This window comes from Telopea speciosissima, chromosome 8 (assembly GCF_018873765.1).
Source record: "Telopea speciosissima isolate NSW1024214 ecotype Mountain lineage chromosome 8, Tspe_v1, whole genome shotgun sequence".
Taxonomy (NCBI): Eukaryota; Viridiplantae; Streptophyta; class Magnoliopsida; order Proteales; family Proteaceae; genus Telopea; species Telopea speciosissima.
In genome coordinates, this window is record NC_057923.1 from 44528819 (window position 1) to 44672997 (window position 144179).

General features: G+C 41.5%; 7 protein-coding genes and 1 long non-coding RNA gene across 9 annotated transcripts; 3 read left to right on the forward strand and 5 right to left on the reverse strand.

The window, feature by feature from the left end:
• Positions 1-19270: 19270 nt before the first annotated feature.
• LOC122672740 (nuclear intron maturase 2, mitochondrial-like) lies at positions 19271-44765 on the reverse strand. Its single transcript, XM_043870217.1, has 3 exons — positions 44761-44765; positions 38297-38299; positions 19271-21855 (listed from the first exon to the last, which is right to left on the reverse strand). The coding sequence occupies exon 3, from the start codon at positions 21847-21849 to the stop codon at positions 19648-19650; it is 2202 nt and encodes a 733-aa protein (XP_043726152.1). The 5' UTR covers positions 21850-21855; positions 38297-38299; positions 44761-44765; the 3' UTR covers positions 19271-19647.
• LOC122672323 (probable F-box protein At5g04010) lies at positions 38143-38805 on the reverse strand. Its single transcript, XM_043869815.1, has one exon. It carries the CDS (start codon positions 38803-38805, stop codon positions 38143-38145), a length of 663 nt encoding a protein of 220 aa, XP_043725750.1.
• Positions 44140-44710, reverse strand: LOC122672324. Its single transcript, XM_043869817.1, has 2 exons — positions 44675-44710; positions 44140-44568 (listed from the first exon to the last, which is right to left on the reverse strand). The coding sequence occupies exons 1-2, from the start codon at positions 44708-44710 to the stop codon at positions 44140-44142; spliced, it is 465 nt and encodes a 154-aa protein (XP_043725752.1).
• Positions 44766-51728: 6963 nt separating the features above from the next.
• LOC122672326 lies at positions 51729-52628 on the forward strand. Its single transcript, XM_043869818.1, has one exon. It carries the CDS (start codon positions 51729-51731, stop codon positions 52626-52628), a length of 900 nt encoding a protein of 299 aa, XP_043725753.1.
• A 1948-nt stretch (positions 52629-54576) lies between these two features.
• Positions 54577-63419, forward strand: LOC122670559 (60S ribosomal protein L34-like). Of its 2 annotated transcripts, XM_043867492.1 has the most exons (3): positions 54577-54581; positions 55867-55871; positions 62862-63419. In XM_043867492.1, the coding sequence occupies exons 1-3, from the start codon at positions 54579-54581 to the stop codon at positions 63205-63207; spliced, it is 354 nt and encodes a 117-aa protein (XP_043723427.1). In that variant the 5' UTR covers positions 54577-54578; the 3' UTR covers positions 63208-63419. The 2 variants fall into 2 exon arrangements, with proteins under 2 accessions (XP_043723427.1, XP_043723428.1); XM_043867493.1 differs by lacking the exons at positions 54577-54581; positions 55867-55871 and having other exon boundaries at positions 62821-63419.
• A 1326-nt stretch (positions 63420-64745) lies between these two features.
• Positions 64746-66339, reverse strand: LOC122638269 (ubiquitin-conjugating enzyme E2 20-like). The gene is made up of 6 exons (XM_043831151.1): positions 66078-66339; positions 65660-65687; positions 65344-65571; positions 65108-65171; positions 64918-64977; positions 64746-64823 (listed from the first exon to the last, which is right to left on the reverse strand). Exons 1-6 carry the CDS (start codon positions 66209-66211, stop codon positions 64780-64782), a joined length of 558 nt encoding a protein of 185 aa, XP_043687086.1. The 5' UTR covers positions 66212-66339; the 3' UTR covers positions 64746-64779.
• Positions 66340-66342: 3 nt separating this feature from the next.
• LOC122638270 lies at positions 66343-82969 on the forward strand. Its single transcript, XR_006329393.1, has 3 exons — positions 66343-66353; positions 67818-67823; positions 82823-82969. It is a non-coding gene; the product is annotated as an uncharacterized LOC122638270 (long non-coding RNA).
• On the reverse strand, positions 70880-109356 carry LOC122638268. Its single transcript, XM_043831150.1, has 10 exons — positions 109154-109356; positions 109002-109049; positions 108821-108890; positions 108393-108483; positions 108245-108306; positions 80735-80985; positions 80585-80618; positions 80378-80503; positions 71101-71288; positions 70880-71067 (listed from the first exon to the last, which is right to left on the reverse strand). The coding sequence occupies exons 2-10, from the start codon at positions 109047-109049 to the stop codon at positions 71065-71067; spliced, it is 873 nt and encodes a 290-aa protein (XP_043687085.1). The 5' UTR covers positions 109154-109356; the 3' UTR covers positions 70880-71064.
• Between the last annotated feature and the right edge of the window lie 34823 nt (positions 109357-144179).

Below are 144179 nucleotides of genomic sequence, written 5' to 3' on the forward strand. Positions count from 1 at the left end.
ATTCTGATGTTTGGGGCCCGAGTCATAAGACTTCCCTTTCTGGTAATAGTTGGTTTGTTTCCTTTATTGATTGTCACTCTCGACACACATGGGTTTATCTTATGCATATAAAAAATCAGGTGTTTTCATGTTTTCAGCATTTTCATAAAATGGTTCAAACTCAATTCCAGGCTACTCTCAAAATTTTGAGAAGTGATAATGGAACCGAGTATACAGAAAAACAATTTCAAAAGTATTTTGCTAATTATGGGATCATTCACCAGACCAGTTGTGTTGATACCCCAGCCCAAAATGGTTTGGCTAAACGGAAGAACCGTCATTTATTAGAAGTGGCCCTAGCTTTGATGTTTGCTCGACATGTTCAATCCCAATATTGGGGGGATGCTGTCCTCATTGCAACCTATCTCATTAACCGGTTACCTTCTCGTGTCCTTGACTCCCGGAGTCTTACTGAGATTTTACATGGACATTCCTCCTTTGTGGTTCCTCCCAAGGTATTTTTGGTTGTGTGTTTTATGCTAGGGATACACGATCTCCAAGCAAACTTGAACCTCGTGGGTTGAGGTGCATCTTTTTGGGTTATCCTCCAACCTAGAAGGATTATAAGTGTTACCATCCACCTTCCCGTCGTACTCTGGTCAATATGGATGTCATTTTTCAAGAGGGTCTTTCATATTATTCTTCACCACCTCTTCAGGAGGAGAGCTCTAGTGAAGATGTGTTTCCTTTATTAGATGTCCCTTCATCTCCTCCTTCATCTCCTTTAGTTGCTGCCCCATCTCCTTTAGTTGTTGCCCCATTTCCAGTGATTGCTGCCCCATCTCCATCGGCTATTGCTCCTTCACCAGAAGAGAATCCTTTACAGGGGGAGCTCGTAGGGAATAATGGTGGTAATGTTCCTAGTCAGGGGAAGCTGACTCCAGTCCAGAAAACCATCAGTGAATTTCAGAAGAGAATTGACAACTCTAACATTATCACCTATACAAAGGGATGTATCAAAAGAGGACAGCATCAATCCACTGTGGCACCAATACCTATCCAATTGTCGGCTCAGGACCCAGATCCTCCTCCCTCTCCTGGTAAGACCTCTCCTTTTGATCTACCTATTTGTCACACCCCGGCCCGGTCTATAAGGGCCAAGTTTGACTGGATGTCTCTAACACCCAACCAACCCACCAGGATCGCAAGTGCAGTACTCTATTCGCAATCATATTCACAAATACAGAATTTAAATGCAGCGGAAGCAATTTAAATATAGAATTAAGGCAGTAATAAAGGAAAACTAGTGATACGTTGTAATATATATATGTAAAAGAACTGAGTTACAAGATTTGTTCCATACAGCAATACATCTATACAAAAAGACTTATCTACAGCAGTCTGAATACAAAAGTGTATAACAAAAAGGAAGGAGAAAGCCTAATCTAGCAACAGCTCAAGAGAAAGCACAGTCATCGCACGAGCACGAAGCATCGTGCTCCAGCACAAGAGGAGTGTCTACTCCATAAGCTGAAGGAGTGTCCATAGCAAAAGAAACTCCCACAGAACCAGCAGCAATGTCATCTAAAAATAAGGTACACCACAGGGGTGAGCTCCACTGAGCCCAGTAAGGAAATGCATGCAAACACATACAAATAATCCATGATGAATGTCCTAAACAAGCATGCCCCTAACATGGATACAAAGTCACATGAGGTATAAGTACTACTGTAATAGAATACTAGCCTCGGTCCTGGAAACACATAACCAGACGTCAGTCACCCGAGCGAAAGCATTCTACTACGGTGGAAACCCGGCAGCTCAGGCATCATACATCTGACGCTAACGGACCCCCAGTGACTAACCCTACTGTTTATTCCCACACCTGAGTGTTCTACGGTAATATGGGACAGTGAATGGCATTCCGGAATTTACCCTTCGGACCTACCACGGGTTATCCAACACCTTATCCCCTGTTGGTAAGGGACGTAGTACTGGGCAATGAAAATCCTAACCCAATGCAGTCTATCATGATGGCATATGAATCAAATAGAATAATTGCAAGTTAACCAGCATATCAACACTATTCATATAATTCCAAAGTAAGTAACAATGCAGTGCAGTATGCCAATGCATCGTAATTCACATGCAACTAATGCAAAAAATATAAAGCTATAAAACTACATGAACTGAGTCATTATGATGCATGTCATGGCATACTGAACAAGATATAATTAAGTCCAGAAACACGACAGAAATTAAGTCAAAATTCCCTTACCTGGTACGGCAGACTAGCCTAAGCCAATAACACTCCAATGATTCCGGCAAATCAAGCAAAGAATAGGGTATACAACCCTAATTATCAAACAAACAACACATATTAGGTTTTGAAAGAGTCCTAAGTCAAACCCTAAGGGACCAACTCGTCCCAAACACCAAAATGGGAAGCTGGATTCAGACTGCCAGAGGGCCAGACAACCGGCCCTAGGCCTGCAACTCCATCTGGCTGCCAAGTCAGATTTGGGGTTTTTCTTTGTAATGTATGGATCTTGATATGCAGGCATTTAATTTCATGATTTAGACCCAATTTAAGTTGGGTCAATAAAATTTGGGTATTCCAATTCAATTTCACAAATCAATTTGGGGATTTGGTCAATTTAACCTAATCTACTATCTACGTTAGGAACAAACACATTTTGTCTTTCTGGGGCCTCGATAATGGCCTCTTGCAGTCTCCCTCCACTGCGTAGGTTGGCTGGTCGCCCCTTCCCCCTCCCCTCTCTTTCCCCCTTTTTTTTCTTTTGCTTTCTTGTATATTGGTTCTCTCTTCCCTGCCCCCCCTTGGGGTTTGGTAATATATTCATTTACCAAAAAAAAAAACCTAATCTACCATTCTAGGGTTTAACAGGTTGTATGATTCAGCTGTAATTTGAAAGATATTAAAGTAATCACAATAGGTTCAATTTCAAGTAGAAATTAGGGGTTTTGGTCCAATTTCACCTAAGCTATGGTTTGAGGGATGAATTGGGTTTAGATCTTACTTAGGGATAAGAGAAATGAGAGGAAGGGAAAGAGTACAGCAGGGATTCATGGCCTACCTGAATTCAGCACTAGGAAGAGATGAAGGTAGTCTCAATCTTGTGCAACAAGAACTCCAAAGAAGGCTTAGAAGCTCCAAGATCAAGTAGAGAAGTAAAGCCCCATCAAGCAGCCCTCTTTTCCCTTCTTCTTCTTCTCTTTTCTCCTTCTTTTCTATTTCTTCTCTAAGGTTCTAAGGTCTGAATCGTTTCCTTAAGTGTTTAGAATAGTGAATAGTGAAATGGATTTTGATTATATAGTTGTTATAACTTAGGGCTGTTTGTTTAATTAACCAAATTTCAGATTTCTAAATTAATTCCTAAAACTGATTTTAATTAGAATTTTGTACCTAATTATCCTCTTTTAATTATAAAATGATGTCATATGACATCAGGGGCAATCCAAGAAGGGGTAACTACAGGGAACTGGATTCCCCGCTGGGGATGCGGGTCCCACAAAGGTAAATTATTAATCTGCCCCTATAAACTCTAATTGATCAATATAATTCAATATACAATACAAGTAAATAGTACTTACAATACGTTTAGGAGATAGAAAGGTTCTGCATGCTGTCCAGCCAGCAGATCCGACACAGATAGCTTTGGTGCGGGGTACCAGCAGGGTCCTCTGACTCCAGAAGAACAAGTTGGGAAGATTCCCTGGAATCCTCCATAGGTGTGTCGAGAGATTGATCTATGTCCACAACAGATGCAGCCCATAGCATCGAGGTAACCATGGACACAGAACTAGAACCTGAAATCACACAAGTTCCAAAGTTTAAATTTTTAGTGGTTTTCACACTATTGCTCATCGCAAAGGTACTAGAACTTGCACCCAACATCCTATTTCTCGCTTTGTTTCTTATAGTTCTCTTTCTCCATCTTTTCGTGCATTTGTGTCCTCTCTTTCTTCTATTTCCATTCCTAAAAATTGGCAGGAAGCTTACACAGATAGAAAGTGGAAGGCAGCAATGTTGGAAGAAATGAGCGCTTTGAAGAAAAATAATACTTGGGATCTTGTTGCCCTTCCTCCAGGGAAAAAACCAGTGGGATGTAAGTGGGTGTTTGTGGTCAAACAAAAGGTTGATGGGTCTGTGAATCAATATAAGGCACGTATAGTTGCAAAAGGCTTCACACAAACATATGGGATCGACTACCAGGAGGCCTTTGCTCCTGTTGCAAAGTTAAATACAATTTGGGTTTTGCTATCTACTGCAGTCAATCTTGGATGGAATCTACAACAGCTGGATGTGAAGAATGCCTTCCTAAATGGAGAACTTGGTGAGGAGGTGTACATGGATATTCCACCAGGGTTTTCTTGTGACAGTTATAAAGGTAAAGCGTGTAACCTGAAGCGAGTACTTTACGGGTTGAAGCAGTCACCTCGAGCATGATTTGGGTGATTTCACAAGGCCATGATCTCTGTAGGCTATAAGCAGAGTAATGATGATCACACTCTCTTTATAAAGAGGGTTGGTGAAAAACTCACTGTTCTTATAGTCCATGTGGATGACATTGTGGTTACTGGCAACGATGGTAATGAGATCAACCCGTTGAAGCAGTTTCTTGGCCAGGAGTTTGAGATTAAAGATCTAGAGAAGCTACGGTACTTTCTTGGGATTGAAGTTGTCAGATCTTCTAATGGCATCTTTCTCTCCCAAAGGAAGTATGTCCTAGACTTGTCAGCTGAAACTAGTTTGTTAGGGTGTCACCCGTCCGATACTCCTATGGAGGCTACTGTCCATCTCAAAGAAAGGGGGTTAAACCTGTTGATAAAGGCCGGTACCAAAGACTAGTGGGGAAGCTAATTTATCTCTCACAGACACGTCCAAACATTGATGTTGCTGTGAGTACTGTGAGTCAGTTCATGCATGACCCCTATTCTTCTCATCTGGCGGTTGTTCTTCGGATTCTTCACCTACTTGAAGTCAGCTCCTGGAAAAGGCATTCTTCTGTCTCCTAATGGTCACCTACGGATAGAGGCGTATACCGATGCTGACTGGGCTGGTTCTGCTAATCAGAAGTCTATCTCTGGGTATTGTTCTTTTGTAGGAGGCAATCTTGTCACTTGCCGTAGCAAGAAGCAAAATGTGGTGGCTCGTTCTAGTGCTGAAGCAGAGTTTCCTGTTATGGCACAGGGCATTTGTTACTTTGGCTGAAAGGCTTGCTACAAGACCTTGGTGTCCCTGTTCATCTTCCTATGATGTTGTACTGTGACAACAACGGTGCAATCAGCATTGCACACAACCCGGTACAGCATGATCGCACCAAACATGTTGAAGTGGACATGCATTTCATCAAAGAGAAATTGGAAGAAGGGTTGATTTGTGTTCCCTTTGTGAAGTCTACTGATCCGCTAAGTATCCCACACCTCCCCTCGGTTCGGTTTGGCCTCGCCTCTCCCCCCTCACCATCCTTTTGTCAGCAGCCCAGCTGTTGCTTATTCCCGCCGGAGGTACAGAAGTGCCCCTTCTAGGAAACCCTTGCCCCTCTCCTTCTAGCTCTCATGGCTGCTGGCTTCATTTGGAATGTCAGGGGCATCAACTCCCTGGAGAAGCAGAATGACATTAGGTCTCTCATCAAATCCACCCATTCATCCTTTTGTGCCCTTCTCGAAACCAGAATCCTTCAAGAGAATGCTCCTCGCATTGCCGCCGCTATCGTCCCCTCCTGGTCGTTCCTCTCCAACTATAACCACTCCCCTAACAGCCGCATTTGGATCCTTTAGGATCCCTCCAAAATCCATATATCCATCTCTCACTCCTCCTCCCAGCTTCTCCATCTCTGCTTCTCCATCCCCAACTCTCCTTTCTCCTTCATTTTGGTGGTCTATGCTTGCAACCAAGCAGCTGACCACGTTTCCCTTTGGTCTGACCTCTCCCTCCTTAAATCGGGAATGGACTCCCTTCCTTGGGGTGTGGGAGGCGATTTCAATGTTGTCAGATCCCAATCTAAGAAAATTGGAGGTCGTCCCATTGACCTCCCTTCAGTTCTTGCTTTCAATGATTGCATTGAGGACCTTCGTTGGACTGGCTCCTCCCTCACCTGGCACAACCGCCAAGTGGGATCCGACCGCATTGCTTGCAAGCTCGATCGCTTCCTCTCCAATGAGGCTTGGCTCTCCTCCTTCCCCCATTCCCTCGCAAATTTCCATCTTCAAGGTTTATCAGATTACAACCCTTGCCACCTCCTCATCCAACCCTACTCCTCCTTTAGCCCCAAGCCCTTTAAATTCTTCGATATGTGGACCTCCCATCCCCTTTTCTTCCCTACCATCCTAAAAGCTTGGCGCTCTCCTGTTTCCTGCCCCTCCCTCCCTCTCATTACTTTGCTCGGAAGCTTCACCATACCAAGTCCACCCTTAAAAGGTGGAACCATTCAACCTTTTGGCGACATCCCCTCTCATGTCTCCTCTTGTCGAGCCGACCTCTCCCTTGTCCAATCCCGGCTCTAATTGGACTCGCTCAACCCCGATCTTGCCCTTGAGGAAAAAAAGCTTTCTGAAGAGCTCTCCTCTCTTTCCATCCAAGAAGAAAGTTCCCTGCGTCAAAAATCCCGCATAAGGTGGTTGGAGCTTGGAGACTCCAACACGGCTTACTTTCATCGCTCCTTAAAAGCCAGGCTTAATTCCAACTCCATCACCATGCTCCTTGCTCCTGACGGATCTCCTATTACCTTTGTCCATGACATCAAGTCTGAAACCATCTCCTTCTTTTCCTCCCTCTTCAACCCCTCCCTCCCCTCCTCCCTCCCCCTTCCCCCTTCCCCCTTCCCCCTTCCCCCTGGTCTCATCGATAAGTTTGTCCCCCCCTCTTGGCGAACTCCCTCCTTGCCTTGCCCTCTGATGAGGAAATCTCTAAGGCTATCCTCTCCCACAAATCTAACAAGCCCCTGGGCCTGATGGCTTCAGTATGGGCTTTTTCCTTAGCTGCTGGGACTCTATTAAAGGAGACCTTTTCAAAGCTATCCATAGCTTCTTCTTTAAACCCAGCCAACTTGCCCAGATCAATCAAACCTTCATTTGCCTTATCCCCAAGATAGCTGAAGCCTCCTCCCTGTCTGATTTCAGACCCATCTCTCTCTGTAATCTCCTTTACAAATTCATTGCTAAGATATTTGCCAATCGGATCCAGGCTGTCATCCCTTCCCTCGTCAGTCCTAATCAATCTGCCTTCATCTCTGGAAGGAGTATTGCGGATAACATTATCCTCTGCTCCGAGGTTGTGCAAGGCTTTGATTGCAAATCCCATTCTCCTGCGGTCCTTTTGAAAATCGATCTTCACAAGGCTTTTGACTTCCTTCGTTGGGACTTCATCTGTGAAGTTCTTTCCCAAATGGGCTTTCCCCCTGCTTTTGTCCGCTGGATTTACGCCTGTATCTCCTCTCCTTCCTTCTCGGTCCTTGTCAACGGCTCCCCCGCCAGTTTCTTCAATTCCAAATTCAGCATTCGTCAAGGATGCCCTCTTTCCCCCTTCCTCTTCTCTTTGGCTCTGGAAGTCCTCTCCAGGAGTCTCCAAACCAAAATGGACCTTCATCTCATCTCCCCCTTCCCCAAATGCAAACTCATCAACCTCACCCATCTTGCCTTTGCTAACGATCTGATGATTTTCTCAAAGGCCTCTCACTCCTCCATCTCTGCCATCATGTCTTCGCTCCACCTCTTCGAGACTCTCTCTGGTCTCCGCATAAATCTTCTCAAATCAAAAATCTTTCTTTCTGGTATCATCGAGTCTGACAAAGAGACCCTCCGGAGTCTGACTGGCTTCTCCATTGGTAACCTCCCTGTCAAATACCTCGGTCTTCCTCTTATCCCCACTAGGCTTTCCAGTCATCACTGCATTTCCATTCTCGACAACATCCGTAAGCGTCTCCAGCTCTGGAAAGGCAAACTTCTATCCTATGCTGGTAGACTAGAATGCATCAGATGTGTCCTCCAAGCTTCTTACATTTACTGGTGTGGTATCTATGGTATCCTTAAAGCCACCATCAAGGCTATAGAACACCTTCTCTGTGCCTTCCTCTGGAAAGGAAAAGAAACTTCAAAATTTCTCCACCCAATCAGTTTGAAATCCATTTGCCTTCCAAAAGCTGAAGGAGGGCTGGGCATTCCCCGCATCCACGATTCCAATACCGCGGGCATCCTTAAGCTCATTTGGAAAATCTCCTCCAAGCATGACTCCATCTGGGTTAACTGGGTTCACTCCCATCTTCTCAAAAAGGATTCCTTCTGGAATGTCCCCATCCCCTCTGACTCGTCTTGGATCTGGCACAAGATTCTCCTCCTTCGCCCCCTTGCCCTTAGAGCCATCTCTGCCTCCATTGTCAACGGATCCTCCACCTCCCTTTGGCTTGATCCTTGGCATCCTTTCGGAGTCCTTTTCAACGTCTTTGGGCCAAGGTCGATCTACTCCTCTAGCATTCCTAAATCTGCCCCCCTTTCAATCATTATTTCTCAAGGCTCTTGATCCCCTCCCTCCCCTCTCCCCACCATCCTTTCTCAGATCTGGCCATCCCTACCCTCTCCCCCCCTCCCCCCCCCCCCCTTTTCCCCCTCCAACCCAGCTCATGCGGATAAGGTTATTTGGCTTCCCTCCCCACAATGGCCTCTTCAGCTCTGGTTCGGTTTGGAACTTTTTTAGAAACCCGGGCACCCTTGTCCCTTGGCACAAGCTAGTTTGGTTCAAAGGCCATATACCTCGCCACAACTTCACTGTTTGGAGATCCCTTAGCCTTTGCCTTCCTACCCAAGCATTCCTCCTATACTGTCACATCCCTGTCTCCTCCTCTTGCATCTTTTGTTGGAATGGCTCCGAGGACTTAGCCTATCTATTCTTTGCTTGCCCATTTTCCACCACCATCTGGAAAAAAGCCCTCACCTCGATTTGGCCGTGCAGTAGGAGACCCCTCGCCTTTGATAGGGAATGGCTTTGATTGGATATGACCTTTACTGGAAACACATTATGTGACACTGTCGGAAAGCTTGTTTTTGGCTTTGCTATCTACCACATTTGGATGGAAAGGAATCTTAGGAGATGGACTTCCGACTCTAGATCTTTTGATATGATTTGGAAAGCCATCTCTTTCGATGTCTCATCCAAGCTCAGTTTTATCCCTAATAGATCCATTATTGATACCCCAAGGAATAGGAATATTGTTGTGTCCTGGGGTCTTGATCTTTCTATTTTGCAGGCCCCCACCTCTGCGTAGGTTAGCTCTCGGCTGCCGCCCCACTCTCTCTCTCCCCTGCTCCTCTTTGTATATCCCCTCCCCCCGTTTTTCCTACCCCCTCCTGGGGTTCAGTAATATATTATATTCACCAAAAAAACAGAAAAGTCTACTGATCAGGTTACTGATATTTTCACTAAGGGATTGTCTGGGAAGCTGTTCTATCCTATTCTAGTCAAGTTGGGCATGATTGACATATTTGCTCCAACATGAGGGGGAGTGTTGAATTATGTACACCAGAATACCGTGGGGGTATTCTGGTCTTTTTACCTCTTTATTGCTCTTCATTATTCATTCTAGTATGTAAGGGCAATTCTGTCCATGTAATGTTTTGGATTATTATAAATATAGAGCTTGGGGTCTGTCTTAGACATCCAAGCATTAACTTTTCCTAATTCTAATCTGTCAACAGGTTTGCTATGGGCCCACCCAGATAATACACAACTCAAATAACAAGTGGATGGCAATTTTGTAATTTAATGAAAGTCAAGCAAACTAAAGAAAGGAACAAAATAGGCACTAGACGTGGGTGACAGTAAAGTTATATGGGAGGGGGTAATTCTGGAAATAAAAATAAAACAAGGACAGAACTGAATAATGAAAGAAGGGACCTATCAAAAAAAAAAAAAAAAACAAAAGAAGGGGAAGGCAATATGGTAAAATAAACACAAAGATAATATCTATCATGAGGGGGCGGGTTGTTTTCAACCTCCCGACAACTGAACCAGCGGCAGGAAGGTGGAATCAAAGAGAAGTGCTTCATCTCTAAGGCTCACACTGGTCCAGGGATTTAGGAGATGGCTCTCAACTGAGAGACCTATCAGATTCAACTCACAGAAGCCCCAAATCCTTGTTGAAGGAGAACTACTCAACCAGGCACAGCACCTGGCGGACAAACCAGTTTCCTTCAGGTTGGTCTAACTCCTTCCCTTTGCTAGTGCTGTGATACCTCACTCTTTAGAAATCCATTCGGTTAGAGCAGTTAGGAGAAGGTTGCTCATTCCAAATCTACTAGGTTCAGTCGACCAGCACTCAAATAAACAACTCAAAGAAAGATTTTAACTGATGGACCTGAACATGGCGGTAAGAACAGGTTCTGGTGATGTCTGAGTCGGTTCCTGTAAATGGAGGAGCTTCGCTGGGTAAGGGGCTGGGGTTAGAGTTGCCTAGGACTGGTTAGTTCACGCCCAAAACTTCAGGAGGTACAGGACTATATACATGGAGTTTGTTTACCCCTATGAGGACTGCAGATGATGTCCAGAAGAGAACACAACCGAGAGGCACTGATGAAACAGAGTATAAAAGATGAAGAAGTTAAGGGAGGGAAGAGAGAGGAATAAGAATGAAAGAAGTAGTAAAGATGTAGAGAAGGTCTTCCGTACAAAAAGAAAAAGGAATCAAAGGAGAGGAAGAGTCCATGGCAAGCAAGCCCACGCACACACCACAGAAACTCAATTTTCTCAATTCCAATCAATTCTCTATATCATTTCTCCATCGTAGATTACATATAAATAAGAAGAAAGACATCTAAAAATAGAAACCTATTCTAGTAAGAAAATAGAATAAACTCAAATTGGAAACAAAATAATATCCTGTGTAATCTATACCCTAATAAAACAAAAGATAAAATAAAAGATTGCTCCTATGTATTCTACCAGCCCCCTTTTAACCAAAAAATGCCGGTTGCATCTCAGCTTGGGTCTCGAAAGTGGATCGTTCCTGTCTAACCATGCTAACGCAACTGCATTAATTGGGTCTCCTTGACAACTATGTTACATTGTAATGATGACTTCCCATAAGCATACCCAAAAGAGGGATCCTTGGTTGAGTGACTTGAGTCAGTTCCAGGCAGTCCTGTCCCTTGGCTGACTTGTTTGGTTAAGATATGCTTCTGTAATTTTCTTTTCCTTGTGTCTTCGTATTGAGGATGGCTGTTGATGTGCCTTGTTCTGGACTTTGTACTTCTTTTTAATGACTATTTAATATAACTGTTGTTACTAATTAAAAAAAATGATAGCTAAGGAGCTGGCTTGGCTTAACAATAGAATTGTCTTCTTTTTGCTGTTATGTTGAAAAATAAAATGTCAATGCACAAGCAAGATCTGCACTCCTATCTCTTTACAAAAAATATGAAAAATCCAGTCCTCACCTAAACATATGACAACTTTAAAGAGTCCAAGTCCACAACCCCTTCAATGCTACCAAGATTAATACAACCCAATCAAAGCATCAATTTTCAGAAACAAAATCCTTAACAGTAAAAAATAAATCTTCAAAGCCCCAGCCCACAATTCAAAAAAATTCCCATAACAAAACCCTGTAGCTTAAAAATATCACACCATTCATATTAAGTCTGGATCAGTATGAATCAGTCGCTTTTGTGGCCAGCAAAAATGTAAAAACCACTGGCGAATGATTGGTACCAAGTCGCCTTTGCATTTTTGAGGACACCTAGCCTTTTTCAAATAGCAGCCAGCTGAAAATGCTGAGTTTCTCATCCAAACATGCTGACCTGGCTGAAGATCCGGGTGTGGAGCACAAAAGCAAAAAAGCAGCAGGTCACCCTCTGATCTAAACACAGACTCGGTTTAGTTTACTGCTAACACTTTAACAGTGTTAGAATCCTTAAGTAACTCACCGGGTCTTGGCATTAATGTTGCACACACTTCAGGATTGAAGAATAGAAGGCTGTATCAATCCATCCAACACCAGATTCCAACCAGAACTTATCTTTTCTGACACATGTTAGAACCCCCAATCCAATAGTTACAGAACAACTTCTGATCCGGATAAGCTACCTGCATTATCGTCCTTCAATCCTTCCTATTCTCTCTCACTGTAAATGATCTTCTAAACATATCCCCTTCCGTGTTTAATCTGGTTTGCAATTCCCACAACAAATTGGTAGGCATATTATAAGTTTTACAAAAGCAAATGCCAAAACTACAAACAGGACGACCTTGGCTAAATAAGCTTTTGATATAAACAGTTAAATATGAAATTAACTGCACTACAAAGATAGTGATAAGTTGCCATCCAGCTGTGTGTTGATGTTTGACTTTCTGTCCTTTACTATTATTTTCTCTCTTTTCCAATTTAGCTTTAACACTTGACTTGCTCTTTTTTTAAAAAAAATTAGTTTTCAATACTTGGGTAAAATAGTCTGGATATTTCATGTATTTACTATGTGTTGCATTCAATCTTTCTACTAAGGTTCAATAAGCGGTGTAGAGAGGAGAAGGGAAATCGTGATTAGTGCTAATACTAATCACGATTTCTCTATGGGGGTATTTCTGTCCTTTATTGTTTTTGTGTTTTTGGGATTTTCCCTATTATATATTGGAATCAATGGGGAGTCCCAGCCGTTGCAGCATATCTTCTTCTTCCTCCCTCTATTCCTTCTTCTTTTTCTTCTTTTATAGTTTTACATGGTATCAGAGCAAGATCCTTGGGGCTGCTACATATTCCTTAGCATCTTGTTCTCCTCTCTCTCAAGTTTTCAACCAATATTGGTTGACTCATCTCTGGTTGGTGGTTTGCAACTTCTTTCATTTTTTGTTTAAAGGGGTGCAGCACCCTATGCTGTATTTTGGAGGTTTTTAGAGACTAGTTCATGCTTCGGAATTGAGAACTAGGTCTCTCTTTTTCTGGTGATTGATTTATGGAGTAGAAGGTTGCGGCTTCCAGCTCAAGTCACGTATGTGTTGTTGATTGTTTGGGGCAGTTATATCGATCAGCTTTTGGATCGATTTTCTGGGCAGATTCTGCATCTATTTTCTGAACAATCTACATCGTTTTCTGGGCAGCTTCTCTGCATCTATTTTCAGGACAATCTGCATCATTTTCTGGGCAGCTTCTGCATCTATTTTTTGGATCTATTTTCAGGACAATCTGCATCATTTTCTGGGCAGCTTCTGCATCTATTTTTTGGATCTATTTTCTGGACATATCCTGCGTCTTATTTGGACTGATTGTTTGGATCAATGGGTGATAATAAATCTGTTGTTACTGAAATCTCTTCCAACAAGTTAGTAGAAAAGAAGTTCAAAGGTGCCAACAATTTTAAACAATGGAAGAAAATTGTTGGGCTGGTTTAAACTGATCGTGGTCATGAGAAGCACTAGACATAGACCAAGGATGATACTGATGCTTCATGGACAGTGGTGGATGCTCGAATTTTAGGACAGATTTTAAATTAAATGGATCGCCATATTGTTGACCTGGTGACCCATATCGATATTGTAAAGGAACTGAGGGATTATCTGAATGTTCTGTATTCTGGACAGAATAATCTTTCTCGGATTTATGAGCTTTCTCAGGATTTTTATCAGGTAGACCGGAAGGGTCGTTCTGTGACTCTGTATTTTGGAGACTTCAAGAGGATGTATGAGGAACTGAATTCCTTACTTCCTATTACTTCTGACGTGCAGCAAAAGCAAAATCAGTGAGAGCAACTCGCAATCATGGGATTTTTAGGTGGTCTGGGTAAAGAATTTGATGCAGTCCGTTCGCAGATTCTCGGTGGTGGTAAAGTGGTCACTCTTTCAGAGACTTTTTCTCGAGTTCTACGTGTCTCACGTGAGAATTCACATGATACCACTCCTGTGGAAACTTCAGCCTTGGCGTCTTTCACCCCTAACCGTGGGGGCAGTCTTGGGACTGGTGGTGCTGGCCGTGGTCGTGGGGCTGGTAAGGGCCCAGTGTCTGGTACTCGGACTACTTCAGAGGCTTCAGGGGTAGTGAAAACTTGCCATCATTGCGGCAAGCCTGGTCATATCCAACGTTTTTGCCGAAAACTTCATGGTAAACCAGCTCAGTTTGCCAATTCAGCTAGTAGTGATTTTGTTGTTGCTTCATCTCCACAATCTGAGGGTAGGACAATGAAGATGTCTGATGAAGACTATGAACGCTTTACTCAATTTCAAAATTCCCAGTCACCTCAGTTCTTCGTTGCTACACTTGTTCAGACAGGTAATGCTACTGCGTATCTTTCGTCCACTTATCGTCCCTGGATCATTGATTTGGGTGTTTCGGATCATATGACTGGGGTTTTAGGTATTTTTTCTTCATTTCGTGAGTCCTCTTCAAATGTTGTTTTAGCTGATGGGTCTTTAGCAAAGTTAGGGGTACAGGCACTGCGCATGTTACCGCTTCTTTGTCATTGTCTTCTGTCTCTTATTTGCCTAAATTTCCTTTTAATTTATTGTTTGTTCAGAAGTTCACCAAAACTTATAATTGTTCTGACACCTTTTTCCCTGGCTATTGTGTGTTTCAGGATCTAAAGTCGAAGAAGACGATTGGTAGAGGCCGTGAATTTGGGGGGTTGTATCTGCTTGAAGACACATCAGTTGTGGCATGTTCGAGTGTGGTGCTTTCTCACCAAATTCGTTGTCATTTGGGTTATCCTTCATTGGAGAGTTTAAAAATTTTAGATAATCGTTTTCGGTCTTTTTCCAATTACATTGTGAGTCCTGTCAAGTTGGGAAACTTCACCGTGTGAGTTATCCCCCTAGACTTAATAAACGGTCTAACCAACCCTTTTCTTTAGTACATTCAGATGTGTGGGGTCCTTGTCCGGTAATTTCTAAGTTGGGTTTTCGTTATATTGTCACTTTTGTAGATGATTACTCCAGAGTTACCTGGATTTATTTAATGAAAATCTGTCCTGAATTATTCTCAATTTTGTGTGCCTTTGTTCTTGAAATTCAGAATCAATTTAGTACCTCTTTGAAAATCCTTCGTAGTGATAATGCTAAAGAATATTTTTCAGCTCCTTTCAATACTTTTATGGTTCAGCAGGGGATTGTTCATCAGTCCTCTTGTGCAAACACACCTCAACAAAATGGTGTGGCCGAGAGGAAAAATAGACATTTAATGGAGGTCACTCGATCTCTATTGTTTGAGATGAAAGTGGCCAAACCGTTTTGGGCTGCTGTTGTTTTGACTGCATGCTATCTCATTAACCGCATGCCTTCTTCAGTTTTGCGTGATGGTATTCCATATTTTTTGTTGTTTCCTTTTGCACCATTGTTTGTGTTACCACCACGTGTTTTTGGGAGTGTTTGTTTTATTCGGGATCATCGTCCTAATTGTTCTAAGTTGGATCATAGAGCTCTTAAATGTCTTTTTGTTGGGTATTCTAGAACTCAAAAGGGTTATCGCTGTTATTCATTTGATTTAAATAAATATTTTGCGATAGCTGATGTTACCTTCTTTAATTCTACTCCTTTTGTTGAGTCTTTGATGGTTTCTTCTGATTTGGATGATGATCTGCCCCCTATATGTTGTTGAAAATTCTCATGGTTCGCAGGTTCCTTTGCCATCTGCTCCGCCTCTTAGTTCTACAAAATCTCTTGTAGTGTTTCAGCGTTGCCCTCCAAACGAGGCTGCACCCCGTATTACACCTTTGGAGAGATACACCACTCAGTTGAATGCTTCTACCTCACCTTCTTTGCCAGCAGATCCTACGATAGGTACTTCCTCTTCTCCTGCAGTTCCTGATATTTTTGATTTAGATATTCCCATTGCTCTTTGTAAGGGTGTTCGGAGTTGTACCGAACATCCCCTTTCTAACTTTGTGTCCTATTCTAGTTAGTCCTCTGGTTTTATTTCTTGTTTGTCTACTATTGAGTGTCATCCTATTCCTAAGTCTGTTGCAGAAGCCTTGTCTAGTCCTACGTGGAGAGTTGCTATGACTGAGGAATTATCTGCACTGAAGGAGAATCAAATATGGGATCTTGTTTCGTTACCTTCTGGTAAGTCTGCTATTGGTTGTCAATGGATATTTATGGTAAAGGTCAACCCTGATGGTTCCTTGGCTCGTTTGAAGGCCAAACTTGTTGCTAAGGGTTATGCCCACGTATATGGTGTGGAACTGTGGATTACCTGCATACTTTTTCTCCTGTTGCGAAGCTTACTTCTGTTCGCATATTGATTGCTTTGGCTGCTGTACATCATTGGCCTTTATTTCAGTTGGATGAAAAAATGCCTTCTTACATGGTGATCTCCATGAGGAGGTATATATGGAGCAACCTCCTGGGTTTGTTGCTCAGGGGGAGTCTGGTAAGGCGTGTAAGCTGAAGAAATCATTTTATGGGCTGAAACAGCCACCTCAGGCATGGTTTGGCCAGTTCACTAATGTTGTGTTGGAGTTTGGGCTGACACAATCTGAGAGTGATCATTCGGTGTTTTTCCGGCAATCTGATGCAGGAAGGATATTTTTTATTGTTTATGTGGATGATATGGTCATCACAGGAGATGATTCTTTCAGTATTGAGAACTTGAAGGTACATTTGGGACTGTAGTTTCAAACTAAAGATTTGGGAAGACTGAAATATTTTTTGGGTATTGAGCTTGCTTAATCACGGAAAGGAATTTCGCTCTCACAGCAAAAGTATGTTCTTAACCTGCTTTCAGAGACAGGGTTGCTGGGTACTAAACCTCTGGATACTCCTATGGATCCAAAGTTGAAGCTTATGGCAAATGATGGTGATGCTCTTGATGATCCTGAGAAGTATCGAAGACTTGTAGGGAAACTCTATTATTTGACTGTGACTATGCTTGACATCTCCTTTCCTGTCAGAGTACTAAGTCAGTTTTTGTCCGCTCCTCGGACATCTCATTGGGATGTGGTAATATGTGTTTTACGATATATCAAGAAGGCTCCTGGACGTGGTTTCTTATATTCTGATCATGGTCATGGGAGGATTGAGGGTTTTTCAGATGCTGACTAGGCAGGATCTCCAGTTGATCAGAGGTCTACTTCAGGTTATTGTACGTTTGTTGGAAGGAACCTGGTGCCATGGAAAAGCAAGAAACAGACTGTTGCAGCTCGGTCTAGTGCAGAGTCAGAGTATCATGCTATGGCTCATGGTACCTGTGAGCTGATGTGGGTGAAACAGTTGATGACTGAACTTAGGTTTGTTGATAATTCTCCTATGACTTTGTGGTGTGATAGTCAGGCTGCTATCCATATTTCTGCTAATCTTGTGTTTCATGAAAGGACGAAACACATTGAGTGTCATTTTGTCCGTGAGAAGCTGCAACAAGGGATCATTTCTCCTCGTCATGTTCGAACCGGGGGGGGGGGGGGGGACAACTTGCTGATTTGTTTACAAAATCTTTGGGAAGTGTAAGGATTGAATATATGTGTAACAAGCTGGGCATGATTAACATCTATGCTCCAGCTTGAGGGGGAGTGTTAGAAGTCTCGGTGTAGAGAGAGGAAGGGAAATCATGATTAGCGCTAATACTAATCACGATTTCTCTATGCGGGTATTTCTATCCTATGACGGTATTTCTGTCCTTTTATTGTCTTTGTGTTGTTGGGATTTTCCCTATTATATATTGGAATCGATGCAGTTGGGACTCCCAAGAGTTCCAGCATATCTTCTTCTTCTTCCTCCCTCTATTCCTTCTGCTTTCTCTTCTTTTATAGTTTTACACAGACGTTCTTATCTGATAAATTTATATGTTTTAATGTCCGATAAATTTATAGTCTCGAATCCCTGAAGGTGAACTTATATCACTTACTCTCCTTTTTTTTCCAATCTAGTTATTAACACCTGACTTAGTCTATATTTTATTATTAGTTTGTGATACTTAGCTTAACTAGTTTGAATATTTCATACATTTACCATCTGCTACATTAAATCTTTTAATAAGGTTTTCCATCATTTGCAAACCCCTCTTCTGATAAGTTAGTAGTTTTGAATCTCAGGAGGTCGACTCATATCGACCACACACAAATTTGACTTGGTAGAGTTGACTTTTTTTATTGAATAAATTTCAAATGGTTATACTTATAAATAATTAAAATAAAAATACAAAATGTGAGGAAAGAGTAGCAGGAAATTCACGTTTAGAATATTTATAGATAAAAGAGGAAATAAAATATTGGAATACCCACTTTTCTCATTGATAAGATATGATGTATTTCAGTTTTCAAGCAATAAAACTGCGCTACAGGATTCATTGCAAAATATAAATTTCTACTCTCATTATGCTTTTATTTTTAGAGAATGGGGATCAATATTTGGTTATATATCCATGTAGGACATACAATATATATATATAAGCCGTGTATGTGAGAGGGTGGGAGTTTCAAGGCATTAATTAATGGGTGGAGGTTTATGACTTTTCCAACTCTTTGTGAGAGGGGACATGACCGTGCATGCTTTATGGCCGTGTATGAAACCTTTCCCCTATATATATATATATATATACTTCATAAACTTCATTTCTAGAACACGAAGAAATTCTGTTTCCCAAATAATTATTTATGTATTTTCATCTTGGATCTGGAATCAAAAACCATAAAAAGCTCACAACTGATTTGAATGATTAATGAATAAGAATAATTGTGAAAAAAAGCAGGTTATTTCCTCCCACAGTAGCTATATAATTGCACAGTAAAACATGTCAAAGATTTAAATCATAGTTATCAAGGCGTCGCCTCCAGGCTCCTTGGTTGCCCTGGATGCCTTTGGTGCCATGGCGGGCGCCTTGCTGCCATGGCTGTGTCGCCTTGATTTTTCACCCTCTAAAACGCCATGGACTCCTTCCCGCCTTGATAACTATGATTTAACTAACCACCCAATTAAGGTCCACCCAAAGAATTCAAGACCATAACCACCCCTACCAATATGCCAGCTTCTGTGGGCACAATGACTACTGCAACCAGATCAGGTAATGGAGAGATTTCATTCAAATTCAAAATTCATCCCTCCTGATGTAGCTTAAGAAAAGATCCTGACTGAAGCATCCTTGCTCTGGTAGTAATATATCTTTTATTGTACCCCATTAAGCCAGCAGTTTAAAGGGCTAAATGGGTTTTGAAAACAAGTCAATGCTAGTACCTTCTTCCCCCCCCCCCCCCCCCCCCCCAAAAAAAAAACCTATTCAACACATATACCAAAAATATGTAGTAACCCATTACAGAAAAGGATATAAATATTATAACAAGAAAAAATTCAAGAACAAACTAAATCTTGGCAGATAGTAGAACTGAGAGGAGGCACCTCAAATGCTAATTTAAGCAAAAGCTTCCACCTTATGAAAATATGACAGCTCTCACAAGGCATATTCTAATCTGAAATAGTTCCCTAGTTTTACAAAGAAGTACAGAAACAAACCTTAATTGCATCTTCAAGATTGACGGTGATAACTGAAAGCCAGCTTCTGATTATCTTGGGTTGTCTAGTTCAGTCCTTATACATGGATTGCAGACATATTACCAAGTTTTCCAAAATCATATTTAGATCTCGATCAGCTGAAATGCTTTACTTCTTGGAAACAGATCAATTGAAACCCTAAAGGCTCAAATCTGACTTTAAAATACAAACAAGAAAAAAGAAGATCATGTTCCTTATATCAAGGCAGCCTGGAATCTTTCTCTATTGTCTTCCTCATCTGTGGTCCTGCCACAGAAGCTTTTCAAGCTTGAGCTCAACAACATTTCTTTTTCGGTTTGGACATTATTGCCTCTGCTCTCAACCACAGGAAGCTGATCCACAATATTAGAATTCCTTTTGTAGTTCCAAACAAGCATTGAGATGTATTCCTGTGGTGAAATAAGACCCTCTTCTCTAAGGCAACTGCGTTGCGCTTCAACAGTCGCCGGATCCTCAAGTGTTATATATTCTAGCAAGACCTTCTCATGATCAGGTCGCCAACCACTGGGAAAAGGGGTATAATCAGTTTCAGGTACTAGAGACATCCGGGTATACTGAAGCCCTTCAATTGAGTCCACCAGACCCATTCTGAGCAAATTATGGTACTCTGGAGACTGCCCTTTTTTCTCCTTCAATGGACGGCTAAGATTTCGGGATCCAATCTTATACACCTTTGCTCGCGAACGAAGCTTGTATTTTGCAGCATAGAGCTTTGCCAGTGATCCCCTTATAATGTAAGAGCAGAAGTTCACAACTTTCTTACGGTTGTCTGCATACCTATACCATTCTACCATTGTTGACAGGAACTTATTCATCTGTGCATTTGTGTGAGATTGAGTAGCATGGAACATTCTGAAACAAGGCTGTGGATCTGGATCTCTGTCTCCCTTGAGAAAGTCCAACTTCCTGAATTGCTTGATGCATTGCTTCAAGCTTGCTGTCACTGAAAGAAGGGTCCCTACGCCCTTCTCACTAATGATCTTTCCACCAGTTGCTGTATATCTAAGTGTTGGATACACAACCCTCCGGCACAAGACATGGTCAAGAAACATTATACCCTTAGTAATGTGTTCAATAGGAAGGCCATCGTTGTCAAGCTTGAGTAGATACCTTTGATCACAAAATTCAATCAACTGTTTCCTTAGGATTGCTGCATCTGCCCTTGGGCCGCGGACTCCGATCAAGATGTGGCCTCCAAAACGGATGTAATCCATTTTTCGGGTCTTGTCAGGCCCGCTAGTGGGCACAAATTCCGGCCATGATGTATTACCTTGCTCCACTTCCCCATCCTGACTATTCCAAATGACATCACTCTTTGAAGGACGGTAGAACTCCTTAATCTTATCCTCCATCCAACGATCCAACTCATCAAGGCATATGTTTGCAAGAAGAGGACTAAGAATCCCACAGTGCCCCCAAGAAGGAACCTTCTCTGCCTCCTCTGGGGCAAATCCAAAGAAAGTCTGCAGCCAATATGGGTCAGGTTTTGGCTCATCCTCTGCTAAGACTTTCTTCTTCTGATACTTCCTCTTCTTCTTTTTCTTCTCCCCTTCATCAACTCGGCTCGTGATGACTGGAGTCACAAGTGCAGTTTTGATTAAATCAATCACCTTCTTATCCCTCACATCTCTTATCAGGGCATTAATCACCAATCCCACCTTCATCCCATCTAAGATTGTGCTAAGATCCCCCTTTATGTACCAAAGATATCCAGCAAAGTTCCGTCGTATAACCCGTAAAACAGTGTGTGCAGTCCGGCCAGGCCTGAAACCATATGACTTCTGCGAGAAACGAGCCTCATAAATGGGCTCCAATATCATGAACAGAACTTCTTGGACAATTCGATCTTGGAATGCAGCCGGTTGAGTAGTAGTCAAAAGAGCCCTGATTTTCCGTTTTGAGAGTGATTCAAGGTCGGTTTTGTCATTCGGAGCTCGAATGAAAAACTCTAACCTGGCTCCCCATTTAAACCTACCATCTAGAACAGAATTTCTAAGGGCCAACAAATCCTCCAATGCAGATTTCTGTACTGCACTTCGGGGCATGAAAGATCCCGTTTCATCAGCACATACCTTTTGGTAAGCCAGCACCCATAACTCAAACCGTCGAAGGTAGTTTGTTAGATTTGTCAGTGTTTTATCGGGTTCTCGAAAATTCTCTATCCACATTGAAGAACAGACTGCAACGCCGTCTTCCTTCATTAAGGTAGACGGGTCGTCAGGGTCGGGAAGTTGACGCTGCAGCGCCATCGTTGAGAGGAACCTAAAATAGGAAACTCCCTTGTTTCTGGGGCATAGGGAATTTATCAATTTGCAGGATAAAAATGTATCATTGGTCGGACAAAGAGTGGAGGTGATGAGAAACCGACGACCAAATGCTGCAAAGCGCCGATGCATCTGTACCTGGTGAAGGAACAGTCAGTGGTTAAAACAAAGTGAAAATTAAAATAAATTCACAGAAGCCCAAGAAGACCAATATCTAATGAGACCAATCCAACTTGTTTGTACCTTTAGATTACACCAAAACATAAAATGAATCATAAAGCTGAAAGTCTCACAAGTCACAGCCATAGTAAGTTCGGGATTGGAAAATTTTGGTACAAGAAACATTTGGGTATTATTCAATTTGGGAACTGGAGGAAAGGTTACCTGAGAGGCCCTGTTTCTGTTTCAGTCTAGAAGATCAAATAAAAGACTCAAAACTCAAACGGGGAAACAGAAGCAGAACCGCAGTCCACAACAGAGCATTACCTGAGCGTCGGATTGCAGTTGCAGTGATGGCTGGACTCCGGAGTCAGACGGGGCAGCAAGGGGTTGCACTCTCAGTTGTTCTCTCAGTCTTTGTCTCTCTCGAGTAGGTTGAAGACGAATTGTGAAACTTGGGAAAAATTGTAAAGATAAATCTCAAAACCCCTTTCATAAAAAGCCGAACAATACGGATTTAATTCGGTTCGGCGTTTATTTAACGTATTTTTTAAAATGGTTCAAAAAAGGTGCACTTTTTGCAATTGGTTCAGATTCGTTTGTAAAATTTAGTTTGGCCGAATAATTCGTTCCAACTAATTAGCTGTTTTTGTTTGTTTCAATCCTAACAAGCTGGATGGGTTGCACCGAAGAATTATAAAAAAATACTTAATAAAATATTGTACATAAATAAGGTAAAAGGTTATATACGGCTATGCATGGTGCACGATTATACATACAATCATGAGATGGAGATAATAGAGGGGATCAAAATGACCAAACTAGCAACCCCCTATTTGAGAGGCATTTGATTTCCCATATTCGACTATGCAAGAACCCCTTCCCCTAATTCATAAAAATAAAATGAACAAAAAAAACACAATCGAATTGGCATTTAATCTATAAATTTGTAGAATTTAAGGGTGTCTATTTCCTAGTTTTATCACATGTCATATTTTTAACTATGTAGAACCCAAGGGATCCCTTCCGAATATGTCAAGTTTCAGTCAAAATGAAATTGGCCAAGTGACAAAATAAAATTTTGAAATAAAATCTATAAATATGGGAAGACTACAAGAGAGTGTAGGATACATGGATGACTGAAAAATACGAGAAATGCATGGATATACATGGGAGGGTATATAATTGAATTTCAGTCTATCCTTTCCATCCAATTATTAAAATCACCACATCATCCTGCCACATTGTAGCATTATGTGGGCCATTAAAATAGCCTTATCTAGTTGGATCCTTGAAGTACCAAATCAAATTATGAAAATTCAGTGGAAACAAATAAGAAAGAAGGTGAAAGGTTGTCCACAAAAGAATCACTGTTATGAGTTTCGTGAGTATACAAATATGGCATATGAAAGATTAAAATGCGGTTTTCATAGAGTTATTTTTGAATTTTTGGGATTCAATCAACATTGTTGTGACATATTTGTATGCATGTTATCTATTCTGAATTTTTTTTTTTTTTTTTCTATTAAGTTGCATAAGAGTAGTTTTAGCTTTTTTGAACCATCTAAAGGGATTAGACAAGGTTGTCCACTCAGTCCTTACCTTTTTATTCTTACCATGCATGGACTTACCATGGAAGGGCTTTCATGGCTTCTTAAACTTCATTGTGATCTTAATATTTGTAGGGGAATTAAATTGAGCAGAGATGCCCTTAAGATTTGTCACCTTCTTTCGCATATGATACTCTAATATTCTGTCGAGTTTCTAAAAAGGATGCTCAGTGTGTTAAGGCAATCCTCAATCTATTTGAAGATTTATTAGAACAACAAATTAATTTTGCTAAGAGTGGAGTTTTCTTTAGTAGGGTTTTTACTCTTATGTGAATTAGAATAAGGTGTTGATATTTTGGGGTGCCTACTATGGAGGACGGATCCTTATATCTTGGCACACCCGTTGTGGCCAAGAAAGATAAAAAAGAGGATATGGGAGAATATGTTATGTCGTGTTAGATCGAAGTTAGGTTTATGGAAGGCCACCTTGTTATCTCAAGTTGGGTGGTCTATCCTTGTCAAGTTCTTTCTCTAAGCATATTTGAGCAGTGGGACGTCATTTAGGATTACATATAGAATTCGTTCATGATTCATCTCTGATTCGTGTATGTGACTTTTTTGTGGTATCACCTGTTTTGTCCAATTCTGATAAGCATCAAATCCTATCTATTGTTGCTATCACTTTCTACTTTCTATGGATTTTCAGGAATAAATGTGTGTTCCAGGGAATCACTCCTTCCATCATCAAGATTATTAATAGATGGGTGGCTAATCTCAATTTGTTCTCTGATTATTGATCCTTGTATTTTTATTTATCTTTCCTTTGAGCACTACTAGGCTTTACTTGCAGTGGGTCATAATTTGTGATGACTTTTGTGATTCCACTTATAATGATGTTGGATGGGCTGTATTGTTTATGTTGAATTCCCAATTTACTTTGGTGGCATTGAGTTATGGATGTGCAGGAAACCACTTGACGCCAAAAAAAATAAAAAGCATCATGTAGGGACTGTCCAATGCATTGAAGAGAGGGATCAGAAAAGTAGAGGTGAGGACTTCAAGTGTTGAGCTAGTAACTTGGCTTAAGCAAGACAATCAGAAGGATTGGCCATGGGGCCTGTTTAAAGATTCACTTTCTATTTCTAAGTTTTTTTTTTTTTGGTGATACGGATGTAAATATTTCTCTCAAGACACCTGAACTAGTTTTGGTAGCTACTAGGTAACAAGTAAGGCTATGAGTTTTAAGTTCAGAACTGAACTCATTTCTAATGTACATGGTTTCTCTTTGTTTAATATAGTAGTTCTTTCTTTTCTACAAAAAAAATATGGCATATAATATCAATATGAAGGCTTTTTTTTGTGAAAAAAAAATCAAGCATTTCTAAATCGGAAGTGGTTTTTCCACGACACCAGTGTATCAAAGAATCTGCACGACACACCAATGGCTATCTTGAAAAATGTATTATCCACATGAGGCCCACATATTTGGAGCATAAGAGAGAAAATGATTCTTTTAAAAAATCCATGTGAGAGGAAAATTGCACTCAACCGTCATGGGGAAAATTTTCTCTACTAATTATTAATGCATAGATGAATGAGAACAAACATCCATGTCCATAGCATAAGCTACAACATCCAGTAATCATGTTGGCCAATTAGGAGCAACCCACATCTCCTTCCTGTTACGGATAAGGATCCGTTGGCATTTCAAATGTTCATTCTTAATTGAATTAGTCAACACTTATCTAATACTAGCTATTGTAACTAATTGGGTTTATCCCATTGTAACAGATACGAGTGTAACAGCACTTTGAATTGAAGTTTTTAATACCATCACTACCCAACAAAGTAGGTAAGGTGAGATTCATCCCAATTCAAATTCTCTATCTCTCACATGGTATCAGTCGACCTTATCGATTCCTGGTACCTGCTGCCTTCTTCAACGACTTTATCCTATCATTCATCTACAGCAACAACCGTTCCTACCAATACCCCCTCAACAATGTCTTCTTCCTCCTCAACACCTACGTTTCCGCATCACTTAACCTTGAAACTTACCTGTGATAATTTTCTTCTATGGAAAACGCAGTTGTTTCCTCTTCTTCGATGCCAAGACTTAATTGGTTACATCGATGGCACAATTAAATGCCCACCCATACATCATACTCCCACTGATTCTCCTGAAGAAATTCCAAATCTTGCTTACTCTCATTGGATGCGGAAATATCAGCTGGTTCTCAGCTGGATAATTTCATCACTCTCACCAAAAGTATTGCTAGATGTAGTCAGGCTCAACACATCTGCAGAAGTCTGGAGTGCTCCCCAATCTATGATCGGATCTCTCTCACGTACCAGTGTTCTCCAACTCCATATGCAGCTGCAAAACCTCACCAAAGGTGATAAGTCTACCTATGCTTATCTTCACGAAGTCAAATTGTTACACCTACACCCAAAATACATCCTAATGCCCCGGGTCAAATTGGACTTTCACTAAATGGGTAATGCCACGATGGCAATGGTTAACACCTGTGACCTTGAACCCTAAATCCTATTATAAGTATCCCCTCGAAGTCCTGAAAGTACGGGTCAAAGCCCCGCAACTTTCCTTGTGGTTTGGGTCCTGACAGCAGCAACGGAGTCACGAACGGACTCACCAGACTGGTTACGTTCGTAGATCCATCCGTACTGTTTCTTGCCCTTTTGATGTATTCATGTGGGACCCAAGTCTCCGTGTCCCGGACACCATAACTAGATCCTCGGACGAGATGGAATCCCATCCTTACCTTCCTAGAGATTGTTGGGCCATGAAAGTGGGCCCACAAGACTTAATTTAAATGAATAATGGATTCTTTGATTTACTTGAGCCAAACCAGCCCTAGAACTAAAATGCTTAAATGGGGCCCTAGGCTAGGCCAAACATGCCCTAATTAGCTGGACCTAATAAAGCTTGTGACCCTAGCCAAACAGGAACCTAAAGGACCATCCTTAGTCTTAGGGGCACCTAAGCAAACAAGCCCTAAGGCTCTTTTTTATCTTTAAAAGATAGGGCTTAGCCCAATATTCTCCCATCTCTCCCCTTCCAAGCCAAACCGTGGAGGAGAAGAGGAAAGGAAGAAGATGGAAGGCAAGCCAAAGGGGTATTGCTGCCCTACCTTCCCTCCTCTTGTTGTCCGGGCAAGGATTAAAGAAAAGAAGAAAAAAGAAAGAAGGAGAGAGGAGGAGGTGGATCTTCAAGGCTGGCTAGAGCTGGGGTTGGAGCTCCACTCACCAGGGTATGTTTCTATCTCTTGGTACCTCCCTCTTCTCCATCTATTCTTGAGTTTGAGTAGGTTTATTGAGTTTGAGCTGACTTAGGGTTCCATTTGGGACTCAACATGGAGCTCAGCCCTTAAATGGGGGCTCTAATAATGAAGACCAAGTTCTAATGTGAGCTCCCGTCAGCCCTTTACAGCCATTGTTGCTAATTCCTTGGTTTTCAAACCCCAAATCCTATGTTGGACCAAAATAGGAGTTAGATCCTTGTGAGATCTTGGATCCATGAGGTAGGCCTAAGTTCTAGTGACCCTAGGAAGGCCTAAGGCTCCCCTCCATGATCCTGAGTGCCATGTGAACTCCAAGTTCTAAGATGGAGGAGGAAACCTTAAGAAATCTCGGAAAGAACCCCGACGGATGCACGAATGGCGTCACCATCGTGGTTCCATCTGTAAGTTCGTCCAGTGTATTCTGGTAGCTGGTTCGAGTGGAGACAGGAACGGATTTACTCTTTTGCCTCCGTCCGTGGTTCCGTTCCCTCTCAGGAATGTCTCAGGGACCGAACAGATGCAAGGACGGATTTATAAAGAGATTCTGTTCGTAGTTCCATTCGCTCTCAGGTATGTCTCAGGGTTTGAATGGATGCAGGAACGGATTCAGGTGGAAGTTCCGCCCATGGATCCATCCCTCATATTTTGGCCTGTTGGCCTGAACAGAGTCAGGGACGGACTCACCCTATTGCTTCCATCCGTGCTGTCTTGGTTGAAACTCAACTTTAACTTTGGAGGCATAACATAGGACCCCTCTATACATCTTTTAACGTTTGCTCTCGCATTCTTAGGCTAGCCAACTCGATGGATAGAAGGTGCACCGTGAGATTCATGTCAACCATGCCGGGTGATGCCCGAGTTCGGTGAGTGGGTTTTGGATGACTTGTTTGGGGTTGAATATCTATTAAACATTCATTATCAATCTAGTATATGATTTATAAGCATCTTGCGCATTTTCATTTTTTATCTGGATTGTGAACTGGTATGAATGTGATGTGTTAATGGTCTCACTATTGTATCGGATCATGGTGTTGGGTGTACTGGTACCGGAACCCCAGAAATAATTCTAAAATATGTTGACTGTCATCCTAGTATGCGCTGTGTCGTGCTAGTACCCGGGTACTAGATGGAATGGGACGTTGATGCACCCGAAATACCTCTCGGGACGATAGGACTTGCATGTAGTGTATCTGTGGTTAAAATTCTTGCTCCCTAATGCTACGACCCTTACCAATAGGGGTTTATGTGTTAGATAGTCTGAGCACCTGTTGTCTGTGGGGGAGAGAGGCTAGGTCAGGGGTAGCGATGGCTATCGGGGTCTGCCACTAGGTGGTCTCATAGCTTCTACCGGCGTAGGCTCCCTCGTGATAACTGAGGTTTCATTGTGGCGATAAGTTAAGTGACCCACAGTGTCACACCCCAAACCACCCCTGGGAGGATTAGGTAGGTGACCCGAATTACATTGCAGCAATCAGCCAAATTCCAAGGATCTAGAAGCAGTTAATCCATTCACAGTCACACACATCCACCATAGTACATAATGTAAAATTCAGAGTGCTGTGAAAAGCTATATTTACATTAAACATTTTAAAAGAGAAGTAAAATAAGAAAAGAAAATATATACAACACAGAGTTTGTTCATTCTCTCTCTCACTCCCAAAGTACACAGCAGCTCCTAACTCTACCAGATACAGCTTTATACAAAAGAATATAAACAGGGCAAGGTAACCCGAACCCCAAAAATAAAGCTGTAAAACAAAAAGGGGAAACTCCAACAAAAACAAAAGGAGTCCCCAAGATCAAAATAGAGTCAGCAGTACCCTTCACGGGTCATCCTCAGCAATCACCAAAAACACTCGTACTAGCAGTATGACCTCCGTCCAAATCCATACCAATATTGTCATAACCACCATAGCTCGCCTCTAGGAGATAAGCCTCCCCGCCATAGTACCATCCACCTATAGGATCATCCAACAAAAACATATATAACAGAGTGTGAGCTCCACCGAGCCTGTGAATGAAACATCACCATGCATGCACATGCAATCACAACCATATGAGTCCTACATGAGGTGCAGTTCATTTTATTTATTAGCCACCTAACATCACAACTAAGGCAGGTTAGTGCTACTACAATCCCCAATACATGTATCCCTGGTGTGGGCTTTTAACCCCTTCCCGCGATACACCCATTAAGTTATCGAAGAGGACCAATCAGCTCCTGCATCAATCACCACGGTCAGCCCAACCAGCCCTCTGTGATTAACCTGTGAGGCATCCATCCTTTATATCACATTTCTTTTCTCTGGCTTATAGCCCATACTCACCTTTTCGGTGCAATAACATTTTTTTTTTCTTTTCTTTTCTTTTGTTTTCTTTTTCTCTTTTATATGGTCACTCTCACAGGCATCCAACAACTTAACCACTGTTGGCAAGGGTGCGTGGCACGAGTGATGATACTCTAGCCCTATGCGTTTATATGGCATTGTATGAGTCGGGTGGTGTCAACCGTATCCCATTCTACGGGCTTCTATAGGCCTCATTTCCAAGCCGGCTGCGACATCTAGTCTAGCAATTCACGTACAACATTTAATGTTCAATCACAGCATTCACCAGTCAAATATTCCTTATTTCGTAGAATTCTCAGTAACTGAATTAAGTGAACAGTGTAATAATATTAATATAAATTATGTTGACATATTAGCTGTGTTGCATTTACATACACGGTGTAATTTCACTCACCTTGTTCTGGTCCTACTGGTTCAGTTGTTGGTTCTGTTCCGGCCGGTGTCTGGCTATCCACCTCGAGCACGGGATCAAATCCTAATTTATCGGATCATAAATATGTGTCAATTAATATTCAAAGCTATATTAATATCCTAGTGTTGGTCTAGGCTTACTGGTCTGACTCTGTGTTTATTCTGGTGTTACTTGGAATTCTCTAGGCCTTGCACTGGGCTTTCGGGTCTATGTCCCGGTGCATCATCTAGAGATGTGGAATTCAATTTGACTTGGTACCCAACAGTATGGTCAGTCAATACATGGCCCAAACAGTCATACAATCCAGTACCTAGGTCAGCAGTTCAGCTGAATCCATTCCTGGGCGTGGCTACCTAGCCCCGTGGGGCCCACTTGGGTACCCAAGGTATTGAGGTCAGCAAACATTAGTAAAGAGGGGTATTTTGGTTATTTACCACATCATCACACAGCCCTTAGGTCACTGGTGAAGGCCCACAAAGACAGGACATCAAATCAGTCCAAAATATATCTCTGGGCATTTCACTGGGTGATTGGGCCAATCATCCAGTGCATCGCCCAGAGCCTGTTTGAGACGAGTTTGAGCTGATTTTCTTAGATTCTACAACAAGGGCTGCCATGGCATCGATCATAGATGCATGTGGGGATGGTCATGGATCGTATTTGGAGTATAATCCAATGGTTCTAATGGTTTTGGGTTTAGTTCACCAATTTGGAAGCCAGGAGCTGTTTTGACAGCATAGAGAACAGCTGTCCAGGCTGAACTCAAGCTCAAGGATTCGGTTTGGGCTGCATGCAAGGCCTCTTTTATGTATAATATCATGGTAGGACACTGATCCTACACTAAACTAAGCAAGGATCAGCTTGCATGCAAAGATCCATGCCCAGACTACTTATTATGGGTGCAACTGGGCTGTGCAGTCAGGCACAGAGACTGGTTTCAATCTCAGTAGTAAAACAACAGTAAGAACATGTATATAATGATCAGATCTTACATGCAATAGCTATGCATGTCAGATCTGATGCATCCCAAGGCAACCCCAAGGTGTTCTGAGCATTACTTGCCATATACACCACCAACAGAGCGTAGATAAAGCTACAAGCACAAAGAACAGCAGCACACAGAGGCAAGGTCGATTACCTGGAGATGATAGGTAGCTGATTCAGTGTGCAGGTAAGCAACAGAGATCCTTCTTCTGCTTCCCTCTTGCTTGCCTTTTCTTCTTCCTTTTCCTTCACTTTCTCTCTTTCTCTCTTTCAGCTACAGCAACCAAAACGAAATGAGGGCTGCCCCCTCCTATTTATAGATTTGGCCCCACTGAGGTCTGTTTGGCCTTAGGCTCCCCTCTCCCAGAATGCATTTTTAACTAAATTCTGGGCCATTTTGGCTGCACAGGTGGGGTCCACATGGTTCTAAGGCTGGGTAACAGGTCCTAAAATTCCCATCTACCCCTAGGGGGTGTTCATAGTCTGTATGGGTGGTCCCCACATGTCTGGAGTCCAAAATACTCATTTCAGCCACTCTGGGCGATTCTCTGGGCCTTTGGGCCAATCGCCCAAAGAATACAACATTGTTGTATAGGCCCTGTGCTTGCACATGTGCTTGGCCCAGGGCTTGGGCTTTGCACCAACACCTCATCCAGGGTCTGACACACATCTGAACAGGTGTGGGCCCCATGTTTATGGTTAGGAGAGAGAGTACCTGGGGCTGATGTTGTACATCATGCTGTGGGTAGTGCAGTTGCATGGGTCTGCAATCCATCTTCTAACAAGTATATAGGAGAACTTCCTAGGGGGTTCTCCACTAAACTCAACCACTGTAGTGATGCTCCATAGTGTGTTTAAGTGTTTGGTCAGAGGTCCCTGTCCTTCATCCAAAATTTCAGTCAGTCAGGGGCAGGCTTGACATTTCTCGCCATCTTACAAAAATTTTGCCCTTGAAATTGGCTTACCTTGTAGTTCAAATAGTTGGGGATACTTCTCTCGCATTTCTTCTTTGCATTCCCACGATGCTTCCTCTATGGGACAATTTCCCCAGCGAACCTTGATGAATGCGACCATGCGGTTACGGAGATTATGTTCCTTTCTGTCCAATATCTCCGTTGGCTATTCTTCATAGGTTATAGCAGCATCTAATTGTTCGGGTTCAGCTAAGAGTACATGTGCCGGGTTGTTGATGTACTTCCTTAGCATTGACACATGGAAAACATCATGGACGCCTTGCAAAGATGGCGGTAGTGCCAGTCGATACGCTATGGGTCCCACTCTGTTGAGGACTTCGTAAGGACCAATATATCTTGGGTTTAGTTTGCCCTTCTTGTTAAAGCATAGCTACCCCTTCGTTTGAGATGCTCGGAGGAATACCTTCTCTCCGACCCCAAATTCAATATTCTTCCTCCGATTGTCAGCATAACTTTTCTGTCTGGATTGGGTCGCTTTAACCTTTTCTCTGATCACATCCACCTTCTCACAAGTTACTTATATCATCTCGGGCCCAAGATACTTCCGTTCTCTGACTTCGTCCCAATACAACGGTGTACGGCACTTCCGACCATATAGAGCTTCATACTGTGCCATGCCAATGGTGGAGTGGTAGATGTTATTGTATACAAATTCCACCAAAGGTATATGGGCATCCCAACTGTTGTTCATTTCTAATATACAGGCTCTGAGCATGTCCTCCAAAGTCTGAATGGTTCTTTCAGACTATCCGTCCGTCTGAGGATGGAAAGTTGTACTGAGATTTAGTTGAGATCCCAGTGCCTTTTGCAGACTCCTCCAAAATCTTGAGGTGAATCGGGGGTCCTTGTCGGACACAATGCTGATGGGTATGCTACACAGGCGGACTACATTCTCAATGTATAGTTGGGTGAGCTTTTCCATCGAATAGTTTATCCTGATCAGGATGAAGTGGGTCGCTTTCGTCAGTCCATCAAAAATCACCCAGATTGCATTCATCCCTTTCCTGGTGTTGGGTAGATCGGTCACAAAATCCATGGTAATTCTTTTCCATTTCCACTCGAAAATAGGGAGTGGCCGCAATAACCCATACGATTTGTGTCTTTCCACCTTTATTTGTTGACAGGTAAGGCATTCGGACACGTATATGCCTAGTCTGCTTCATTCCAATCCACCAATAGTACCTCTTCAGATCCTTGTACATCTTTGTGCTCCTAGGGTGAATTATGTGCCTCCCTAAGAATTAGGTCTTGCACATCATAATCACCAGGCACACACAATCTATCTCTAAATTTTAATGCCCCATCGTGGGCCAACGAGAAGCCTGGGTCCCTGTGGACTCCATGCTGCACTTCCTAGATTATCTTGGCTAGATCGGGGTCTTTGTGTTGCTTTTCAATTATCTCTTCCTGGATCGATGACTGTACATCCATAGCTTCTAGTTGCATAGCCGTCCATTCAATTATAAGTTCCAGATCAAATTTCTGAGCTTCTTCTATCAGTTGCTTGCTTACAACCAAGGAAGTGAGGGATACGGTTTGGGATTTCCTGCTTAATGCATACGCCACTACGTTGGCCTTGCCAAGGTGGTATTGAATCTCACAGTCATAATCCTTTACCAATTCCAACCACCATCTCTGTCTCATATTCAACTCCTTCTAGGTGAAGAAATACTTCAGACTCTTGTGATCGCTGAAGATCTCACTCTTTTCACCATAGAGATAATGTCGCCATATTTTCAACACAAAGACTACCGCAGCCAACTCTAGGTCATGAGGGGGGTAGTTCTTTTCGTGTTCCTTCAACTGCCTTGAGGCATAGGCGACTACTTTACCTTTCTGCATCAGTACACCGCCCAATCCTATACGGGATGCATCGATGTATACCACCATTCCTCCGGTGCCACCTGGAATAGTCAATACTGGCGCCGTCACCAATCAATTCCTTAACTCCTGAAAACTTTTCTCGCAAGCGTCGTTCCACTCAAACTTTGCACCCTTCTTTGTCAGCTTTGTCATGGGTGCCGAGATGCGCGAGAAATTCTTAATAAATCAACGGTAGTACTCGACTAAACCCAAGAAGCTTCGGATCTCAGTGGCATTCTTCGGAGTCTCCCACTCGAGAGCCACCTTAACCTTGTTTGGGTCTACCTTGATGCCATCTTTGGTGACGATATGTCCCAAGAATCCAATCTGGTGGAGCCAAAATTTGCACTTGCTGAACTTGGTGAATAGTTGGTGCTCCCGCAATCGCTGCAACACAAAAGTAAGGTGTCGAGCATGCTCCTCTTCATTCTTAGAATATACCAAAATGTCATCGATGAATACAATGATGAACTTGTCCAACACATCATGGAACACTTTATTTGTTGGTCAACCGAACGATAGTACTAAAAATTCATAATGTTTGTATTGAGTTGTAAACGTCGTCTTATGAATGTCGCCACTCTTGATCTTCAATTGGTGGTAACCTAACCTAAGATCAATCTTAGAGAAAACTCTTGCTCCCTGCAGTTGATCAAATAGGTCATCGATGTGTAGTAATGGGTATCGGTTCTTAATCGTAAGTTTATTCAGTTCTCGATAATCGATGCACAGTCGCATGCTACCATCCTTTTTCTTCACGAATAGAACAGGTGCTCCCCAAAGGGACATGCTAGGTGGTATGAATCCTTTCTTCAACAGATCTTGCAGCTAGACCTGTAATTCTTTTAATTCAATGGGTGCCATTCGGTATGGTGCCTTGAATACCAGTGTCGCACCAGGGATCAGATCAATTGCGAACTCTGTCTCACGATCTGGCTGTAGCTATGTCAGATCTTCTGGAAAAACATCGGGAAACCTCTTTCGGCGATGAGCTTAGCATCGCAATCGGAAAACTCTTTGGAATCACGAAGGACACGTTGTGACGGTTGAGGGGTAAGATACTGCCCTTGTGAATGTTAGTATACCTTCCCCTTGTTGGCCTTGAAGTGTGGGCCAAAGCGCAATCAATTTCCTTAGGGTTCTGCCCTTTACAGTAGCAATGGACGCACGAACGGGCTCATAAAGACTGCTACTATCTGTTAGTCCGCCCATACTATTTTAGGCTATTGGGTGTTTTTCTCGTGTGGGACCCACACCCCTTGCCCCGGGCATCCTATCTAGGCACCTAAACAAGGTGGGCCCCACCCTTGGTCTCCTTGGTTTGTGGGTGTGCCATATAGGTGGACCCATTTGCATAGTAGGCTTTTAAATGAGTTTTGACTCTTAAAGTCCAAGCCAAACAGGCCCTAAGTGGGGATTTCTTATGAGGGCAAAACTTGGCCATTAAGACTCATTACTTCTCCTACCTACCCAAAACATTGGGAGCTGAGGAGCATTGAAGGTCTTGGAGAAGAAGAGCTTGGAAGGAACTATGGAGGTGGAAACCACCCATTAATCCATCCTTAAGGTGAATCTCCTCACCCTTCTCTCTCTCTTTTCCATTTTTCGGGTTTAGGGATTCCCTTAGGATCGATTCCAAGCTTGGGGTTTCTCTTGAGAACCCAATAATCCCTAATGAATGCTCCCTTTGAGACTCTCATCCCTTTCCCTTGATGCCTTCATAGATTTGATAACCTAAATTGATGTTCAAACATTGAAGACCTAGTTAAGTTTGGGGAAAACCTTGGAGATGGATCCAATCCCTTAAATCCTCCAAGTTTTTTAAAGAACTATGTGTTTTGGACCTCCAACGAAGGTTTGGACTCACCTCCCCAACCCTAGGACACCTATGGTTCTATGGATGAAGGGCTGGAAGTGAAAATCTTCACAGATTTCAAAAAGAGAGTCGACGGATCCACGAGCGGATCCACGAGATGACCGCTGTCGCGTTTCCGCTCGTTTGTCCGTCCGATATAACCTAGCTGTTTAACCTGGGCAAAGCCACGAGCTTACTCCCTTAGTAAATCTGCCCATAGCTCAGTTCACTCTTGGGAATGTCACAGGGTTTGGACGGATGCACGAGCAGATTCATGTTCCACATCCGCCCGTGAGTCTGTTCCATATATTTTTAGGGTTTGGCCTGGACGAATCCAGGGGCGGACTCACCTGACTGCCTCCGTTCCTGCGTCCCCCCTTGCTGTCTTGACCCAAACTTCAAATAAACTATTGGGACCCCTTATGGGACCCACCTATGCACTTCTAACGTTGTTCTCATGCATCCTCAGACTTTAGAATCTATACGGGAATGCATGCACCAAGGAAAACCTTACCAAACACACCAAACGATAAGCAAGCAAACAGTGAGTGGGCTTTGGGTGATGTTTGGGCTTGATATATAACATATAACTATATAGATTTCATAATGATTTTTATGCTTGCATTCATCCTTACCATGTTGCATCTTTGCATATAAAACCATGTTGGATACGAATTGATGAAATATGGATATGTTTACTTTACTTCATACTATTGGGTTACGGTGCCGGAACCCCAGAAATTCTTATTATATTCATTGCTTGCCATCCTGGTCTATATGCATCGTGTCATGCTGGTACCTGGGTACTAGATGGAATGGGACGTTGATGCACTCGGAATACCTCTCGAGACGATAGGAATTACATGTAGTATATCTGTGGCTAGGATTTATGATCCCTTATGCTACGACCCTTGCCAACAGGGGTTTATGTGTTGGATAGTTTGAGCACATGTTGCCTGTGGAGGTGGGAGAGGCTATCAGGGTCTGTCACCGGGTCGTCTGATGGCTTCTACCAGCGTAGGCTCTCTCGTGATAATTGAGGTTTCACTGGGGCGATAAGTTAAGTGACCCTCAGTGTCTCCCGAGTTATCACAGTAGCATATACCATGACTTAGACTGTTTATATAGTTAACATTACATGCATCATGGACTATGTGTGATTGTGTGTTTGTGCATTCCCCTTTCCCCTCACTGACTCAGTGGAGCTAAACCCCTGTGTACACAACTTTTTAGATTTTGATGCAGATGGAGGCTATTTGGCTGGCCTAGAAGCTTAGCTGGCTGATTATGATAGTATTGGCACAGAGGAGCCTGAGTTTGTGTCAGATGAACACGACGGCGGTTGCCCCTGTGATGACTGTGCTTACGGACATTGATGTTATTGGGGATTATCCCCACTTTTGATTCTTTTGGGGCTTTGTGCCCGTTATGACATTTTCTGTAATAACTTAATAGTATTTTGAGTAGTTATGTCATGGTCAGTGGGTAGTCAGTGTTAACTATTACTGTATCACCTAGCCTGCTGAACATATTGTAATTGCTTTATGTAAATATTGCTTTCGCGCATATTAACTCTGACAATGAATGGAATATTAATTTCTTTTTTTCTCAAATGTAATTATTTAGGTGGGTCCTTGGTTGTTGACTATGGCTTGGGACACTGTGTCGTTGATCCTGGTAGGAATTGGGGTGATGCGTGTCATCCTAATCACCCTCTTGACTGTGCTTAGGGGCGTGACAAGAGGGGATTTTGCATGGGAGAAAGAACATGGGGTGGGGTGATGGGTTGAAGGAAGAACAAGGGTGGGCAAGGTTGCAGATGGTGGCTCTGTGGATTGTAGAGAGGTGTTCAATCAAGAAGAAGAAGATGAGAAGGTGTGAACTGGTTGCCTGTCAAACCTGTTTTTAATTATTAAATTAATATTTAATTATCAAATTAATACTTACATTATATCCAATGCTAGATATCAAAATATCTCGATCCAATGGTTTTAAAAGCGCTTGCATGGAATATGCACTACCCACACAACCAAGTAGACTTCTTTTTTTTTGGTAATTGGGAGCTTTACATATATATTTGATAGAAGGGGGGGGGGGATCGAACCGGGGAGGGGATAGACACCAGCCAAGAGACTCGAACTCGAGACCTCTTGGTGAGCATGGGCATGAAGCGCACCACGGCTCACCAACTGAGCTAAGCAGTTGTTGGTCAAGTAGACTTCTTTCTCTCTTAAGATTATTACCGAAAATAATAGGTAATTAAGATAGGAATCTTTAAATCATGTCCCAACCATTTTAAAATGTTACCAACAAATCGTTAAAAGTTTAATTTGAAAGCTTTGAGGACACGGTACATACAAGGGGCAAAACAGTCTAATATCCTCTTTTAAAGGGAACTCAAAAGGACAATTTTATTAGATACGACCGATCCTTGCGATACCATAGCGATATCATATTGGTTTTACTTATTAATAATTTTGGAAAGCAGGGAGGTGCATCTAAATTTCCCTTAATGTTTATATAAATTTGGTAGTAATATCTTTTGGGTATTGTAAGTAATTTTCCTGTGATCAAATGTAAATATATATAGCAAGTGTCGAAATTTTTTTCGTATAAAACATTCATTTAAATGGCAAAATGCTTTTATTCTATCTTCATTCAGAAGATTAGTGGAGTGTGGATTGTGGGTGTATTATCTCTGAACCATTAGACTGGAATCCATATATATATACTACAACCTTGATGTTTGCCTCAATTCCACTAAATGCCTATCCAATCGTTCATTAACTCAGTAAGAAAATATTTTGTAGAAGACTAGAAAATTACCTGATATGGTTACCTAAAAAATTGGAATAAGAATTGCTTGGTTGATATAGTTACCTAATAAAATAAGAATATGAGTTGCATTGATAATACACTTGAGAGAGAGAGAGAGAGAGAGAGAGTATTACATTTTCTCCTTATAAATCATTATATATTTATAAATCAGGCAGAAGAAAGTGTTGCAAGTACCTAAGATCCTCATCAACACTAAAATATCTACAACTCCCTACATTCATAATACCCATACTCACCTTTTCCACTCTAATTTTTGTCCCATCACTGAACCCTAAACCTAATTCTGCAGCTAACCCACTTGCTCCGGCGTTCAGGCAGCACCCCGGTGCCGGAAGATCCTCCATAAACCACTGCTCACAGCCGGAAACAAGCCTACCTTTCCCTTTACACTCCATCATGGAGAAGATCCCTTTCCATCCCTTCAGTATAATAGTCCATGTCACCTTCATCTCTGTTGACAATTCAAATGCTCCTACATCACCAGTCTGAACGTCAACTTCGAATCGAAACACGCCGTGCCGGTGGATATCGAGGTCTTTGCCGGCGTTTGCTAGAGATAAACTGTGAGAATTGCCATCAAAGATGTCGACGGCGAAGACGAGGTCGTCGAGGGATATGCGAGGTGGGGAAGGATAACGACGCTTGGTTGATTGATGGGCTAGAGCGTATAAACGGCAATAAGAGATAGTTGGGTCGGTGAGGGAGAGAGAAGAGAGAGAAGGGTAGTGAGTGAAGCAGATGGGTTTCCAGAGATGGTCTGAAGACATGAAAATAGACCATGACTTGCAGACACAAGAGGCCATAGCTAGTGTTTTGGGTTCTAGGCAGTGTGAGACAAGAAAGAGAACTTCCCACGGAGGAGGGGGAAATTTGCAAGATTCAGATTTCAGACATTCTCTCTATTTCTTTGTTTCTACCATCATCCATGTTCTTCTTAATTTATTTTTGGATTCAGTTAAATTTACGTGCGTTTCCCTGTTTGATTTTACTGATAAAAAATTAACAGCTGTCCTCTTGTTGTAAGGTACCGCATGGATATGGGTTGCCAAGTGTCTTGTATAGATGAACAAAAAGAAAAAAAAGTAACTCGATGACACGTACTCAACGAGGTTTTTTTTTTTTTTAATCCTTTGGAGACAGGAGGGTTATCCGACTTTAAGGCCGACTTACTCAACGAGGGTGTTTATAAGAAAAACAAGGGGCAATTAGTGTCACTACCCTACATTTAGCATATATTTATTAAAACTACTCTACTTTAAACTTCTTTTTTAATACTACCCTGTTTTTAAACTCTTACATCTCCTTCTACCCTCATTTTTTGAATACCCAGATTACCCTTCATTTTCACCTACTAACCTACTAATCTATTTAACCTACCATTCATCTTCTACTTTTTGCTATTTTTGTCATTAAAATGGTAAAAATAAAAGTATCCACCTGCTTCTTCTCTCTCCCATTTTTTATTCCATTCATTTTTTTTTTGTTTTTTCTTCAATTTTTTCTATTTAATTAATTTTTTATTAAACATTTCATCCTCATCGTTCTTGTTCGAACAAATCATGGTTCTAAGTATCAGTATCGTATCGTTCGTATTAGGTGAAACATGCCAGTTTTGCTGTCACCAATATTGATACCATATTGATAGCACGGTACAGACAAGGGGTAAAATGGTCAAAAAACTCATTTTTTAAAGAGATTCAAGGGTAATTTTGCCCAATACAGCCAATCTAGGCCGATACCATATCGGTATCATATCAGTTTTATAGGTTACCGATACCTGTTTTGATACTGTGCACTTTAACCATGGAACAAATCGACTCTCCTCAAAAATAATAAAAAGTAAATTAAATAAAAAAAGGAAGAGAGAGAGAAGAAGTGGGGTGCTTTGAAGTGTGTCAATCTATTCCATGGTTTTAGTGCACGGTTGCGAAACGGGTATTAGTAACCTACAAAATCGATATGATACCGATACAGTATCATCCTGGATCAGTTGTATCGGGGCAAAATACCCCTGAATCTCCTTTAAAATGAGTTTTCTAACCATTTTACCCCTTGTCCGTATCGTGTTACCGATACGGTATTGGCATGGTATCGGTGACTAGCAAAACCGGTAAGTATCGCCCTATATGGGCGACACGATGCCGATACTTAGAACCATAATCTGTTCGAAGAAGAACGATGAGGATGAAATGTTGAATAAAAAATTAATTAAATAGAAAAAATTGAAGAAAACACAAAAACAAAAATGAATGAAGTAAAAAACGTGAGAGAGAACAAGCGGGTGGGTGCTTTCATTTTTTACTATTTTAATGATAAAAATAGTAAAAAGTAGAAGATGAATGGTGGGTTAAATAGATTAGCAGGTTACTAGGTCAAAAAGGAAGGGCAATCTAGGTATTTAAAAACATGAGGGTAAAAGGAGATGTAAAAGTTTAAAAGCAAGGTAGTATTAGAAAAGGAGTTTAAGGTAGGGTAGCTTTAGTAAATCTAGGCTAAGTGTAGGGTAGTGATAGTAATTGCCCCGCAAAACAAAGAGGTGCATGTTTTTCTCTTTCAATCCTAATAATTTATATTTTTTATTTTTGGGAAAAGAAACACCATCTGGTCGTATGTGGCGTGTACCTGCACCTAGTCACAGTCGGACGCAAACTGACCGACACACCCTTGCCTTTCCATGGGGGTGAGACGGTCATTTCACGTCCGACTATGTTGTTGTAGGTACACGCCACATACACGACCTTGGGAGAAAGAACGCCACCCAATCGTGTTATGTGGCGTGTATCTACTCCTATATACAACCGAGCACAAAATGACCGCCTCACCCCATGGAAAGGCAGGGGTATGCCGGTCATACTTTTTATTGGACTGAGTTTCCCTCCATCAATGGTTGGATCCCATTCACCAAGGGACTGGAGAGGGCGGGAATGGGTATTGGGAAGATGTTTTGGAACTTACTAAAACCCTAGGAAGGGTTTGTGAACCCTAGAATGGTGGGTGAACAATCCTCTATGGGTAGAGGAAAACTTTGTCCTGTTTTTATTTCTAGTTCAATTAGGAGTTACTCAAATCAAGTACAGTAGGAGGAAGTTAAGTAGTATGGAAACTGACAAGGAATGGTGAGTTATCTTCAACCTACAAAGGAAAACTTTTTTTTTAATTCTTCTTCAACCAATCTCTCCTTCTCTCGTTTGGAACATTAGATGGAGATCGCTCTGTAAGATTGGCCTTTTTAGTTACTAAATCACACCCAATTTATACAACCTAAGGTGGCCTGGCAGCCTTAAGGAAGATCAGCTTAATTTTTTAAGGTAATTTATATATACCACCCCTGAGGTTTAACGAAAGTATAATTTTACCCCCCAGTTTTGGATAATTCTGCGTACCCCCTGAGGTTTACAAATCTTAACACTTACACCCATTCCGTCAGTTCATGACTAACAGTGTTAAAAACATAGGGTGAAATGATAAAATTTCCCTTGCAAAGAAAAAAAAAACCTGCAACTCATCAATTGGGGAAGATGAGTTGCAGGTATCCTTGTAGGGAACACCAAGGAACTGATCCTGATTCACTCTCCTTCCTTTCCCTTTTCCATTTACTTTAATGTAATCTTGGGTTCTTATTACACTTTTGGGGTTTTGGGACTCTGTTTGCACCCAAATTCCACAAATTGGGATTCGGTTATGTGTGCCATAGGGCTGTGCACTGCACGCTGCCATGAAGGAGTTATCACTTTTAAATTTGGTTTGACAAAGTGGAAAGGTGGGACCCGCCACAATTATGGATGGTGGGAGGTTACAAACCCCACATGGCCACATGGCACCAAGTAGTTATCAATAGTTATGATAACTACCAAGTAGGAGCATTTAATCTATAAAAGGGAGAAGTCTCCATTGAAGAAGAGGAGATCACCCAAACATCACCCAAAGGATCAACAAAACACACTTCAGTTTTTATCATTTCCAGTCTTTATCTTTCAGGATGTAATCATTCATTCCTTCTGTAATTTTTGCTGGAGTTGGGTTCCAGTCACCAATGCCTCATTGGCTTGTGTTTCAAGGGGCATTCATGTAGGCCTTGCTTGGAGAATAACTCCAGCAACCATGTCTTCTAGCCCATGTTTCAGAAGACAATCATCATCAGAATCAAGTTTGCAAGCTTCGACAGATCATCGCTAAGCAAGACGTGGGAACTTCAACGGATACGCTACTGGTAACAAGAGATTTGGTGTGATTAGTGTAGTTTAACACCCAGTTGTACATGTTCAACAGTCTGTAGATGGCAAGTGTAAGTGTCTTCAATGGCTATGTAATTGTCAAGCAACAATTTGATTTTCAATCTTCTTCTTTGCTTTGTCCATCATGACTTGCTTTTACTCAAAAGACCTTAGAGCTACTCAGGCATGGAAGGATCCCTTTCTCGTCCTGATTAGAAGTCAGAACAGGCCATTTCCGACCTCTTAGAACAGGCCGATTTTGCCCGTCGGAACAGGTCATTTTGTCTCAGTCTAAAGGTAGAACAGGCCGTTCTGTCAATCAGAACAGACCATTTCGTCTCAGTCTAAAGTTAGAACGGCCATTTCCAGTTCCGTTTGGGCCTGCGTCAAAGGCCCTGGCACGCCCGCGCAACCTCCACCGCGTGCGTTGTGCCCTTGTGTGTGGGTGTTGGATTTTTTACCAACACATTTTGGCACGCCCGGTGGGACCCCAGAAAGCAAAATCATGATGGTTCAAGGAAGAAGAAGTGTCGATGAAGGAACACATTCCTGAATTAGGCAAACCAAGGGCAGCAATACCCATTCCTGATAGTGCCCCTGTATTTCGGTCAAGAGGCCAAACTGGAGACCGATAAAAATTTATCCACAATCCCATTCGAACTCCTGTGGCCTCGTTCAAACGGGATTGTGAGGGGCATTGTTTGCACCCAAATTCCACAAATTGGGATTCGGTAATGTGTGCCATAGGGCCGTGCGCTGCACGTTGCCATGAAGGACTTATCACTTTTAAATTTGGTTTGACAAAGTAGAAAGGTGGGACCCACCACAATTATGGATGGTGGGAGATTACAAACCCCACATGGCCACATGGCACCAAGTAGTTATCAGTAGTTATGATAACTACCAAGTAGGAGCATTTAATCTATAAAAGGGAGAAGTCTCCATTGAAGAAGAAGACATCACCCAACACCACTCAACGGATCAACAAAACACTATTCTCTCTATCTTTAGTTTTATCATTTCCAGTCTTTATCTTTCAGGATGTAATCATTCATCCCTTCTGTAATTTTTACTGGAGTTGGGTTCCAGCCATCAATGCCTTATTGGCTTGTGTTTCAAGGGGCATTCATGTAGGCTTTGCATGGAGAATAACTTCAACAACCATGTCTTTTGGCCCGTGTTTCAGAAGACATCAGAATCAAGTTTGCAAGCTTCGACAGATCATTGCTAAGCAAGATGTGGGAACTTCAACGGATACGCTACTAGAAACAAGAGATTTGGTGTGGTTAGCATAGTTTAACACCAAGTTGTACATGTTCAACAGTCCGTAGATGGCAAGCGTAAGTGTCTTCAATGGCTATGTAATTGTCAAGCAACAATTTGATTTTCAAACTTCTTCTTTGCTTTGTCCATCACGATTTGCTTTTACTTAAAAGACTTCAGAGCTACTCAGGCACGGAAGGATCCCCTTCTCGTCCTGGTTAGAAGTCAAAACAGGCCATTTTTGACCTCTTAGAAACGACCATTTTCGCCAGTCAGGACAGGCCATTTTATCTCGGTCTGGCTGGAAGTTAGAATAGGCCGTTCCGTCAATCAGGACAGACCATTTTGTCTTAGTCTGAAGTTAGAACGGACCGTTTCATCCTAGTCGGAAGCTAAGACAGGCCATTTCCAGTTCCGTTTGGGCCTGCATCAAAGGCCCTGGCATGCCCGCGCTACTTCCACCACGAGCGTTGTGTCCCTGTGTGTGGGTGTTGGATTTTTCACCAACAGACTCAATCAAGTTATATTTACATGCCTAGCTATAACAGCAAATTTAGCTACAACAACCATCAAACGCAATCAAAGGAAATTTCTTAATTCATCCCAAGAACTTAAACAAAATTATTGTTGTTTTGAAGACATAGGAATGGAAAAGAAGCATTACTGTACAAGGACAAGATGACCTACTCCACCTCTGAGATCCCCATTTCCCTCACCCCAACCTTCTTCTTCTTCTTCTTCTTCTTCTTCTTCATTCGCGACATCATCGGAGTCATCGCTGCTAACACCCTTGGGGACAGTCACGATTAGTTCTCCATCAACATAAACAGCATTAGCAAATTCTGGCCTTGTCGATGGTGGAAGCCTGAATCTCCACAGATCGATCTCGAGCTCGTCTAGATACAATTCAAAAAGATTATTATTCCTTCTGAACACAATCTTTGTATCTCCGGGATGAATTTCAATGGTGTGGGCTATTGTATCGTCACCTACATCTTCAGTTATAGCGATGAAGCGAAAACAATCAGATTTCTCTTCAATCAATTTCCGTTTCTTCAAATTTTTGGGTTTGATTTTATTTTCTTTCTTCTGCAACAAAAAAGGGTATGATTTTTCAACTAGACTGTACCCAATTTTAGGGTTTCAGAATGCAAATGAGAGAGAGAGAGAGATAGAAAAGGAAAGAGAAGAATACCTGGTTAGCCTCGCCGTCACCGTCGCCGTTCGCCATTGCACGAGGTCAACCACAAAAATGGAGAAAGCCAGAAAGGGGGAAGAGACGAGGGTAAAGGCCATCCAGTAACGAGGGTTTGAAGGCACAACTTGCTTGGGAAGACGATGGCATGGACATGTCGCTCGCAGTCTCCACCAGTACGAGCTCCCACCCTTCTCTTCCTCTGTCGCCGAAGCCTGCATTTTCTACAGACACCGGTGTCTACTGATCATCATCATCGTCAAACAATAATAGGTCCAACTCCATTGAAACCGTCCCAGCTTGATTCGGATTCACATTCAAACCCGTCAAATCTTCAATTGAGAGAAACCTAGAGCAAATGGAAGAGAAAAAGGAAGGAGAGTGAATCAGGATCGGTTCCTTGGTGTTCCCTACAAGGATACTTGCAACTCATCTTCCCCAATCAATTTGGGGAAGATGAGTTGCAGGTTTTTTTTTTCTTTGCAAGGGCAATTTTGTCATTTCACCATATGTTTTTAACACTGTTAGTCATGAACTAACAAAATGAGTGTATTTGTTAACATTTGTAAACCTCAGGGGCATACACAGAATTATCCAAAACTGGATACGCAGAATTATCCAAAACAGGGGGATAAAACTATACTTTCGTCAAACCTCAGGCGTGGTATGTGTAAATTACCCTATTTTTTATAATCTGAAGCAAACCACAAGCTTCATCATTAATTTCTAATATCAGCTTTGCAGCAGGGTTTAAAAAATCAGTGAATTGAAACCAATTTTTATTTTTTCCGTTTTGAATCAGAATATTTATCCTAAGATTCCCCCATCCCAAGATGATTCTAGGGTTAATCGGATTGATTCCGGCCAATTTCGATCCGATCTGAATCAAAATCGATAAGGACCGATTTTGTGATGGATTCCTAATTTTAAAGCCCTATTTGCAGGCCATGGCGAGAGACTGAAACCCCCTTTTTAGATAGCTGACGAAAGAGATGGAGGTCGCTAGCTGTGGAGACTGTAGAGTAGAGCGATTGTGAGTATTGTTATTCGTTAATTTTCACTTCTTTATGATTGGTTTCTCACTTCTCAGGTCGCAGTATTATTCTAATTAAACACAAAACACATTTCCATTTTATTGATGCCATAGACATTATATTACTGAAGTTGTTACTTTCATGGTCTTGATTGTCACTTAGTTCCAGACTTGTGTGAAACCCAATCAAATTTCTGAATAAATTTGAACTTTTGGAATTTGTGTGAATACAGGTTCCAGCTCTCAGTCTGTGATAGCGTCAATGCTATGGGCTGCATCGGTCGAGGACATGGAAGAAATACTCGACACACCTATGGAGGACTCCGAGGATCCTTCCCAATATGCCCTTCTGGAGTCAGAGGACCCCTGTGAGACACTGCATCGGAGTTACCTGTGTCGAATCTGTTGCCTGAAGGCTATGCAGAGCCTCTCCCTCAATTAAAATTGTTGTAAGTACGATTTAAATGAATTTATATATTGTTTGTACGACCAAATAGGAATTCAGGGGTATTTTAGTCAAATTGCCCCTGTGGGACCCACTTTCCCAGTGGAGAATGTTGTACTAGACAATTACTCGTGTTCGGGTAATCTCTGATGTCGTCCGGCATCAAGTTATGGTTAGAATAATTATTAGAAACAGATTTATAGTTATAAATAACTTTTAAAATTAATTTTTGAAAAGATTTTAACCAAAGGATAGAATTACCCCTTAGTGCTTAAATGCCATATAACCTTATATATAACCCTCTCTTAGTCTATTTTCATATCACAATTAAAATCTAAGAGCTGTAAAATTCGTTCTGTCTTGGAGAACAAGAAACAAGAAAGAAGAAAGGAAGGAGAAGGGAAGAAGAGGAAGCTCTACACTTGAAAGCTTGGATTTATACCTGAAATCTGAGCTGAATCTGCACAAATCCAAGGCTGCCTGCATTCTATCTCTGTTTCTACAACTGAGGTAAGCCTTAGAACTTGCTGTCTTCCTCCTTGCTTCCTTCTTCTCCATCTCTAAATCACCTATAATGGATTTCTGCCATTAAAGCTTGAAGACCAAGCTTTGGTTTATGTAATTGGACTGGTTTAAATCAGTCTCAGTCCCATTAAAGCCTAAAGTTATAGGAATAAACCAAATCTGAACCTATTTAGTTGTTCCTAAATGGCAATTCATGAACCCTAAGTTAGTTAATTTAGGTTTAATTGATAAATTCCTAAATTAGGAAACCAAACATTAAATTGAAACCCCAATTAGACTGACCCACCTTGATATGATACTGAAACATCAAATTGAGGTCATGCATGCAAGAATCTGACCTTGTAGAGCAAAAACCCCAATTTTGGATTTAGGGCCGGATGGACTTGCAGGCCTAAGGCCGGTCGATCGGCCCTGAACCCCTCTGAATCCGGCTGGTCTTTTTGATGTCCCTGCTGCCCTATTGCTTTGGGGTTTGACCTGACTTTTGTTGGAACCTAATAGATGCTATTTGTACATGTTATTTAGGCCTATAAATTGCTGTTCTCTGTTCCTTACTGTGATCTTGGAGGGTTAGCTGGACTAGGAATAGGTTACACTACAAGGTAAGGGGACCTTGACCTTAATTTTTGTGTGTTTATCATATTAATTTCAATATTGTGCTGATTGCCATGCCATGCACCATTACAACTATATCTGATGCATATAGTTTTCTAGCTTTAATTTAATGCATTAGAATGCATGTGAGTTAGGCTGCATATGAGCATGTTGCATTGCATTGCATTGATATTTTATCTATGTGGAATTGTTGATGGTGGAATTCAGTACTCTATAACTCAATCCATGCTTGTATCATCATAATTAGATTGCACTAGGCTAGGTTGATATTCATTACTCAGTTTTACACCCCTTACCAACAGGGGGAGAGGTGTTGGACAACCCGTGGTACAGTCGAAGGGACATGCCGGGGTGCCATCTTCTGTCCCATATTAGCGTGTCCACTCCGCTGTGGGAATAAACAGATAGGATTAGTCTTTGGGGGTTTGTCGGGTCTGTTGCCTGTTGTCATGCCGATCTAGCGGGTCCCCATCGTGGTAGAATGGTTTCATTCGGGTGACCGATGTGTGAATCTGGGACCGAGGTTAGCATCTACCATTAGTAGTACTTATACCTCACGAGACTTAGTAACTGTGCTAGGAGCATACTAGTTAGGACATGCATAATAATTTATTGTGTATGTGTGCTTCTCCTCCTCCTTACTGGGCTCAGTGGAGAGCTCACCCCCATGGACGTCCTTCTTTTACAGATGAAACTGCTGCCGTTGTTGTTGCTAGTTCTATTGGGACTTCTCCTAGTGAGGATGTTCTTTCTGCTGCTGGAGTTCATACTCCTTTCTTTGTTGAGCATGCTGCTTCGTGCTCCTGCAATGACTGCGCGTTCTCCTGAACGTCCAGGCTGATCAGGCTACTTTTTTTCTTTTTGTCTATAACACTTTTGTAAATGTGATAGTATATAACTATCTTTTTGGGTTCTTGGGTTAATGTCTTTTTGGAAATATAATGTAAATGATGTACATACAACTCCTTTTGAATATAATACTATCACTAGTCTTTCCTTATTTACTGTTTTACTGTTCTATTATTGCTTCCGCTGCATTTAGATTATGATATTTATGGATGAAATTGCGAATAGAACACTGCATGTGCGATCTTACTGGGATTGATTAGGTGTTTGAGACATCCAGTCACACATGGCCTTTGTTAACCGGGTCGAGGTGTGACATTTTAAGTGGTATCAGAGCGTCATGCTCTAACTCTATTCGCAGTTTAATTCGTAATATGGCAGCTCTTGGACTCATTGACCTAAAGGTGAGTTCAGTTAGGGATAATTAAAAATCTCAACTAAAAGCTACCAAGTAAAAAAAAAAAAAAAAATGAAATTGACTGTGAAATACAAGATAAGTAAAAAACATATGTAATTATATATTCAAATATTTGAAGTGTCTTTACAAAAATTTCAGCCTAAGGCTGATCTGGTATATCAGTTTAACACACTAAAAGTTGGACATAGTCCTTACAAGTCAAACAACTAAGAACAAGTTAACCTAAACTAGATTAGGAACATGATATCCTACTGCTGTCCTGGTGGTGGTGGTGGTCCCTGGTGGGAGAAGAAAGATCTCCACTGGACTAGCTCAGTCTCCACTGCTTGGACACGACCACTCATATCATCCAAGCCCTGCCTCACTGTCCTCTCCAAACTGTCGAACTGACTGAGGAGTTGTCCTCAGGGAGTACCATCGGTAGGAACAGTTGATGTAGAAGAAGAAGCCCCTGCATGACCATGAGTAGCATACTGAGGTGGATCTCTAGGTGCATCTGCAACAACCCTCTCTGTAGTCTCCTCCACATCAGTAGTCTGACCCTGTTCAGTGCAGTTAGGATGTCCAAGCTCAGGTGAGAAAGGGGGGAGTACTATGCTCATCTTAGCCAGAGTGACACGGTTGATGCTCATCCTCTTCTCTGTAGAGATCTCCTCATTCCTTAGGTTTACCCCAAACCTAGGAAAGATCTTGGTCATAAGCCTACCAAGCAATAAGTTACCCCGTCCAGGGTTGTCATGTAGATGTGCCATGGTGCACATGATAGCATAAGGCAAACAGATTTGGTAACAAGTGTAGAGGCAGTATGTGGCCAGGATCTACATAGTAGACAGCTCAATCTGGTGACCACTCTTCTGGATCACGTTATGACCTCAAATCCTAGAGAGCACACGAGCTAATGGTAGTAAATCCAACTAAGATTTCGGCCTATCATAGAACTTGCCATTTGTTAGGACCGAATATAGCCATTCCAGATCCTCATCAGCCAGGAACTCAGATGCATCAACAGTTGGAGTGCAATACCTCCATTCTCCCTCATGAGAAATCTCTAACATCTGTGCCAAGTCAATTGTACTAAAGGACATGGGCGTTTCCTTCACATAGGATTGGATCACAAACTCCTCACCCTCAAAACCATAGGTTAGGTTGCTTAGGAACAACCGCACCAACCTAGGATAGCAATGCCTTTCGGGCTGTAGCATGGATAGCCACCCTAGCCTCTCAAACCTCTCCTGGACCTTGAACGCCACAAGGTCAGGTAGCACTACATTCCTCTTCTCCTCCACTTTCCTTTCCATAAACCACTCAGTGTAATACTCTTCTTCCTCTACGCTTCTGAAGTATCTTGGATTGAATTGAGGCGGAGCAATAGCCCTGCCCCTTCCCCTGCCTCCCCTACCTCTTCCTCTCCCCTCTCGGCCTTGTGCTGCAGCCATCTTCTATGTGCTGCATTTATTAATAAGAAGAGAGTTAGTTACTAAAAATGTTGGACAGCAAGTCCATTTGACATGAAACTAATAAATTTAGTGTATGTTTGAACATTTAGCCCAACATTAACTATAGGAGATTGTAGCCAAAGGCTTTAGTAAGTTATGAAATAACAACACATCAATTATAGGCTAAGAACAACCCTAGTGTAGTATTAGAACAAAACTTATAAGGACTAGACAGTACATAGGCAGATCTAGAATAAGTAGTAAATAATAGGAAAATGGGAAAATGCATAATTATTTTAAATCTTCTTAAAAAAAAAAAAAAAATTTAGTGAAGAAGAAGTAAAAACAGCAAAGATAATTTAAAAACCAAAGAAAAGATGGACAAAAGCCCTAAGATTGGGAATGAAGAACAAATATTAAGAAATTCCATGAATGGGAACCATAAAAGAGAAGAGAAAGTCAAGAACAAGCATGACAATGTGAAACATCTACTAGGTATGGTAAAGAATAGTAAAAGTAATAAAAAAAAATGGTTTAGAAATTTGAGAAAAAAAAAAAAAAGGACTTAGACTTGCATGAGAACAAGAAGAACCAGAAATTTCACTTTTGGAACACTTACTTGTTGATTTGATGCTCAAATCTAAGAATCAAACCCAAGATTGAATGTTAGAACCCTAGAAAACCCTTGGGAAACCTTTAGAGAGAAATTAGAAAAGAAAGAAATGAATTTGGGACCCATTTTGGTGGGACCCGAATGCTTTTAAAGTGGTCCAGTACCGTAAGCTGGCCGACCGGCTCGGCTCGGCTGGGTTCATTTATGAATCCGGCTCCTCAATTTTCCTTAGCTAGCTACTGACTCCACTGGCGGATGATCCAGCTTGATTTCCATGAATCCGACCCTTTTTGGGTTTCCATCCGGCAGACCCAATAAAATTATAGTAAAATTAAACATAAATTAAATAAATTATAAGTAACTAATATAATTAATATGCATATTATTGTACATATAATATGAATATACTAAGTTTAAAAAAAAAAAAAAAAAAAAAAAAGAACTTATAAGGGCTATAAGCCTATGTAGGCTGTACATATAATTGTATTATATAGGTACTAGTATTTATATTATATATATGTCAATATGTAAATTATAATATATGATATATGTTAACTATATAATGTATATATACATATATAATGCAATATATGTGAATAAAAAATACATGTATTATAATGGATTTTATCTTATATAATGATGTACTGTATATTATGTAAACGTTATATATAAATGTTTATCATATAATATAATACGGGAATTATTTATGTATCTATTGCTATGCACATATATATATATATATATATATATATATATATATATATATATATATATATATATATATATATATATATATATATATATATATATATATATGTATTGTATATTATATAATATTGCATTATTTCTTTTAGGTATCCGAAGTGTTGGCTTAACACGTAACTACAACTCGAAATGAGTTATGTGCTAAGGCCAATCGAGGAATACGCTTACAACCCCGAACACATAGATGAGTTGAATCAAGTACTCGAGCTACTCGTCAATGACCGCCTGTATCTTCAATCAATCCTTTGGAACGATAGTAAGTCCTTGATGGCTAACACTTATCAGAGGCGTTCAGGGTTCTAATCCTCCTCCTCCTGACATGACTTCGCCCGATATGGCTAATATTATTAGGACTATAATGGAAGGACAACAACAACAAATGCACCAAATGATCACCGACATGGGTGATCAGTTCCAAGCAGCCATTAGGAACATTCAAGCTCTGCAGGCAGCCCCTGCAGCCCCTGCAATCCCTCCCCCTTGTACACACCAGAATGACACTGAAGGCCGCATGATGGAAAGGTTTCTCAAAATGCTGCCTCTCACTTTTGCTGGGATCAACAAGGATACTCTATTGCCTGTCAAGTGGGTGAAAGAGATGGAAAAAGCTTTTAATTTCCTTAGTTGCAATGAACAGCAGAAGCTTACTTGTGCTGGATATAGACTCCAGTATGAAGCAGAGGCCTGGTGGGAAACCACTAAACCAATCTTGCAAGCAGCTCACCCAGTTCTAACATGGGAAATATTCAAGCAAGCTTTCTTTGGGAACTACTTCCCTACCAGTGTGAAGAGGAAGAAGGAAGTTGAATTGGCTGAATTGACACAAGGACCTAAGTCAGTGCTGGAGTACCAGCAGAAGTTTGAAGAACTGTTCTTCTTTGCTCCTCATATGGGCACTGATGAAGCCAAGGCTCAGAAGTTTGAAGATGGGTTGAGGCCGCAAATAGCTTCAATAATGGCCACCATACCAACCCAAGGATACTCTGAAACTGTGCAAACTGCGAAGAAGGTAGAAGATAAGCAGAGGGATGCTTATCATGTTGGTCAGTCAACTGGCAAGCGGGCAGCCCCGTATTATGATAGAGGATTCAGTAAATTCAGCAAGCCTTCTGGATCTACTGCATCACCATCCTTCCCACAGAGAACTCAGTCCGAATCGACAGTGTCTGGACTCGTGTATGCTAATCCCAACACCAAAGTGACTGATGTGGTGACTCCAACATTTGCATCCACCTTCAAGTGCTTCACATGTGGGTAAATGGGGCATACTTCCAAAACATGTCAAGACAAGAGATCTATGAATCCTACTCACCAGCCTACCACTATGCCTCAAGGCCGGGTTTATTTTGTAACTGCTAGTGAAGCTGAAACCAGTCAAAATGTGGTAACTGGTACTCTTCTAAACTTATACATAATGATGTGTTTTATTGAATGGTATTATGCATATATAATTATTGAATCATGGCATATAGGTACCATTCTTATCTGCTCTACCCCTGCATACACCTTATTTGATACTGGAGTGACGCACTCCTTTATGTCACCATCGTTTGCCAAGAGAACAGGGGTATCACCAAAGTGTTTAGATGAGGGTCTAGCGGTTAGCACACCTACTGGGTCAAGAATTGACTTGAACACACTATATGAGCCATGTGTTGTGACGATTACCGGTAGAGATATGAATGCCCATTTGATCCAACTCGATATGACTGACTTTGATGTCATATTGGGGATGGATTGGCTAGCAACACACAAGGCTAGTGTGCTATGTGCAGATAGAAAGATTGTATTCTAGCCTAGAGGCGAGAAGGGATTCGTCTTTCTGGGAGATAAGAAGAAGAAATCTAGAAAAATGGCAATATCAGCTTTGAAAATGAAGAAGTTGTTAGACAAGGGATGCCAAGGATACCATGTGTCAGTTATGGATACCAGGACACAGGTTAGGCCTATGTCTGAGATTCCTATTGTAGGAGAATTTCTTGATGTTTTCCCTGAAGATTTGACAAGTCCTCCTCCACCAAGGGAAAATGAGTTTGTAATTGATTTGATACCTGGAGCGGTGCCAGTATCTAAAGCACCTTATAGAATGGTGCTGACAGAATTGAAAGAATTGCAAGCTCAACTTCAAGATTTATTGAAGAAAGAGTTTATAAGACCGAGTATCTCACCATGGGGTGCTCCAGACTTATTTGTGAAGAAGAAAGATGGCTCCATTCGGATGTGCATTGATTACAGAGAGCTGAACAAGCTGACGATTAAGAATAAGTATCCTTTGTCAAGGATTGATGATCTCTTTGATCAGCTTCAGGGTGCCCAAGTCTTTTTGAAGATAGATCTCAGATCAGGGTACCATCAGCTGTGGATTAAGAAAGTCGATGTCAGTAAGACAGCCTTTAGGACTCGGTATGGACACTATGAGTTCCTGGTAATGTCTTTTGGGCTTACTAATGCCCCAACAGCTTTTATGGCCTTAATGAATAGAGTCTTCCAAGATGTCTTGAACAAATTTGTGATAGTTTTCATTGATGATATCTTGATCTACTCCAAGAATGAAGAAGAGCATGCTCAACACTTGAGGTTTGTTCTACAAAGACTGAGAGAGAAGCAACTGTATGCAAAATTCAGCAAATGTAAATTTTGGTTACCTCAAGTTGGGTTCTTAGGCCATGCATTTTCAGCCAGGGGGATTGAAGTAGACCCTGGGAAGGTTGAAGCTGTAGTGAATTGGGAGAGTCCTAAGACGGTAACTGAAATCAGGAGTTTCCTGGGTTTAGTTGGTTACTATAGAAGGTTCATAGAGAACTTCTCCAAGATAGCTATGCCAATGACACAGCTTACCAGGAAAGGTGTTAAGTTTGAATGGAATGAAGATTGTGAGAACAGTTTTCAAGAGTTGAAGAAAAGATTGACAGGCCCCAATTCTTGTTCTTCCTAAAGGGACTGAGGGGATGGTGGTGTATACTGATGCCTCTAAGATAGGTTTAGGCTGTGTGTTGATGCAGAATGGGAAAGTCATTGCCTATGGTTCAAGACAGTTAAAGGACCATGAGAAGAACTACCCTACAAACGATCTGGAACTGGCAGCAGTTGTATTTGCATTGAAGTTGTGGAGACATTACTTGTATGGTGAGAAGATTGAGATCTTCACAGACCATAAGAGTTTGAAGTATTTCTTCACTCAGAAGGACTTGAATATGAGACAAAGAAGATGGTTGGAACTCATCAATGATTATGAGTTTGACATTCAATACCATCCTGGGAAAGCCAATATTGTGGCTGATGCACTCAGTAGGAAGTCCTCTGATTGGGCAGAAGGTGTAATGGTGGTTAATGATGAAATTTTGAAGGATTTGCACGCATTAGAAGTGGAGTTTATGTATGGGGAGACTAATAAGTTAGTTTCATATCTGACAGTGCAACCATCATTGAGAGCTCAAATCATATCAGCCCAGTCTTCTGATGAAGAATTCCTAAACATTGTCAATGGTATTTATACTGGGACATTAAAGGATATAGACTTCACGGTAACAGCTGATGGAGTTCTTATGTTTAGGGACAGACTATGTGTACCTGATGATAGCCACTTGAAGGATTTGGTTTTACAAGAGGCCCATCATTCTCAACTTTCTATACATCCAGGAGGTACAAAGATGTATCGAGATTTGAAACAGTATTTCTGGTGGCGTGGTATGAAACATGATATAGCAACATTTGTTTCTAAGTGTGCTATTTGCCAACAAGTCAAGGCAGTTAGACATAAACCACAAGGACTTCTGCAACCACTTGCCATACCAGAATGGAAATGGGAGAATATCACAATGGACTTTGTCACAGGTCTTCCTCGTACTAGGAAGGGAATGGACACAATCTGGGTAATTGTAGACAGATTGACTAAAACTGCTCATTTCATTCCTATAAAGATCACTTATTCTATGGATTAGTTAGCAAAGCTTTATATAGATAATATTGTCAGGTTACATGGAATACCAGTGAATATTGTATTTGATAGAGATCCCAGATTTACTTCAAGGTTCTGGAAGAGTCTACAAAGAGCTATGGGCTCTGAGCTGAGTCATAGTTCAACACATCATCCTGAGACAGATGGATAACCTGAGAGGACAATTCAGACTTTGGAGGACATGCTCAGGGCATGTGCACTTCCTGAGCATGTGCACTTGAGATGAGTGGCAGTTGGGATGAACACTTATCCCTGTTTGAGTTTGCTTATAATAACAGCTACCACGCATCTATTGAGATGACTCCATTCAAGGCCCTGTATGATAAGACATGCTGTACTCCACTATATTGGGATGAAGTTGGAGAGCGACGCATTTTGGGCCCTGAACTGATCTAGAAGACCTGTGAGTAGGTTGATTTGATAAGAGAAAAGATCAAGGCTGCACAGTCTAGACAGAAGACTTATGCAGATAGAAGAAGGTAGCATATCCAGCTCAGAGTTGGTGAGAAGGCATTCCTAAAAGTATCTCCAGTTAAAGGTGTTGTGAGATTCAGGAAAAGAGAGAAGTTGAGTCCTCGATACATCGAACCATATGAGATTATAGCTAGAGTTGGTGCAGTGGCCTATCAGCTTGCACTACCCCCTTCACTTGTTGGTGTACACGATGTGTTCCATGTCTCTATGTTGAGACAATACATCCCTAATGCATCCCATCTGCTGCCTCAGTAACCAGCCGAGCTCATTGGTGATTTAACTTATAAAGAGGTCCGAGAAGAGATTGTTGATAGAAAAGAACACAATCTGAGAAATCGAACTATCTCTTTTGTGAAAGTTCGGTGGAGCAATCACTTCGCTGCTGAAGCCTCTTGGGAAAGAGAAGACTTGATGAGAGAGAGATACCCTTATCTCTTTAATCTTCTAGGTACGTCAATTTCGAGGATGAAATTTTTTTATAAGGGGGGTTGAGTGTGAAACCCAGTCAAATTTTTGAATAAATTTGAACTTTTGGAACTTGTGTGATTACAGGTTCCAGCTCTCAGTCTGTGATAGCGTTAATGCTATGGGCTGCATCGATCGAGGACAAGGAAGAAATACTCGACACACCTATGGAGGACTCTGAGGATCCTTCCCAATATGCCCTTCTGGAGTCCGAGGACCCCTGTGAGACACTGCACTGGAGTTACCTGTGCCGAATCTACTGCCTGAAGGCTATGCAGAGCCTCTCCCTCAATTAAAATTGTTGTAAGTACGATTTAAATGAATTTATATATTGTTTGTATGACCAAATAGGAATTCAGGGGTATTTTAGCCAAATTGTCCCTATGGGACCCACTTTCCCAGTGGAGAATGTTATTCTAGACAATTACCCGTGTTCGGATAATCTCTCATGTCGTCCGGCATCAAGTTATGGTTAGAATAGTTATTAGAAACAGATTTATAGTTATAAATAGCTTTTAAAATTAATTTTTGAAAAGATTTTAACCAAAGGATAGAATTGCCCCTTAGTGCTTAAATGCCATATAACCTTATATATAACCCTCTCTTAGTCTATTTTCATATCACAATTAAAATCTAAGAGCTGTAAAATTCGTTCTCTCTTGGAGAACAAGAAACAAGAAAGAAGAAAGGAAGGAAAAGGGAAGAAGAGGAAGCTCTACACTTGAAAGCTTGGATTTATACCTGAAATCTGAGCTGAATCTGCACAAATCCAAGGCTGCCTGCACTCTATCTCTGTTTCTACAACTGAGGTAAGCCTTAGAACTTATTGTCTTCCTCCTTGCTTCCTTCTTCTCCATCTCTAAATCACCTATAATGGATTTCTGTCATTAAAGCTTGAAGACCAAGCTTTGGTTTATGTAATTGGACATAATTGGACTGGTTTAAATCAGTCTTAGTCCCATTAAAGCCTGAAGTTGTAGGAATAAACCAAATCTGAACCTATTTTGCTGTTCCTAAATGGCAATTCATGAACCCTAAGTTAGTTAATTTAGGTTTAATTGATAAATTCCTAAATTAGGAAACCAAACATTAAATTGGAACCCCAATTAGACTGACCCACCTTGATATGATACTGAAACATCAAATTGAGATCATGCATGCAAGAATCAGACCTTGTAGAGAAAAAACCCCAATTTCAGATTCAGGGCCGGATGGAGTTGCAGGCCTAAGGTCGGTTGACCGGCCCTGAACCCCTCTGAATCTGGCTGGTCGTTTTGATGTCCTTGTTGCCCTAGTGCTTTGGGGTTTGACCTGACTTTTGTTGGAACCTAATAGATGCTATTTGTACATGTTATTTAGGCCTGTAAATTGCTGTTCTCTGTTCCTTACTGTGATCTTCGAGGGTTAGCTGGACTAGGAATAGGCTACACTACAAGGTAAGGGGACCTTGACCTTAATTTCTGTGTGTTTATCATATTAATTTCAATGTTGTGCTGATTGCCATGCCATGCACCATTTCAACTATATTTAATGCATATAGTTTTCTAGCTTTAATTTAATACATTAGAATGCATGTGAGTTAGGCTGCATATGAGCATGTTGCATTGCATTGCATTGATATTTTATTTATGTGAAATTGTTGATGGTGGAATTCAGTACTCTATAACTCAATCCATGTTTGTATCATCATAATTAGATTGCACTGGGCTAGGTTGATATTCATTACCCAGTACTACGCCCCTTACCAATAGGGGGAGAGGTGTTGGACAACCCGTGGTACAGCCGAAGGAACATGCCGGGGTGCCATCTTCTGTCCCATGTTAGCGCATTCGCTCCGCTGTGAGAATAAACAGACAGGGTTGGTCTTTGGGGGTTTGTCGGGTCCATTGCCTGGTGTCATGCCGATCTGGCGGGTCCCCACCGTGGTAGAATGGTTTCACTAGGGTGACCGATGTGTGAATTCTGGGACCGAAGTTAGCATCTACCATTAGTAGTACTTATACCTCATGAGACTTAGTAACTGTGCTAGGAGCATACTAGTTAGGACATGCATAATGATTTATTGTGTATGTGTGCTTCCCCTCCGCCTTACTGGACTCAGTGGAGAGCTCACCCCCGTGGACGTCCTTCTTTTACAGATGAAACTGCTACCGTTGCTGTTGCTGGTTCTGTGGGGACTTCTCCTAGTGAGGATGTTCTTCCTGCTGCTGGAGTTCATACTCCTTTCTTTGTTGAGCACGCTGCTTCGTGCTCCTGCAACGACTGCGCGTTCTCCTGAATGTCCAGGCTGATCAGGCTACTTCTTTTCTTTTTGTCTATAACACTTTTGTAAATGTGATAGTATATAACTATCTTTTTGGGTTCTTGAGTTAATGTCTTTTTGGAAATACACTGTAAATGATGTACATACAACTCCTTTTGAATATAATACTATCACTAGTCTTTCCTTATTTACTGTTTTACTGCTCTATTATTGCTTCCGCTGCATTTAGATTCTGATATTTATGGATGAAATTATGAATAGAACACTGCATGTGTGATCCTACTGGGATAGATTGGGTGTCTGAGACATCCAGTCACACATGGCCCTTGTTAACCGGGCCGGGGTGTGACAACTTGTGTCTTTCTATTAGATCTATGTAAGTGGTCTAGGAACTTTTTGAATGAACTATGAATTTTGTGTAAATTCTGTCTTGGTCCATAAAAAGGGCGTACCCATTGCACGAGGCTCCTATCATTACATGGTCTGGGATGGTCATAATGTACGCAGTCTTACCCTGCTTTCGTAGAGAGGTTGTTTCCACACTCGAACCTGTGACCACCGGATCAAATGAAGGGTTGGACCTAGTTAGATAATTTGAATACAGAAAATAAAAGACCAGTCATGTCATCGAAAAGATTTGCGAGAGAAATGCCTTCTGAAATCTTTTGTGGTATCATGTTATATCTTCATTAGTTGGAATTTATACTAATATATGATTACTAGAAGATTTATTTAAGTTGGTCTGAGTTGATAAAGACAAAGCAGATCTCCAAATCCTTGAAGTGAATAATTTTTCATCTGTATTTGAAAGTTGTTGGATATACCACATTGATTTAATTTCAGTATATTTTTTCATAGTAGTTGGTTTTGACTCATCTTTGAACTCGTGTTGGCCATATCAGTTCCACCTTCACCGTATTAATGACAAGTTCAAAAGTAGTTCATCAATATAATTTGTTATTTTATGCTTAATTATCCTAAAAAATAGACTAGGGTCTTAGACTTCTGAGCAGTTGTTTTGCTTGACATGCTTGTGAAAAGAATACATCGGAAGGAATACGCTAATAGTGCCATCACCACTAATTCCTATAGTAATTAAAGTCGAAATATCAATATAGAAAGATTCTGTTGAAAATTATTAGAATTAATTTGGATATAATTTCTAACAAACAAATACAATGCCTTTACAACTAATTCATGTGTATGTGTGAGCCACAATGAAAGTAGATTATTGAATCTAAAGTATCAAAACATATGATCTTATGAGATTTATTCTACAAATAAAACACTCATTTATTTTAGATGTTCTTTCTTTCCCTTTGTCTTTGTAAATTGATTAATGGGGTAGTGTGGTAATAGTATTTCTTAAGAATATTTTATTTCAATTGTTAGTGCATTGTTGTTTAAGTTTTATCCAGTCTCAATATCAATATCTTGTATACTTTTGTAGTGAAATTTAATAATTATGAATAATGCAATGGAGACTAGTGGTGGAAGTAGCTTAGATAGAAAATATCTAGTGAATGAAGAATGTAAGATTGTTGATTCTATGTCTATAAATGGGCAAGGGCTAATAGTTCATAGGGCGAATCTTGAAGAAGAAATAAACATCCAAGAAAACATTGAACAAATTACGAAAGGAAAATAGATAATGGAGGAAGTCAATGATGCACTTGTTTAAAAAGAAACTCAAGAATCAGGATATGAGGTTCCTTCAATTGGCAAGGAGTTTGACTCTACCAAACAAGCATATGATTTTTATATTCATATGCACAAACAATTGGTATTAGCATCCAAAAAGGTCGACTAGAAAAAAGCACAAAAAGGTATTATAAGCAAAGATCATTTGTACGCTCAAAATAATTCCTTAATGTGAAAAAGAGTCGCCCCAGTACAAAAACTGGTTGTAAAGCACAAATGGTGGTAACACTAAAAAAGGATGAGACATGATTATATAATGAATTGAATGTGAGCACCATCATCCTCTTGCAATGGACTTAGAAACATTTATTCTTAGATGAAAAAGGGTTATAGAACCTACACAGACGATTAAAATTGCAACATCAGATAATTCAGGGATCTTACCTACATAAGGATATGATTGTTTATGTGAGGAAGCTGGAAGGCATACAAATCCTGACTTTATAGAACTAGAATACAAAAATCATTTGTATATCAAGTGTACGAGGGAGTTTAAAGATGGAGATATTCAAGCTATATTGTAGTATTTGGTAAATAAGCATTTAGACGATCCAATGTTCTTTCATAATACAGGTTGATTAGCAGATAAAATGATAAAATTTTTTTGTGTGGATGCAAGGTCAGTTCAATACCACATTAGATTTGGTGATGTTGTTTGCTTTGATGGAACATATAAGATATATAAATATGGTCGACCATTTGCACAATTTTGTTGGCGTAAACCATCACAGGTAAATTGTATTTTTGGTGCTGTGTTGCTTTTGGATGAAAAAATAAAATCTTTTATCTTGTTGTTTCAAACATTTTTAAAAGGCATGTTTAGGCAATTCAGTGCTCGCCTAGACATAACTTTTAAAAAATTTTGAAATGATATAAAAAATTCCATGGTTTCATCCAGAAAAAACATCATAAAAAAAAAAAAAAAAAATTTCTTGTGATTGTTTATGGGGACAAATGATGCAAATGGTCTATCATACTTGTTTGTCTTATATGTTGCTTCAAAGCAAACAACGTCACCAAATCTAGTGTAGTCTTAGATTGACTTTGCATCCACCCAAAAAAAATTGTCAGTTTATCTTCTTACTCAACTTATATATTGTGAAAGAACATTGGATTGTGTAAATGCTTATTTTTCAAATATTCAAATACAACTTGAACATCTCTATGTTTAAGCTCCCTTGTACACTTAATACACAAAAGATTTTTGTAGTTTACTTATGAAAAGCCAAAATTTTCATAACCTTCAGTTTTCTCACATAAACAATCATATTCTTTTGTAGGTGAGATCCCTGAATTATCTAATGTTGCAATTTTAATCACTTGTACAAGTTCTATAACCCTCTGTGACCTAAACAAAAATGCTTCTAATTCAATTACAAGAGGACGATTGTGCTCACATTCAACTTCATTAACCAACCATATACCATCCTTTGGTAGTGTAATCACCATTCGTGCTTTACAACCAATTCTCATATTGGGGTGACTCTCACATTAGGAGTCCAAATATCCATTTGTCGGTGACCTTCTTTCAAGAATCCAAATATTTTTTTTGTCGCATAATACATTTTTGTAGTTTTTCTTATTGGCCTTTTTGGATGCTAAAACCATTTTTTTTTCATATGAAATGCTTGTTCGGTAAAGTCAAACTCTTTACTGATTAAAAGAACCTCATCTTTCGAATTTGGTTGTTTTTTTAAACAAGTGGATTATTAACTTCCTCCATTATTAGTTTTCCTTTTTTAGTATGTTCGATGTTTTACTTTTTTCAAGATTCACCTTAGAAACAATTAGTCATTTCCCATTTATAAACATAGAATCAACAATATTGCATTCCTCATAAATTGAATATTTTTTGTTTGAGCTACTTTCACTATCATATGTCATTACAACACACAAGGTATTGATATATGAGAGTAGATGAAATAAAAAAACAAGATGTAGTAAGAGAAATAAAATATTTCATGACTCACAAAGTACACATGAAGGCACTAACCATTTTCTTGTTGGAATTATCTAATTTAATTTTAATAATTTTCAATCGTGGGTTTGAGTCTGAAAACAACCTCTTTGCGAAAGTAGGGGTAAGGCTATACATTATAACCCTCCCCAGACCCAACAGTGGCGGGAGCCTCGTGCTCTAGGTACACCCTTTTAATTTTAATAATTTCCAGTATCCTATTGACAATTTGACTTTTAATTGCTACAAGAATTAGTGGTGACGGTAGTGTAAGTCTATTATCCCAGAAGTCTATGTTTTTTAGGATAAGCATAAGATAACAAATGATGACTACTTTTGAACTCATCATTAATCTGATGCAATTGGAACTGATGTGGCCAACTGGGTTCAAAGATGAGTTAAAACCAGTTCCTAGGGTTCATACACTACAATTAAATCAATGTGGTATTTGATTGGTTGTCATCAGACAATCCAACCAACTTTCAAATACAGATGAAGGAAGATTCAGTTCAAGAATTTAGAGATCTGCTTTGTAATGATTAGTTTTAACTCATTGTCTACTCAGACAATAAATCTTCTAGTAACAATATATTAGCATAAATTCCAACTAATGGAGAAATACATTAGCCACTGTTTCGATCTATTATTTCTTCACACAGAGAAGCAAGAGGAGGCTTTTGCCCTCCAAAATGGTTCAAAGGCTCATTTACAGGATGCGGCATAGCTATGCCACCAAATCCAACCAGACGAGGATTGTCAAAACGCCTGGCGGGAGGCTTGTCTACCACACCTCTAAGAAGAGAGCTAGCGGGCCCAAGTGCCCTATAACCAGAAAGAGGATCCAAGGGATCCCTCATTTGAGACCTACCGAATACAAGAGGTCTAGATTATCTAGAAGCCGGAGGACTATGAACTGTGCATATGGTGGAGTTTTGTCTGCCGGTGTTGTGAGGAAGAAAATCATTCTGGGGTTTCTAGTGGAAGAACAAAAGATTGTGAAGAAAGTATTGAAGATCTAGAAGGCGAAAAGCAAGCCACAAAATCTTAGGTTCAGTTAAATTTTGAATTGTGACAGATAACATTGGCAAGTTTGTTTTGAATTTCGAAGATTGAGTATTTTTATCGAGGTGTTGTGACTCGATTCTTGCCCTAAAAGAAATGTTTGTTTAAGATATTTTTGTTTTTTTGGGAGACATCTGTTATTAATTTATTCTGAAATTCTCTTTGATAAAATATTTTGTTAGATCACTTCCAAAAAAAAATAAAAAAAAAATACGAGAAATACCATGCAATCACCAAAAAGATTTTTCCAAGATCAATCGGAAAATCTTTTTGATGACGCGACTGGTCTTTTATTTTCTATAGTCAAGTATGCAAATGGTTCCAACCCTTATTATGTTTACGACACATCATATTTTCCAGTCTCTTATGAACTATGAAAATATGGCTGGTCTTTTGCTTTCTATGGATTCAGCATACAAATGGGTCTAACATATAATTTGTTTTTTAGATCTATGGACCAAAACCAAATTTACAGCTTCAACAAAATTCATATAGTTTGTTCAAAAAGTTCCTAGTCCACTTTCGCAGATCTGATAGAAAGACAAGAGTTTGGAACTAGTGACAATAGAGACCATGAAAGTGACAATGTCAGTAATGTGTTCTGTTTTCAGAATACTTCGACCTGAGAAGTGAGATATCACAATACTCACAGTCGCTCTCCTCTCCAGGTCTCCACAGCGTCCTCTGTTTCTTCTTTCATTGGCTATCTGAGAAGCGGATTTCAGTCTCTCTTGTTCGCCTGCAAAGTATCTAGCTGATCTTGGAAATTAATGATGAAGCTTGTGGTTCGCTGCGACTTTTTAATTAGTTGATTTTCCTTAGGGCCTCCCCTTGTGTTGAATAAATTGAGTGTGGTTCAGCAATTAAAAATGCCAATCTTAAAGAGAGCAATCTCTCTCTGGTGTTCCTAACGAGAGAGGGAGAGATGGGTTGAAAAAGATAAAAAAGAGGAAGTTTCCCTTTGTACGTTGAAGAGGACACACCATTCCTTGTCAATTTTGATAACTAATGAGGTATCTGTTATTTTTGGTCCACTATACTGCTGGGGTGGGTCTGCTCTATGTTTTGGTTTTGTGTTCTATTCCAATTTAGTGGTAAAACTGGTGGAATCTGTGCTGTTGTATGTATGTTTCTGCTCAGATCAAATTTACCCGAAAGAAATTTTCTACTCAGTTTGTTCTGTTATCATCACTGTAGTCTGTAGGGGATGTTTTACCTTAATGCAAGTACCAAGCAGCTTAGGCTGATGCATCAAAAAGTAGAATTTCTCTGCTTATTTGTGAAGTATATATGATCCAGGTAACTCTTCAATACTTTGATTTGGTTAAACAGGACACAGACACACAGGGGAAGAAGGGGGGGGGGGTGGAAGAATCTATTTCCAATACCAAATATAGTAAGAGAGTACAAAGATTTATTATTAACAAAGAGAAAAAAATAATGAAAACAGTAAAAGTCTTAAAATAGGGATTCATTTTCATCTTCCCCCTTTTAAGAATGGTATGCCATCAACTTGCTGAAGATTGAGACTAAGTAGCAGCTTTGTATAACTTCTCCACTATTTTCCTGTACTCTGCAAAGGGCCGAAGATTAAGAGAAAGATAGTCAGAAAAATTTAAATCAAAATCCTTCTTAAATACTGTAAATGCTCTGGTGTTGATACAAACCTTCTTGATTGCTCCATAGTGCTGCTGCTTGAGTATTGAGAGGTGAGCTTATGTTGGGTTCTGAACCCACAAAACAAACCCAACATCAATTATCATACATTCATTTTTACTTTAAATGTCTTCTAAAGTTCAAAAAGTAAACAATATCAAACTAACACAAAAAGGGAAGAAACAAAAATGCATAAGTTACCTCCAAGCAGACTCTGGATGGAGAGTAATATGGTTCTCACATCATATGCTGATGACCATTTATCCTGTTATTTCAGAACAATATATTTTGTTTTACACAAAAATTAGAATCACTATGAAGGAATGGCCAAAACCAAAACTAAATCATGGGAGTTAATAAACTGAAACTTCTAAGTAACCACTAAATCTATAATTAGAACCAATAAGACAGTAATCAAGAAAGAGTGGTATATCTACCTGAAGGATGTCCAAGCAAATATTTCCATAAACATCTACATTTGGATGGAAGCAGCTTGTTTCAAATTTGACCTTGGGAGATTTGAAAGGGTAATCAGTTGGAAAAGAGAGAGAAAGCTTGTACTCTGTCCCTTCAAACACTGTATCTTTGCTTCCACAGATTGTACCCTTCCAGCAGAACATGTTATCTTCCTCAGGAAAAGCAGATATACCAGGATCTCCACTCATCTGAACATTCATTAAAGAAAATGACAATGAAGGTAAACTACAGATAATTTTTTTAATGCAAAAAACAAGCAATCAGATGGTTTCTTACCATTAGAGCCATCAGTTCCGACTGTAGCCTGCTCGGATAAATCAGAAACAGGAGAAGAAACAAATAAACATCAGATTAAAAAAGATAAAATTGAAAAATAAATGCAAAAAAAGAAAAAAAAAGAAGAAGACAGAACAACACTTAGTTCAACAGAAAAAAAACTCCCTCTCAATCGAAAAACAATAAAAGCTCGATAGGGTTTTAATAATTCAAACAGAGATCGAGAATTCTAAAGAAAATCCCAAGTGTAGGTCAATTCAAAAGACAGGCTCTCTCTTGTTGGGTAAGATCCAGCGAAGAACGTCAAAGACAATCTCAAAATGGCAGATGAGGAAGGCCGAAGGGGAGGGAGAGAGAGAGTTGGGCAAGATAAGAAATTCAAAAGAGCCAATCGCAAGAAACCAAAGAAAATTTATACCTTTTCAGAACAGATTGGCTGTCGACGCTCTTGGCCACAGGGGCAGGCTGCTTTGAGGTCGGCATGGTAGTAGTGGTCACAGGTGTGTTGCCTTGGTAACCCTGAGTCTCCGAGCGCCTGTTCACGGTTGCCATTTTTGAATTTTAGGGTGAGAGAGAAGAGAAGAAGCTTATGGAAAGCAGAGATCGAAAAGACAGGGAGAGAGGAGAGATTCAGAATTCAGAGAATCAAAGAAAGAAGAAGAAGCCCAAGATGGAACTACTTCTTCTTCAGAGAGTCAAGAGCGAGACAATCAAGAGAGCGAGACAATCAAGAGAGCGAGTGAAATGAGAATAGACGAGGAGAGTTCGGTTTCGCTTTAAAACAATCCCCACAAAATAAAGTGACAGTTTAGCCCCTGGAAAATTTGAAATTAGTTTTTTAAACGTTTAACCTGGACGGCATTGATCGTTTTCATCACAACGGCTAGTTCACTTTTGTTTTTCCGCTTTCCCCTTTCTTTGTTTTCTCTGCTAGCTATACAGACAAACGCACAGAGAGATACGCCGTACGCGATCCCTCAAGTGGTTGGGATCAAAGTACAGCTCCAAGATTGATAGCAGAACAGGTAAATCTGATTGAAAGAAAACTATAATTATGAAGACCAAGGGCCCACATTTTTTAGCATGTCACCATGGGATTGGGCTCCTCGACTTGGAGGGCATCGCCCCATGAGTGTCCGATGAGTGCCCAACGAACGCCCAATGAGGCACAGTTCCCCAGTTCACTTCCTGGCTCAGTTCCCCATAGGAGTTCCCCAGTTCCTTTAATAGGGGGTGGCAGACCCCACCCGAGGAGAATGTTTGGGCAGGGGTAGGGTGGTCATTCCAACCCCCCATGTTAGAGAAATTGAGGAACTGGGCCGGGTAGGGAACCGGAGGAGATAAAGATTCTCGAAAGGCTGGGCTGTGCCCAATGTATGTGACACAACCCACCCTTTGGATGCTTCATTGGGCACTCATTAAGCGATGCCCTCCAAGAAAAGGAGTTGAATCCGTCACGATGTGGACGGTTATGATTGGAAAATTATTTATTTGTGAATCTCTTAAATGGGCTATGACCTAGCAGGTGCATTCATTGAAGTAATCCATTAATATACAATCTTTCCTCTGTTAAAGATTGGTTAGGATATATTTTGCCTTCTGGAGTCGGGGGGAAAGAAACAAACAGAAAGCAAAATAATGCATCACTGTGCTTTAGTGACATCCAAAGACAGTCAAACAAGGGGATGCTAACAAGAGATGTCTATGCCATCCATTTACTTAGGTTCTCTCTTCCTTTCTGTCAGGAATAAAACTAATACTTTATCGAATGTGGTATATAGAGTCCAAGGGAAATTAGCCAATTGGAAAGCTCATCTCCTCTCCCAAGCAAGTCGGTTAATATTGATCAAATCTGTTTTAAGTTCTATTTCCACTTATCTAATGTTTTGCTTTTTCTTTCCTAAACGTATTTCCTCCAAATTGGATTCATTGAATATTCACTTTAGAGAGGTACTTCTAATAAATGCAAAAACCTATCTCTAATTTCATAGAAGAGTATATGCAAGCCAAAAAATTGATGGAGGTTTGGGGCAAAGGTTTAGCTCTATTCATAATGAAGCCATGAAGCCATCCTCCTATGTCTTGGTGGGAAACTTTTGACTAATCCTGACTCTTTATGGTATAGAGTGTTTAAAGCCAAATATTTTTCAAGATCTAGCATCTTGTCTCATGATTTCAAACCTAAAAGAGGTTCATGGGTATGGAGACTATGGTCTATTATTTACCCATATCATTCCTAAGTTGAGAAAGTTGTTCTGCTAGAAGGTCGGGGGTGAATCATCCATCAATTTTTGGATGGAGCCTTGGATCCCAAGATGTCCCCATATCTTTTTATGTGATGTTATGAATCCTGTTCCTTTGGTTGAGAAGGTAAGTGAGTTTTAGTTGGTAAATTATGGAATATCTCTGATTACATCTCTTTTTCCACCTAATATTACATCCTTTTTTGTTTGTTTGTTTTTGGTAGATAACAGGGCTATTCTTTCATGCGTGCCCAACGCCAACAGAAAAACTAGATACATGAAGAGATACGAAAAAAAGGATAGGTTGCATGACAAACAGGTAGTTTGGGTAAACAAAACCTAGAACCACAGAGCGGAAAGCGACCCGGTCTCGCATGCCAAAGACTGAGCCATCTAGAGAAGGGGATGGCTGAAAGCCATTTCCCCATGAAAAGAGCTGTCGACACAGCAACCAATAAGCGCATGCACTTTTGTGCCAATAGAAAGGACCCCATAAGTGCCGAAAAGATCAGCGCCATCATGCCCACACAAGCTGGCACAGTACAGCTCCGAAAGGAACTTCAGTGAACGGTGATAAGGCCACCAGATCTGCACGACGGAAGAGCCAACGGAGTCGGCCATATCCATGGCGACACCAACGCCAGAACCGGCGTAACCTATAAAACAACAAACGAAAAAAGAAAAAAAAAAGGGGAGGGGACATGGATCATTATCACCTACAATTCTGACACCCTCCAATTCCCTACAATCCCTCACATGGGAGTGAAATGACCACTTACCCACTGCCTTGGGAAGTGTGTCCAGACAGTGGGCAAGTGGTCATTTCAGCTCCCATGTGAGGGATTGTAGGGGAATTGGAGGGTGTCAGAATTGTAGGAGATAAAAATTCGAGGGGACATGGACTGGGAAAAAGGGGATGTGGAGGGGACATTGACCAGACAAAGGGGAGGGGGAGGGGGAGGGGGTAGTGGCGATAGGAGAGGAGGGGGCAGTGGCGGTGAGAAAACGTGAAATGGGCAGGGGACGTCGGTGAGGGCGATGGAGGTGGCGATGGAGTGAGAGAGGTGGTGGTAAGGGCGGTGTGGAGGATCGGAGGTGGCAGCGGCGGCTTCGGCATCGTCGTCGACGACACCCAAGGTCATGGCTGGTGGATTGAAATTGACTTCACAAGGAGAACACGCCACTAGGGTGGAGAGCTTACACTCCACAGGGGCGGAGAGAGCACACAGCAGGGGCGGAAGTGGTGCAAGCGACGGCAGGGGAGGTTGCAGAGGTCATATCGATTAGAGTCTTTGTAAAGTTTTTTTTTCTGTTAAGTTACCATTGACGCGAAAATGTTGATAATGATTTTTTGTTGTCACTTATAAAAAAAAAAATGGTTTGTTATCTACAAAGGTAGCAGCTAGGTTTCTTACAGTTGAAACCGTTGTAACCACTAGGGCAAAGCTGAGTTAGTTTCTACAGATTGATGATACTAGTGTCCTATCATTTGAGGAGAGGGAAACAGACTATCATTTATTCCTCTCTTTTTCTTTTTCCAAAAGAATCTGGGTAGCTGGGTTATTAGGTTTAAGATCTGAATGGCTCCACACTTCATCCTTACGATCTTATGTGCAGGCTTCTTTGTTCAATGATTCTCCAATTAAAGACAACCATATTTCTCTCAATATTCTCTATTACTTATTACTTTATTTGGCGTGCAAGAAATCAATGCATCGTAACTCATTGCAGTCCATATCCTCTCAGAATCATTACTAATATCTATCGGTGGATAGGAGACCAAAATCTGCTTCAAACTGACCCTATACCTAAAGCAGATCCTTCCATAGAATCATCTCTGTCCTTATGAGATATCCTTGAATCTACTCAACCTAATCATATTACTATGACTTGTGACAGGAGTTTAAACATGACACCATTGAAGCAGGATGGACATTTATTATTATTATTACTCATTGAAAGGCCTCTATTGCATACATGGATTTTGGTTATGCAGCGAGTGCATTGGAAGCTGAAGCAAAAGGAGTGCTCGAGTGTCTGCAACAAGCAAAGTCACTAGGACCTGCGCATGTAGACATTTGGACTGACAGATAAATTTTAATGGAGTGGATGGAACATAAAAATCATCAGTAGCCTTGGGAAATCTTTACGATTGTTTTTATTTTTATGTCTCTTATCAAATGTTTTGTGAAAGTCTCTACTATTAAGAAGACTAGAGAGTATGTTAACTTACCTCATATCTTGGCTAATCTTGCTAGGATATTTCAACCAAAAAAAAAATCATGCTAGCATGTCTAGAAATAGATCTACTGTACAAGACAATGTAGATGAGTTTTTCTTAGCTTTTAATATATTGTGTTTTATTTCCTATTGAAAAAAAAAAGGCCAAAAAATCCAAGCCAACAGCTTAGCCCACTCAATTTTTTCCCAGGGCTTGGGCTGGCATTTTCAGCTCGTGGGTTTGCTCTACTAAGGTTGAGAAATCTCAGCCCAAAGTTGGAACACACTAAACATAATATGTACCTCTTTTGTTTATTATTTTTGGTAAACTAAATACGATGTAAGATTATTTTTTTTTTCCTGTAGTCCCAGAGAGGAAGACGCAATTTGGGTTGACATATAATGTGACTTGTTTGACACATTAGGTCATATTGGATTACCCTGTTCTCTCCCCTGAATAGAACAAGAACTACGAGATATCCCTTTCATTCTGGGCTGACAAAGGGCATCGTTGTATCATACGAGCCTTTTTTTTTTATGCTTTTCCAAAGGTTTGAACTCAACAATCAATAGGTCGACATGCCTTCCTTCCCGAAAGGAAGGACGTGAATTTTTTTTTGCCTTTCCTCAGGGACAAAGAGATTGGATCTAGCCATAAGAATGCTTGGTATAAATAGGTTTGAAAAAGGATCTTGAAATCAAAACCATACCAAATCAGCCCGTAGTTACCGGAAAAAAAAACCAATTATGGTGCGTCTGGAGAAAAAGGTTCAAAGTGTCTGGTCTCTTGAGAATAAGAGAAGAATTAGATATTAGCAGATGTGCAGCACATAGCTTTCAATTTCTCTACAGTTTTGTTGTTACAAGCCTCTGTATACATGAGAAGTAAATTATATTACATTGGTTGCAAACAGCCTACAAGATTGTGTTGGAAAAGAAGCATCAAGCATCTATCAAAAAAATAAGCATCAAGCATTAGTGATGGAACCGGAGAACTTTAGCTAACCGCTCGAAGAAGATGGGGCACATGTTCATGCTGAACAACATTACTTCCCTCATCCATTCTGGAGCAACCCTTTCAAAAGTACCTAATGACAATACGCGATACAACAGCTCTGTTTCCTCTCCTGCTGGTTTGCTTACCCATGTTAAACTGAATGAATAGCCTACAATCGCACACAAAATAATAAAAATGAAGTTATCTATATGCTGAGAAATATTTCTTGGGTTGCTCAGGTGAGAATAAAAATTGACAAACCATACATGACAAGAGTATGGATTTGCCTAATATGAAGCATGCCATTTGCATTTGGACACAACTTGAAACCACATTATTCAATCAACAGAATTTAAAACCGCCACCAACATTCCTGGAGTTAAATGAAGTATGTCTTAAAACCATATATTACTCAATGAACATAATTTAAGACCACCACCTAAATTCCCATAGTTAAATGAAGAATGGATATTCACCCATCCCGTTGAAGTCTATATCCCCAAAGAAAGTTAAATGTACTCAGTGCATGTTTGGGGGAGCATCTCCAGAATCTGCTTCTTATATTCTAGAGAGTCCAGCTTCTCCAGCTAAAAGTGCACATCAAGTAGAATTATTTTGTTAGGGATGGGGAAGGATCAATTACTCAGCTAATGCTTCTTGTGCATAATCTGGGCATGAGAAGCTCTGCTAAATATGTCATTAAAAATATTAGGAAAATTTACTAAACACCCCCTGAAAATGGGCCGATACTCAGATCACCCCCTCTACACTAACAGTGTTAGTCTACTGTTAGTTATTGGTGTAAAAGGACTATTTTACCCTTGTACTAAATCATTAGAATTAAATTTACAATAAAACCCTTTCCTTCATCTTCAACCTAAAATACCCCACTGCCTCAGCTTCGCCCAGGCAGCATCGCCGCTGCCGCCTCTGTTTCCCTGAGGAGGTCCAAAAACGACGACCCTCGACGGAGGACCAAAAACAGACTGAACATGGCCGTGGTGTCAACCCTCTCAGTTCTCAAATGCCGATCTCCACAAGTCCCAGTTGTCGAACTCCAACGTCCCTTTACAAGTATTGCTTTTCTTCCTCCATTCATATTCGGATTCCCTTCAACTGATCAATTCCAGTCTGGTTATTCTGCCATTAAACCTGCTTCGATTTCCTGTGTTTTTACCAGTGGATCAGCTCAAATGGAGGTGAAAGAGAAAAACTGGAAGGGGAATTGGACTGTCTAACTCTTAGAACGTTTTATTTTGATGACTTTAATCAAGGAAGCAGCAGGTCTGATGGTTTCGGTGGTGACGGGGAAGGGGAAGCCGTGTCAATCAAAGATAACCTTTGGTGCAGGCAGATAATCTGGCTAATGCAAGAACCGGAAGAAATCTGGTTTTGTAGTGTTGATACTGCAGAGCTTAAATAATACAAGCATTTCTCGTTCTCGGTTTCTTAATATGAAATGAAAACAATAAGGAATTGATCTTTTTGAGAGGTGCCTTCTGATATGAAATCCAGGTTGAGCCTGGTTTGCAGCCCGCCGACCATCATTTTCTTTTCTCTTATAAAACAAAGTGTTTGCCACATAAAATCTGTTTTCAAGTTCTTTGAAACTTTCATAAATCTCTTTTTCACATCGACTTTGCTGGTCAACTATTGATCGGAGATGATGCCGTCCATGGGGAAGAAGCTTATGCCGTTACGGTGGTAGTTGTTAAAACCCTAACTCCATTCGGTTTAGCAATTTGGGGAAGGAGAGGGAATATTCCCTGACTGATTCCTTATTTTTAATTATAAAAAAAGAGAGTACATGTTGGGTTTTTAGATCTAAGGGTAAAATAGTAATTATACTCTTCTCAAGGGTAGTTTAGGGTTTTCAAAAAATTTAACTAGCTGACTTCATCAATTAACTAACGGTAGGGTCTAATTTGAGTATAGGGCTCTAATGCAGGGGGTGATCTGAGTATCGGCCCATTTTCAGGGGGTGTTTCGTAAATTTCCCAAAATATTAAAATCTAACTAAACTCAAAGGGAGTTTAAACTGTGAGGATACTAAAGCATCCTATGACCTAATAGCATTAGTATGGTCAATGAGTTACTACAACCTAGTAGGCAATTTCTAAATTTAACTTCAGAACTTTCAAATGAGAAGCAATGAAATTTGGAGCTTTCCGTCGACTAAAGGTACCTGGAAGGGGAGGGGTGGGAAGAAGAAGAAGAAGATACCGAAAATGAAAATACATAATCTTTAATTCAACCATCAAAAGTGGTAACCTGAAAGCGTACCAGTAGGAAGCCAGCATCATTTTAAGAAAATTAAAAGTATGAGGACAAAGCTAGTCAAGGACAAGTTTCCAGCTCACGTACTTTACCATCTATGTGATCATAAAGAATGTGTATGACTTCATAATGCAAGTTCAACCAAACGTGGTTGTGACAGGAAGGAAACAAGGATAATCACATATTCCCATTTCTTCTCCCTTCCTGTCTATCCCTTTAATGGTCAATACTGGGAAATCCTGTGTTACAAAACCAGAATCCTGCAACCAAACCAAGGCAAGGAGAAAGGAAAGAGAAGATAGAAGAGAAGAGACAGTCAAAGTCATGGGAGGCTGCCTGCAGCTAGAATAGAATACCTAACCGCAGGCCCCTCCTCCTCTATTTATAATACTTCATCCGTTGATCAAACGGCTGCCTGTCTCGAGTCCTTTGACGTGGTTGCCCGGCACCTCCTGTTATGACACTGTCTCGAGTCCTTGAGGGGGAGTGTTGAGTTTCTAGGGGTATTTTGGTCTTATGGGCTATGATACTGTTCATATGAACAGTGTCATGAACAGTAGTATTTTAGTCGTCATGTTATTTGTGTGCCTCAACTTATGATGCATAGGATATTACTTCCGGGGATTTCAAAGAAACTTTTTATGATAAATTTAAATTAAACAACACTATAAAATTGCGCAACAAAAAGCACATGTAGTTTATAATACAATATTACATAAGATGTTAAAACTTCAAATTCAAGCCCTTTTTAACATATAAACATGTCAAAGTAAAACAAAATAATCATAGAAAAACAACCACCATTATCAATCCACGAGCCATTGGCTCCTGCCTCATCTTTTCCCTGGCAATCAGAGTGAACGCACCTCAAGGCTAAATACAATATGGGTAAAGGCTGGGCATGCCTTCAGGGTGCGAGCTTGTGTCTGCCTCTCTCCCCCCTCCTAGTGAAAAGACCCCCTTGATGCAGAGAAGCAGCTGAAGGTCTATTTCCACAAGAAGAAAAGACCTCCAGCCACAGCCAAACTCGGCTAGGCAGTCCAACCCATGCGGGGGTTATTTCCAGACATCTGGGCTTATTACTTAGCTATTGAAATTTAGTTTCCTATTTTTACTGGCAGTCCTAGTCTAGTTATGTTTTCTTAAAATCATGTCATGGTTGTAATCAACAATTTAAATAAATAGTTTTGTTTGCTTAGGATTTGAAGTTTCCTATTCAGATTAGGAGTTGGAGTTTTTATTTTCTATTTAAGCAATGTAAGAGCTGATGCTCCACACGATTTATACAATTGAAGTTTTGATGCAGATTTATCACCAAACTGGGTTTCTTTTATTAGGAATAAGTCTAGGGTTGGGTTATATACATGTTGGGCCTTTGATCCCATGGTTTTTTTTTTTATTTTTTTATGTAATAGGCCACTTTTATGGGCCAAAAATATGGGTACTAAGGTTACATATTGGATTAATTAATAGATTTCTTTTTCTTTGGTTAGAGGTCATGTGATCACTTAAGTGATCACGTGACTTGGTTAACTGGTCATGTGACTATTTAATTGTTATTTAAGTTGGGCTGGATTAAGACTCTATAAGTCTAGCCATGTTTTGAGTCTATTCCTTTTATTATTTCACTTTCCTAGTTAGTTTAAGTTACCTAATAGGTTAAGGATCGGGTTAGGCCTTTCTTTTTAGTGTAGGAGTTTATTTTTGAGTTTTTTATATAAGGTTGTAAGGGGGGCAAGTATTAAACAAGGATTTTGATATTAATGAAAAGTTTTTGCTGCTCTTCTTCTCCATTGAAGATTTTCGTCTTGTGTTTGATCAAGGCTGGTGAGATTGGTGTGTGATCCAATCGACACCTTGTGGTATGAAGCCGGGGTGGTTCGTTGGTGGGATTGGTGTTTGATCCAATCGACACCTTGCAGTGTGAAGCCCGGGTGGTTTTTTTGAAGCTCTCCTTCAAGTTCAAAGATTCAATTTTTATTCAAGCTACTTCAACAAAAAGCTGCTGCCAATAACTTTCAGCCCTTACAAGTAAGTCTGAAACATTCCCCATTCCCCAATTTCTTCTTCTAATCCTCTACAGCCCCAAACCTTAGCATTCCCCCTTTGTTTTTAAGTTTTCCCAAAATCCTAAAACCTGCACAGACCAATCCACCCATCAAAAAACCTACCAAACCAGAGCCGAATTATCCTCTCTGCCCCTCTTGAACTCGATCCTAAGCCCAGCCACCATCTCCCATTAAAACCCTAACATCCTACCTTCTCAAATCAAAACCCAAAACCCTAATTTCTGCCCAGCACAAACCAACCGTCAGAACAGTCTACAAATCTAACTATTATTCCTCATACCCTCCTAAGAAAACCATTCAAGTTTGGTTAACTTCTGCTCAGCCAAACCTTAGAAATCCATCTTTTCCTCTTTTCCAAAACCTGAAACCCTAACCCTAACTTGCTGCCCATTCAAGTTTACACACTTCTGCCCATCAAAACATCTCAGGACCTTCACTGATAGACTCCCCAACACCTGTCTAGCATAACCAACACCTCAAACCCTAATCCTAATTTTGACTAAAAATCATATTTTGCCCTATTCGGACTACCAGTTCATATCAGATCCTAGTTTACTGGCTCCTAGTTGGTCCCCTACCAATCTAGGACTACATTAAGTTTGCTTGTTTTGCAAATTCTGAGAGATTCAATGGTGAGAAACTGACCCCAAACAAAGGGATTTTGTTCTGATTCGAAGGGTGGGAAACCTGATTTTATTCTTGTTGTTTATTGCTCTGTTTTCTGGACTTCCAGGTGGGTTGTGATCTTCAATCAATAAGCTACTCTGATCTGATTTGAGTTCTCTGTTCAGTTCTGTTTATGTTTAGCGATCTGGGAATACATAGTGTATATTATTTCAATTATTTAAATCTCTTAGATCCCCCATTAACTACCTTGCAGCTCCTCTGTTTTTTTACTGTTTTCAGCCTATCATCTTTCATAACCGCAGGGAGTTCTAGACATCAAATCAGCCCCAAATTTTGTGGATTTCAAGGGCATCCCAGGGGGTCAGCTCGACGTGGGTTTGGGGTGTTTCTGATATGTTATTTGTTAACTACTTAAAAATCTCCAGTTTTCCCGCAATTCCTATTTCAGTCTTATTATTTTCAAAACTAGTTTTGATTCAACCATCTGATTTCTACAATACTTAAGAGCTTGAATTAAACTACTGAGATTGAAGTCTGATCCAAATTTCAGACCAATCCATTGGCTAGAAATTTCGGATTTTCATGAGTGGGGTTTTGACTTGGGATCCTATCCAGGAGGGTTTTAGAGTTCTTCCTACCTGACCACCCCCCACAAAACCGTAGTACTAAAACTCATTTCGTGTCGGTCGAGATTTCAAGTATTTCGAGTGTCTCAGTCGAGTCGAAACAAAATGTAATATCGAATTGAAAAATGCAATATTTTGAATATTTCAGAAATTTCGGTCATCTTGTTTCAGAAATCTCGGTAATTTCGGTCATCTCGTTTCGGAAATTTCGGAAATGTCAGTCATTTTTGGCATTTAACACCCACAGAAAAAATACCATATTTTGACGAAATTTCATCAAAATTTCGGTCAGACCAAAACACCGAAAAGAAACGAGATTTAGTACTATGCACAGAACTCAAAAGAGATATCAGTGAAAGAATATTAACTAGACTGTAATAAACAAATGAAGAAAGAGAAGAGAAGAAGTGGAAGTTTAGGCCTCTCACTTAACTGTGGAGAAGGAATCCCACCAACTCCGGCCTTGGCATCCCGCCTAGGTTTCCCTACTGCATCCCACAGTAGAGCAGTTTTGAATTCCACAAAACCATGTTTCATCTCTCACAGAACTCAAAAGCTAAGGCAAAATCATTCTTAAATCAATGGTAGTAGGTATGATCCCCTACTTTTTATTTATAACTTAATTGAAATAAGCAAAATAAAAGCTATGCTAGAACATTACAAAAATAGAAACTAACTACTTAATCCCACATAAGACTTAAATCCCTAATATTTAGACTTACAGAACCATTACAATAGTAAATCCAAAAAAATTAAGCCTGTGGCCCATACAACCCGTTGGGCACTTAAATTAAACTTATTAATCCATTCTTGGTTCAGTTTGATGGCCTGGTTTGCCGCTGGCCTTCTTGTCCTTTTGAACTACAGCATCACTAGTCATTAATGATTCATGACACCTTTCTATAAACTAACCTACTAATAGCAGTGTTAAAATATGGAGGTAGGTAGGTAAGGCATAGCTACAGTACTTGATTTTCAACGGTTTTGATCTAGCCTCTTTAAGTCCCAAAAATCCATAGTTGTCACAGTGGATAGGCAACCCAAGGCATTGGAGCCTGGAGGGGCACCTAGGCGACAAAGGCACCCGCCTAGGTGCCCTATGTTCAGTATATGACTATATGTAATATGACAATGATAATTTTATATAATATACTTAATCACAGTTATCAAGGCGGCAAGGCGACCATGGCGTTTGAGGGCCTTCCTAAGTGCCTTGGCGATAGGGCGGCCGCAAGGCGTCGCCTTGGCGAACAAGGTGTTTTCGTGCTCTTTTTTTATATAACCATTTTATTAGGCACAATTAGCATATTAATTTTTATATAATTCTACTTATATACTAAATAAATATGAAAGAATTGAAGTATATAGTCAAGGAATTGCAAAATAGCATAATCATAGAATTACAAAATCAGTGAATCACAATTACAAAATCAATGAATCACATTATTACTCACTCACATGATGTTAGAATTATAAACTCACATAATCACAGAATAAATAGTTACATAACCACAGATTGCATAACTTACAATAACAGATGCATTTCATAAATTATACTAAGGAATGCACAATTTACATTGAATCACAGAAATTACAGCAACAGCCACTCCGGCAGCAGCCAAAGCCATCGGCCACCACTAGTAGAAGCCAGCCATAGAAGAATAAGGTATACGAGAATAAGAAAAATAAAAAAAAATAGAAGACGGTCAGACACGGAACAAAGAAGAGGAAGAAGCTAGAAGAATAAAAGGAAAAAATGCAGCTGCCAAAGCAATCGGCCAGTGGCCTGAAGAAGTGAAGAAGTGCTGCTGGCTGGAAGAAGTGAAGAACTGAAACCGAAAAAAAAGGACACTTGCTGCTGGCCGGAATGCCGGAGTAAAGGAAGCAGCGGTGCCGGAAGATGTAAAAGGTCACCGCTGCAAAAGGAAGAAACACAGAGAAGGTTAGAAGAAAAGGGAGACTTTAGAAGAAGGAAAAAAAAAGGCACAACACTTCCCGCGGAAGCTGGAGATGTCACCGGTGCGGGTGGAGACTGGAGACAGGGTACTGGAGATGTCGCCGGTGGGGGTGGAGGCTGGAGATGGTTAGAGAAAGGGTTTAGACTTTAGAAGATAGAGGTTAAGAAGGAAAAAGAAAAAAATAAAGCACAATACTTACCTTCAAGGCTGGAGATGTCGCCGGACGCCGGTGGAGGTTGAGGCTAGAGATGGAGATGTCGGTGGAGAGGGGAGAGTGAAGAGGTTAGAAGAGGTTCAGATATTTTAAGGAAAAAGAAAAAAAAAAAAGCACAATACTTACAAGGCTGGACATGTCGTCGCCTCGCCGGACGCCGGTCGAGGATGGGGACTGAGAGGGACTGAGGAGTGAGGTCTGAGGGAGTCGCGACAATCGCCCTCGCCGCTGCTTCTTTTTCTCCTTTTCTCTTTCGCAGGTTTTCTTTCTTTCTCTTTTGGTTATGGGTGAGACGGTGAGAATGAAGACTTTCGTTTTTTTTTTTTGGTTTTTGTTTGGCTTAGGTGATTCAATGTAACACAATATACAGAAATAATGTATACAAGCCTATGAAAATACAAGAATTAGGAAAAAAACTCTACATATTTTAATTTTGTTTTGTTTTTAAATGATTCGGTGTATCGCAGTGTAAGAAAATCATATACACAAAACCAATAAAAATATAGAAAATAGAATAAAATGCAAAAAATATAATAAAAAAATGAAATAACGCCTTTCCACTAAGGCGCCTAAACGCCTTGACCCTTCAAAACCGCCAGGACGCCTTAATAACATATATGCAATATAGAGGCTATATCAATGCAATATGATATAATTATACTAGTAATGACCTAATATGAGAAAACCAACATATAATAAACAAAGCATAGGATATGCTATAAGCATATTCATGAAAGAAAAAAAATAAAAATAAATCAATGTACACTCGTGAAGTGTCAACAAGGGGTGCTGTCACCTTCGACCCAAGAAAGAGCCTAGATGCCTAGGCGACACCTTGACAACTATTCAAAAATCCCTACAGTTCCCTTACCTCAAGACATAGAAGAGTAGAAAACTTCTTCATATATTTTGCTCAACCAAAAACTTGACGATTATTCTGAGAGCTGTCTGGAATATGTATTTATGTTTGTTAAGAATTATTTAGTTAAAATGATAATTCAGCCTAGAAACTTAAACATGGAATTACGATATTAATTAGGTTTAAAGTATCGTTATTGGGTATCGTATCAGAAGGGTAATTTAAAGAGATGTATCGTATTGGAGAGATGCAAGATACACTAGATACATATGGAAATGGTCAAAAAACATATGGAAATGCTTAGGATATATGCAAAATACAGTTTTGAAGCATAAGACACTACAATAAGTAATATGTAAAATATATCAATGTATAAAAAGGAGAATGAATTACATCAAGACAACTGCATTCAATTGATTATATATACAAGATGATATTTCTTACATGTACTAATACCAAATTTTTTAGGTACTTATCGGTACCTTATCGTATCGGTGCCTTGAAGATATGATACGTATCGGTTAGTACCGGCTGATATGAAATGATACTTAAAACCTTCATATTATTTAACTAGCATTTTGGTAAACTAGCATACAAATGCAACCCATCATTTGGGGTGGAGAATTACCACTAGTTTGATGAAGTGCTGAAACACATAATCCTTCTTTCTGATTAACTGCTGAGAACTTCATGCCTACTAGGCACTCCACAAGTGATTGAAAAAGGCAACTGGCAGGTTCAACCTGTTCTCCTCCTGAAAATGAAATCAAACAATTAAGGTGAAACATGGGCCGCGGTGCCCAACTAGAATAGAAGCTATTTCAAAGATTCTTACCTGAATTGCTACTGTTTCTTCTACAGCATTCTGGCTGGAAAATTACACTCCAAGGGATAAAGTAGAAAGTAGAAATATTAAGCTTTGACTATAAACAAGCATAAGTTATAAGCCACAAATTTCATATGGAAGTCTTTCTGCTTCGCTTACCACTTCATACAGAACTTGAACACAAGAATATGAGACGTCTCTGGTATCTTCTCTCTGAGCCTCAACAGTTCTAGCATTCTGTTGCGAAGTCTTAATGGCTGAGTTACTGGGTAAATCTCTTGAACTGACCAGATTGCCTTCAGAAGGAGATTTCAACTGTTTACTTCCATTGCATGCAACCTTTGCACTGCAACAGAGTCCCTCTCTTTGCAGGTTGCGAAGCCTCTCAACCTCTTCAGAAAGCTCTTTACCTGCCAGAAGAGTAAGCCAGAAACAAGAACATGGATCCAGAGAACCTAATTAGAGACAGACGATAGTTGAATGTGGAATACACAGTTTGCTCTATCTATTCCATACAAGATTACATCAGCTAGCAAAGTGGTCTGGCATTTTTCCTCGTCTATAATCCAGCCATGAAAAGTAAAAGGGATACCAGCAGATGCAGTGCACCTGACAACGGTATCTATTTCTAATGTGCCAAACACTGGGCTATGGATGAATGACAAATACATCACCACCTGGAGTAGCTGAGCCAGGCTCCTCCCACACAAATCAGGCACATCAAGGCCAGGGTTCATCAAGTGATCGAAACTGATTATGAGATCCCAGGCAAGAGCACAACAGGAAATGCTAATGATCAATCACATTCTTTCAGATTATCAAGTCAAATACCAATGAACACCCAACAATTAGTCAGTTGTGTGGCCAAAATTACATTAATGACTTGATTTTGGGCACATGATTAAGTGGAATCTGTGAGATTCATCAGGTGATAATTCAATATATACAGCATAGATTATAAATTAATTCATCTGTAGTTCCCCTCCCAATGAGAGGTGATTTGTTGGTTAACCCCCCCCCCCCCAAAAAAAAAAAATAATAATAATAATAATAAACATACTTACTAGTCAAGTTTATATGTTATGACTTATGTAGCTTAAAAAATGATACCGGTGCAATTGTCTTCACTTGTATGTTTTAAAGCCTTTAGAACCTTGGGAAGTTTCAAGTATTCAGAAACTGTAAGCGATACTGCCTTGTAAACTGTCATTGGGAAACTTAGACCTAAAGTTGATTCCCCTTCACCCCCTCCCCCCTTGAAAAAAACAAGAGAAAAGGACCAAGTGATATATAAAAGACACAAAAGAAAGAGAGAAAGAAAGAAAGAAACAGGGGAATGTATTCAAAAGAGATTAAATAATTTCATATAGAAAAAATGGTCTAATTTAACTTCGCCAGTGTTTTACTGCCGGTCCCAAGCTCAGACAGAGGAGGAGGGTTTGTGCATCAGGTTTTCTACATGGAGTCTAGAACCTTATATCTTTGACCTTATGCTAGGGCGTCCCCCGTAAGCAATGTGCTACACATTGATCCGGGTGTAGTGACTAGATGGAAGGGTAAAAAAGCTAAGGAGTTGGATGACTTTAAACTTTGGTATACATGGGATAAAAATAATAGAAGTAGAGTAGCAGTGGAAAAAGATTTAAACAATGATGTGGTGGATGTTAAAAGATTTGGTAATAGGATTATATCCATCAAACTTGTGTTGGAGGAGGTTGTCAATATAATTAACGCTCACGCACCCCAAGAAGGATTGGATGAAAGTAGGAAGTTACAATTTTGGGAACACATGAATAGATTAGAGCAAAATTTTAATCAAAGAGAAAAGATTATTATAAGGTGATCTGAATGGACATGTTTGGAGATATCGTAAAGGCTATGAAGGTGTACATGGAGGAAATGGTTTTGGAGAGAGGAACGAGGAGGGGACTTCAATTTTAGATTTCACTGTGACTTATGATATATCCATTGTAAACACATACTTTGAAAAGAGAGAGGAGCATTTAGTTACCTTTTGTAACAATAAAATAACCTGAATCAGTACTTGGACATAAGCAATAGAGAAGAAAAGAGAAGAGAAGAGAAGATGAGAGAACACAAGAGAATACAACCCACGATTTGAGTAGTGAGCAGAATAATCAAACCATGGGGGTGGGGGGTCTATTTATATTAATCATCAAAGCAAATTACAAAGACTGGGTCCACAACTAGGACCAACTTAAGTAAAGAGTAAAATAACAAATTAAGAATTTATAGAGGGCGGATCTCGGCGCCACGGTAAGGTTGCTCCATTGTAACCTAGTGGTTGCGGGTTCGAGTTGGGAAACAGCCTCTCTATGAAGCAAGGGTAAGGCTGCGTACATTATGATCCTCACCAAACCCCGCAGTGGCGGGAGCCTCATGCACTAGGTACACCCGTTTTTTTTAAAAAAATACACCATAACACCTTTATGGAACCAACACACATAAACCCATAAACAGACACTAATACAACCTAACACTCCCCCTTAAGCTAGAGCATAGATATCACCCATGCGGCCATGCCTAGCTTGGAACACTCTTGGAGAAACACATTTGGAAATAAGGCTTTGGTAAACAAGTCTCCAATTTAATTATTAGAGCTAACAAACGGAGTAGAAATCAACTTCTTCAACATTGCATCCCAAACAAAATGACATTCCACTACATATTGCTTAGTCCTCTCATGAAAAACTAAATTACTAGCAATTTTTATAAAATAGCTGTTTGGTTATCACAGAACATGTCCATAGGTTTGCTGATCAGAAAACCAGCTTAATTTAGATGTGTGACAGTTCTCCAACTCAGAGTGGGATAATAAAGTTCAAGTGTGGGGGAATATCTAGAAAATCTCAAAGTAAGTTGTTTTTATTTTGGGGCTGCATTCTTTATCTTGGCCATAGTATGGATTTACAATTGAATTTTGTGTTTATATTCATTACAAACACTCACGAGACACAACTCATCCACTAGGGGTTTAAAGGCTTCTTGCACATGCTAAGTTCAATCGTGATTCCTACGAGAGTGAGTTAGGTTTTTCTTTGTTTTCTTTAGTTTAGTTTTCTGTTTTGTTTGCTCAAGGACTAGCAAAGTTCAAGTATGGGGGGATCTGATGAGCACATTTATGTGTGAATTTAGGCATATAAATCTTGCATTTTTATACTTGGAATGGAGCTACTCGAGGTGTTTTTCTGTGTTTTCAGGCTTTTGGTCCATTCTTGAAAGAGAAGCCCAAACGATGTTAAGGAGCTGAAATGCAAAGCAAGCCAAGTCAGCTCAAGCCAAGTCCACATCCAAGTTTTAATTTAGACACACTTATATGGGTTGGACTATGGCCCATGAAGAGCCAAATAGGAAGAACCGAAATTTACTGGGCCACATTCCATAGTCTGCGTTTTTCACAAGGGGTATACTTGTCAACAAATTGAGAAGATTTGTGGATTTTCTAGATGGAGAATCGAGGGCTGAATCATGGGATGAAGATCAAGCTAAGTCCAATGAAATCTGATGAGGTGGACTTTCCTATTTTTTTCTCACAACAACCCATCTCTGTCTCCAACGATTTTCTCTTCAAGAGGAGGAATTGGTTTCGGTTTTGATAGCTCCTAATACAAGGAAGATTGGCTGAAGATTGGATTATTTGTAATCTTCTAATTAGTTAGGACTCCAGTTTGTTAGGGATTGGTTGGATTTTTATTTTATTTTATTTTCTTTCCTCTTTTCTATCAAGCTACCAAGAAGGAGAGCTCTCCTCCACATGCCAGCCTTGCTCCCCTCTCTCTTCTCTCCATCTCCCAATCGGCCACACTCTATCTATCTCAAATCTCTTCTCTCTCTCATGTTTCTCTCTTCTTTCCTATTCCCTCCACTAATTTCTTCCTTCTTTTCTCTTATGCCACCTCACCTGCCCACTTCTAATCCCTAACTAACTCCCATATCCCTAACTCCCTTCTACTTGCTTAACCTCTCCCATATATTAATTTTTTTTTTCCTTTCCTCCACCTAATATCCCCCTTCTCTAATCCGTGGATTTTCCCATTCTTTCTCCCATCTTTCTAAAATCCTATTTCTCCCAAATCACCACACCTTCCACTATTTTTCTATCCTCTCTCCTCTATAAAAGGGTCAGCCCCTCCCCTTATATTGATTATTCTTTCATCTCTCTCAAGCCCTCTTTCCGTTTGGAGCTCTTAGAATTTTTATTTATTTATTTATTTATTATCTTCAGCAATTTCTTTTTATTTTGGATTGGGTTGTAATCTACATTCAAGCGTTGGAATCAAGAGGATTGGAAGTTTTTGATCAAGGCCAGATTTATTTTTTTCTTCGAGCATTCTGCTTTTTTTTTTCTCTCCATTCTTTTATTTTGTTCTCATCATTGTTAAAGCAGAATTTTATTCTCCCTTCCCCTTAAGATCATATGTGTAATTTTCTATTTATTTTTGTAATTGGTTCTTTGTTCTTGGATGCGGCAAAGTTCAAGTAAGGATCGATCTTCATTGGAGCTAAGTGTTTCAGGTATATACCCTATCCCTTCTCTTTGATTTGCTTAGTTTACTTTTATGTTGTCTTTTATTCTATCCCTTTTATCTCCTTCTTCTACTCCTTCCATGGCTAGCTACGTCTCTTGACTAAGGGATTGGATGAAGCCATGAGAGGAAGAGAAGTGAAGGTTCTCATATGCCCATAGTTTAATTTTTTATGCAACCAATATTATATGTGCAACGACCACATTATGCATGCCATTAATTTCGTATGCGTACTAGTTATAGTTCCAATATACTTTTGCGTGCTATCATCTTTCTATATCATGATTGGGACTACCCATAGGAGTTGATCGTGCTTCAACCGTAGCTTCTATTGACCTAGCCCGTTCATGCAATTAAGGGTGTTTGTGATTGTCATTCTTTGGATTTTCATGGTGGATTCCTATCCCCAAGTGCTTCTTTAAAATCTGATTTTATTGTTAGATTAGGCCGTTTATTGGATTTGATATTGTTTCTTTCATTATTGGTAGAATAGTTGGTAGTTGATAAGTGACATCCGAAGTGGTGCATTCTGCCTAGGTTAGGGCTGAAATTTGCATAGATCTCACCTCCCTGTAGCTACACACGACCGGTGAACTTGCAGTTTATTATCACTTTGTTTTTCACTTTGAAGTTCAATCAATGCTTAAAGTAAGACTTAATTTGTTTAATTAAGTCACATCAACATAAACGACCAGCACAATAACTTTAGAGTCTTGACATCAAATAAATACAAAGTGATCTGAATAACATTGAGAAAAGCCACAACTAGCAACAACTCTACTAAATTTATCAAACGATTCTCTCAGGAACTATTTCAACCCAAAAATAGCTGTGTTCAGTCTACAACTTTATGAGCACTCTACCCCCGGGCAACATACTCAGAAGGTTGCTCCATATAAACCTCCTCATGCAATTCACCGTACAAAAAGGCATTCTTGATGTCTAGCTAAAAAAAGAGGCCAATTAAGGTTAATAGCCAAACAGATCAAACCTCTCACAGAATCCAGACAAGCAACAGGGGAGAAGGCTTGAAAATAGTCAACTCCATATGTCTGAGTCTATATTCCGCAACCAAACAAGCTTTGACATGCTTAATTGAACCATCAAGGTTATTTAATGGTATACACCCAATGACACAGCACAAGATCCTTACCAGGAGGTAGATCAACCAAAGTCCAAATCTTGCAAGAAAGCAAGGCATCTATTTCCACATCCATGGCTGACTTCTACCCACGCTGAGATAAAGCATCTTGTTATTTGGAAGGACAGAGTGAGAGGGAAAATGTACGAAGGAAAATAGCAAGATGAGAAATAGAAACATAATTAGTAATCAGATAGGCACCAAAGAATTCTGAGTATAGGAATGAATAATTTTCCTAAAGGATAAGAAAAGTGAGGGACGACAACAACTTGCGGTGATTGCTTGGGACAGCGCTTGTATACCTATAATGTTACCCTTGTGGATTTGGGGTTAGAAACTTCAAGAAGAATGACTTATGGAATTGGTGGGAGAGTTGGTGGGAGAGTAGGAGAGACAAGAATGCCTTGTGGAATTTGTGGGAGTAGGAGAGTCATGACCTAAGTTCGAACAACACCAAAATAAAAAGCATTCTCAAAAAAGGCAACATCAGCACTAACAAACTATTGACGGGTAACAGGATCATAACAACGGTAGCCTTTTTGGGGTGTGAGAGTACCCAAGAAAGACACATTTTATAGCACGAAGAGACAATTTATCAACGCCAGGATGAAGATTATGAACAAAACATTTGCATCCAAAAATACGTGGTGGTAGACCAAATAATGGGTTGTTAAGGAAAAAAACAGAGAAATGAGATTTATTTGAAGAACAGAAGAAGGCATCCGATTAATCAAATAACAAGCGACCAAAACAACATATCCCCAATAAAGCTTGGGAACACTCATATGAAACATTAAAGATCTAGCAATGTCTAACAAATGTTGGTTTTTCTGTTCCACCACACCATTATGTTAGGGAGTATAAGAGTAGCTAGTTTGATGGATAATACCATTATTAGAACAAAACGAAGAAATTTCACATTGAATAATCTCAAGAGCATTGTCAGTACGCAAAATGTTTAAACACTAAACTAAACTTAATTTCATTATAAAATTATTTAAAAACCGACACAAACTCAGAATGATCCTTTAAAAGATACAACCTTGTCATAAGAGAGTGATCACCAACAAAGGTGACATTTTTTTTTATTTTTTTAAAAAAAAGACCGACTCTTAACCCTATATGAACCCTAGATTTCAGAATGAACTAAGTAAATAAAGACTGACTCCTAGATACACTATGAGACAAAAAAAACAGTACGGTAATGCTTACCAAGCTCATAAGCTTCACATTCTTTACGGGAGAGACTTGCAACCATGGTTTTAAGTTTTGGTCGACCAAGGCGCATCGGTTTCGACACTACCGAAACAAAACCAAGGGTCATACTGGTTTGGTCCAAATTTTGATCTTGTTTCAAAAGGTTTCAACCAAAACATGGTCAAACCATATATATAATTCACAGGTATTGATTGAAACCGATCATATTTTGACAGGTTTCGATCAAGACCTCCTTGTATCAAAGTTTTTGACAATGCTCCTAGGGATTTTGCCAAAAACTACAACGCTTGATTTTTGCATTTTTCTACTCAGTACTCATTCAACCCTTCTATAGCTTGGATTTGCATGATTGGAGGTTGAAGGTAATGGTTTTTCCCCCAAATCTAATTTTTGGGTTTTGCTACTCATTCAACCCTTTCTACAACATCTTCTCGTATCCGGCCCAACCATTTGTGCCGGCTCAACCCAATTCCAATCCAGTGAGCCATTCCCTAGGTTGGGATACCTTTGATATGTTGATGATGAGGCTTATATGATGCAATAAAGAAATGGATCCCACGGTTCTCATATAGAACCTGGTCCACATGTTGGTCCAAGACCAGCACCAAGCCAAGCCAAGCCAAGCCAAGACCTTGCGGGTAGGCCGGCCAGGACCTAGCCTGCTGAGTTTATTTTATATGATTCTTTTTTTGGTCCACTTGGGTCCATTATTTTGGAACAACTGCTGGAGAAGACTATTGGTATTCTTAGTGTGTCTTTTAGAATTCCAAGAGTTAGTTAATTTTCTTGGTTTATGTTTTCTATGTATGGGAAATAGGATCAATGTATTGGAACTCCGTTTCTTGTTTGGAGTTCTAAGAGTGCATTTAATATTTTTTTATGTAACCAAGAGGCCACAACAGCCTCTTCTTCTCACCCCCCCCCTCTCTCTTATATAATGAAATTCGTGGGTTGTTGTTACAACATCTAGAACATTGTGAAAAAACCCTCTCTCTCTTTAAATTGAATGCTTGTGTGACACAAGTAGCTGTGGGACTCAGCATTTGCCAAGGCGGGACTCCTTCGGAGGGCCTAGACTCCTACGGCTGGTAGACTGGTGGGACTCCAGTTATATATCTATCTACCCATCTCCATCATCATCCATCTTCATCTTCACCACCACCAACATCATCACCATCATCCAAGGTAACCTCCATATCAGATCTGACTCTTCATCTTCCATCCCTTATATTACCTATAGGTCCCAAGATCTGAACCAGATCCTGAAACACATAATCCCTCTATCTATTAATGTTAAAATAATGTATGTTTTGAAGTTCTACCCAATAGGGGTAGTTTTGACCTTTTCCCCCTTTCCCCCTCCTAGCCGATTCCTAGTTAGGATTACTAATTAGAATCACTAGGGTAGTTCTCCTAGTTCAAGTCTGATTAGTTGTACCTCTATTCATAGCTCAAGTCTGATTAGATGTAACTCTCTTTAATATAAATAAAAGGGCTTGGTGATCTCTAAGAATCACTCAAGCATTCAGTTCTCAAGGCTGTTTACATGGTATCAGAGCCTATTCTGATCTAACAGCTTTCTCAGTTTTTTGGCTTTTGTTTTTTCCCTCCCCTCCACGGTTTCTAGCTTCCTCTTCTCTTTCATTCAGGGCAGCAACTATGAGGTGAATCTGCTAAGGATTTAGATGCTGCCCTCCATACCACCTCATTAAAGACTGAAGATCATTGGTGTGCCCTAATTCCGCCGGCAGAACTTCTCCAACCTTGAAGATCGAGTTCTTACAACAACTGAAGATCAATTCTTCCTTTTGGAGATTTTTTCTGCTATACTTGGTGCACATCTTCTTTGTTTGAAAACTGCAGGAGTGGATCACAATCAATTCAGATCCAAACCTGCGATTTCTCCAAACCCAGGTTTTCCTAATTTTTTTTTTTTATCAAATTAGGGTTACTTATTGGCTCATCAGACAGAGCTGCTTTTTGGATGACATATTCCCCACTACCAGAGGAGTACTCGGCCTGCTTTTCAGCCTATTCTGACGGCTGAAAGTGCTACAATTTCAAAACCCATCATTACCTTCGATTCAGGTATCTCCCAGTTAGGGTTTTCTAAATCCTCTTCTAAAGCTGCCGATTTTTGAGGGACTGCTTCCTTACTATCTCAGAGGGATTCGATCATAATTGTGGCCTCTTTACATCAGTTCTAGTTACTTCTTCATCATCTACAGCTCTTGCAATTTGGGTTTTCTTCACAACCCTAATTGGAGTCTACTTTCTTATTGGGTTCTTTTTTTTATAGCAATCTGATCTTCTTAAGGAGGTGACTCGATTCTGTTTAGAGATCTTATTGCTGACTAGATTGAGATAACCTTCTTCATCTCCATTGCATATCAAGCACCATGCCTGGTTCTGATGTATCTACTGGTTCAAATGATCAAGTCACTTCTGCACCTGATAGACAAACTCAACAAGAGTATCTTCCCTTTGCTGCCTCCATCAAACTTGATGGAATTAACTATCTCATGTGGTCCAGATCAACCTATCTCATCATTGCTGGCCGTGGTTTCACTGGACATATTACTAGTACTTCAGTAAAGCCTTCTACTGCAAGTCCTCTACAGGACCGATGGATCTCTAATGACTCTCAAGTCATGGCTTTTCTTCTGAATTCTATGCAACAAGATCTCACCAATGGCTATTTACTTCTAGAGACTGCTGCCCAGATATGGATGGCTGCCAAAGAAACTTATGGACAGGTTGGTAACGACACTCAGGTTTATGAATTACACAAAAAAATTCATGAAACCACTCAGAAGGACCTCTCCATCTCCAAGTATTATGCTCTCCTACGAAGTCTATGGCAACATCTGGATCATTACACTGATTACCAGCCCACTAATCCTACTGATATTGCTGCCTATCGCAAGCATATTGACAAAATCAGAGTATAAGACTTCCTCGCTGGTTTAAATGTGGAATATGATCATATTCGGGTTCAGGTACTGAGCAGAATCCCTTTTCCTACTTTGGAACAGTCCGATGCCGTAGTATATACTGAAGCAAACAGGCGGACTGCTATGTTACACACTCCCACCAGTGACCAATCAGCTCTAAAAACTGCTGCCACTGCTGTTCCTACAACTGATGGGCTTTCTACTACTGGTGACTCTTCTAAAATAACTGTGAAGTGTGAGCATTCTAATAAGCCATACCATACCAAGGCCATTTGTTGGAAACTCCATGGTAAACTAGCTGACTTTGAAACTAAACGTGTTGCCCAGAAATCGAAAAACAACGCCAATCATACTGAGGCTGTCACTACTGCTCCTACTACTGACACTGGTCTATCCAAGGAAGAACTTCAAGCATTCCGTCGTAAGTTACAGGCTTCCGCTGCTTCTACTACATCGACTCCTAACAGTTTTTCCACCACTCCAGGTTCAAAATTTTCCCATTTAGGTATTTCATTTGCTGGTCATTGTGCATTGGTAGTCTCTTCTCCTTGGATCATAGACTCCGATGCCACTAATCACATGACTAGATCCTCCCGTTTATTTCATCGTTATTCTCCTGCCTCTGGGAAAGACAAAGTTCAAGTAGCTGATGGTTCCCTCTCTTCTGTCTCTGGGAAAGGATCTATCAGTTGCTCTCCTTCTCTAACCTTATCCTCTGTCTTACATATACCTAATTTTACCACTAACCTTCTATCCATTAGTAGTCTTACCCATGACTTAAATTGCAAAGTAACTTTTTGCCCTTCACATTGTGTTTTTCAGGATCTAGCAACGGGGCGACAATTGGATGTGGTAAGATGCATGATGGATTGTAATTGCTTGATAATGGAAGTCCTCCTCCAACACCACTTCCATCTCTCATTCATCAAAATTCACTAGTCCCTTCTAAACTTTGACAGTGGCATAACTGATTGGGTCATCCTCCTTTAGGAACTATATCTTTTTTATTTCCTGCATTAGTTAAACAATGTAATAAGGACGAATTTTTCTGTGAGCCCTGTGTTTTGGCTAAACAACATCGTTCCACTTATTCTATTTCTAATAAACGTAGTTCTTCTCCTTTTAATCTTGTTCATATTGATGTGTGGGGACCTAGTCAAAAGCCATCTCTTTCTGGACATCGTTGGTTTGTTTCTTTCATTGACTGTCATTCTAAGAGTACCTAGATATATTTGATGCATAACAAAAGTGATGTTTTCTCTTGTTTGGGCATGTTTGATATTTATGCTCCAACTTGAGGGGGAGTGTTAAAATAATGTATGTTTTGAAGTTCTACCCAATAGAGGTAGTTTTGACCTTTCCCCCCTTTCCCCCTCCTAGCCGATTCCTAGTTAGGATTACTAATTAGAATCGGCTAGGGTAGTTCTCCTAGTTCAAGTCTGATTAATTGTAACTTTATTCATAGCTCAAGTCTGATTAGATGTAACTCTCCTTAATATAAATAAAAGGGCTTGGTGATCTCTAAGAATCACTCAAGCATTCAGTTCTCAAGGCTGTTTACAATAAACATATAACCTACCCCATAACAGCCCTATCAAGCTAGTATTCTCATGCAGATAGATCCTGATATGCTAAGCCTTTCTAGCTCCGCATCATTATAGGTGGGTTGTCATGGACTATTAGAACAATTGAGCCCAACATATGTCACTGGATACATATGTGCTGCATTCGAAGTGTCAACGAAATTTTCAGTCATATGCAGCTTGTGGATTAGACCCACCAAGAAACCATGCTATTGAGTGGTTGGTTCTGTATACTTGTATTTCCCTAACCCAATATATTTTTTAATTGTTTTAATTGCATATTTACATTTCTAGTAGATAAATTATATGCGATCAGTGTTTATTTGTGTATACTAGTGCTAGGGTACAACAACATTCAGTGTACACTAGCAAACTTAAGTCCAAACCACATGTACCATTTTGGGTGGTTTTTTGTGAAACTAATTCATGGAATAAGTGTAAAATGGTAAAAATAGGCAGCAAAAAAAGGTCCAAAAACCATTTTCTAGGCCTCAAAACCTAGGTTTCAATTTTCGCCATAAAAATCCCAGTTTCAACCAGGTTTCAGTCAAAACCTGGGAAGTTTCAGTTTTGACCAAGGGTCGAAACCCAAAACCTAGAATCTTGCTTGCAACTAGGGACCATATGCTATAGCTTGGAGAGACAAAGATGTCCCAGTTAGTAGTACCAATGTGGAGGAGAGAAACTAGTAGAGTTAACAGACTCTGCCATATATGAGGAAGCAATGCCGATGTAAAATAGCCATCCCTCTCATGCCCTCCACCAATCGTCATCTTTGTCTTGAGATCTTGAAAAATACAATGAGACGGGTAAAAGGTATTGTAAGGCTAGGTATCACTACACAAACCCCAGACAGGATCACATAAATTATACCTAAACAGGTACTAATTTCAGATTTTTACACTATATCAAAATATGAAAAGGTAAATACCAGTAGGTTATATCAACCCTTGGGACTTATTACAATGCTCAACTCTCGTGGTAAATAACATCAGCCCCAAACACTAACAAACAGAAACAGTAATAGTACAGCCACAAGCCTGTAACAGGGTCAAAGACCCAGTAAATTCCTATAACCCAGATCAATAGCAACAGCTACCTGATGGGCCTCAAACTCCTATCGAGTTTAGGTCCCAATAGGGTGGTTTAGCCCTCCAAATCTCAGCTGATTCTAATTGCCTGCTGTAGAGATATGCACAGGTCTTGAAATTAGAAAGTAAGGTTTGCAACAAACCAGTTGATGAATCTCCACCAAATTAGTGTAGAAGAGAGGGTTTTGTGATTGAATTCAAGCCTCCCAATATCAGCAATAACAGAACGATGGGTGCTCAAAACCGAGGGTTCGATGATGCAGCAGAATTGCTTGGTGAATGAGACATCCACAGGTTCAGCGGGAGATTCCTGCTATCATCCAAAACAGACACCAGATTAGGCCCTATTCCTGGTCGAATGCTGCTTCTGATTGTGTGATTAGATGCTCCAAAAATCTCCCCAAGAGAATGGTTAGTTGCTGAGATATGATCACTCAAAGTGACAACAAATATCTGGGGGAAAACCTAACCGCAGGGTCTGAAACTCTTCTCTGATCAGCAACCGATGTGGGCAGCAACTGAGGATATCAATATGGATTCCAGATACCAAATCAGCAACTAATGGTTGGTTGCTGAGATATGGTCACTCAAAGTGACAGCAAAAATCTGGGGGAAAAACCTAACCGCAGGGTCTGAAACTCTCTGATCAGCAACCGATGTGGGCAGCAACTGAGGATATCAATATGGATTCTAGATACCAAATCAGCAACTTGAGAAGGTGGCTCGACTGGCTTCAGCTGGGCAGAATAGTACTGCTCAGATCTGGAAATTGATAGCAAGAGAATGGAAGAAGAGAAGTAGGGGATAGAAAGGGGGATAGGGTGGATCGAGGCATCGGGCGCTCACTCTCTCCTAGGCATCTCACCTACTCAAAAAGCCTCTCACCTCACTTCATCTCACAGCATTGTATGGCGTAAGCAAAATATTCAATTAATTACATTCAATTGTGTGGGAGGACTAAGAATGTAGTTCTAGATTGGTAGGAGACCAACTAGAAGCCAATAACCAGGATCTGCTATGAACTAGGTAATTCGGCTAGGTCAAAATAAATGAAAATTGTGAAATTAAGATTAGGGTTTGATGGGACCTAGGGTTTGATGGTAGGGTTAGGTCAAGTCAGTGTTGGGGAGTCTATTAGTGAAGGTCTTGTTAAGTTTTAACAAGTCTAGGCTTGTTAATTAGAATCGGCAGCAAGGTTAGGTTTTGGGTTATAGGTTTTTGAAAAGAGGAATATAGGGGATTCAATGGTTTAGGATACTTAGTTTGGGCTAGGATTTTGATCGAGCTCTCCTTAGGGTGAGGGAGTGATTCGGTCCAAATATGGGCAGATTTTGATGGTTGGTTAGGTCTATGGAGGTTTTAGGGTTTTGGAAAATTGAAAACAAAAGGAGGAATCTTAGGGTTAGGGCTGTGAGAGGATTAGAAGAAGAATTGTTGGGGATGGGAATGATTCAAACTCGTTGTTGCAGAATTTCCTTGGCAGCAGCTTGTTTGATTGAGAAACTAGAATAAAAGTTGAATCCTTAACTAGAACTTGAAGGAGATCTTCAAAGAACTTGAAGGAGAGCTTTCAAAAGAACCATAGGAGCTTCACACTGCAAGGTGTCGATTGGATCAAACACAAGACAAATTTTCAATGGTGAAGAAGAGCAGCAAAAAGCTTTTGATTAATATCAAACTTTGTATACAATACTTGCCCCCCCCCCCCTAGAACCTTATATAAAAGACTACATAAAGAGGGTCGAGGGTCGATCCTGTAGAAAGGAGAGCGAGAAGAGAGAGGCGAGAGGCGAGAGGCGGAACTCGAGAGCTGGCGGAGCAAGGTCTGCTTTCTCTGAAGAAATGAGCTGCCTTATATAGAGGGAGAGGTCGGCTACGGATTCCAAAATTTTATTTTAATTCCGGAATAGTAACTGCTGACGTGTGCTGACGTAGGGCGGCTGCTTTTAAGACACATCCCCAGTGTTCATTGCTAGCATCAGTCTCGAGGATTAAGAGATCACCAGCAAGAGGGAAGTAAACCGAGGGACAAGATTTTGTAATCTCGATTTGAATGTCAAGGACTGTCTGTGTGTCAGACGGAGTCCAAGAGAAGACAACATCTTTTTTTTAATTTCAATAAAAGACTTTGTTCTTTAGAGGAGAGGTCTTTTATGTAATTGCGCCCGTAATTAAGAATTCCGAGGAATTGTTGGAGATGCTGTTTGTCACGTAAGACAGAAGGGAAATCCTTAATTTTGATTAAGATGTGGTCTTGGAGTTGGAGTCCATGATCGGTCAGGATTAGACCAAGAAATTCGATTCGAGGTTTTTCGAGTTCGATTTTCGTGGGGGAGAGGATTATTCCATGCTTGAGGAATAAATCACTGATGATACGAAGATGTTTCGTATGTTCAGTCGGGGAGTCGGAGAAGACCAGAATGTCGTCAATATACGCCACGCAAAAAGAGAGAGAACCAAAGATGGAGTCAATCCAACGTTGGAAAATCTGAGGGGCAGTACATAATCCGAAGGGCATAACCGTCCATTGGTAATGGCGATTAAAAGGAGTGTACTGCCCCTCAGATTTTCCAACGTTGGATTGACTCCATCTTTGGTTCTCTCTCTTTTTGCGTGGCGTATATTGACGACATTCTGGTCTTCTCCGACTCCCCGACTGAACATACGAAACATCTGCGTATCATCAGTGATTTATTCCTCAAGCATGGAATAATCCTCTCCCCCACGAAAATCGAACTCGAAAAACCTCGAATCGAATTTCTTGGTCTAATCCTGACCGATCATGGACTCCAACTCCAAGATCACATCTTAATCAAAATTAAGGATTTCCCTTCTGTCTTACGTGACAAACAGCATCTCCAACAATTCCTCGGAATTCTTAATTACGGGCGCAATTACATAAAAGACCACTCCTCTAAAGAACAAAGTCTTTTATTGAAATTAAAAAAAGATGTTGTCTTCTCTTGGACTTCGTCTTATCGAGGATCTACAACGGATCGTCAATCCTATCTCCAGATCGGCAACAGAGTGAAAGAGGCAGACTTATTGCCAACTTATTGTAAGCACATGAACATATATTGAAGCTTTTTTGTATTTCATTTCTGTTCTTCGTTGAGACCTATGAGCACACAACCGAAGACTATCTGCGAAGTGATAGATTGCTAAGGGTTACCCCCTTTGAGTACTGCGAAGGTCGTTTGATCGATCTAGAGTTCCGGTTAGCACACACACAGGTTGGTTTATTTTGCTGTCTATTTCTTTGCTTTTATCTTGTGATTTCCACGGCCATATATTTGCATAGGAGATTGATGTCCTGAGGAACACCAGGTTGGAAGAACCGTACATTGGAAATATTTCCCGGGGAAGAATTTCTTTAACCTTTAAGTATGGGCAAATTTTAAAAGTTTTATAGAAGAAGGCATCTTTGAGATGATCTTCGATACAATCAGCAACCTGAAGAAAGCTGTGTACTGTCTCAGGGGAGGTGACATCGTCTCAATTAGTTTGTCTAAAAGAGTCGAGCACAAAAGACTGAAGGCAGAGCTGCTTGGAATAGAAAGTACCAAGAGCCTTTGAGAAGGCAGTAAGAGCAGTACGAAACGGCTTTTTCTGGCCGGCAACCTGCGTCTTCCACAAGGTATTCAACTGATGGTACCATTTTGTAGGTATGCCATCGTGAAGAAAGAAGTCAGTGACGTTTGTCATCGTCTGACCAAAAGAGGAAGGCGGAATATTTGCAGCTTATTGTTGTTGTACAATCTGGGAATAGCTGGCTGGGGTCATATTCCACAGATAAAAGACCTCTCCTCTAAAGAAACGCCTAGACCAGAGGTTAAGCTTGGAAAGCTTCACTTCGCAGATAGTCTTCGGTTGTGTGCTCATAGGTCTCAACGAAGAACAGAAATGAAATACAAAAAAGCTTCAATATATGTTCATGTGCTTACAATAAGTTGGCAATAAGTCTGCCTCTTTTACTCTGTTGCCGATCTGGAGATAGGATTGACGATCCGTTGTAGATCCTCGATACTATCTAGAGATCATCCTACACTGAAAAGGAATGGCCTAACCCAATCCTTAACCTATTAGTTGACCTAAACTGACTAGGAAACTGAAATACTGAAGGAAATAGACTCAAAACATGGCTGAGTTTATAGAGTCCTAATCCAGCCCAACTTACAAAATAGTTAAATAGTCACATGACCACTTAACCAAATCAAATGATCACTTAAGTGATCACATGACCACTAACCAAATAAAAAGAAATCTACTAACTAATCTCGTATGTAACCTTATTACCCATAGTTTAGGCCCATAAAAGTGGCCTATTACATTGAAAACCCATAGAATCAAAGGCTCAACATGTATGCAACCCAACCCTAATCTTATTCCTAAGCAAAGAAGCCCAATTTCGTGATAAATTTGCATCCCTAACAGTGGCCCATAAAAGTGGTCTATTACATTGAAAACCCATGGGATCAAAGGCCCAACATGCATACAACCCAACCCTAGACTTATTCCTAAACAAAGAAGCCCAGTTTGGTGATAATTTTGCATCAACTAACAGTCTGTTACATAATTGTTAACAAAACAGGTTTGTGGAATAATGCTTGAATGATCAATGAGATAGTCAAGCTCTCTATTTATAATAATAATAAAAGAGATTACAAGGGGAAACACTATTCACGATACTGTTCACGTGAATAGTATTACGGCCCTAATTACATTTCTACCCTTGCTCATAAATACATAAATCAATAATAAATAAAATACCTAAAAGACCAGAATACCCCCATGATATTCTGGTGTACATAATTTAACACTCCCCCTCAAGTTGGTGCAAATGTATCAATCATGCCCAACTTGACTAGAATGAGATGGAACAATTTCCCAAATAATCCCTTAGTGAAGATATCAGCAACCTGATCAGCAGACTTCACAAAGGGAACACAAATCAACCCTTCTTCCAGCTTTTCCTTGATGAAATGTCTGTCCACTTCAACATGTTTAGTGCGATCATGCTATACCAGGTTGTGTGCAATGCTGATTGCAGCTTTGTTATCACAGTACAACATCATGGGAAGATGAACAGGAACACCCAGATCTTGTAGCAAGCCTTCAACCAAAGTAACTCACAAATGCCTTGTGCCATAGCCTGAAACTTGGCTTCAGCATTAGAACGAGCCACCACATTTTGCTTCTTGCTACGCCAAGTAACCAAATTGCCACCTACAAAAGAACAGTACCCGGAGATAGACTTTCGATCTGCAGAACCAGCCCAGTCAGCATCGGTATACCCCTTTACCCGTAGGTTACCATTAGGAGATAGAAGAATGCCTTTTCCAGGAGCTGACTTCAAGTAGTGGAGAATCCGAAGAACAGCCTCCATGTGAGAAGAATAGGGATCATGCATGAACTGACTCACAGTACTCACAGCAACAGCAATATCTAGACGAGTGTGTGAGAGATAAATCAGCTTTCCCACTAGGCGTTGGTATCGGCCTTTATCAACAGGTTCACCCTCCTTTTCTTTGAGACGAACAGTAGCCTCCATAGGAGTATCTGAAGGGTGGCATCCTAACAGACCAGTTTCAGCCAACAAGTCTAGGACATACTTCCTTTGGGAGAGAAAGATGCCTTTAGAAGATCTGGCAACCTCAATCCCAAGAAAGTACCGTAGCGGCCCTAGATCTTTAATCTCGAATTCCTGCCCAAGAAACCTCTTCAACCGGCTGATCTCATCCCCATCATTGCCTGTAACCACAATGTCATCCACATACACTATAAGAACAGTGAGCTTCTCACCAGCCCTCTTTATAAAGAGAGTATGATCAGCATTACTTTGCTTATAGCCAACAGATGTCATTGCCTTGTGGAACCGACCAAACCATGCTCGAGGTGACTGCTTCAGCCCATACAATGCTCGCTTCAATTTGCACACCTTGCCTTCATTATTGTCAGAAGAAAAACCTGGTGGAATATCCATGTATACCTCCTCACAAAGTTCCCCATTTAGGAAGGCATTCTTCACATCCAACTGTTGGAGATCCCATCCAAGATTAACTGCACACGATAGTAAAACCCGAACTGTATTCAATTTTGCAACAGGGGCAAAAGTCTCCTGATAGTCAATCCCATATGTTTGGGTGAAGCCCTTTGCAACCAAACGTACCTTATACCGATCCACAGCCCCATCAATCTTTTGTTTGACCACAAACACCCACTTACATCCCACTGGTTTTTTTCCTGGAGGGAGGGTTACAAGATCCCAAGTGTTGTTTTTTTTCTAAAGCTCTCATTTCTTCCAACATAGCTTCCTTCCACTTTCCATCTGTATATGCTTCCTGCCAGTTTTTAGGAATAAGAACAAAAGAAAGAGAGGACACAAATGCACGAAAAGATGGAGAAAGAGAACTATAAAAAACAAAGCGAGAAATGGGATGCAGGGTGCAAGTCCTAGTACCTTTTCGATGACCAATAGGTAGATCGGAAGGAGAGGTCTCACCACAAGGAGGAGGAGGATCTGACTCCTGGGTTGGCAATTGGATAGGTATTGGTGCCACAGTGGATTGATGTTGCCCTCTGTTGGAGTGTCTCTTGTAGGTGATGATATTAGAGTTGTCAATTTTCTTCTGAAATTCACTGATAGTTCTCTAGACTGGAGTCAACTCCCCCTGACAATGATCATTACTACCATTATTTCCTACATACTCCCCCTGTAAAGGAGTCCCTACAGATGAAGGGACAGCAGCCAAAGGAGGCTGGGCAGCAGCCAAAGAAGGCTGGGCAGCAGCCAAAGGAGGCTGGACAGCAACGGTAGGAGGCTGGGCAGCAGTGGTAGGAGGCCGGGCAGCAGCCAAAGGAGGAATTTCAAGGGGAGGAAACACAAGCACATCTTCATTGGAACCAGAATTCTCCCCCTGAAGATGTGTAGACTGATAATAGGCAAGACTTTCATAAAAGACCACATCCATACTGACCAAAGTACGACGAGAAGGAGGGTGGTAACACTTATAACCTTTCTGGGTTGGAGAATAACCCAAAAAAATACACCTTAACCCACGAGGATCAAATTTTCCATGAGGTTTAGTGTCTCTGGCATAACACACATAACCGAAAACTTTGGGAGGAACCACAAAGGTGGAATTCCCACGTAAAATATCGGCCGGACTGCGGGAGTCAAGAACACTGGAAGGCAACCGATTAATAAGATAGGTTGCAGTAAGAATAGCATCCCCCCAATATTGGGAGGGAACATGGTGCGAAAACATCAACGCCCTAGCCACTTCCAACAAGTGTCGGTTCTTCCTTTCAGCCACACCATTTTGGGCTGGGGTATCAACACAACTTGTCTGATGAACAATCCCATTATCAGCAAGGTATTTCTGAAATTGAATCTCTGTATACTCAGTCCCATTATCACTTCTCAAGACTTTGAGAGTAGCATTGAACTGAGTTTTGACCATGTTATGGAAATGCTGAAAACAAGAAAAAACTTGACTTTTGGTGTGTAAAATATAAACCCATGTGTGTCTAGAATGACAATCAATAAAAGAGACAAACCAACGGTAACCAGAAACCGAAGTCTTACGACTGGGGCCCCAAACATCAGAATGTACTAAGTGAAAAAGTGAAGAACTCTTTTTATTAGAAATAGAATAAGTTGAACGTGTCTGTTTGGCCAGAACACAAGCCTCACAAAAGAAATCGGTCTTATCACAATGTTTGACCAAAGTAGGAAATAAAGATGTTAAGATGCTTAAGGGGGGCTGACCTAATCTAGAGTGCCACTGATAAATTTCAGAAGTTACTAAGGAATTCTGATGTAATGGTAGTAATGGAGGTGGAGTGAGACGTCCATTGTCAAGCAGGTATAGGCCACCATGCACTTTACCCAATCCAATCGTCTTCCCAGAATCCAGATCCTGAAAAACACAATGGGAAGAAAAAAATGTTACTTTGCAGTTGAGATCACGAGTTATACTACTAATAGAAAGAAGGTTAGTAGTAAAATTTGGAATACGTAAAACATTGGACAAAGGAAGGGAAGGAGTGCAGTTAATGATTCCTTTTCCAGAAATGGAGGAAAGGGAACCATCAGCCACCTTGACTTTGTCTTTCCCAGAGGTAGGAGAATAACGATGGAAGAGGCTAGAGGACCCGGTCATGTGATCTGTACCTCCAGAATCAATGATCCAAGGATGGGAAGCTACAGAGGCACAATGACCACCAAACGAAATACCTGACCGAGCAAAGTGTGAACCTGAAGGAGTAAACGAAGTGGCAGTAGCTGGTGTAGTAGAGGCAGCAGCAGTGGAAGACTTTAGCACACGTAGGAATGCTTGTAAATCCTCCTAAGATAGGCCAGTGTCAGTAGTAGGGGCTGCAGTGACAGACTCAGAGTGATTGGCCTTGGTTTTTGGTTTTTGCTTGGCAGCCCGTTTAGCCTCAAAGTCTGCAGGCTTCCTATAAAGTTTCCAACATTTGTCCTTGGTGTGATAAGGCTTATTACAATGCTCACAAGTAATAGTGCCGATAGTAGTACCACCCACAGAGAGAGTGCCAACTGGTGTAGAAGGAGCCGGTACAGTAGTCTGAAGGGCTGATCTGTCAGGGACAGCTGGGTGCAACATAGCAGCTCGGCGATTTTCTTCAGAGGAGACCAAGGCATAAGATTGCTCAAGTTTGGGAAAAGGGGAATGGCCCAACACTTGAACACGAATTAGGTCATACTCAACATTCAACCCAGCCAAGAAGTCATAGACCCTGATTTTATCCACATATTTCTTATAGGCAACCAGATTAGTAGCATTATCAGGTTGGTAATCAAAGAAGTAGTCCAACTGTTGCCAAAGGTTGCGTAGAGTAGCATAATATTTAGAGACTGTTAAGTCTCCCTGAGTAGTATGAAGAACCTTCTTCCTGAATTCATAGACCTGTGCATCATTACCAAGCTGTCCGTACGTTTCCTTACAGGCTGACCAAACCTGAGAAGCTGTATCAAAAAGGAGGAACCCATGTGCAATGTCCAAAGTCATAGAACCAATCAAATAAGACATGAGAACACCATTGTTGGCAAGCCAGCGAGTCAGGGCAGCACCTGGGGCAGCAGGCATGGGAACAGTGCCATGAATGTGGCCAGTGAGACCACGGCCAGCAATAGCAAAAGAGGCTGACCGAGACCACAATAGGTAGTTGCTGCCATCAAGTTTGATGGGATTGGGCTGAAAAGTATAATAATCTGATCTTTCATGTCCAGGTTGATTAGAAGTTGCAGTGGAATCAGCAGAGTCACCCATAGTTGCAACAAGGCTGTGGAGAATGAAAAACCAGCAATTACACCAAACCAAGAGCTGAAATCAAGGTCGAGTGGGCCAATATGAAGGGCAAAACAGCTCCCAAAAAATCAGCAGCTGCAGAGAGATCCCTTCCACAGAGATCGACAATGTCGGGGTTTTGGAAGAGAACCCGAAATTGGAGATCGATGTGGTGATGGGGATCCAAAAAAAATTGACGAAGAAGCTTGATCGAATCTGTCCAGGAACCTGTAGAGGATGTCCTTGATGAAGAGAAGAAGCTCCAATAAAAAAACAGCAACAAACAGCCCAATTCCCAAAAATCGATAATGATCAGGGTTTTAGAAAACCCTAAAAAAGAGGAATCGATTGGGAGAAGGGATCGTCAACAACCAAAAATGGCTTGAGGGCAACTGGTCCAGATCGCAGATGAGTGTCCAATATGCAGAAAACCAGCCTTGATCAATGGTAGTGGCTAAGGCTTCAAAATTCTGGAAACTCCAAAAATCGCAGACAGGAACCAGCAGCAATCGAACCAAATAAATTATCTCATAAAGGGGAAAAACAGAGGTGGGAATAGGGCAGCAACTAGATCATATGATCACCTCTGTAGTGCTGCCCTTAGGAAGGGAGGAGAAGCAAAGGGGAAAAAATGAGAGAAAAGAAATCGAGAGAAGGGGAGGAAAGAAAAAATGATAGGAAGGGGGTGGGTTTTGAAAACTTAGATCAGAGAAATTTTGGCTCTGATGCCATGTTAACAAAATAGGTTTGTGGAATAATGCTTGAATGATCAATGAGATAGTCAAGCTCTCTATTTATAATAATAATAAAAGAGATTACAAGGGGAAACACTATTCACGACACTGTTCACGTGAACAGTGTCACAGCCCTAATTACATTTCTACCCTTGCTCATAAATACATAAATAAAAAATAAATAAAACACCCAAAAGACCATAATACCCCCATGGTATTCTGGTGTACATAATTTAACAATAATATAGAACATACTTTCCAAAACTAAAAAATTACAGCAAGGGGGTTAATAACTTAATCCCCAAGCAACTACATAGCTGAATTACTAAGCACTAAAAGTGACAAGGACTGAAATTAAAAAAGGAAAGAAACTATGCTTGAAAAATACATTAACTTGTTGCCCAAGTTATCAAAAATAGAAAATTAGAAACTATACTAGCCAACCTAAATCCCCCCATGCAAGGCTGTATTTATCTTCAGAAATATCTCCTTCTAATGGCCAGAATGGGCCCCACATCACTGTTCGCATGAACAATAACTCCTTCAATTTTCACCATGTTTTGATCTATATCAAAAGGTGATGGAGCAATTAAGATGTTTTGTAAACTGATTGATATATAAAAGATTGACAGGTAATTTAGGAACATGAAGTATAGTAGATAATGAAAGAGATGAAGATAGAGGAATGACACCATGACCAGCAACATTAGTAAAGGATCTATTTTCAAGAATAACTTGGGATGGACAATTAAACTGCTGAAAAGAAGAGAACTGATTTGGCTTACAAGTCATGTGTGAAGACACACCTGAATCAATGACCTAGGGAATGGAGGATGAGGAAGTGAGACTTGTGGGTATACCTAAATGAGCCAATGTAGTAATAGATGTGGAAGAGGATATCAAAAGCTGTGGGGTCCGTTTTAGTCGTTGATTGAATACCTCATTACGAGATATAAAAAAAAAACCACCTCCAAATGCCGAACTCTAATTAGTGTCATAAGGTGACACCATAGTACTATATCTCGCGATATATCGGTATCTCGGGCCTACCGAGATATCCGAAATTTGGCGAAATTTCGCCAAAATATTACATTTTTTCTTTAATATTTCGGGAGTCCATTTCGGTGGGTATTTGGCCATATCTAGGCCTGATACTTCATGGACACCCTTATTTAAGCTAAATAAACACATTTAAACCTTCATATTGCAAAAAAAATGAACTCAAAATGGTATTTTGGGTTTGCACCCTTGATTGACTGTATACGGTCGGACCTTGTTATATAAAATAGTTAAATACATATTGTTTAAGTACTAAAAGACATAATAAGAAATTTAAACAAAGTAATGAAACAAAAATAAAGTCAAATGCAGCCTTTAGTTTAAAGTTTAAACTCATAAGTCATAAGCGCATAAGTCATAACTCATAAACTTCATAATAGTCAATAGTTCAATACTCAATACACAAAGTATTTCTACGAAATTTACCGAAATATACAGAAATGTACCAAAATTTACCGAAATATACTGCTCAATACACAGTATTTCTACGATATATACCGAAATTTCGCCGAAATTTGAACTTTTTTCATTTCGAAAGCCCATCTCGTCTCGGCCCTACCGAAATTACAGAAATTTCGCGATATATCGGCAATATATCGCGAAATTTTGTACCATGGGTGACACCACTTCAATACTCCCATGACTTCCATTAGGCACAATAGTTTTAGCAAACTATTGTTGTGCCTATTGGGGCTCACCATATTTGATCCAACATTTCTCAACTGTGTGATTATTGCGACCACAACAAGTACACTGTCTGGCAAACTAATCTGATTGTTGGCCGCCATGACCACCCATACAATGTTTATGACCTCTAAACCACGACCTCTGCTAAGAAATCCAATACCGCGACTGTGGCCACCATTACCAACAACAAAAGCAGAGTTGTCCTTAGAGGAAGTAATGTATTCAGATTTTGATAGGGAGGGGTACACAATCCGTTGAATCCTACAGTAGGCCTCATTCATAGAGGGAATCTTTTCACCAACTAATATTTGACTCCTGGCAGGTTGAAGGTCAGAGTCTAATCTAGACAAAAATTTTGCAACCAAGAATTCAGCATCTTGAAATTTAAGAACTTAAACATCTGTAGAAAGAGTCTGGTACACATTGAGTTCCTCCTGCATGCCCTTTAGGGCACTATGGTAGCGCTTATCCTGGCTAACCAAGTTGTTTAAAAAGATTATGAGCACAAGGAAAATGCCAGATGAATGGAGAAGCATTGTGGTTCCGATTTATACATAAAGGTGATATTCAGAGGTTCAACACCCTATAGTGGCATAAAACTAATGAGTCATACTACGAAATTTTGGGAGAGGGTTATTGAAGCCCACCTGAGAAGAGAAACAATTTGGCTTTATGTCAGAAAGATTCACAACAAAAGCTATTAACTTAGGAGACTCATGGAAAGATTTAGATATTGCAAGAAAGATATCCATATGGCAAGTAATAGAGAAGAGAAGTATTTCAAGTAAATATGTGGACATAATTAAATATATGTATAATGGTGTGGTGATTGGTGTAAGAACTATGAGGGGCAAGGTAGTGAATTCCCAATTACAATTGAGTTACATCAAGGATCAGCTTTAAACCCTTATTTGTTTGCACTTATCATAGATGACTTTACCAAAGACATTCAAGATTGGGTTCCTTAGTATATGTTTTTTGCTGATGATATTGTTTTGATGGACAAGACAGAAGCAGGGATTAACGCCAAGTTAGAGTTATGGAGATCAACATTGGAATCAAAAGGTTTTAAGAAATGTAGAACAAAAAACGGGGTATATAGTATGTAACTTTAGTTACACTAGGACGAAGAATGAGGTGGTGAAAATTGATGAGAGGGAGATTCCGCGAAGCATGGTATTAAAACAAATCGAGGATGGAATCGGTCCCTATCGATTCTAATCAGATCCCAAGAACCCTATAATTGGCCCTTAGATCCAAAAACACAACGATTATAAGGTTTTTAGAGTGAATCAGCCATATCAGATTGGTCAAAATCAAGATCAATCACAACCAATTCCGATTTGATTTCTGATTCTTGAAACCATGCCGCAAAGTGATTATTTTAGGCATTTGGGCTCAATCATAAATAAAGAAGGTTATGAGGAGGATGTTTCACAGAGAATTATAATAGGATGGTTGAAGTGGAAAGGTGCATCCAGAGTATTGTGTGATCGATGAAATCCTTTGAAGCTTAAAAGATAATTTTATAGGAGAGTCATAAAACAGGCTATGATGTGTGGTGCGGAATGTTGCAGTTAAGAAGCATCATATAGATAAACTCAACGTAGCTGAGATGAGGATGTTAAGATGGATGTATTGAAAAACTAGGAAGGATAAAGGAATGTTCAAAACTTCAAATGAGAGCTGATTTGGGAGTATCTCCAATACATGATAAGCTATGAGAAAGGCGTTTGAGGTGGCATGGCCATGTTCAATGGAGGCCTTTAGATGCTCCAGTATGGAGGAGTGATTTGATTCAGATTAAAGGAGCTAAAAGAGTCAGGGGAAGACCTAAAATGACTATGGGAGAAATGGTGAGAAAAGACAAGCATAGCTTAGGCTTAGGCCTTGTATCACATATGACCTTGACTTGAGTAGAGGATAAGGATCCATGTAGCCAACCCCATTTAGTAGCATAGTTGTCACGTCGTCATGGTGATCCAAGTCGGTGGAGGGGTGTCATGTTGATATATCGACATGTCGCCCGATCATATCAACCATGTTTTATTTTTTATTTTCTCTATTTTTAATGTCATTTAGTATGCTATAATATATACCTTATAACATAAAAAATTAACATGAAAGTGTACTACTAAACTACTATGGTTTAATTCATGAAAGTGTAATATCCATTAGTGTATATGAAATCATGGATTATCAAATAATTGATAGCAATAGTCTTGCTGATAATAAAGTTGAAAAATCATGAGAGTTGAAATATGATTCATATGAAAGTGACTACAAAAGTAACAAAACAAAAAAAACAATTACAAGAACGTAAATTATATTGAGTGAATAAAGCTAATAAACAACCCATCTAAATTAAAAAAAAAAAAAATTTGCTGATGTGAATATGTGATTGTGTATTAGTCAATAGTGTATTAGTGTTTTCTGTTTGATGTTTTTTTAATTTTTTTTATGTTAAGGAAAAAGCATTAAAATAAAAAATTGTTAAAAAAATTTATTGTTAAAAAATTAAGTTTTATAATTTGAAACAACCATGTCGCCCGATATGGCCATATGTCGTGGTATGGCGTCCATGGAGGCGCCATGGCGACGACATGGAGGCCATATCGGTTGATGTTCTTACATCATCCATATCGGTGGTCGATATGCCCATTTCTCCAGCGATATGACGCCATGGCGACGCCATGACAACTATGTTTAGTAGCAGAAATGATCGTCCAAGTATACACAAATGAAACTAAATTTCTTAAAATCAATAAAAATATTGCACAAACCTGAAAGTAGCAAATTGTATTTTGAAGTGTAAATATCTTTATACATGATACCAGAGAAAATAACCAAGGGGAATCTTTGGATGAAAATGACAATGAAAATAATTCTAGCCAATCATGTATCAAGTAGCCTTTAATTCTTCTTTTTTGTTCCATTTCCTTATCCAATAAGATTTAGCTAAAATAGACCCACAAACCCAAGTTTACCGAAATGGTTTCTCTCTTTTATCCTTTGTAGTGTGTCTAGGTGTCTAGATGTGGGCAGAGGATGGTAAGTGGTGTTTGGTAGGAGACCTCAATAAAGTGATGCCTTTTTTTTTTTTTGGAGGGGGCAGGGGGGGGGGGGAGTGAGCTAAATCTAGTAACTCAAGGAACTCAGGAATCAGTATTCAATAAAGGTGGAAGGTTCCGAGATGTAAAACTTCAAATGGTAAATTATCTTAGTGTGGGCAAGCTATATTAGTGAACTTCTCTTACCGTTGTCAAGTGATATCTAATAAACAAACCAACCACACATACACCCAAAAGAGAAAACACTATTTACTAAAACATGTTACTCACTCTTTTGGTTCTCTTCCATTAAAAGTTTTTGGAATTCATCAAATTGCTCTGCCTTAAAAGATCTGCAATCAAATAAGATGATTCAGAATTCAACTATTTTCAGCAAATGTAGAAACTTAATTAATGCATAAACTCATATGATACATGCCTAATTGAAACCATTTCCTCTTTCAAGTCATTTATTTGTGCACGCAGTCTGTCATTTTCATTTGTCAAGTGCTCTATCAGCTCATCAGCAGCTGCAGAAAACATAAATACCAAGCACTGAAGTTCTCAAAAAGCTAGATATCTTCCTCATAAGTATCAGCAGCCTACAGACACATGGAGACTTCAAATCCCCAACAGGAGTATCCATATTGACTTAACACAAAAGGTATATCAGAACATCAGACCTGCATATTTATATTTTATACTAAAAATTTCCCCATCAGACCTGCATATTTATATTTTATACTAAAAATTTCCCCCTCTGATCCTAAAATCCCAGACAATTAAAACCCACAGTGACAATCTAATCTCAGAATTCAAGTCAAGCAACCATGACATCTAACATGCCAAACATGAAGAACGACTTACCAGCAATATGGTTTGTGAGTTTTCCTTCCATATCATTATTGAACTGCTCCATTTCAGATTCCCTCTTTCTCTAAACATACAAACGTAGATCGTTATTTTTGTGTAAAAAGAATTTTGGATACCCAATTCAAGCAAAAAAAATTCCTTTTCTAGGTGATTAACAGATAAAAGACTGAAAAACCTTCAGTTTTGTGTACTTATCGTAAAGCTTGGCGTAAAGCGGCTCCATCTGCATCAGTAACCAGCAAGGCTAATGATTTTTGCTCCTGAAAAATTTGCTTAAATAGAGAAAATATAATAAAAATAATAAAAGAGAGGGAACGGGGGCACTACCTGGATTCAATTCGAAGTAAATCTCACAAAACCTAATATCTGGTTCTTAAGATTCACCTGTTCCAACATAAAAAGTAAAACGTATCAGTGGGGAGAAGGGGGTGGATTATACCTCAAAAATTGAAGCGAACTAAAAAATATTCATAAAATCTCCATCTTCTACGGATTGTTTTTCTTACGGACTGAAAAATTCGGAAAATAAGAACTTGAGTTAATGAGCCATTGTGTTGGGTTATCACCCAACACATCTAATTTAACCAAGCAGAATAAACCCTATTTTTATTTGTCAAAACCAGATTGACACGAAAAATCTGTGGCCATAGACCCACGGCTCTGTCAAGCGGAGAGGGAAGGGTGTGAGAGATGATGATGAAGGCATAGTATGGTAAATAAATCAAACATGTTGTTCTCATTCGTTCATCTGTACAGGAAACAAGAAAACTGTGGCGTCATAGAAGTGACCCAAGGCTCTATAAGGGGATTGGGGGGAGAAAGAAAGATGATGAAGGTTAAGATTGCATACCGCGTTCAACCTTCTTCCTCCTCGATTCTGTGCAAGAAAAAAAATGACGAAGGTTTAACCCAAAGCCTCTTCTTCCTTCTTCCCCTACTTTTCTCCCAGGAATTTCCAGGCAAGATTTGTTTTTGAGGGCGCGGGAATAGAACTTTCATGTGCCCCAAGAAAAATTCGAAAATGATTGCTGGAATCTTTTATCTGATTCAAATCAAACGACCTGAAAATGGAAAATTAGTATTGGGGGCGCTGCTGTGCGCATCGTGCGGCGCAGCAGCGCCCATCTGTGTACACTGGATTCCATCGTACGCATATGATCACTGCTGCTTCGCACGATACGCCCAGCAGCGCCCCAATACTGAGGGCGATAAAGATCCTTGAAAATGGGGTATATTTATTCATATCATATATGCGGCGTTTCAAAACAAGGAATCGAAGATCAAATCGTTCCTGCCGATTCCAATTCAATTCGGATCAGATTCGGTTCTAAGAACCCTAGAATCGCTATTAGATCTAAAAACTCTCCGATTCTAGGGTTTGTTGGCATGAATCAACTGTATTAGACCGACCGGAATTGGTTACGGCTGATCTGAATCGGCCATCTCATTGATCCAATTCTTGAATTTTTAAACCATGGGCATATATGAGAAAAGAGTAACTGGTATAGAATCCTTAAATAAAGCATGTTTACCGTGCCAGCAGGTTTCTTCTTTTTGTCTTCTACTCTGCAATCTATAGTCATGCGTTCTTAATAATGGCTTCTATTGTTGATGGGTTTGTTGCTCTATTCATATTCTTTGTCCATTAGGTATCCTTCAAAGCAAGGCTTTTCATTGTGGGCCAGGAAGGTAGGACGAATTAGAGTTCTCTTCTCTGGTTTCCCTATTTTTCTGTAATTCCTTTACCCATTCGTGTCTGCCGAAGGAAAAATCTGATCTTGAATTGTTTGCATTATCACAACCAGCGAGTTAGGTTCTCTGTTTGTTGAAAAGGAAGAAAGGCAAGAGAAAAAAGAAGAAAATCAGTGGCTTTATTTATTCAACTTTTACCTCTTTGTGTAAATTGATTGTCTCTCAGGTTTTGTAGAGAATGGGTTTATAGGAGAAGAGAGGGATTTACAGGGGAGTGCTTCAGGTGGGGCTCACGGAAATGGGTTTTGGGTTGCTTTGATCGTCACTTTTTTTTTTTTCCTGTAAATTGGTTCTCTGAGGGTTTGCAGACTGCAGAGAATGGGTTTGTAGGGGGGGAAAAACAAAACCAGAGAATGGGCTTGATTAAATTGGTTGGATTGATTAAATGAAAAAACAATCTGCGGAGGATTTTTTCTAATGCGGAAACTAGGGTGGGGAGGTGGTCGAAAGAAGAAGTGTAACGATTGAAAAAACAAAAAGAGAGTGACGGAACTACCCAAAGTGCCACCACATCAGAGTTACCACGACACAGAGCCGAGGTAAATTGACCGAGGTACCACCATGGTCAACCCTCAAGGCACAAAACCGAGTTAAATTGACCAGGGTACCACCACGGTCAACCCTCAAGGCACCTAGCTGAGGTAAGATGACCAGAGTACCACCACAGACAAGCCCCAATTCACTTGGTCGAGGTAGATTGATCGATGTACCACCTCAGCCAAGACGAGCTAAACACACCAAGACCCCAAAAAAAAATCTCTTTGTTTTCTCACTCCTTTATGCCCATTGTGTGTCCAAGGAAGTGGAGGTCATCTGATGTACCTGAAAATGTCCTACCAAAGGCCATAGGACACGTGGCATGGGTCCATGACGTAGGACCATGACAGGAGAAGGCAACAGAAGACCTGATGAGTCATAAATCTCCCAACCATCCAGAGGTCACCACGTGGATGTACTGAGACCAAACCCCAGGACCGAGTCGAGCCGTCCAAGGCCGGACCAAACCGTTCACCCAGAAGGAAACGACACTTCATCTCCGGTCTGGCCGAGCACTGAGGCCGAACACTCGGCCCGTCGAGAACCAAGCCGAGCACCCGACGCGCAGGGCTACACCAAGTGCGGAGCAGGGAAAGTGATCTCCCCAACATGGCCAAGTTCCACGACCGAGGTTCAGGCCTGACGAGCCCATACAGGTCAGCCCAAGACCGGGCGCCAGGACTCGACCGAGCTCCCATAGGACCAGGGAAAACTCCCGTGCCACATTTGCCGAGGTCAGGGCCGAGCACTAAGGCCGCGGCCGCCCAGCGCCTAGCACAGAGGCCACGGCCATCCTGGGCTGAGCACTAAGGCCGCGGCCGCCCAACACCGAGCACAGAGGCTACGGCCATCCTGGGCCGAGCATTGAGGCCGAACCCTCCGCAAAAACCTTAATAACAGTGCACTAGAGATCGCGGTGCCACGTTAGCACACCCCGAAAATTATGAGATAAGGATCAAGCCACGATCCCCCGCGATACTGAATCATACTCCCATTAGGACTCCTACCATAGTGAGAGTCCGACCCCGAAAATCATTCTCCATATCGCTCCATGTGAAAGAGCCTTACCAAAGGACTCTTGCCATACAAGGACTCCTCCAACCGCCTCATCTCATCCTATAAATACTAAGGTATGGAGCTCAAACGCTCAACTCACTTTTAACTAGCTGTTACGCGGCTGCACTGGAGACCTAACTTGAGCGTAGGAGAATCCTTGGCCAGAGCCACACCGGCTCTTTGCGCTCACTCGATTTTTGCAGGCTCATCCGTGGGTGAACCGGGTGACAGAGGTTTTCACATGCAACAGATTTGGCGCCGTCTGTGGGAACGACGTCAACTAGTCATCGTCGTTTCTGCCAATCCAAGGAGCGAAGACAATGGTGGTGCAAACAAGATCAGGACAGCACGGCTCTACCTCCCGCGGGGATGAGCCTCAACCTGATAGGCAAGCGAGATGTTCGCCACCCCTTAAAAAGTCACGGCAAGGCGCGACTAGAAGACCCCCACGAGCGGGAGGCGAGCAGCCCAGCGTGGGATCCACGGCCAACCCGATTCCCCAGGTGGATGGTGGGAATGGCAGAAGTGTGCTGGACACGACGGCAGAAGGACGGCCTAGGGTCGATCCCAACCATCTAGGGCTTAATTTGCTACTGCCACCACCCGTGCCAGGAAATTTGGATCCGGAAGCCTCGGCAATCAACCGACAAGTCATGGACATTCAACTTCAACTGCTGCATACCAACGAAATGCTGCGAACTCTCATGGGATAGATGGCCCAGGGCGGGTTGCTAGGCCAGCCACCAGTCACACCCCCCTTGGCCCCAGTGCTCATCGAGGGAAACTTGCAGCAAAATGGTGGCCGACGTCAAGCTGAGCCAAGCCGAGCAGCATCGTCTCATCTGTCCCATCAAAAAACTCCTCCTCCGCGTCCCAACAGGAGTGCTTGACGGGATGAGCAGGAGCATCATCAGAGTCTGAGGACCAAGCGAGAGATCGAACCAGCGGCGTCTGTATCGAGAAGATCGGTGTTTTCCAATCGGCTCGAAGAGGACGGGCAGCCGAGGGGACACCGAGAACAAGGGGACAAGCCAAATGGGAGGTGTGCCGCGAGGCAAGGAGAAAGATCTCACCATAGCCCCCGGTGTCGAAGCCCGCCTCTCCGAGAATAGCAACAGAGAAGCCCCCACGGGTCCAACTTCCAAGTAGGAAGAGGGACAAGAAGGGGTGAGGCTAACCGAGCCGACCTTATTGGCCGGCCAATCGGGAAGACCGAGCAAACCGATCCCGAGCTAAAGGATAAAATGGCCGACCTCGGTCGAACGAATGGGACAACTTGCACTAGGTGGATGAGCCAAACGGCCGAGTACCTGAAACTGAGCTGGAGCAACGGGCTCGCTGACATGGACCTCATCAAAGACTTGGCCCAGAAGCGAACCAAAACCTGGCCGAGCTCTTGGAGAGGTGCAATGAGTTTGCAAATATGGCAGAGGTGCTCCAAGCCCAGAAGGGAAATGAAGGCAGGGCCGAGAAGAAAAGGCTGACGATCGATGATCGCAAAGAGGAAAAGCGGCCCAAGACTGACCATCGAGCCGAGAGAATCGATCGAGCTCGAAGCCCCGATTACACCCCACTGAATACCTCACGTAAGGAGATTTTGATGCAAATACAGGACGGCGGGTACATCCTTCGACCCCGACCGATGCAAGCTGGGTCATCCCGGAATCCTAACAAGTATTGTCAATTCCACAAGGACACCGATCACGATACCGAGGATTGTTATCAGCTGAAAAGAGAAATTGAAGAGTTGATAAAGGCAGGGCACCTGAAGCGATATGTCAAAGGAAGCCGAGAAGAACGTGGGGGTCGACAACCTGAAGATCGCTATAGGAGAAAGGTTAAGCCGAGGATAGATGGCCGAAGGGCTGAACACGATGAGCCCAAGGACCGAACAGAAAGGAAAGATGATGTATCCGGGCCGAGCAATAACAATGGGGCCCCCATATACACCATCCTTGGGGGGCCCGGACAAGAGTCCACACCGAAGTCTGAAGCAACAATCTCCGTCACCGAGGCCGACCTCGAAGGTATAAGTTTGCCTCACGATGATGCTTTGGTGGTGCAGGTGGAAATCGCGAAGAGACCCGTTCATCGGGTATTGATCGACACAGGCGCATCTGTGGACCATATGTCGCTAGACGCGTACCGATAATTTGGCTTCGGCGATGAAGCGCTCAAGCCAGAAGGAACTTCCCTTCATGGGTTCTCGGGGGCCACCGCCACAATCAAGGGCTTAATTGACCTACTAGTCATGTTCGACCAAGCTCCATGTCAAGCGAAGATCCAAGTCAAATTCATGGTAGTACGGTCGGTTGTGGCTTTCAACACCATACTTGATTGCCCATTGCTGACCGCTCTCCAAGCCATAATCTCGCCAATGCATTTAAAGATGAAGTTCCCCATGGAGAACGGCATCGGAGAAATCCAAGGTGATCAAAAGAAGGCCCGAGAGTGGTACACCGCCTTTGTTAAGCAAAACAAAGAAAAAGTCAGAGGAATGGCAATGTGCGCCGAGCACCTCCCTGAGGACCAGCGGGATGATCTCACCGAAAGGCACGAAAGGCCCGTGGAAGACCTCATCCCATTCTCCTTCAACGACAAAGATCCAACAAAGAAGATATAACTCGGACCATTGCTGAGCGAGGAACAAAAGAATCGGCTCAGAAACTTCTTGAAGACGAATGCCGACGTCTTCGCCTGGTCAGCTACCGACATGCCAGGCATACCGAGGCACATAGTCGAGCACAGACTCCATGTGGATTCAAGCCGAAAGCCAATCCAACAAAAGAGAAGGAATTACGCCCTCGACCGGTAAGCCGCGATCAAGGAAGAGGTAGAGAAGCTCCAACGATCAGGGTTCATCCGACAAGAGAAGTTCCTGACTTGGTTGGCGAACGTTGTTATGGTTCCCAAATCGAATGAAAAGTGGAGAATGTGCGTCAATTATACCGACCTCAACAAGGCGTGCCCGAAAGATGAGTACCCACTACCTCGGATCGACCTCTTAATCGACGCCACTGCCGGGCATGAGATGCTGAGCTTCATGGATGCGTACTCCGACTATAATCAAATTTTAATGCATGAGGATGATGAGTTTGACATGGCATTCCGAACAGACCAAGAAAATTATTGCTACAAGGTCATGCCGTTCGGATTGAAGAATGTCGGAGCAACGTACCAGCGGTTGGTGAATTACATATTCCGTGCACAAATCGGCAGAAACATGGAAATCTACCTAGACGACATGTTGGTGAAGAGCTTGAAGGCCGAGCACCATTTGGTTGACCTGGAAGAGGCCTTCGGCGTGCTCAGGAAAAACCAAATGAAGCTGAACCCTGCCAAGTATGCTTTCGGCGTAACCTCGGGGAAATTCCTTGGCTTTATGGTCTCCATACGAGGAATCGAGGCCAACCCGGCAAAGATCAAAGCAATTCAGGAGATGAGCCCTCCAAGGACGATCCGAGAAGTACAAAGGCTGAACGGAAGAGTTACGGCGCTAGCACGGTTCATATCGAAATCGAGCGACAAGTGTCTCCCATTCTTCAAAACTCTGAACAACGTTCGAAGCCCGAAGGATTTCAAATGGACCGACGAGTACCAACAAGCTTTTGAAGACCTCAAGAAGTACTTAGAGAATCCGCCCCCGGTCGCGGTCAATGCGGTACTAGTCAGGGAGGAGGGCCGAGCACAAAAGCCCATATACTATATTAGCCATGTCCTCGTCGATGCCGAGACTAGATACTCTAAGTTTGAGAAGGTGGCATTTACCCTCGTCATGGTCGCAAGGAAGTTGAGGCCGTATTTTCAAGCTCATCCAATCACGGTGGTAATCGATCAGCCCCTCAAGAAGATACTACACTAGCCGGATGTGTCGGGTCGGCTGATCGCGTGGGCGGTAGAGCTGAGCAAGTATGACATAAGCTACCAGCCGAGGACGGCGATAAAGGGACAAATGCTGGCGGATTTCATAGCGGAATGCACTATACCCGACCCCGAGGTGCTGGATGCCGAATCAACGGTAGAGGCTGAGGCCGAGCCCGAAGCCGAACAATCATGGATCATGAATGTTGACGGTTCGAGCAATTCTGGCGGGTGTGGAGCGGGCTTGATGTTGGTTAGCCTCGAGGGTTTTCGCATCCAATACGCTCTAAGATTCAAGTTCCCAGCCTTGAATAATGAGGCCGAATATGAAGCCCTCCTAGCCAGGCTTTGAGTGAGCAAGGCTATAGGCATCGGGCGACTAAAAGTACGAAGCGACTCCCAACTTGTGGTCAACCAAGTCAACGGTGAGTACGAAGCTAAGGATGAAAGAATGATGGCATACCTGAGCCGAGCCCGAACACTGATCTCCGAGCTCGAGCACTTTGAGATGACCGAATACTAAGGCAAGAGAATGTTGTGGCTGACTCCCTCTCATGGTTGGTCGAGGCCGACCTCCCGAATCTAAGCCGATCCATATATATAGAGATTCTTGAGAAGCCGTCTTTATAAGAAGAAAGTGTCAAGCACATCGAAGAAGATGGGCCGACCTAGATGGATCCAATCGTCAACTACTTGGAGAACGATCAACTCTTGGAGAATCGAGTTGAAGCGAGGAAAGTTAAGATCCGGGCCACGAAGTACACAATGGTGGATGACGTATTATACAAGAGAGCTATCTCGGTCCCTCTCCTCCAGTGCCTCCAACCGAAAGGGGCCGAGTACGCCTTGGCCGAAGTGCACAAAGGAATATGCGGGAGCCACATGGGGGGCCGAGCATTAGCATACAAGATACTTTGGCAAGGGTTCTACTGGCCGAGAATGCAAGAAGAAGCCATAAAGTGTGTGAACACATGCGAGAAGTGTCAGGTCTTCGCACCAGTGCCGAGCCGACCTGCGACGAAGCTGACCTCTATGCTGAGTCTGATTCCTTTTGCTATGTGGGGGATGGATATTCTCGAAGACTTTACCCTGGCATCCAAAAATCGGAAATATGTGGTGGTGGCCATCGACTACTTCACCAAGTGGGTTGAGGTCGAGCCCCTGGCCACCATCACCGAGAAGAGCATGGAGAAATTCTTCTGGGACACGGTTTATCTATCGATTCGGGCTACCCAAAGTACTCATCACTGACAATGGTGCGCAATTCAACAATTTGAGCTTCCGGGAGTTCTGCAAACACTTCTACATTGATTTTTGCCTGGTCTCGATAGCTCATCCACAAGCCAATGGGCAAGTGGAAGTGTCAAACTGAACACTACTTGAGGGGATCAAAAGAAGGCTGGATAAAGCCAAAGGAAGGTGGGTGGAAGAGCTCCCGAGTGTCCTTTGGGCCTATCGGACGATAATGAGAATACCCATAGGAGAAAGCCTGTTTCGGCAAGCATACGACACTGAAGCCCTCACCCCAGTAGAGGTCAGGGGCTCATCATATTGAGTGCTCAACTTTGACGAAAAAACATATAAAGATGGACTCATGGCCAATCTTGATTTCCTCGACGAAGCTCGAGAGGGCGCTTCACTTCGGAACGCAACTTACCAACAGAAGACAGCAAGGTACTATGACTCGAGAGTGAAGGAACATCATTTTCACTAAGGTGACCTCATCCTAAGAAAGCTCAGTGCGTCCCAACCAAGACAGTAAGGAAAGTTAGCGCCAAATTGGGAGGGGCTGTACATAGTCTCTAAGCAAATCTGCCCAGGGACGTATCGCTTGAAGACTCCGGGGGGCAAGAAGATACCAAGGCCTTGTAACTCGGAGAATTTAAAGAAATTTTTTTCAGTAATTTTCATAAAATTTTCAGTAAGCGTTGTGCTCGGCTCGGTTTACGACGAACACCTATGTACTCGGCTTCGGCCCCGACGTTCATGATTCAATAAAATGAAACATTTCTCCATCACTTAGCCCGTCTTTTAGCTACAAACATGCAGAGTCATAAGACCAATCCTCATAGACTGTCCGACCTTAAAGAACAATCCTCATAGGTCGGCAACTGAGTCGTAAGACCAGTCCTCATAGACTGGCCGACATTAAAGACCGACCCTCATAGGTCCGCAACTGGGTCATAAGACCAACCCTCATAGGCTGGCAGGTCGTCCAAGACACAATCTCCCTACAGTTGAGCTGAACAAAGGCTAAAATCACCAAAAATTACTAAGTCATTAAGCTCGGCTGTCAGGACGACTCAGGCGCATTGCCCAACGTGTAGCCGAGCTAAAGGCAACAAAATCGCTAATATAAGCAGGGACGAGATATGCCCTCAGCCGATTGTCACCTCGGCTCACCCTTACGCCACATAACCGAGCACCCAGGCCGAGCCAACGAAGTGTAAGATGGTTAAAAATAGCCAAGTCCCCAAGGTCGGCAAAGGAAACAGGTGGGCTGCTCGACCTCGGTGCTTGGAAGAATCAAATAACATTAACGAGATAAAAAGAGAGATGATTATCGAGCTCAAACACTTAGACAATTTGGAAGAAAATATATTTCATTCATTAAGAGCCGACAGCTCAGCACGGTACATAGAAAAGCCTTTTGGCTCAGTACATTTAAAAAAAAAAAAAACTATTGATAAAAACCCCTAATGAGGGGACAAGTATAGCAGATGCAAAAAGAGCAAAGGTATTCAGACAACGGTCTCCTCGACGGAGTCCTCGCAGACATCCTTAGCGGCAACCTCGATAGTGTGCTCGACTGTGGGGTCATGGGGTTCATCGGCTGTGATAGAGTCGACAGTCACTGGGATAACCTCGGCGGCCCGAATCTGCACGACCTCAACCCCCTCCTCATTTCCCAGCTCCTCCACCACGGTGGCTGCATCATCATCGAATTGGGAGAGGTTGAGGTTGGGGTAGGCGGCGCAGAGCTCGGTCAACAGATCAACCCGACCCGTATCATAGCCTTCGGCGTAAGAAGGTTTCCTCACGCTATGGCACACCTCAGCGTAATCCTTGGACAAGAGGTATTCACTCACCGCCTCGGCCCGGGCACGTTTCAGATCAGCTTCGGCCTTCTCTCTAGCTCGGCTGAGCTGACCCCTCAAAGCCTCGGCTTCATTCTTGTGCTGGGTCACCTCATCCTTGAGGCTCTGGACCTCAGCCTCGATGATTTTGAGCTTCTCCACGGCCTTGTGGTGCTTCAAGACAACCTCACAAGCACTTTTGTTGGCCTGCTCACATTGGACCTCGAGGGAGGAATTAGCGGTCAGGAGCCGCTCAAATCGGAGAAGGGTCTCTGCCGCCTTGGCAACCCCCTACAAAAAGACTCCAGAGCATTAGCAAAAGCCGAGCCCAATAGGTCTGATCACCTACTAGGAGCCAAGCAGGAACTCACCATGTTAAAGTCCTGAAACAGAGTGGAAAGGAGCTCAGGATCGGACAACTTCTCGAGCATCTCCTTGTCCGCGGGAAGTCGGCTAGTGTCAAGCCACTCCTTGGCATGCGCGGCAGAGGTCAGGGTGGAGTCCTTGGGGAAAAGACGCCAGCTCGGCCGAACTGGGACGTTGCTAGCCGAGGCCCTCCCCAAGGCCAATCGAGCAACATCTGGAGGCGAGGGGACCCCAGGGAGGTTCCCAGTCGTGAGGTTGATGGATATCTTCGGCCGTTTCCCATCCCTCGATGGGCTCTTCTCGCCCCTTCGGCCCTTCCCTTTTCTCTATGAGCCCGTGGGGTCCTTACCCTTCCCGGCCTCGAGGCCGACCACGGTGTCTTTCGGGCTCGGCAGGACACCCTTGCCCTTCATCGCCTTCTTCTTGGTGTTTTTTCTCCTCCTATCCTCAGCCACCTCGGCCTTGAGATGAGCCGAATCCATTGGGGGAATGTGGCCGACCACTGCCAAAGGAAAGAAAGAGAAATTAGAGCATGCTAAAAGAAAAATACAAGTCAAGAGCTCAGCTCGGATACCCGACAGGGGGTCAAGTTCCACCTTTGAAGAAACCCCTCGTTGAGGAGTTGCTGGACGTCGAAGGGCTATTGCTGAAGGATCAGATCGAGCGAGATTAGCTCATTCTCATTCAGAGGCAATACCCTATTGACATAACCTAGATGTATCTCCTTCCATGCGGTTCGGAAGGGGCAGGCAGGGATGAAAGCAAAGAAGAACCGAGGCTTCCAGTACTTGTTGAAGGTCGGGCACCCCGACTAAGAACTTGTGATTGCTCAGAGCCAAACCCTTCTTTACTCGGCGGGTGAAGTAGTACCACCCCTTCTTCGAGGACTTCTTCAAGTAGTAGAGCCGAGAGAAGAGGGCCACGCTCATGGCTCGGCCCATCTCGCAGAAGAAGACGTGGAAGCCATACAGCAGCAACAACGCATTCAGCGTCAGCTGACCTAGAGAGAGGTGGAAGTGGTCCAAGATCTGGTCCTCCAGTCCGAGCACCGGAAACCTAAAGGCGTACCTGAACGCTATCTCATACAGGGCCACCTCGCAGGGCCGAATGAAGCAGGCCATCTCCCTAGGGCTGGGGACTCGAAGGCGGATGTTCTAGGGAATGGCATAGGTATCCCTCAAACGTCCGAGGTCGGCCTCGGTGATCATACTCTCAACTGTGCCGACGCTTCCCTCTTCTGGTGCGGGTACGTCCGTGCAAGAGTCGACTGAGCCGACCCCATCTTGGGAAGACTTCTCTCCGTCGGACTCATCATCGTCTGTTGAAGACGAACCTGAGCTCTTAGCCCGATCTTCAGGAATTGGCTGGGCCTCATAGCAAGACTCCAAGGCAAGGGGGACCTTGGCAGCATCAGCCTGGCGGGACTCCAAAGCGGCGGGCTCATTTGAGGTCGAGCCCATCAAACCTATGGTGGGAGAATGGGCGGCAAGCTCTCGGCTCAGACCCACGTCCTCACCCACTTTGGCGAGTACATCGCCCTCGTGACCACTACCAACTGACATAATGGGCAGAGAGGACTTACTGGTTGAGGAAACTTCAAAGACGAGCTGAACACGAACTAGACAATTGAGGGCGCCAAGCACTTGACGAGCTGAGGATTCTGAGCTAGTCGAGCACTCCGAGATTTGAAACAGTGAAGAATAAGAGAGGAAGGGTCGCCTACTCCGAGTTGCCAAGATCCAACGGCCGAGAAGAACTCAGCAAAATTCAATGGTCTAGATCAAAAGATGATTCGAATTCCTAAGCGCCATAATGGCGCCAAGTGACGTGGCACTGACACCCCAACTGTCAGTCCGTACGACGTCAAATCAACGAAGGAGGAGAGCTCAGACTCGGCCCTGAGGGAGAATCGTCAACAGGCGGAAAGGTTCCACTCAACAAGGCCGAACCGACCCTTGATGAGTGGGGGGCCTGTGATGAGTCATAAATCTCCCAACCAACCAGAGGTCGCTACGTGGATGTACTGAGACCAAATCCCAGGACCGAGCCGAGCCGTCCAAGGCTAGACCGAACCATTCACCCAGAAGGAAATGACACTTCATTTCCTGTCTGGCCGAACACTCGACCTATCGAGAACCAGGCCGAGCACCCGAATCGCGGTGCTACACCAAGTGCGGAGCAGGGAAAGTGATCTCCCCAACATGGCCAAGTTCCACGATCGAGGTTCAGGCCTATTGAGCACATACAGGTCAGCCCAAGACCGGGTGCCAGGACTCGGCCGAGCTCCCACAGGACCGGGGAAAACTCCTGTGCCACATATGCTAAGGTCAAGGCCAAGCACTGAGGCCGCGGCCGCCCAGCGCCGAGCACCGAGGCCATGGCCATCCAGGGCCGAGCACTGAGGCCGCAGCCACCCAGCACAGAGCACAAAGGCCACGACCATCCTGGGTCGAGCACTGAGGCCGAACCCTCCGTAGAAACCTTAATAACGGCGCACCAGAGATCACAGTGCCACGTCAGCACACCCAAAAAATTACGAGATAAGGATCAAGCCACGATCCCCCGTGATGCCGAATCATACTCCCATTAGGACTCCTACCATAGTGAGAGTCCGACCCCAAAAATCACTCTCCATATCGCTCCACGTGAAAGAGCCTTACCAAAGAAGGACTCTTGCCATACAAGGACTCCTCCAACCGCCTCATCTCATCCTATAAATACTAAGGTATGGAGCTCAAACGCTCAACTCACTTTTGACTAGCTGTTACGCTGCTACACTGGAGACCTAACTTGAGCGTCGGAGAATCCTTGGCCAAAGCCACACCGGCTCTCTTGCGCTCACTTAATTTTTGCAAGCTCATCCATGGGCGAACCAGGCGAAAGAGGTTTTCATATGCAACAAGACCCACGATTACCTTACAGGTCAAGGAAGCCCATCATATTAGCGCATGGTCAGAGACAGATGAGGTAAACCATCATGTCATGGCCTTAGTACAGGCGGATGTCAGAAATCGTCAACCTCCAACTATGGGACACGTTCCACGAATTAGGGTAAGAACCACCTCCTATACTACCAAGTGCATGGGAATACTGAACACCCGAAGATTCCAACCACCATAAGGACTCACCCAATCACCTCGATTACTACTCTAGGTATAAATAGGGAAGGGGGACCCAGATACGATTGTTGGACAACTCACTGACTATTATTGCTCTCCCCGTACCCCCTCTACCAAATTCTCTCTATGCCCCAGATTGACTTCGGCATCGGAGAGTCCTCTCTCGAAGTCTGCTCCAGTTCTCTTCAGTGTCTTTTACTTTTACAGGGCGTCCATGTCATCAGGCGGTAATCCAACGACAACAGAAGGTGTCAAGTTCCAAATACACCTGTAAGGGTGTCATTCAGAGAATCCTTCTATGAGTAGCTGGACCACGTGTAAATTGAATTTGACATATGATAGGAGAAAAAATTTAGATTTATAGGAAAAAAAACCAAACAAGAATATAAAAAGGTGGTCATACGATTGATGATTGATGAAGACTCATCTACCGAGGAATCTCTAGGTGAATGCATTTACCATATGGCAAATCCGACGGATGAAATGATAAGATGAACCTGCCACATGACTGTAGATGGATACATGGTCTCCATTGTCCAAGCTAGTCAAAGAAATTCAGGGACATATATAAAAAAAAAAAATGACAAGCCTTAGAGATTTGGTCCAAGTCGATTGAATTTGCATGGTTGATGTTTCTCATAGCAAACCATGGTATATCACCATTGTCCAAGTCAATTGAATGCAACGATGCTTCTCGTGGTCTCCAATTTTTGGACCTTTATCCGCTGCAGAATGGAGCGTTGTTGCGCATTGTGCGGCGCAAGAACGGTCATGTGTGCACAAGTGGGGCTTTGTGCACACATGGCGTTTGCGCGCACGATGCGCACAACGCGCCGATTCTGACAAGAGATAAAAATTCCCATTTTTCTCTTTCTTTATTTAAAACTAAAGACAAGAAGGTTACAAATAGACCCTATCACCATTAATTGATGCATGACTAAGTAAACAGTCACGGATTATAAGTTGTTGTAACTTAATTGTAGCTTCCCTATGAAGAATTAGTTATTTGTTTGGAGACTACAGTAGTGAGATCAAACGTGAGTTGGTTTGATGCATCTTTAGTTTTGGCAATTATAGCAGTGATGCACATGAAAGTAAAACTTAAAAGAGTTGGGAAGTCTATTCAACTAGGAAGTTTGGGGAAGAAGTATACGAGGAATAAAGAAGGGGGGAAATGACCATCCTACCCCTGCCCGAACACTCTGCCTGGGTGGGGTCCACCCCCTTTGGAGGGCGCAATAACCACCCAACCCCTGCCCAGCCCAGCTCCCCCAGTACCTGTAATAAAGGGGGGGGGGTACAATGACCACCCTACCCCTGCCTGAACACTCTACTTGGGTGGAGTCCACTCCCCTTTATTACAGGCAATGAGGAACTGTGACGGGCAGGGAACTGGAGGAGATAATTTTCCCATGGAATAGATACTTTCATCAAAAAATTATCTCCAGTTCCCTACCCAGCCCAGTTCCCCCAGTGCCTGTAATAAGGGGAGTGGGACCCACGAGAAAGGATCAATAGCAATAGGTGAACGTACATCTCAGAGCCAATCACATTTTAATTTTGTTTCCATACAAACCCCTCCTCCCCTTGTAAATGGCAAAAATAGGAAAGGTGGTTGGCTCTCACATGTACGTTCACCTGTTGGTATGTGCAAAGGAACCGAGTGTTTGGGCAGGGGTAGGGAGGTCATTGCGACCCCCCCATTACTACAGGCACTGGGGGAACTGGACCGGGTAGGGAATTGGAGGGGACAAGATCCTACTTTCATCCCTTTTTTTTTGTTTTTTTACGCAAAAGTTTCAAATGACGAAAAAAGAAACCATAAGTGTATCTTCTTGATAAGAACGAAATTTTATTGTTATAGGTTCTCGAATTCTCCCAGACTTGGATGATATGGTTGAAGGCCACTTGCATCAAACGGGTCTTTCAATCAGCTTATCCAAGGATGTAGTCAAAACTATTTCTGGGAACATCTGAAAATGCTTGGAGGAAGCATTCAACAAGATTGGTATTAGTGATTGGAACTCCATTTTTTGGGTGTCTCACCCTGGTGGGCCAGCAATTTTGGACCTGATTGAACTGACCCTTGGTTTGAAGGAGGAGAAACTGAAGGCATCAAGGAAAGTGTTGAGCAAATATGGTAATATGTCAAGCCCCACTGTGATGTTCATTTTGGATGAAATGAGGAATAAATCTATTATGGAAGGGAAAACCACAACTGGAGAAGGTTTTGATTGGGGTGTGCTATTAGGATTTGGACCAGATCTAACTGTGGAGACAATCATCTTGCATAGCATAACCCAGGCTTGATGATCTTACCAATTTGCATTTTATTTGTAGCTACACTTTGTTCTATGGGGTATTCTATATGGTTCTATATTTTGTGCCTTCATTGCTTTGGTTGTTTGGTCCCTTGAATTATTTCCACTCCCATTTATTTTTTTTTTTGGGGGGGGGGGGGGGGGGGGACCCTATTTATGTGATTTTGGTTTTTGGCATTTATTTTTTAGTAAGGGCCCAAGGCCCTCTTACCTAATAAAGTTACTATATACTTTTGTATTTGTTTATGCTTCTTTTAATAAAATACTACGTTCAAATTTTTTGAAAGGACAAATGAGGATTTTGGGACTGTTACAAGATTAAGCCTATAGATTAGATCACTTCATCGTTTAAAATTTCAATTTTTTTTTACTTCTCTAGTAAGCTTAGTTTGATTAAAATACCATTTTCTTCATACTAAAATACCCTTGTTCAATATATATTCATTATTAATGTGTAAGCATGTTTTTTACTATAAGGTTCTCAATTCTACAAATACTAATCCTTGGTTAACAAAATTATTATACTAAAACAAAGGATATAGGGTTTTGTCCATAAGGATTTTTTCCATAAAATAAGGGAGGAGGTTGGATCCAAAATCATGAGCAAAAATCTTGTCCAGCTTGGCGAGTTTGTTAGTTAAGCTTCCCTAAAATATCTCAAACAAAATTTGGGGAGAAAGAGCTGTCTAAATTGCTTTACTCCATAAAAATAGGGAAGGAAAGAGGGTAGACTACAATATATATATATAAAGAGAGAGGGGGGTGGTGATGCGGTTGATAATCCAAATGGTCCAACTATGGATTGATGATTGAGGAAAGTACCTTCTTGACTTCTCCTCTTTGAAATCGACCTCAGCATGTAGAGTTTCTCTCTCAAAGTTCGACAGCAACTCGGGATCAATATCAGAGTTCCATTTAATGTTAGTCAAATTAGATACCTGTGTCAGGAATATAAATGTCGCAGGAGAAAGGCCATTGTTGGCCTCTTCACCTGGATTTCGTGTTTATTTGAGATTATTGGTCTCTTTAAGTGGAATGAGTCAACTGGTGAAGGGACATTCAACAATGCCAAGAACCGCAAAGATTAATGCTCTCTCTTGGGTCATTTCTCTACCTAATCCAGGTATCTAAATTGACTAATTTTACTGGAACTCTAATATTGACCTGGAGTAGTTGTAGGATTTAGAGGGAGAACCAACCATTACCTGCTGAGGAAAGATTACAAAGAGAGGGAGTCTAGAATTATTGGTGATGCAGAGGAAGATCCAGTTCGAAGGGTTGACGATGAATCATCCAAACCAGGATTACATGTTTGTGATCATATGGGAGCAGTTTTCTGTGCTTAAAATAAGGGGGTAGAATTGTCTTTTCATTTGGGGAGGAGAGAGATACGCTCATCACTCATGGGAGTGCTGGCCCGTGATTCTCATTCTATGTTCCTTTTCTTCCTTTGATCTTGGGTTCTGAGAGAATCTAGATTCTTGCAACAGTGGAAGATGAAGAACATTGAATGAGAATCAAGGGAAGAAAGATTGTGCTAACCACTATATGCTGATGTATAAGACATCAAGATTTCAAGGAGATGATTATCAAAAAGATCATGGGTGAAAAAATGATCGAGGCTTGAATCTTGAATTTTTATTTTTGACCGATTTCAGCCATTTCAGATCGGAATCAGGGACTTAGTTCTGAGTTTAAAATCCTTGGGCTTGATCGCCTATATGTCCAATGGTCCAGTTTTCAAATCTAATGATATAACCAGTTTGGTTCATTAATGAGATACTTTTCTGTCATACATGGCTAATGCAAATCTTTGATGCATATGATCTAATGGTTATGTTGATATATATATTTAATATGTTTTTATCTATGCACATAGCCATTAGATCCCTCAGATCAGGTGAAGGTGTCTCTGGTTTGGACACCTAATCTTTCTCTGTCTCTCTTCTAAAGTTTGATTTTCCGTTGGCATCCTGTGTATTATTATGCTGCACCTCAATTTGATTTGCAGGAAAAACGGCTACTGCTTCCTCCATCAAAGGATGCAACTTTCCCATTTTGCATCCAGAGTTGGAGAGTTTATCAAAGTAAACCTATATTTATGCAATATGTTTTACCCCTAATTCTATTAAGTGTTAATAATGTCAATATTTTGAACTACAGCTGGTTTCAGCTGCTCCCATGATTCAATAACCAAGTTCATGGCCTAGATGATAGCTCTGCTTATTTCGTGACTCTTGCGAGCATCAAGTCCCTAGTCGATTGAACCCAATATTTAGTAATTTCACCTTACTCTCTAGCTGATTTTTCTACATGAGATGCTGTATAATGAGCTGCGGGGTTTACATGGACACTCTTTTTTCTCTAACAAAATTTTTTAGTCCCATTGAGTGAAACTCACAGTCTCCTTGTAGAGATAAGTTCTCTCAAAGATGATGTCATCCATGTTGCACATCATGCGCCGCATGTCGGTGTGCGCTCAACAATAATCTGCATAAGAGGACGGAGCTAAGTAGGCATGTGCCAATAAAAGAAAGGAAATAGACAATAATCTTGATCCTTTCCCCGTCATAGGGAGTGGCAAGCCCAAATCATTGTCGGATGCACTGGGTGAAGGTAGCATAATGTCACTCCTCCTCTCAAGGGCAGGGATGGTCCATCCTTGGTACCCGAGGATATGATCACCCAAACCCGCCAGGCGAAGTGAAGGGTCGGGTATGCCACCAGAAGTGCGCTCTGAGGATCCTCACGTACCAGAACGTGAGCCCCTCAAAGGGTGCTCAAGACCGTAGAATCCTTGGAGGACAGCACGACCAAGGTATTGCAGTCAAAGTCAAAAATGAAAAGAACATAATTGAAACAATGCAATAATTTTTTCTAAGAAAAATACCTTGGGGGCCAATGGGATTCAGAGGGACATAGACTGTCTCTCTTAGGAAATGCCTCGTAGGTCTCGTCAATAGTAGCGTGGTCCGCAACATCCTCGCCGTCTCTCCAATGGACCATCTCCGTAGGGTCAAGGCGATTAGGAGTGTGCATGAGCGCAAGAGGAAGACGGGGAATGGGCCTCATCTCTGACCACCGGAGAGTCAGTCTCTCCCCCAGGTAAATGGCAGAACCACCAAAAGAGCAAGAGCCCTCGTGAACTACTCTGGCTCAGGAGAATCATCAACAACGTAGGGTCGCCAGTTGATCTGCAAATAAGAGAATGATCAGAAAAATTGAACATACAAAGGTGAGGGGGTTTTTTCTTCAAAGATAAAAGTGACATACCGCATCAGGAGTCAGGGACTCTAGCATCCCTCGTATTTCTCCCAGGGTCGCATGAGGACTGCTCTTCGGTGTCGACCCCTTCACCCACCCGCATGCATGAAGGAAGACAGGGCAAAGGTTCTCCTTAGGTCCCTAAATAGGGACACCGAACCGAAGCACCTCATAGGACTAGGTCTGGAATAAATAATCATGTCAGTATATGATAAACATAAAGTAAAAAGAGAAGGAAAATGATAGATGGATTACCCAAAAGACGTAAGCACAATCAAAAAGGTTCGGTGTACCTATGGTCAATAGATCCATTATGCGTAGGAAGCATGCATAGGCGGAACTACCCCAGTCATATCTCCCTGCCTGATTGAAGTCCTCAAAGAAGCGAGAGTAGGCCAGATCAACGATCCCTTTCACATCACAGAAGAAGACCTCAACCAATAGATATAACAGGAAACTATGTGGCAGCTGGTCTAGTTTTCCAATGGAGAATGATCAGTAACCACTCAACCATCCTAGGCTGCCCTCCAGTCACCACTACACCTAAGAGACCATGGTATCGACGATAGCGCTCGAGAGATTCTACTACATCATCATCATCAATGAGGAAGGCGGGCTCCCCTCTTAAAGGAAGCCAAATAATCATATGTAAGTCCAAAGGAGTGATCGTCACCTCTATGATGACCAGGTGGAAGGTATGGGTGCTCGGCCACCATCGCTCCACCAACAAATGCACCTATAATGTATCCATAAGCTTAGAATCGTAAACAGTGATATATCCCAAGCCGGTTTGGGATATCCACTCTCTCACAATAGGGCAGAGGGTGCCATACCAGCTCATCACCTTCTCCGTATGAGAATATTTCTTGAATGCTGGAAAGGCAAGTTGTCACTCGCCTATCCCAATAAAGGGTATTTTACAAGAAAAAGGGGGTGACTGGATGACAGGTGTCATCCCAATACTACCAAGATCACAGATATAGTGTCCCGAGCCACAGTCTACCCAATTATCAATGCATGATAATGCTGGAGGACGTATCCAAATGGAATAAGTTGTTCCAAATTACAGAGTTAGCGAAAGTAAAATTCATTTAAATCATATAAATATAGAGCATCGCTTCTCTAATGATAACACATAATACAGTTACAATACCTTGTATCCATCCGGTACATTTCGTACATTATACATAAAGTTTATACATGAATGAAGATGAATACAAAATAAATAATTAAATCGCACCACAAAGGCACCATTCTTGGATGTATAATGACATCCAAGTCCTAGCCATTGGCTCCACTTGATTTGCAACCATAAGTGCGCATCAAGAGATTACCTACATATCAACTAAAAGAGGTTGCGCAATGAGGTAAGCTCCACATGTTAGTGAGAGAGTAAGGGGAATGCACATACACATAAACATACAATTTCGAACAGTTCATGATGCATGTAAATGTTAGATTCATTTTCCACCTAGCACACAAATCCTAAGTCAAGTGTATGCTACTGTGATAACTCGGAAGACACTGTGGGTCATTTAACTTATCGCCACAATAAAACTTCAGTTATCACGAGGGAGCCTATGCCGGTAGAAGCCATTAGACCACCCAGTGGCAGATTCCGATAGCCATCACTAGCCCTGACCTAGCCTCTCTCCCCCACAGGCAACAGGTGCTTAGACTATCTAACACATAAACCCCTGTTGGTAAGGGTCGTAGTATAAGGGAACCAGAATCCTAGCCGCAGATATACTACATACAAGTCCTATCATCCCGAGAGGTATTCCGTGTGCATCAACATCCCATTCCATCTAATACCCGAGTACCAACACGGCCTGGCGCATACAGATCAGGATGACAATTAACAAGTTTCATAATTAATTCTGGGGTTCCGGTACCAGTACACCCGACACCGTGACCCGACACCATAATGAGAATATTATCACCTCACTTTAGTAACCGTTCATAATCAAGATCAATAATGCAATGCACAAGATGCTTATACTCATATAATGGCATGATAATGATTGCTTAATAGATATTCAAGCCCAAACAAATCACCCAAAGCCCACTCAACTAACTCAGGTATCACCCTGCGTGGTTGACATGAATCTCACCGGTGCACCTTCTATCCATCGAGCTGGGTAGCCTAAGAATGCAAGAGCAAACGTCAAAAGATGTATAGAGGGTTCCCATGTTATGCCCCCAAAGTTAAAATTGAGTTTCAACCAAGACAACATGAACGGACTCACGGACTGAAGCAACAGGGTGAGTCCGTCCCTGACTTCGTTCAAACCAACAGGTCAAACACTAGGGACGGATCCATAGACGAAACTTCCACCTGAATCCGTTCCTGCATCCGTTCAAACCCTGAGACCTACCCGAGAGCGAACGGAACTACGGATGGAACCTCTTCATGAATCCGTTCCAGTATCCGTTCGGTCCCTGAGACATTCTCGAGAGGGAACGAGACCATGGACGGAGGCAACAGAGCAAATTCATTCATGCATCCATTTGAATCAGCTACCAGAATACACTGGACAGACCTATGGATGGAATCACGACAGTGACTCCGTTTGTGCATCCGTCGGAGTTCTTTTTGAGATTTCTTAAGGTTTTGTCCTCTATCTTGGAACCTGGAGTTCACATGGCCATGGAGGGGTGTCTTAGGTCTCCCTAGGGTCACTAGAATCTAGGCCTACCTCATGGGTCCAAGGTCACATAAGGATCTAATCCTACTTTGGTCCAATATAAAGTTTGGGGTTTGAAAACCAGGGTCTTAGCAACTAAGGTTGCAAGGCAACTGATAGAAGCCTTCAATATAGCTTGGTCTTCACTCTCAAAGTCTCATTTAAGGGCTAAGCCTTACCTTGAGTCCCAAATGGAACCCTAGGTTAGCTCATCCTCAAGGGATCTACTTCAAATCAAGAGTGTGAGTGGAGAAGAGGGAGGTACCAAGAGATTGAGCATACCTTGGTGAGTGGAGCTCCAATCCCAGCCCTAGCCAGCCTTGAAGACCCACCTCCTCCTTTCTTCTTCTTCCTCTTTTCTTCTTTTCTTCAATCCTTGTTCGGACAGCAAGAGGAGGAGAGGTAGGGTAGCCCAACCTCTTTGGCATGCCTTCAATCTTCTTCCTTTCCCCTTCCATTCCTCTTCCTACTTCTTCTTCTTCTTCCTTACCTCTTCTCCTGCACGGTTTGGCTTGGAGGGGGAGAGACGGGAGAATATGGGGCTAATTACTAGTTTCTCCCAATTAGAGGGCAAACAATTTCATGAAGCGTGGGAGAGACTCAAGGAATTACTTAGGAAGTGCCCCTACCACATTGTCCCGAAATGGCAGTTAGTCCAGTGCTTTTATGATGGACTCCGTGACCAATATAGGTAGATGGTAGACTCCTCTTGTGGTGGAACATTTATGCACAAGAATGAGACGGAAGCATGGGATCTTTTTTAGTGAGAATTCCTAGCATCATGCTTCGGCCTCTCGAACTGAGATTCCACACATAGGGCAACCAAAGAAGGGTGGTCTCTATGAGATCAATCCAACTGTAGAGATGATTATTAAGGTTGATATGCTGTCCAAGAAATTGGACCCTCTGATGTCTGTAGGACAACATTCTACGTCCCCTTTTCCAATGAGTTTCCCTCCACCCAATCAGACTGAAGCCTGTGCCTTATATGTTAGCCCTAGTCATTATGTGATGGATTGTCCTTCGACTGCACAATACCCTACATTTGTTCAGGAACAGGTACAAGTGGCTCAAGGTTCCCTAAATCGGGTAATGATCCTTTTTTCAATACCTATAATCCGGGATGGCAAAATCACCCAAACTTTTCATGGAGAAACTCAGTACCAAATAATCCTCCAAACCCACCATATAGGCCACCATTTGATGTTCAATCTAATGCCTATAGGGGTGGATAACCACCATATCCTCAACCCCAACAGAATCAATCCTTTGAGGAAAAGGTGCTAAACACATTAAGTGGACTCGAGCAGAACATACAACTGCTACATTCACATACTCAATCCATTAATAAGCTAGAGAACCAACTGGGTCAACTAGCTGATGCTATAAGTAGGGGGGAGGTTGGCCAATTGCCAAGGCAGCCAATAGGTAGCCCAAATAGTCAAACGGGTCCAGGGAAAGAGCAAGTCCAGTCGATCACAGTCCTAAGGAGTGGCAAAAGGGTGAAAAAACCTGATGCACCCTTAGCCACTAATGGGATGTTGCCCACTAGTTCTCAAGGTCAGGGAGAGGCTGAGTCAACCCGACAGAAATCCGATGGTGATGTAGACACACATGATTCCATTACTGAAACACCACCTGTGAAACCCACTCATCAGTTCCCAAGGAAAGGGCTGCACATTCCTATTGTGGAGGGACCATCACCTGATTCTTACATTCCAAAGATCCCTTTTCCCCAAGCCCTTTAGACACCATCTTACCCCCTTCAGGGTAAATAGGGTGAAAAGATGCAAGAGATGATCAACTTGTTCCAACAAGTTTGCATCAATCTCCCCTTCTTGGATGCTATCAAGCAAGTTCCTGTTTACGCTAAATTTTTAAAAGACCTTTGCACCCAAAAGCGTAAGTTGAGAACTCAAATCCCTAAGACTGTCCATTTGACTGAATAGGTTAGCTCTGTAATTTCCAGCCACCTACCCCCCAAGCTTAAGTATCTAGGTGCATCTCTTATTTCTTGCATCATTGGAGATCTCTCCATAAGTAGGGCACTACTTGATTTAGGGGCTAGTGTGAATATTTTGCCTAGTTCAATCTATGACAGATTTGGTTTAGGAGATTTGAAACCCACTAAGGTCATCCTTCAGTTAGCTAATCATTTAGTCAAGATACCTCATGGTTTGTTAGAGGATGTTTTAGTGAAGGTGGAAGAATTGTACTTTCCTGTGGACTTCCTTGTCCTGAATATGGATACAGCCACCACAACCAAGCTTCCCCCTATCATTTTAGGGCGCCCCTTCTTAGCTACTGTAAATGCTTGCATAAATTATAGATTGGGTGCCATGGACATCTCTTTTGGGAATAAGAAGCTTAGGCTTAACATCTCCAATGCATCCTTAGGTTCCATTCAAGAGGAAGAGTGTTTTTGCATTGGATTTATTAGATGAAGTTGTGGCTAATCACACTTCTCACATGCTTATTGATGACCCTTTGCAGCACTATGTACTATTTGGAGAGGAGTTTGAGGCATATACTGAAGAGGTGACCACTTTGCTAGATTCCTCACCCTCTTCCAAACTGCCACCTTAGACAGTTAAGTTTGAGCCTCTGCCCCCTTTGACTACATCTCCTCAACCTTCTTCTCTAATATCCCCTCTAAAGTTGGAGCTTAAACCTCTCCCTTCCACCCTTAAGTATGCATTTTCAGGGGAAGGAGAGACCTTGCCTATTATTATCTCATCTGATCTTTCGTCCAGGCAAGAGGCTCAACTTTTGAAATTTCTTTTTGAGTACAAGTCCTTGGCTGATCTTAAGGGTATTGACCCTTCAGTCTATATGCACATGATCTATTGTGAGGAGGGAGCAATACCCTTTAAGGACCCACAGTGTCGTTTGAACCCTAATATAAGGGAAGTAGAGAAGAATGAAGTAGTAAAGTGGTTTGATGCTAGCATCATATACCCCATCTCAAATAGTCAATGGGTCAGCCCCACTCAGGTTGTCCCTAAGAAGTCCCGCATCACGGTTGTTCCCAACAATCAAGGTGACCTTGTCCCAACTCGTACCACTACGAGTTGGCGTGTATGTATTGATTATTGAAAGTTGAACAAGGTCACCTGCAAAGACCACTTTCCTCTGCCCTTCATTGATCAGATTTTAGAGAAATTGGCTGGGCAGAGCTACTTCTATTTTCTTGACGGTTATTTGGGATATAATCAAGTTCCTATATGTCCCAGTGATCAAGAGAAAATAACCTTCACTTGCCCCTTTGGTACATTTGCATTCAGACACATGCCCTTTAGGTTGTGTAATGCTCCGGCCACCTTTCAAAGGTGCATGATGGCCATCTTTTCTGACATGGTTGGTCAATCTTTAGAGGTTTTCATGGATGACTTCTCTGTCTTTGGGTCATCTTTCGATGAGTGTGTCCATCGGTTATCTCAGGTTCTTAAACGGTGTGTGGAGACAAACCTCATTCTTAGTTGGGAGAAGAGCCATTTCATGGTTCAAAAGGGTATTGTCCTCGGCCACATTATTTCTGCATGAGGCATTGAGGTTGGCCCAACCAAGGTTGATTTGATTACTAAGTTACCCCCTCCCACTTCCATTTGGCAGGTCCATTCTTTCTTGGGCCATGCCAGCTTCTATAGGCATTTCATCAAAGACTTTAGCTTGATTTCTAGGCCCTTGTGCAGTTTGCTTGTAAAGGATGCCCCTTTTATCTTTGACGATAAATGCCTTCATGCGTTCCACACCTTTTGTGATTCATTGGCTAAAGCACCCATTATGAGGTCACCTGATTGGTCTCTCCCCTTTGAGATCATGTGTGACTCGTCCGACTATGCTGTTGGTGCAATTTTAGGCCAAAGGGTTGATGGGAAGCCTGTAGTGATTTACTATGCTAGTAAAACCCTCTCTGATGCTCAGATGAATTACACCATTATTGAGAAGGAGTAACTAGCAGTAGTTCTTGCCCTTGATAAGTTTAGATAATATCTTTTGGGCTCAAAGGTGATTGCCTATTCGGATCATGCAGCTCTTCGGCATCTCCTATCCAAGAGTGATGCTAAGCCGAGGCTCGTCCTGGAAATTTGAGATAAGATAGGGTCAGCAAATGTTGTTTATCTCATTTTCTCCTTGATCCTTCCACCTCTAAGTTGGTTCGGGAAACCTTTCTCGATGAGCAGTTATTTGCTATATCGTCTAAACCGGCTCCTTGGTATGCCCACATTGTGAACTACTTTCAAAGTGGGAAGATACCTTCTGATTGGGGTACATCAATTAAGGATTGCTTCTTTTCATCGCTTAAGTACTACTATTGGGAGGATCTTAAGTTATTCTGATACTATTCAGATCAAGTCATTAAACGTTGTGTCTCTGAGAGTGAGTTCCAGAGTATTTTATATTTCTGTCATATTCTCGCCTATGGGGAACACTTTAGTGGTAACAAAAACTACAGCCAAGGTGTTGCAGAGTGGCTTCTATTGGCCTACTTTATTTTGGGATGCGCATGTTTTCTGTAAAACGTGTGTTAGATGCCAACAGGTTGGTAATCTTTTCTGATGAGACATGATGCCCCTCAATCCTATTCTGGTCATTGAGATTTTTGATGTTTGGGGGATTGATTTCATGGGCCCATTCCCTGTCTCGTTTGGTCATGAGTACATTCTAGTGGCAGTTGATTATGTTTCTAAATGGGTAGAGGCTAAAGCAACTAGAACCAATGACCATAAGGTTGTTATGTCTTTTGTTCAGAGTCATATTTTCAGCCGCTTTGGTTTCCCTAGAGCTATCATCAGTGATGGTGGCTCCCATTTCAAGCACTGGAGAGTTGGAGCCTTGTTGAAAAAGTACTCGATCACTCACAAGGTTGCTACTCCCTACCATCCACAGACATATGGTCAAGTGGAGGTTTCTAACCATGAGATCAAGCGAATCTTGGAGAAGGCAATTAGACCTGACCGTAAGGATTGGTCCACTCGTCTAAATGACGCTTTATGGGCTTACTGGATAGCTTATAAGACTCCTATTGGTATGTCTCCAATCGATTAGTTTTCTGTAAAGCCTGTCATCTCCCAGTTGAGTTGGAGCATAGGGCATTTTGGGCTATCAAGACATTTAATTTTGACATGTCCGAAGCTAGCTCCACTCATCGTCTCCAGTTATCTAAATTGGATGAATTGCGCAATGATGCTTATGACAACTCGCAACTCTATAAGGACCAGACTAAAGCTTTTCATGATAAACATATAGTCCGAAAGTCCTTTGAGCCCAACTAGTGAGTATGGTTGTGCAATTTCAAGTTGCACTTATTCCCTAAAAAGCTTAGATCTCGGTGGGATGGCCCTTTTGTGGTAGTTGATGTTTCCCCTAATGGTGTTGTGGAGGTTCGTAACCTTCAGACCGGGCATACCTGTAAGGTCAATGGCCAACGACTGAAGCCGTATGTGGATGGCCTTGCTGATGGTCAACTTATTGAGTCGTTGAAGTTGCATGATGTGATCCTTGACTCTCCATGAGTCATTCTGAGTCTGGCTGAAGACTCTAAACTTAGTGCTCTTTGGGAGGCAACCCACTATTTTTTCTTTTGTACTTTTGTTTCTTTTTGCGTTTGTTTGCTTTTGATTTTTGTTTTTAGGTAGCTGCTACTGATTGCTGGATGCACTATTCTGCCATATATTGCTGATTTCTGGTACACTCCTTCCCTTATCCATGTTTTTATTCTTTTACATGCATTGAGGACACCGCATACTTTAAGTGGGGGGGGGTGTGAGACCGATTGGCAAATTTTTATTTTTTGGCTTTTGGTAAGTTTTACATGTCTCTCTGTTACTTTGATGTGAAACACGGGAGAGAGAGACTTAGGAACCCTAATCTAAAGTAATGAAAACCCTATTGAGAGGACAGTAGCTAGTATGTGTCTTAAGGTGGGTTTTGACTCAGACAATAAGAGCCCCATCTTGTCTGAAGGGACAGACCACCTGGCTGTCTTGTGTTTCTTTGAGCTTTTGGTTAGGAACTGAGACCAAGTTTAATTTTGGTGTGACATAAAAATAAAAAAAATAATAAATAAAATAAATAAATAAAAGTAAGAGTTGAATTCCTTGGAGTTATACAGGATACTCCGCCTCAGGAAGTGAGGTGACTTGATCGACACTCCTTGGGGTGAAACCTCTAAAAAAGAACTCTAGCATCACTATCCTTGTGGATATATGTAAGAAACAAAGCTACCAAGTAGCTCGGGTGTCTTGTGTAGTGACCTTGCATGGCATTTGAGGAACAGTAGTGGAGTAACAAATGGAGTTCATTATGAAAAAAAATAAAAATAAAAGAAGAGAACGAAGAAATGTCATTGCCTTGGTATAATTGTATGGTAAAAAATGCTCTGAAGCCTAAAGTTCTTGGTGCCCTTGACATCATGAGTGGTCTTACCTTAAGTAAGGTGGTGTTTGAAAGATATGGGGAGATTCCCTAATTAGGATGTGTACCTATTGCTAGAATCAATATTGGGTATTAAGAGCTTAAGTGTGGGGGTACCTTTGTCTTCTTGATCTTAAGTAGAACATCTTAGTTTTGAATTTGGTGTGTGCTTCTTACCCATTATCAAAATTTAAACTTACAATCATGAATTTTGTGTGTATATTCCTTGTAAACACTCATGAGACAAAACTCGTCCACAAGGGATAACCTAGGGATTTAAAGGCTTGTTGCACATGTTAAGTGCAACCGTGATTCCTACGAAAGTGAGTTAGGGTTTTTGTTTTCTTTATTTTCTTTTTGCTCGAGGATTAGAAAAATCCAAGTGTAGGGGTTTTTGATGAGCACATTTATGTGTGAAATTATTCCATTTAATTCTGCATTTTTATTTGTTTAGAATGGAGCTACCTTGGGTATTTTCTGTTATTTTCAGGTTTAGGTCATTTTTATGCGATTTCATGCTATTCTGGACTATCGGGCATCGTATCTTCAAATTTACATGTAAAGTGGTCTAGTTTCTTTTCATGGTTGCAAAGAGGGCTGAATTTTGAGCAAGATGGATGTGTTGCATTAAAAGTACGCATTAGTTTTGAAGCCCATGCATATGATTATTCTTTTTGGGCTAGAAAAGAATAATGGGCCAGAAAATGAGTTAAAATGCAAGCCCGAGCCCAAAACCAAGGAAGAATTTGGTGCAATCTAGGCACCAGCCTACCCATGGATCGACTCACATGTGATCAAGGGTGAGATGGGAAGAAGTTTCAATGAAGACCCAAGGGCATAATCATAATTTCAGAAAATTGGGAAATTTTCAGAAGATATCCGATATTGGGTTCATATCATCCAGAATATTAATTGGAGCAACTTTAATTCTCGGATTGGGTTCATCCGAGGCCAGGATGGAGAGATATTTTCAAAAAGAGAATTTTGATCTAATTTATAATTTAGATTAAATTTTATCTTCTCTCTCTCTCTCTCCCCCTCTCAAATCCCTCACGGCCCCACCTTTCCTAGTTCTATTCCACTTTTCTCTCTCTTTCCTCTTATATCTCTACTTTTTAATCCCTCACGGTCTATCCCTCTCGGTTTCCCTTCCGTGGACATATATATATATATATATTGAAATTTGCCGAAGCCAAAGAGGATTGGATTCTGGAAATTAGCACCATTACCGAACCAGCAGAGCATCTCCATCACCTTCTTCCAACATTTTCTTCTTGGGCCGCAACTCGCAGAGATCACCAAGCACACCTCCATGGATCATCGTCACCATTGCTGCCCCCTGTCTCTTAGCACCATGATCGGCTAAGTTCTTTCTATCTTCTGGTGTAGATGAACTAATGATGTTTGTTATTTAAACTTCTGGTTTGCATTCTTGATTGCTTGATGTTGAGACCCCATCCCTATTTAGATGATTTTAATAGATATATTTAGTTGGAAAATTCTGTTTCTGTGATTCATTATTTTTCATTCAAGTAATGGTATTCTGTTCTTATGTGGTTGTACCTATGAAGGATTATAGCTGACCGAACTAAGCGTGCCAAGCCCTATAAGTGAAGGACGATAGTACTCGTCAAGATAGTACATACCTAGGAGGAACCCTATATTTTATGGTATTATTAGGCCTGTGGTTATAATAAATCAAAGCATGCAACCCAATTGAATAACAACCCATTGGGGATTCGAACACTAAAGATAGTCTTCTCCCGTATTTGCATATCGTTGTTAGCTTAGATTCGTTTCTTTCGCTCGTAGTTTAAAATAAGATTTATTGTACTTTAATTTTCATCACTTTCATTTAATCATCTTAGTAATTTAGCCTTCTAGTTCCCCGTAGATCGACCCCTTACTTGCTACTTGCTAGATTAATTTAGGGTTTTATTTTTGACCGGTTAACGACACGATCAAGTAGCGAACTACCCAATGGCACACTAGCGAATACCCTCATCGATGATTCTAAACTCGTACAATAAATATCAAGGGCTATGGCTTAGCCGTAAATTACCCATATCTACATATGGGGTCCAACGACTAATCACGGGGCTGTGTGTTTCCATGTCGTGTGTGTGTGCATGATAGTGGTGGCGGAAGCGGGTATCATCCAATCTCAGAGTACTTAGTATGATGCGCCCCACCTCCCCGGGGGTAGAGGCACAACAGGGAATACCCTCGTCATTTGATTTCACTTCGAACACGATGCATGATGCAGTTAGTGTATAAAAGGGGTTAGCCAAACATGTTATCAATCAAACAATGTGGAAGGGAGGATATTTTTGCGTTCAACGGTAACATCTAGTATTGAAAGCTTGACCATCATTCCCCAGCAGAGTCGCTAGTGTGAGGATGCGTTCCTCCTGGAACTGCACTGCATTCCCCTTTTTTTGGGCACTTCGGTTCTGATGGGGGGTTTTGGGGGTTATGCTCCTCGATTGGAGAGAGAAAAGGAATGTGTCTTTTCGATGGTTGTCATTTATCAGGGGATGGGGATCATAAAATTAACTGAAATGGAGTTGCCACCTAGGATTAGGGCCTAGGACCCATTGGTGTAGCCCAATGAAGAGCTATGGGACTTCATTTGGTCTGGTCAGAGATTTGTTGTTAGTGGTCAGGTTACAAGAATGGGAAGGTGCTAGGCACCCACCTCGCCTGAGTAAACCGATCTTTCTACTAGATGCTGGTTTTCGAATATTCTCCCTTCATAAATGTCCTATTTCCACATGTATATCTAAAACGATGCACAAATTTGCTTAATTAAAATTAAACTAAATTAACTACTATCCATTAAATGAGACTAATTTAAAGGTCTACATCGTTACGAAATTAAGGTGCGATAAAAGAATGAAATACCTGTATGCTTTAAACCAATGCAATTATAAGGGACGAATCGCGTCCCCCAGCTTAGGTGGAGGCAAAAGATTGGCTTTGTCCTTCGTCAGACAGAGTAGCGGCGCACAAGTGTCTAGCACTAGAACCTCGGACAGAGTAACAACGTCAAGAAAATCTTTGGAGAGTAATTACTCGGATTTTGGGCAGAGTAACGGCACACAAATGTCGGGTGCTAGGACCTCGGACAGAATAACAGCATCGGAAAGCTTCGGAAAGTAATCTCCCGGATGTTGGGCAGAGTAACGGCTCACAGGTGTCGGGTACTCGGACCTCGTACAGAATAATGGCATTGGAAAGCTTCAGAAAGTAATCTCCCAAATGTCAGGCAGAGTAACGGTGCACACGTGTCGGGTACTAGGACCTCGGACAGAATAATGGCATCGAAAAGCTTCAGAAACTAGGCATTACGACATCGGGCAAAGTGACTAGGCCATGTGAGACTTTGGGGGTTTGGACGGAAACGTGTTAGGGTAGGCGGATCCAGGGGACCTGGACTCCGGATAGAGGGACGAGGCTCAAAGGCTCGAAATCGGACTGGGGCAGGGCCCCAAAACTAGGAAAAAGAGGAAAAAAGGAAAACTGGAGCTCTGGGGGTGCCTTCTCTCCTCAACTTGGAATAAAATGAGAGGTGAGGGTATTTATAAGAAAAAAATCTCGTCTGGTAGCGCCATCGAACAAAAAAAAACACATTTTGGGTCCCTTGCGGTGCCGCGGGGTGGAATTTTTGGCTGGGTGTGGCACTGTCGTGCGGGGCCACTGCTCCACACGGCGCTGCCAAGTTGTGGCTTCGGGCAAGGGCATCGTGCGGGGTCATACCGAGGATACAAGGGACCATGGGTGGAAACGAGGTAGAACAAGTGGTGTCCAGGTTACTCTGAAGAAAAAGAGCTTAGAGGGCATTGCCAATCTTTCGCATCCAGTTGTCATCATCACTGGGGGGTGACAAGGATACAGTTGACACCACCCAACTCATACGATGCCATATAGACATGGGGTTAGAGTTTCATCACCCATGCTATGCACCCTTGCCAACAGGGGTTAAGGTGTTGGATGCTTGTGGGAGTGACCATATATATATGAGAAAATAAAAGAAAAGAAACGAAATGAAAAGAAAAGAAATATGATTGTAGTATAAATATGAGGGGATAGTACTAAATTTCATTTATTGCCCCCAGCTCTAAACAGAAAGGAGAAAGGAGAGAAGAAGGAAAGGAAGAAGAAGAGAAGGAGAAGAAGAGGAGGGGAAGGAGAACATTGGGCAGCCTTGCATCCAGCTCTGTCTCTGCAACCCAGTCCATCTTAGGTATATATCTATACCCCTATAAGCTGCTGCTGCTGCTCCTTGTATTCTCCTTAGGATCTTTGCTCTATGGAAGTGAACCTGGCCAGGGACAACCCAGAACACCTAGGGGCTGCCTTGTGTTGCCTCTGATCTAACATGCAAACCTGTTGCATGTAAGAACAGAGCATTTTATATGCATTTGTGTTTCTATTTTATAGCTGAGATTGAGATCAGTCTCTGTACCAGACTGCACTGCCTAGTTACACCCAAAATAGGCAGTCTGGGCTTAGATCTGTGCATACAAGCTAGCCCTTATTTGGATTTTTGTAGAAACAACCAACTACCATGATTTCATACATAAATCTATCCTTGTATGTAGCCCAAAATGTGGCCTTGAGCTGAAACACAGCTAGGCTGATGCTCTCTGAGTTGACTGGACAGCTCCTGGCTTCCAAATGGTGGATCCAGGCCATGATCCATAAGGATCATTGGATTCCACTCCAATCATTGGATTCCAATCCAAATGGGGCCCACAACAACCCGACATACATTTAGGATCAACCTTGGCATTGCCCATGCAGAAAAAATCTAAGATTTGGAGCCTGTTCACGCTTCAAATAGGCTCTGGGCGATTGCCCTATCACCCAGTGAATCACCTAGAGAATTAAAAAGGGGAGTATTGCTGTCCTGTCATTATGGGCCTTCACCAGTGGACCATATACAGTGTGAGGAGGTGGTAAATGACCAATATACTCCTCTTCACATCTGTTCAATGAGATTCATACCTTGGGTACCCAAGTGGGCCCCATAGGGCCTGGCAACCCTGTCAGAGATGGTCCAGCTGAACTACTAACCTGAGGACTGATTTGTATAACTATCAGGACTATGTACAATTGATTACACTGGTAAATACCAGATTTGACCCTGATCCACATCTCCGGATGATACACCGGAACATGGACTCGAACACCCAGTGCAAGATCCGGAGAATTCCAAGTGATACCAAACTAAACACCGGGTCAGACCAGTGAGCCTAGATCAACACTAGGTTATCCAAAACAGTTTTGATTAATTAAATAATACATTTCTAATTTCTTACTTTAGGATTTGATCCCGCGCTCGAGGTGCATAGCCAGACACCGATCGGAATTGAACCAATAATTGAGCCAGTAGGACCAGACCAAGGTGAGTGAAATATCATTGTGTATGTACATGTAACATGATTAATATGTTGAGTTGAATCTTAACATATTGGTACTATACGGTACACTTAAATTATGAATCTGGAAATCTGAAACCAATATTATGTTGACTGCTGGAATTTATGGTTGAATACTGCATGCTGTATGTGATTGTTAGACTAGATGCCATAGCCGGCTTGAAAATGAGGCCTGTGGTAGCTCGTAGAATGGGATGCGGTTGACACCACCCGACTCATACGATGACATATAGACATGGGCTAGAGTTTCATCACTCGTGCTACGCACCCTTGCCAATAGGGGTTAAGGTGTTGGATGCCTATGGGATTGACCATATATATGAGAAAAGAAAAGAAAAAGAAAACAAAAGAAATATTATTATGGCACCGAAAAGGTGAAATATGGGCTATAAGCCAGAGAAAAGAAAAGTGATGAAAAGGATGGATGCCTCACAGGTCAATCATAGAGGGTTGGCCGGGCTGACCTTGGTGACTGATGCGGGTGCTGACTGGTCCTCTTCGACAACTCAATGGGTGTATCGTGGGAAGGGGTTAAAAGCTCGCACTAAGGATGCATGTATTGGGGATTGTGGTAGCACTAACCTGCCTTAGTTGTGATGTTAGGTGGCTAATAAATAATTGAACTGCACCTCATGTAGGATTCATATGATTGTGATTGCATGTGCATACATGATGATATGTTTCATTCACGGGCTCGGTGGAGCTCACACTCTGTTATACATGTTTTCTGTTAGATGATTCTGCAGGTGGATGTCACTATGGCGGGGAGGCTTATTACGGAGGAGAGCCATTGTGGTTATGACTATATTGGAGTGAACCCCGACGGAGGTCATACCAATGGTGCGAGTGTTCTCGGTGACTACTGAAGATGACCCATGAAGGGTGTTGTGGTTGATGGTTTTTGTCTTGGGGACTCCTTTTTATTTTTGACAAGATTTTTTCCCCGTTTCATCTTTTAGCTTTTTCTTCTTTTTGGGGCTCAGATTACCTTGCCCTGTATATATTTCTTTTGTATATGGTAGCTTTAGGTTTTGTTGTTTTATCTGTGGGTGTGAGCCAGGGAATGATCAAAGACAATTATGTATATATTATCACTTCCTGTACTGCAACGCTTTCCAAATGCTTTAATGTAATTATAGTTTCCACAACACTTTGAGTATCATATGATGTATTAAGTGGATGTGTATGTCTGTGAATGGATTAACTGCTTCTAGATCCGTGGGATTTGGCGGATTGCTATAATACAATTCGGGTCACCTACCTAATCCTCCCAGGGGTGGTTTAGGGTGTGACAAAGCTTGGTATCAAAGCGTGAAGCTCTTTCTACATTCACAAATAGTGGAATAGGAATAATAAATTGCAAGAAAATAAAACATGCAATAATTAAAAGCTATAGGGGATAAATGTAAATAAAAGATAAAACACATATATTGAACATTAATAAAGGATAAG

Coding starts and splice junctions, on each gene's coding strand:
- LOC122638269 (XM_043831151.1), bottom strand. CDS start 66,211: ATGGCAACCGTGAACAGGCGCTCGGAGACTCAGGGTTACCAAGGCAAC. Junction 65,688..66,077: donor AGCCAATCTGTTCTGAAAAG/GTATAAATTTTC, acceptor TTATCCGAGCAG/GCTACAGTCGGAACTGATGG. Junction 65,172..65,343: donor TTTGCTTGGACATCCTTCAG/GTAGATATACCA, acceptor CTGAAATAACAG/GATAAATGGTCATCAGCATA.
- LOC122672324 (XM_043869817.1), bottom strand. CDS start 44,710: ATGGCGAACGGCGACGGTGACGGCGAGGCTAACCAG. Junction 44,569..44,674: donor GTGACGGCGAGGCTAACCAG/GTATTCTTCTCT, acceptor TTTTTGTTGCAG/AAGAAAGAAAATAAAATCAA.
- LOC122672740 (XM_043870217.1), bottom strand. CDS start 21,849: ATGCATCGGCGCTTTGCAGCATTTGGTCGTCGGTTTCTCATCACCTCC.
- LOC122672326 (XM_043869818.1), top strand. CDS start 51,729: ATGGAAGGACAACAACAACAAATGCACCAAATGATCACCGACATGGGT.
- LOC122638268 (XM_043831150.1), bottom strand. CDS start 109,049: ATGGAGCCGCTTTACGCCAAGCTTTACGATAAGTACACAAAACTGAAG. Junction 80,986..108,244: donor AATGGAAGAGAACCAAAAGA/GTGAGTAACATG, acceptor CTCTTCTGGCAG/GTAAAGAGCTTTCTGAAGAG. Junction 80,504..80,584: donor AAGAAACAGTAGCAATTCAG/GTAAGAATCTTT, acceptor TTTCATTTTCAG/GAGGAGAACAGGTTGAACCT.
- LOC122672323 (XM_043869815.1), bottom strand. CDS start 38,805: ATGGCCTCTTGTGTCTGCAAGTCATGGTCTATTTTCATGTCTTCAGAC.